Consider the following 138,203-nt stretch of genomic DNA (forward strand, 5'->3'; position numbering starts at 1 on the left):
GGGCCACAGGTCAGACCTGGTTAGGACCACGAGGCACATGATTCATATCAGGCCTTGTACTACTGGCTCAGTGCCATCTCCAGGTGGCTCTAACTTACAAGAGGCTAACACATCCCTTCCTAAGAAGGATTGGGGGCTGCTGGCTCTGGTGGAGCAAATACATAGTGAAGGGAACACGTGGGGACTCACGACAGGCCTGGGGACACACCTGAGTGAAATCTCCTGTCCTAAAGGCACCTGCTCCCTCTATCCACACCAGGAATTCCCTCCGTCTGGACCAGGAATTCTCTCTGTCCACACCAGGAGTGTTCCCCTCACTCCACATGTCACCATGGCTCATGGGTGATGTAAGACAAGTTTGGTCCTGGCCCTTAGCCTCATATTTACAGGTCTTCATCCCCGTCTGAAAAGAGGATTGATAAAACTGACTCTTGGAACACATGAGAAATAATTTTGAGTGGCCTGCTTGGGGCTAGTCTTAGGCAAAACTAAGAACTAGTAGTATTAATGATGACAAATAATGAACAACAGTAATACCGATTACCTTATTACTTTGCCAAAAAATATTCACAACCAATGTCTCATTTAACTCCCTCTGCTGTACTGTGAGATGGGAGGTGTCACCCCAATTTTATGGTGTGAAGAAAGAGCACAGGGAAGTTCTCGGACTCCTCAGTTTACAGGGTATATTGGAGGCTGAGCTGAGATGCCAGCCAGGTTCTCTGGGGCTGAGCCCAGGGTTTCCTGGTGTCATGCTGAACTGTGTCCTTGGTCCCCCCTCCCTGTCCCCTTCCTCGGGCACATGCCTCCTTCCTTCCAACCTCAGATCTGCTGATCTCTCCAAAAATACTAACCAATAATTAATACCTTACACCCACACTGGAAGCTGGAAAATTCCATGCAGTTGAAAAACAGCCACTGTATCTCCTTTCCCCCAATGGAAAGTGAATAATTGACCCTCTGGCCTGCCTCTTTGAAACCCCTGCTCTATGTCATGGAACATGTGGCTGCCAAGGGTCCTTCTCAGATGTCAGAAGTTCTAACACAGTGGAAAAGGATATTCTTTATTCTGGGACCGTATCCAGTAGCCAGCGTGTTACCTGGCTGTGTTAGAGAGAGTGACCATGTGAATGACCATCATGTGGTGACCCTGCCCACTGCCCTGGGGACAGCTGACTGGAGTGGGGAGGATTCCTCGCCTAGGGGGGCCAGTCTGTGGCAGTGGCCTGTGTGATAGCCCAGTAGAGACTAACCAGACCAACCTAGTGCCCAGACGCTGACACTGGGCACTAGGAACCAGGAGTACCAGGGACTCCTGGCGTACAGAGATGGAGGAAAGGAGAGGGCACCAAACCATTAGTCAGCAGCAGAGCCCCAGAAGCAGAGGCAGAAGGCAGCTGAGGCGCCAGAAGGGTGAAGCCTTGGGGATTGCCTAGCCCCCAGACAACCGGATCCATGGCAGCCCCTGCTTGAGATTCCCGTCTTCTCCACGCTGGGGCCTGCGGGAGGTCCTGCACTCAAGCTTCCCGCCCCAGCGGTGCTCAGGGGATATTCGGTAACCGTGTGCTGTAGACACACGTGAATCACGGGGATTTTGCCGGTGGCTGCTTTCATCCCAGCACTTCCCCCTCCGCCAGCCAAGCTGCGGGAAGACTTCCCTGCCCCGTCACACAGGACCCGGCAGGACAGCAGCGCTGGTCTGGGGCTGTGAGCTCCAGGTGAGAGCCGGCTTCTGCTGTCAGGTCAGGTCTGCCTGACTGCTTTCCAGCTGGAGTGGAGGCCCCGAGGCCAACACCGATTGCAGGCAAGATGGTCTACACGCCGTACCGTGGGGCTCCGCCAGAGCAGCTGCCGGTCAGCACTGTGGGTAGAGGTTGCTCATAACCCTAGTCTCCACCGAGGACAGTACAGCTCAAACTGATATTAGGGAGAGACCAGCAACAACATCCGCCAACGTTCAGGGAGCGCCCGCAACATGCTGACACACGCTTCAGGCACCGCCCGGTTTACAGCACACGTGTGAACGGGCTCCTGCTGTCTCAGCTCTAAGGGCAAGGGGAGCAAGGCTCCAGAGGGTAATTAACTTGCCCAAGTGACTGAATGGTGGCACAAGAGCCAAACTGATCTGACTGACCTGTCACTTGCTTTTTAAAGTGACCATAGACTTTTTCTGTATCAGTGTGTGTAAATCCACTCCACTCTTTCCAGTGGCTGTATGCATTCCATTATACGGATATACCACGATTATTTAAGGAAGGCCCTGCTCATATGAAGGCAGGTTATTTCAGTTCCTCAATATTATAAACACTGCTATCATGGATATTTTTGTGCATATATCTTTGCACCTGTGTGCTAAATGTGTAGAGTTTTATTCCTCAAACTGAAATGCTATGTCAAAAGTCATCTGCAGTTAAATTTTTTTTATTTTTTAAATCGAGGTGAAATTCATGTCACATAAAATTAAGCATTCTAAAGGTATACAACCCAGTGCCATTTGGTACATTCACAATGATGTGCAACCACCACCTCTATCTAGTTTCAAAATCTTGTCATCATCCCAAAATAGAACCTCATATCCATTAAGTGTTTACCCCTCTGCCTCCTCCTCCCAGCCTCTGGCAACCAGCGATCTGTTTTCTGTCTCTGTGAATTTGCCTATTCTGAAGATTTCATATAAATGGAATCCCACAATATGTGACCTTTTGTGTCTGGCTTCTTTCATTTAGCATAATGTTTTTGAAGTCCATCCACACTTATTGCATGTATCAGTACTTCATTCCTTTTTTAAGGCAGGATAATATTCCACCAGATGTATATACCACAGTTTGTTTATACATTCATCTACTGATGGGCGTTAGAGTTGGTTTCACCTTTTGGCTACTGTGAATAGTACTACCATGAACATTTGTGTACAAGTATTTGTTTGAGTGCCTGTTTTCAAATCGTTGGGGTACATACTTGAGTTGAATTGCTGAATTGTTCAAGTTTCGGTAGATATTGGGAAAATGCTCTTGAAAAATTGTACCATTGTTCACTCTTGTCAAAAATTAAGTAGAACAAAGGTCTTCTACAATGTTGCCAACACTGAGTATTATCAAAATGTTTAATGTTTGCCAGTCTGGTGAAAAATGATACATTATTGTACTCAAAATTTCATTCCTTTAATTAGGGTGAGGTTGAGCATCTGGGCAGCATTGTTAGCTCCCCATCCAATATTCCTTCTCCTTCTCTTTTGTTAACAGAACCCTGATTTTGCTTGGAAGGGGAGTGTGCCCGGTCCCAGGTAATCAATCATGATTAATCTAAGCTGGAGGTTCTCAACTGGAGTGTGGTACTGCCCCACAGGGGGCCTTGGGACACACATGGGGGAGTTTGAGGTGGCCACAATGATGGGAATGGGTGCTGTCACTCAGTGTCCATAGGTCATGAATAATAAGTGCCCCTTGATTCATGGAACAATCCTCTCAACAGAAAATTTTCCATCCCCAAATGCAGATAGTGCTTTGTTGAGATTCACAGGGAGCCAGTTACCTGATGTGTTGGGAAGGTAACACGTCCCTAAGGATGAGAGAGGTTTCACTCTTGGAACCCTCTGAGACTTTGACATATATGGATCTTCTTTTGGCTGGTTCTGATTTGTATCCTTCTGCAATAATAAAACTACAATCATAAATACAGTACTTTCAGTGAATTCTGTGAGTTTTTCTAGTGAATTACCAAACGTGAGGTTGATCTTGGGAGCCCCCCAGATGTGTAGCCAGCTGGTCAGAAGTGAGAGTGGCCCTGGGGACTCTGAACTTGCAGCTGGTGTCTGAAGTGAAGGCAGGCTGTGGAGGACTGTGCCCTTAACTTTGAGTTTGGCTAACTTCAGAGTTGTTATTGGAGTTTCATTATGTAATCATGATTGATTGAATCATTGGCCACTAGGGTGAACTCAATCTCCAACCCCCTCTCTCCCCAGAGGTCAGGCTGGTGTTACATGGCTCAAAGCTCCAACTCTCTCTCGTATGGTTGGTCTTTCTAGCTTTCTCAGCCCCCATCTTGAGTCACCCTGTTAGCTAAACTATCAGATGTGATCCGAGGGGCCCAGCACAAATGACAAAGACATCCCCACTTGGAGAATTCCAAGAGTTTAGAGGTTACCTCCCAGGAACAAAGGACAAAGACCAACCAAATTCCTTATTAAACACCAGTCTTCAATTTCTCAGCCCCCCTTACAGCTAGAGGTGGCCATGGGACACAGTTCTAGCCAGTAAGACCTGAATGGAAGTTTGCTGGGTTTATAGGAAAGCTCTTGCTGTCTTCTGTTTCCCTCCAACCCAATTCCACTTCTTTGTCTTGAACTTGGTTGCAATATTTGGAGTTGTATTACATCTTATGACAACTAAAGTGAAGGAACAAATAGTTGGAAAGAGAGTATTTTCCCTCATGGTGTTTTTTAACGCTGAACCAATGCCAGTAAGGTTTCCCGCCTGCCTGCTGCACATGTTTTGTTATGTGAAAACATAAACCTCAATTGGCTTAGGCTATTTGGATGCTCTTACTTGCAGCCACGAGCTCTCCTGACATACCATCTTGTCATATGTCGACTGGCTGGTTGGCTTCTTTCTGAGAGCTATCTGCCCATGTCCTTAGCCCATTTTTCTATTGGGTCGTTTCCTTTGTTCTTATTGACTTGTTAGAGAACTTTACATATTAGAGAAATTATCTTTTTGTCTGTAATATGTATTGCACAATTGTTTTTCTTTAGTACATTGTCTTTTTTCTTTTAATTTTCTTTTCAGTGGTTTTACTCTAAAAATGTTTTTTTTTTCCATTTTAATGTGATCATAATTGTCCATCTCTTCCTTTTTGGCTTTTATGTAATGTTTCATTCTTAGAAATGCCTTATCTATTTCAAAGGAATGAAAATAATAATGTTTGAATCTGTGAAACATTTTTTATTGTTTAATTTGTTACACATAAACTCGTTCTATCACAAGAACAAAAGTTAAACATAGTAGCAGATAGTATTAAACACTTACCAGGCCTGTTCCCCTATTTTACAAGTATTATCTCATTTAATATTTATACTAGAAAGCAGATACTATTATTATCTTCATTCCAGACATGAGGAATTAAAGCTTGCATGATTTGAGTACCTTACCAAGGTCATGCACCTACTGAGGGAATAGCCAAAGTGTGAACCCAGGCAGGCTGAGTAAGTCTGTACTCTTAAGCATTATGCTACAGCAATAGAATTATGGCAGTCCCCGTTTATGTCCCAGTTATATTTTTCCCACTCAATTTCTCAATTATAAACACTGTGTGATGTTTCTGGCTTTAGAAAATGACTCATTAGGTATGTTCTGATTCTACCAACCTCTGCGTTCAATTCCTACTTACTGTTTGTTTTATCACCAAACTTACTTTAGGATTTGGGACCTAGAATGGAAATCGATGCAACTTTATGAGTGTAGAGGTTCCTCCAGCTGCTTCTGGTTTGGGCTGTTTGTTGTAGCAGACACGTTTTAAGGGTAGCCTTAACCAGGATTTGTTTTAATCAAGTATAGTAAGGTACATAGACACGGAAATAATTGCCATGAAGAAAGAAGTTTGCTATGCTCACAGATCCCTAGGAACAGGAAGCCTAGCACACCATGCAGAGCCACATGGGGAAGCACGGGGGTCAGTCAGGAGAGAGAGCGAGGGGAAAATGTGGGCAAGAGCCTTTATTGTGGTTTCTGTGGGAAGGAATGGATGAAGTGGGGTAAGCAGGTTTAGGATTGGCTAGTTTGAAGAATTTCAGCAGGCTCTGGGGGGTAGGGGCTGCCCCTAGTTGTCTGGTACCTGGCCCTGGGGTGGTTAGGGCAGGGGATGGTGGCCTGAGTATGAGAGCCCCCTGGAGGAGGTGGTGGGGTGTGAGCTCTGGATCGGTTGGTTTGCATATGAAAGGCTCACTAGCAGGTGAGTTGTTTGTTATCTCTCGGAATTGGCTAACCCTCAGAGGGGCAGTCCTATCAGGGTCCTAAGAAGACAAGCATCAACAATACAGAAAAAAAAGACATGATCAATAAGAGACAATTGTTGCTTTGTCTGCCCAGCACTTCTCTTTTCTTGAGGAATGTCCTCTTTCCCTGTCTTATGATGGGGGAGCAGATGCCACCCTCTCACGTCATTGTCTCTGTGGTTTGAGTGATTAGCTAGGGTGTGAGCATCTGACCTTAGGCGGCCACAGTCCATTTCCAGGAATTTTTAAGTAGAACTTCAATCCTAGGGAGCTGTCTGGGAACGTGGGTCTACAGAAGGAGGGAATGGAGTCACAATGTAGAGAGAAGCAGAGAGGGGAGGGAGCGAGGGAAGGGGGATTTGAATCCTGAACCTAGTCACCTCTGAAGCTAGCTCTCCCTGTCCTTGATCACAAGAGACAATAATTTGCTCTTTTGCCTAAATTAGTTTGAACTGGATTTTCTTTGTTTGCATTTTATCTTTATGGAAGAGAAAATATATGTGTTCTAATTTATTCTTGGAAAGCTCCATGTTTGTCTTTCAAGGGGTGCTTCAACATTCACAAGGTGGCATGTCAATAATTTAATAAGTAATAAATTAAATTTCCTCTGAAGTATCCCGACAAAAATGAAGAGTGAACTTTTAAGGCAAAATAAAATGGGCAGATTCCGTTGGGTTTAGTCATCTCTCTTTTAAGACATTGAGCTTAAACTTGGTGGTGGGGGCAAAGCAAGAACTAACACCCACGTGACCAGACTGTGGTGTGAGAGGAGGGCACTTTATTAAGGTCCTTGGCAATCAAAAAAGATTTCAAGAAAGTGACGTTGTCAGCAATGAGGCAAATCATTCTCCAGCAAATATCTCTCCCCACCTGCCCCTCGGAGGAAGCGATACGAACAGAGACCATCTCTGCTGTCCGCTGATGCTGCCCGGCCGCGAGAGCGGGCGGGAGCTCAGTGGAATACCAGCAGTCTCACTGCATCAAACAGGAAGTCGCCCTCTGAGGCTGCCACTCAGTCGTCCACCGCCGTGGGCCATCCTTCCCAACGCCGGCAAGACCGTCTGGGTCTCAGGGTTTCTCACTTGCTTATGCTTATCTTGCTTCTAATCTTGTTTATTTAACTTCTGAGTCCTCTTTCTCGTGTAATTTGAAATATTCAAGATTTAAAAATATATATATATTGTAGGCACTCTCGGCCTGTATGCCTCTTTCACAAAGGGAACTGAGCTCCAAATAAAAGGCAGAAAACTGCCCAGCCCTCAGTCGCCTTTGCCAACAGACCACAGTGGTCTCCCTGTGACACGAGCTAGAGGGCCCTCAGGCGGCAGGCGGGTGGAGACCACATCCACGCGTGCACTCTCAGTGCTGTCTGTGGGGTCTGGGCGGGCATCCCGCGGGTGACTTTGCATTCCTATCCATTAGTAACACTAATAACTTTAAAAGCACAAAGGTGGGACTCTTTCTCCAAATATTTCTGGATTGAAAAAATGTTGGCGTGGCCGAAGCTAAGCTTTGCCTCTTCGTTTTCTGAATGCCTGACCTCTTCCTGAGGTTCTTTTTCTAACACCTGCCTATGCCTCCTCCTTGAAGTACAGGTGTGGTATTGTTCCTACTGCCCTTTTCAACCTGCTTCCTGGAACCCTCGGGGGAAAAGACAAATATTTAGGTAATCACCAAGCAAATAAGGATCTCCTTTGATTTCTACGGGCATCCAACTTGTGAACTCTGCCTCTCAGCAGCAGAGGCCTTTGTTATTAATTATTCATTCATTCATCTATTCAGCTACATGTTCAATAAACATTTAAGTGCCAATTATGTATGAATAAGGCACTGTCTTTGTCCTCTTGACGCTCTTGTCTGTGTCCTCCAAAAACTCATGTTCTAGTTATGGAGACGGGCTTGTGAGTAAATGGCCAGGTGACAGTGTGGGAAGTTTCTCCCTGTCACCTGCTGCTTATTTGAGGTTGTCGAGAACTTCCTCCTCGTGAGGAGGAGCCTCAGGGAGCACTCCCCACGGGCCGGGCACTAAACGGTTCACGCCTGCGGGCTCACTGAGTCTTCTCAACAAGCTCCTGGGACGATGGGTACTGTCAGCGTCCTCGTTCCCTCATGAGGAGACTGAGACTACCGGGGACTAAGTGACTCATGCAAGACAGCACAGAGTGGGGACTGGACCCGGCCACCTGATCCCCAAGTCTATGTTCACCTTGTGATTGTGCCTCCTCCTTCTAGGAAAAACAAACAACAACAACAAAACCCCTCTTGGTTTGGCAACTACGACACTCCATCTCTGGTTTTCTCCACTGATTCCTACCCCAGCCCTAACGGGGTGGTCGACGTCCCTCAGGAACTTGGCCTTGGCCCTCATCTCACCCTACACACTCTGCCCAGGTGAGTGGATGCATTACATGACATGCCAGGGGGGTGGGCACACAGTGGAGAGATGGGTTTATTCTTATTTAATCTCTTTAAATTTGCAGAATGTATAAAGAAGGGCATCATTGTGTTTTACAGAATTTTCAGGCAGAATAAAATCTGATCCATGCTATCAGCTCTAGGCGTGATGTGAGTGGGTGGTCCAGCATTATTATACATTGGAAATGCCCACATTCAAAGGAAAAGAACATCAGTTTTTGCGACTGTAGGAATAAGTGGATGGCAAGGGATAACCCACTTGCCTCTTTTGTAAAATATTCCGTAGCTCCTCATTTTCACCCCTCCAGGCACTTTGTTGGGTTCTCCAATAACTGGGGGCCCAGGAGCCGGCCGGGCAGCACCGGGGATGGGAGGTGGCCTCACGCTGGAGAGTGGGGAACGCCATAGGTACCTGACGACCAACATCAGGCGGCCAGACTGGATGCGCCCAGGGTGCCTTTTGCCTCCATCTCCCTGACGCCTCCCTCCATGTGTAAGACCTCCACTGTCCCTAGGGACCCTTCACGTCCCAGGACTTTACTCCAGCCTCAGAAGTTCCCTCCTCCACTTGTCACGCCAACACTATTCCAATTCCAGGTGGAATTGGTGGCTATCATTGTTGAAAGCCTATTAGTAATTGTGGGGACTAACGCAAAGGGGACATGTCAGAGAACTCTGCTCAGGGCCCTTGTAGGAGCCCCTGCCCTTCTTTTGTCCAGGTGCACTGAGAGTGGGAATCAGGCTACATGTGAAGGCTGGGAGAGCTGTGAGGCTGGGGCAGGTCAGAGGCAGCCCTGGGACGGAAAGAAGCAGGATAGCTGGGATCCAGTTCCTCCATACCTGCCTGGTGCTGGTAGAACTTGTAACAGACCAGCAAGAGAGACAGCAAGATGGACATCCCAGTATCCCCGGGCTACCACTCTGTTCCCTGTGCCCTCCAAGCTCCTGTTCTGTCCGTTTTTATGGAAGATTCCAGGGTAGAGATTGCATGGCTGGGTGGGAGGGTAGGGACAGAAAAGAAAAAAGGAGAGGCAGCATTGCACGCAGGAGGTTGGGCTTCTGTTGAAGGGCTGCAGATAAAATACAGGATGCTCCGTTAAAACTGAATTTCAGATAAACAACAGAAACATTTTTAGTATGCATATGCCCTAAATACTGCCTGTACTCTTATTTGTTAAATCTGGCAACTCTATTTTGTCATCCTAAGCTTCCTGCACCCTTTATCAAGATGACCAGTCCCCTTCTCACAGCTTCCAGGATGTGACTCCCCCCCCGACAAGAGTTTGGGGGACCTGCAGTCAGCTTGGCTGGGCACACGCGTTCCCAGGGCACCTCGATCAAGTCAGAGACTTCTCCACCATCGCAGCCCAACCCCGGCTGCGTTCCCTGAGCGGTGATTTCAGCACTGCTTTGCCAGCGGGGGATTGTGAAATTCCCGTGGGCTCTGATGTGGGCGAGCTGTTTAAATCAGGCTTCTTGAGTTCTAATTGCCTGTGAGTCACCAGGGAGACCTTGTGAAAATGCAGATTCTGATTCAGTGGGTCTGGGGTGGGGCCTGAGATTCTGCATTTCTAACAAGCTCCAGGGAATGTCCCATGTGGCTGGTTAGAAACCAAGATACACGTTAGACTTAAGCAGGACAGCAACTCGTCCCGAGCAGCCTCGACTTACATGGAGCTCCTGCTATGGGCTGAGTTGTGTCTCCTCAGACTCATATGTGGAAGTCCTAACAGACTTCTGAGCACACAGGGAGAAGGCGGCTGTCTACAAGCCGAGGAGAGAGGCCTCAGGAGAAACAACCCTGCCGACACCTTGATCTCGGACGTCCAACCTCCAGGACCGTGAGGAAATAAACGTCTGTTGTTTAAGCCCATGGTACTTTGTTATGGCAGCCCTAGCAAGCTAATACAGCTTCCTTAGTGGAAGTAATGGGGCAGGGTCATCCGATGGGACCTGCAGCGCCTTGAATATAAAGGAAGAAATAGCCCATCAGGGAGTCGGTGGCTTGTAATTAACAGCCTGGCAGAACAGCCATTCTCAAAAAGGTTTAACTTGGATCCCAGAATTTAAATACTGGGAGAAATGTAATTCTTACCTTTCTTTCAGCCGTCTCATATCTTATGTGATCTTCAAAACCCCCCTGGATGGGAAACTGACCAGATGTGTTAATTCCCATCGTTCAGATGAATAAACTGAGTCACATGCAGGCATGTTGTCTTCAGAGGCCACAAATTATGGCAAAGAAGAAGGAAAGGAGGAGGAGGAAGAAGAGGAACTAAATTTTTCTCTAACAATTTAATTTCTGCCTTTCAAAAAGTGAATCTTCATCATTCAGGGTAAATTCGAACAAATCCATTTTCTCAGTCAATCGAAGTTTGCCCTCGCCCCTTTCTCTCTGGGGCTGGGTAACGTTTTGGGGGCTTTACAGATCATCAAGGCATCAGCAGGGGGTGGGTTGTTGCCCTCTGTTGAGCTCCATACCCCCCACCGGCCAGACGGTGGGCATCCTCTCCTGCTCTCGGAGGCACTCATGCTCCACACTTGGGGCCCTGTCACTGGCCCTTGCAGGACATTCTGCTCCCCCCACCCTGACCTCGAGGCTCCTCCGGGTCCCCTAGCTCTTCCTCACCTACTCCCGAGCTATTCACTAGGGGTGTTTTGGATGCCCTCTCTGTTCTCTGGGACCACGGGATACCCCAGGCTGTGCCCTCCCTGCATAGGCCATGCCACCATTTCTGTTCTGACTCCACCAGGTGAACTGGGGGACGTGCTGCGCCTGCAGCCTCCTCAGGCTGCACCTGGAAAGTGAGGCATAGTCTTCTCTGCTCTTGAGTCCCCAGCGTATTTGGGGGTTCTCTAATCCCCTGCCCTGGAGCTGAGCACAGGGGGACAGGGAGCAAGGCCCCTGCGCCAGAGCAGCACTGTTGACTAGCTCTAATGTACCCCCCGCCCCGAGTCTGCCCGCCTCCGGCCCTCACTCATCCATCCAGGGCACTTTGTACCCAGTCTGGGGAGGGCGGGGGGCTCTCTTTATGTCTCATCTTCCCAAGTCATTTAGGGTGTTAAATTCATGCCCTAGATCTGTGTCCAGGCTTTTGAAAGGAAAGAAGCCCAGGCTCTTACACCTCTAAAAGCATTTTTTTTCCCCCTGAAACTATTGCCTCTATTATAGGTTTTAAAAGCCTCTCTTGGAGTTCTAACTCTGAGGACTGACTCCGCTTTTGCTCTTGCAGTCCTGTTGTAACAACCCTACGGCAGCGCAGTGGGTGGAGAGTGTTAGTGCCTGCCCAAACACGGAGGAAAAGGCCGAGTGAGAACAACTAAGAGGAAAGAGTACAATTTTTAAAACTACTAAGCATTAGTCCACTGCATATTAAATGGTTCTCCAAACATCTAGACCTCTATTTTCCTGGCATTCCAGGCTCCTCTCCAGCAGCACGCACTGGAGTCCCCGAGATGCCTGTGGAAAATCTGGACTCCTGCTAACGAGAGCCAAGGGGTGGAAGCAACCCAAGTGTCCGTCGACGGATGAGTGGATAAACCAAATGTAGGGCAGACACACAGTGGAATAGTACTGAGCCCTAATAAGGAAGGAAATTCTGACACCTGCTACAACATGGAGGAAACTTGAGGACATGAGGCTCAGTGAACTAAACCTGTCACAAAAGGACAAATACTGCATGATTCCACTTACATGAGGTACTTAGAGGAGTAAAATTCATAGGGACAGAAAGTAGAATGGCGGTCGCCAGGGGCTGGAGGAGAGGGGTGGGGAGGTAGTGTTTAATAGGAACAGAGTTTCAGTTAGAAGACAAGAAATTTCTGTGGATGAATGGTGGTGATGGGTGCACAGTAATGTGAATGTACTTAATGCCAGTGAATTGTACACTTAAAAATGCTTAAAATGGTAAATTTTATGTTATCTATATTTTACCACAATTTTAAAAATTAAAAAATAATGAAAGAGTCTAAGTAATAAAAAAAAAATACAGACTTCGGTTCAAGCCCAGGTCGCCTGCATCTTGCTGGTGAGGCCAAAGAACCTTCACTTTTCATGAACGGCCCCCGGGGATGTCAGGAACTGATTTTTTATTAAAAATGTGTGTGTGAGCTGTGGTAGTGGGAAGGAAGGACTGGGCCGGAGGTCAGAGGGGAGGAGGAAATCGATGGGTACAGGGAGGGGACCATCAGAAGAGTAAGCAGTAAGGGCGGCCCTGTCTGCAACTGACGGAACCAGTGCCCTTCGGCCTTGTGAACCCACACACGGGTGCTGAGCTTGAAAATCAGGCGCAGCATCTTGACTTCCTCAAGTCCTCAAAGGGCGTGGAGACGTCCACCTAACTGTGGAGGAAATTCTCCAACTCATGAGCTTTTAGATCAAAGCTGTCTTCCAGGCAGCTCAATGTGTTCATTTTCTGTCTGTTCTTAAATCAGACCCAGAAGGAACAGAATTGGACAAGGACTCCTGCCAGCAAAACTCAGCCTCTCCACATCAATATCGTAAAATACCACATGATTTCTTCAACATCACCAATAGCCAGCTCCAATCTCTTCTTCAAATATTGGATACATTAGGTTCCTTATGAGGTTTGTTTCTAGTCTGACACCTGCTCTACTACGAAAACAATTTCCTTTTTCCCTGAGCCTTTCTTGGAAGTTGACTAGAAACTAATGGCTCCCTCATTATCCCCATTTGACAGGGTGCTGCAATGTGGCTTGGCCATATTAGCTGTCAGAACTTTAAAGAGTTACACAATTGAAGTGAGAGCTATTTTGTCAGACTCTCTGACAGTGAGAGACCGAATCCGAATTTAAACAAATATCCCAGATGAATCTGAAGTTAAAGAACCACCATATAGACAAGAACCCCTGATTTTACCCCGTGGGAAGAATCCTAACCAGCGCCTGGTGTTTACATGTTCACGCCTTCCTTACTTCACCTGATCCCAAACCACAGCCTGGAAGGTGTGCCCTGCAGGCAGCATTGCCCTCCTTCACAGCTGAGGAAACTAAGAGCAAAGATTGTGCAAAACCGTCTGCAATTTGAGGTTTTGAAGCTGACGGCATGTGTTCCCTCTTCAAAATCCCATGGCCTGTCTCCTGTCTAACAACTCCACCTACCCCAGGTGTCCAGTCTCCTCCCTGCTTACAACAAACCTGTTATGATGGTCCGTGTGTCCTGAACAGACTGTCAGTCGTGGGAGCCGGGGGGAATGGTCCCTGTTAGAGCAAGCCCATCACGATGGGACAGGGTCCTGTTAGAAGAAACCAATCTTGGAAGGCCATTGCCTTTTGACCTGTCTCCAGACTGGCCCACGAGAGAGGGGAGAGGGCTGGCGAGTGGCTTCTGGAAAATTTTCTCAGCTCTTAAGAGAAAAATCTAGAGTAATAAACAAGGTTGTGTGCTGCTGCTGGGCACATGTTGGGGTGATTCTGATGCCTGAAACTGCAGCAGCCCCCGCCAACCCTGAGGGCACCAGCTTGAGAGCAAGGCGGGACCCAGAGGAGGGCCAATGGGAATGATGGCTCTGAGCCACTGAAATAGCCAAACTTGGAAATTTCCTACCTCAGACTTCTTTCAGTGTGGAACAATAAAATGCTCCTGTTGTTTACAGTGTCTTTGGGTGGCCACATCTGACTGGAACCATTTCTACACGGACTTAGCAAAATAACTAAAACATTATACTGTACCCAACAGATGCTTTAGGGAGAGGAAAGCAAAGTTTGCATGAGTGTCAGGATAGACTAGGAGACGTCAAAGCAACTTGCCGCTCGAGGTAGGACACTATGGGATGCGCTTCTCCCTGCCCCGCCCGGTACCGCCCGCCCTCCACCCCTTCTCCACCCCAGCCTCTACAGGAGCACATGCGGTTCTTTTAAAAGTCCGTATTTAATTGTGGTAAAATATCCATGGCAAAAATTTACCATTTAAACTATTCTTAAGTGTACAGTTCGGTGGCACTAAGTACATTCACGTTGTTGTGCAACCATCACCATTATTCATCCACAAAACTCTTCATTTTGCCAAACTGAAACTCTATATCCATTGAACAATAACTCCATTCCCCCTTCCCTGCAGCCCCTGGTAACCACCTCGTAGCATGTGTCAGGATTTCTTTTCTGTTTAAAGCTGAATAATATTCTATTTGTCTATGCAAATAATCCATAATCAATCTATAAATCAAAATTGGGGTGAATTTATTGTATGAGCCAGTTTGAAGACTATAACCTGGGAGAGAACAACCTTCCCCAAGGAAGGAAGCCCTCGGAAGAAGCAGGGTATACAGAGTGGTACACCCATTCTGTAGATGGTAGTTATATGTCATCTTGGAACAAAGAGCACACATCCATACGATGAGAACTTCTCTGTTACTACAGTCATGAGATGCTTTGCTAGCACAGCAGGTCAGTGGTCACAAGGTGAGCACAGCAATCGATGGTCAGCAGGTCGGTGGTCACAAGGTGAACTCAGCGGGTCGGTAATCAATCAATTTCTTTACTGGGAAGAAATGTTTATCCTTAAAGAAATGCTGATATGGTGGGGAGGCAATATCCCTATCTTTAAGGGCATCATTCTCAGCTTTGGGACATTGTAAATGTTAAAGCAGATGTACAATGCATGCTCAACAGGCCATGTCAGGCCTTTCTGGAAAAACAAGGTCAGGCTGAATTAGGTTTTTTTTTTTTTTTTGCTGAGGAAGATTTGCCGAGCTAGCATCTGTGTCAATCTTCTTCTATTTTGTATGTAGGTCACCCCCACAGCATGGTCACCAACGAGCGGTGTAGGTCCACGCCCAGGAACCAAACCCAGGCTGCCAAAGCAGAGCGTGCTGAACTTAACCACTAGGCCATGGGGCTGGCCCCCCAAATTGGTTTTAAACTGAATGGCTTCTTCATATATTCCAATATATTTTATTGCTTTTCATTTATTTATCACATTGGATAAATATACTACGTTTTGTTTATCCATTCATCTGTTGATGGACATTTGGGTTGCTTCCACCTTTGGGCTATTACAAATAATGCTGCTATGAACATGGGTGTGCAAACATCTGTTTGAGTCCCTGATTTCAGTTCTTTAGGGTATATACCCAGAGGTGGAATTGCTGGATCATATGGTAATTCTACGTTTAAGTTTTTGTTTTTTTTTTTCCTGAGCTAACATCTGTGCCAATCTTCCTCTTCTTCATATGTGGGTCACCACCACAACATGACTAACAAGTGGTGTAGGTCGACGCCCGGGATCCAAACCCATGAACCTGGGCCACAGAAGTGGAGCATGCCAAACTTAACCACTATGCCACAGGGCTGGCCCCAAAGTTTAATTTTTTAAGGAACCACCATACTGTTTTCCACAGTGGCTGCACCATTTTACGTTCCCACCAGCAGTGCACAGGGTTCCTATTTCTCCACAAGAGGAAATGAGTTTCAAAGCACCGGATCACGGCGATAAGAACATCCATCTAGGAAAGTCATCACGGCCTTTGTCAGCCATTCAAAAACAAACCAGTGGCCTACATGTTATTTTTAAAGTGTCTGCATATTATTTCAATAAGTTCTATAGTGGTGTGGAGAAACAATGTACATGTATTAAAGTGTAATTTTGGCAAAGGCAGAATTCTCAATCCAAATATGAATTTTAGGCATTTAGGTTTTAAATGAGGACTGAGTGACATGCAGCCGTTTTTCACGGGTCTCGGAGCTCTGTGGAGGTGTGTCCTGAGTGGGAGGCAGTGATTAGAGAAAGAAAAGCTGTCAGAGAAAGTGCAGACCCAAGCAGGTGATGGCAAGTGGGGAGGAAGGAGCCATGGGAACCCCAAAGAGGGCTTAAATAGGAACTTATAAGGAATAAAACATAGGTAAACTGCCCAGGAGGACTGACCATAGTCTCTCTGTGAGGGGGTTAGAGCCATTTTCCTACATAGAGACCAGGAAATCCTGGATCTCGTGATTTTAGGGAATGGCTCAGGCTCAACTTTATCTGATGATCCTAAGTCATGTTTTTCAAACTGTGGTTGTGATCCATTAGTCGCTCATGAAATCGATTAGTAGGTTGGGAGCAGCTTTAAATAAAGGCTGGGAGGTGGGCAAAATAGAATAGGAAATGTCAGGACACGCTGCACTTTTGATTGTTATGTTGCGTGTGTGAGTGCGTGTGTGTGTATACCGTATGCCAGTGTACAGCATCTTTCTCACCATGGTTGTGGATCAGAAAGTCAGAAAGCTGCTGACCTGGACACTGACAGTGTCGCATTCTCCGAGGCTTGGAGGAGCTAAGGGAGAGGTCTACGTGGTCTGAGGACAGAGCCAATAGAATGAGGAGGTCTGGAGGAACCACCTAACTTCTGATCAGGGTGTTAAGCTGTGCTCAGGGTCTGGACCTTTGCTTACCTGTGTAGAAGTTCCCTTCAGAATAGTTATATTGCTTAGATGTATTTATGTACTTAAACATCTTTGAAAACAGACAATAAAACCAACAAGACCAGTGAACACAGAATGTGTCCAAACTGGAGAGTGCCCTGTTCCTTGGAGTTCACCTCAGTGAGAGAAGATGACACCCAGTCAGAGACCCAATCACTTTAGTCAGGAAGGTGGGAAGTGGGAAGAGGCTTAGACTGGTCATGGCTACAGCAGGAAAGGGCTCTTGGAGACTTTAATGCTCCTTTTTGGCCTACAGGTCCTGTGCTGGCCACCATATTTGAGTTTTCAGTTCATTGAGAGAAATGTTTATAGTTCTATACCTCTTACCAGAAGAAACTGTACCTCTGTTATGCGCTGGTAGAAAAATAACTATATTTAAGAGTCAAATGATGGAGAGCTTTGGGCATTTTCCAGAGGGGAAAAATCTCACGGCTTTCAACTTCCAAGCAACATTTGAATATGTAGACTTTATGACTCTTCTCTTCCTTTAGGGATGTCGCTTAGAGACAGAGATTTGCGCTCAGGGGACATTCCCTCTAAGGATGAAGAAAGTCATTACAAAGAACATGGGCTACTTGAACAGGTTGAGAGATTCTGCGCAGTGTCTGCCCACCATCTTCATGTGGAAGGCTGGCAGTTTGGACAGTTCCAGGGAGCAGGAGCAGAGTTTTCTGGGGCGCTGACTTCACATGCTGGGCCTGTCTCCACACCTAACATAGCCTTTGTCTTTGTGTAACCACAAATAGCACAACTGGTTTTTATTTGACCCAAGCAAAACTCTAAATAAAGTCTAAGCTTCAAGAAGATAACAGCCAAGATATTGCAGAACATTTGAGATGGCATCTGCACTGACTGGGGACAAGTGTATGTGAATTTTGACCTGCTGCCCCGAGGAAATGTGGACCCCATGTTTTCATGGGTAATGTTCTTCCCGAGGTAGGTCCAACAGTGTGTTGTAAAGGCAGGGGCTAGCTGAAGACATCAGGGACTTCTTCCCGAAAGCACTTGGAGCTGAGGAAACTCCTGTCATTGACCTTCGACCACAGTGGCCAAGCCTCCCTGTACCTCAGCATCCTGCTGAGGAACCAGGGTCTTGGCAACAACTGGGATCTTTGACTATCAACCAAAGGTCTCTCGCCATCCCTGGGGCCCTCAAGGTCCATTGCTGAGAGTCACGTTAATTTTCTCAGGCAGACTGGTTCCTCCAAATGGCAAGAAGCTTGGCCACTGATGGCAACCATTCCTCCCATCACAGCTTCAGTGACCGGTGCCAGTAGGAAGATCTTGGGTTGGGCCAGCCTGAACTAGGAGGCCACTCTTGGCCAAATGAACCATGTTGGGAGAGGAATCATGTAAGATAGTGGCAGCTCATGTGAGAGGCACATAGTTGAACTTCCAGGGGAACAGTTCCCAGACAAAGGGAGGAGAGGAACAATGCTAGAAAGACAAAATCATTCATGCTCACTAAAATGTGAACCAGGTTTTCAGAAGATCCTGTTCAAAGAGGAGGTGGCATCTCGCCTGAGCTCTGATGCCTAGAGAGAGCACGCGGACAGTGTTCAGGGCTGGGGTGTGGAGGAGGGGTGTGGAGGTGGGTGTGGAGGGCATGGGTCTTGGGAAACACAGAGATGACAATTTGGAAAGTGGCTCCATGTTGTTTCTCGCTCTTATTTGTCCTACTGCATACTGAATGAGCCACCTTCACTCCATTGCCCCAGACTCCCCTGCCCCGCTCTTCCCCTCAGACAGTAAAGTCAATGCTGTGCTTTAACTTGGCCAGCACTTTTATCTTTCCAGAACTCTCTCTCATTTACCTTCTAGTTATGTTCTGACACCAAAACTCTGATGGAGGCAGGCGTGGAGTTGTGCAGACGTAAACTCTCATCTTCATATTAGAAGACTGAGGACGTAGAGAGGTAGCATCCTGTACTGGAGAGAACATGAACTTCACTTTCAGAGCACTGCTCTTTACTGACCAGTGGTATCAGGTTCTACATCTGTAAAATGGGAACTCTACCTACCTGTTACGGGCTGAACTGTGTCCCCCCAAAATTCATATGTTGAAGTCCTAACTCCCAGTACCTCTGAATGTGACCGTATTTGGAGGTAGGGCCTTTAAAGAGACGATTAAGATAAAAATGGGGTCATTAGAGTGGGCCCTAATCCATTATGGCTGGTGTCTGAAATTAGGACACAGACACACAGAGGGAAGACCGTGTGAGGACACAGGGAGAAGATGGCCATCTACAAGCCCAGGAGAGAGGCCTCAGAAGGAACCAACCCTGCCGACACCTTGCAATCAGACTTCTGGTCTCCAGAACCATGAGAAAATCAATTTCAATTGTTTAAGCCCCCAGTCTGTGGCAGCCCTGGCAAACCAATACATTACCTCCTACCACTGTGGTGACAATTAAATAACGCCTGTGGAATACTCTAGCACTGTGCCCAGCATGACAAGAAGATGATAAATTTACTTCCCTTTCCTCCTTTGTATCGTTCTAGTTTCTCTTTACCTGGCTGCCCTGTATTCCCATCAGTTTGGTCGTGAGCTGACCTGGAGACTCGACGTGCGAGGACTGGAATCCCGGGCAGCCCGTCAAAGGCAAGTCAACCCAACCAGCTCCCAGGATGCAACCGCGACTGCCACCCCTGGGTGTCATGTGGGCATAATTATTCTCACACCCTTCTCTACTTCTGGTTCCCTCTAAAGGAGCCAGGTATTTCCAAAGTGACTAATCTAGAGAAGGAGCGAGCTCTTCACCTGGTTCCAGAATTTGGGAGGAGCATTGCGGCCAGAGGGGAGCCCAGTGTCTCCAGCCTCCCTTGCTGCATATCACCACCCCCTGGAAGCCGGCTAGGATGCGGTGAGGCAGGCCAGGCTGAAGCTGCAGAGCGGGCCACAGCTCTCCAGCCCGTGGGCCAGCTTATCCAGTTGGATGCGATTGTGTTTATTTCCCTTTTGTTCTTCCTGAGCTTTCAATAAAATTGACCTAAATGTTCTTCAGGCTTAAATTAGCTGGATAGGGAATTAAAGAAAAGGCCTTGTCTTTATGCGGGGGATGGTAAAGGAGGTGGGGGTACCACCTCCCCCACTCGTGGCAGATGTCACTGTCAGTCATGGCCTCTCTCTAGCTGGGCTCGGGCCTTTGGGTTATAACCTCCTCCAGGGAGCCCTCCAGGGCATCCCCAGCAACCAGTGGGAATCAGCATGTTAGGTTAAACCCACCTCACCCCTGTGACAGAGCACTGAAGAGTGAGCACCCTGCCAGCCAGGACGGCTATGTGGTGGCAGCCGTGGTTGATGTGTGACCCTGGCCACAGTGGAGGACCCAGGTTGTTTATTAAGGACGGCCCTAGTTTCCCTGCAGCACAACGGAGATGCTCTTTGGCTGGTTCGGCCCTGGCCCGTGGCGTGGGCCAACACTGCCCAAGACGACATTTGTCTTCGGCATTCCCTCTAAGGTGGGGGAGTCTTCACATTCTCTGCCCACTGCGTGAGGAGGGCGACTACATGAGACTTGGCATGCCGCCTTGGAATTTGAGCCCTATCCCAGAAGTGGGCATGTATGTCCCCAAATGAAAATCTTTTCCCAGCTCCATCAGCTCTTACAGACAGACATTGAAGGTGATGGTAACGAGCTGACACTGAAATTATTGCCAGCCTTGACCCAGGAGTTCCTCACACACCCAATCATAGTTTCTCAATCACGAGGAGGGCAGGCTCCCCACACAACCCTCTCCTCCATGTTCTTTTGTGGAGCTGGACTCCTCTGGGGGTGGGGAAAGACCCTCACCTTTGTACGACGAAGTCCTTCCCCGTGTCAGGGCGCTGCCCCCTTCCCTCTCTCCCTTCCCAGCCCCTCTTCCTGCCCCACCCTACAAGTATCAGAAAGGGAAATGGCCATCATTTCTAAAGGGGTGCTAGGCGAAAACAACTTGTTCCCAAATGACGAGGAGTCTCCACCTATCCCCACCCTGGGGCAGGACCAAGACATATGGGCACCCTGAGAATAATGTTCTTGAAATAACAATCCAACATTTATTTAGCAGAAGTGGCAATTTTTACAAATAAATATTATATATCTCTTATTTATGTCCAAAATAAGGGATTTATTACATGCATTCATTAGCTGTTGCTTTCCAAACCACACAATTTATCAGGAGCCATAAACACATTAAACTGCTTAAAGTGTGGATAATAAAATAAATCATGCGTTTCCGATAAAAAGCATTACGCTGTGCCTTTGCTGTTTTCAAAATTTTAGCTGACTCTGTCAGCGTCAGGCAACTTTCAGCTGCCTGAACTCACAGCTGGAGGCTGGGCTTGTAGCATCACCCTAGTTACTCAACAGAGCCATCCCCCTGCAGCTGACTCGAGGAGCGCTGTACCTGTGCCACTGGGCGGGGGCGGGAGAGGGCCTGAGTCGTTCAGTATCAGAGCAACGTTCAGGATATCTGCACCTGGGGGCAGGCAGGCACAGAGCCCGGGTCTCTAGAGGAGTTAGGAGGGTCTAAAACCCCTGGGAAAGTGGCAAAAGAGAACTTTTTGACTGATCAGGGCAACTCTTCCCTACATCATTGTGCCATTCTGATGCAACCTGGGTGCCTCCATGGCAGCCGAGGGCCCAGGGAGACGTGGTCTCTGTCTGAGTGAGTGCTTGTTTCTCCTGTCTTGCGTAGCTGTCAGTGGGTGGAAAAGGTGTGTACTTGACCCACACTAGAGGCATCCTTTGCCTGATCTGTTGGCATATCTCCATCAATCATGGCACCATCTTCTTCAGCAAAAGTGGGCCAATGTCCATATCACAGATTATGTAAGGAGTCAATGTGGAAAGCTGAGTTAACTGGCACTAGAATTCCAATTTATCCCAGTGAGGTCTCAGCATTCCTTATGAACTGGTGCCCCTAGAAGATCTCCTGCTGGATTGCCTCTTGTTCTGTCTCTGAATTGACTACAGAAGAAGCATCTAAGGTCTTCCCCAAAGCAGGCCCTTGAAGATGTCCCTCTAAGCCCTCTCCTATGTCAGCCTTGCTCCCTCCTCTTCCAGAATGTGATGGGGAGGAATACCCCAGGGTCTGCCAGTGTCAGGGAACACCCTCGCCGGCTTCTCTCTCCTTAACTCACTGAAAGCTTCAAAACCATGACACAAGGCTGAGATATTGACTCCAAGTTTATGAGGCCCCTGCCTGTTAGAAATTTTTGACAGGTTTTGTTCGAGAAGCTCTCTGTGCATAATAATGAGAAAGCTGTCAGGCTAAATGCCATTCTGACATTTGAAAGAAGAGACTCATGTAATTTTTGGCTGTTTAAGGGCAAGAAGCCTGGAACTCTGTCTTCTTGTTAAAATGACAAGGAACAACAAGCAATTTTTCTCTTCTCTTCTCCCTTAAAAAATAGGGACTAATGGGGAATTTACCGTATAGGAGAACTGTTCATGTGGGAGAGCAACATTTCAATAAGGTGCATTTCTATTCATCATTATCATCATCATTTTCACGCATTCAATATGTGTGTGAGCAGGACTCTGTCAGAGGCTCTGTCAAATGAACTGATTGTCATGGTCCCTGACTTTCGGGATTGCAAAACCTAAGGACAACAATGCTGATAGGCCAAGGGGCAGTTATGAGGGCTAGCTTTAGGTGTGCAATAATGTTGTGAGAGATCACCCACATTATATCAGCAGCTTCTGTATTAACACAGTATAATGTTCACATCCTTGCAATCTCAGAGCTCCATGTCACTCCAGTGTGGAGGGGAACAGCAAAGAGATGCGGCCAGAGGGACAGTTATCACTGGAGCAAAGTACACCTGCTCCCAGGTGTTACCCAAACTGAACCCCATCCCGCTCACACCCTTCCCTTCCGGGCCCAGGCCTGGGAGGTCAGGACTTCTCCTCCACATTCTCTGAGGCTAGAGGAGCTGGTTTCTCTCCTTTGGCTCCTCACAGTCCCATCTTTGGCTGTACTCCTGCTGGTTTGGGTTAATCTGGGTGAGGGGGGGATTTGTTCCTGAAGATAGACACTGCTGTTGGCTTCACCTCTGCCTTTATACTCAGAATGAGCCTACAGTTTGGGAGAATTTATGCTGAAGGAAACCCTCTTCAAAACGCCATTCTCTGGCCAACATTAGTCAAAAGGTTGGGTCTCTGTAGAGGAGGAGATCTTATTTAAGCCAATTTAACCACCCAGGAGATCCCTGTTTTAATAGGAGGTGTCTGTTTTAGATGAGAGTTTTTCAAACTGGGCACTACTGACATTCTGAGTAGGATCCTTCTTCATGGTGGGGCTGTTCAGTGCCTTGTAGATCGTTCAGCAGAATCCCTGGCCTCTGCCCACCAGATGCCAGGAGCACTTCTCCCACAAGTTGTGACAATCAAAAATGTCTCCAGACATTGACAAATGTTCTCGGGGTTGGAGGGGGAGCAAAATTGACTTTAGTTGAGAATCACTGCTTTAGATTTACTGTAGGTTAAAAATTTTATCCTAACAATAATAATTACACAAAAAAAACCCCCAACAATTAATGTAATTGTTAATGTTATAAAATTAGCACAGAAAGTAGATGGGTTCTAAAGGAATTTCAGGGGGGAGAGAAGTCAAGATGGCGGTGTAGGCAGACTCTGAACTCACCTCCTTCCACAGACACAGCCAATTTACAACTACTTGTGGAAAAATTACCCCAAGAGAGAACTGAAAACCGGATAAGAGGAACTCCTGCAACAAACGACAATCCTAACTGAGGTGGAAGAGGCAGAAACTCCCTTCTGGAGAGGAAAAACGCCACCTTCACAAGCCGCCAGCTTCACTGCCGCCCAGGAGCAGCCCAAAGGTACGCAGCCTCCCTGAAGGCGCGGGGCCCGGAGCAGGCCACTGCTCCCGCTGTGGGCATTTTTTGGACCCAACACAATCGAGACAAGCGGCATAATATCTGACTTTGCTTGCTACTAAAACATTGGGGAGTACCTCCAGAAAAGCGGGTGCACAAAGAAATTAAAACAGGCTCTTAAAGGGCCCACGCACAAATTCACCGGTTTAAGAAAGCAGCCTAAAATCACCAGAAAGAAAGGCACACAGTGCTTTGGTGAAAAGAGACTCACCTGATAGGCTTTGAGTGCATCTCAGTGAGAGGTGAGACCTCTCCAGGGACTGGGACATTGGTGGCGGCCTGGTATGGGCATGCTGACACAGACGCTGGCAGACGCCATTGGAGTTCTCCCTGGGGCGTGCTAGCCCAGGGTCTGCCCCACCCACTAGAGCACTGATTTAATCCAGCTGAACCAGGACAGGCAGCCCATGCTAGGGACTGAACCCACCCAACAACAAGCCCTTGGGCAACTTGCAGGCCTGCTAAGTAAGCTGCCTGGATTCTCCACAGCCTGGCGAGTGGATCCACCTCTGTGGGGCAGGGTGTGAGCAAGGAGCAGGTGGAGAGTGTGGGGCAGTGGTGGAGCGTGGGGGGCTCCTGTCTTGGAGAGACTGGGTCCACTTCAGGAGGGTCGGAGCATGCACACGGGGCAGGACTGTGTTGACTGTGTGTGTGGACTTGTAGGCAGCGGGGCTTGTCAGCTGCAGAAGACTTGTGCTTCTCAAAGAGCCACATAGGGGGTTGGACCCACCTTCCAAAGCCTGAAACATTTGGGTGCTCCCGTGCCTGAGGCCAGCCCCACCCAGCTGCAATCCTCAGAGAGCTGACAAGGGACCTAAAGGCTAGAGGCTTATAGCAATTGTAAGCCCGTCAGCCTGACGGGCTGCCACTGGGGGCCTACTCATTTAATAGAAATACAGCAACAGGAATGTGCTATTAGACCTTGCAGCCAACTGTGCTGGGGCTACCCACACTAGATAAAGAGACTGAAGAGCCCACAACAACTATAAGCAGCTGAGCATTACAACAGCTGGCCAATGGCATAGCTCAACCTCCCTGGGCGCCTACAGGGAGAGCAAACAGGCCACAACAGAAAGGGTAGCCCACATAGGGGTCACTCCTGGAACATTCAGAACTGAGGGAAGCACAGTGCAGGCCTCCTAAGCCATCACTTATATAAGGTCATCTCTCCAAGATCAGGAGATGTAGATGACCTACCTAATACATAGACACAAGCACAGGGAAAGAGGCAAAATGAGGAGGCAAAGGAATACATTCCAACTAAGGGAACAGGACAAAACCCCAGAAAAGTAACTCAGTGAAACAGAAATGAACAACCTACCCGAGAGAGAGTTCAAACAAAGAGTGTTAAGGATGCCCACTGATCTTGGGAGAAAAATGGATGAACTCAGTGAGAATGTCAATAAAGAAATGGAAGATGTAAAAAAGAACCAATCAGAAATGAAGAATACAATACTGGAAATGAAAAATTCCCTAGAGGGACTCAAAAGCAGAGTAGAAGATACAGAAGAATGGATCAGTGAGCTGGATGAAAGACTAGAAGAAATTACCCAAGCTGAACAGATAAAAGAAAAAAGAATTAAAAAGAGTGAGGACAGTCTAAGGGACCTCTGGGACAACATCAAGTGCACTAACATCTGTGTTATAAGTGTCCCAGATGGAGAATCGTGAGACAAAGGGGCAGAGAATCTATTTGAAGAAATAATAGTTGAAAATTTCGGGGCCGGCCCGGTGGCGCAAGCAATTAACCGCGCGCGCTCCGCTGCGGCGGCCCGGGGTTCGCTGGTTCGGATCCCGGGCGCGCACCCACGCACTGCTTGGTAAGCCATGCTGTGGCGGCGTCCCATATAAAGTGGAGGAAGATGGGCACCGATGTTAGCCCAGAGCCGTCTTCCTCAGCGGAAAAAAAAAAAAAAAAAAAAGAGGAAGATTGGCGGATGTTAGCTCAGGGCTGATCTCCTCACCAAAAAAAAAAAAAAAAAAAAAAAAAAAAAAATGGTATTGAAAATTTCCCTAACCTAAGGAAAGAAACAGACATCCAGGTACAGGAATCACAGAGAGCACCAAACAAGATAAACCCAAAGAGGCCCACACTGAGACACATCATAATTAAAATGTCCAGAATTAAAGATAAAGAGAGAATCCTAAAAGCTGCAAGAGAAAGACAAGTTACATACAGAGGAAACCCCATAAGGCTATCAGCTGACTTCCCAGCAGAACCCTTACAGACTAGAAGAGAGAGGCACAATATATTTAAAGTGCTAAAAGGAAAAAACCTACAGCCAAGAATACTCTACTCAGCAAGGTTATCATTCAAAATGGAAGGAGAGATAAAAAGTTTCCAAGACAAGCAAAAATTAAAGGAGTTTGTCACCAAGAAACCAGTACTAGGAGAAATGCTAAAGGGACTTACTTAAGGGGAAAAGAGAAGACCATAAATAGGAAAAATTATCTATTTCCATGATAAGAGGGTAATGGATACAAATGCACAAAAAAGAGGTTAGATATGATATCAAAAACAGAAAATGTGGGAGGAGGGGAGTTAAAGAGTAGAGCTTTCAGACAGAGGTCAAACTAAAGAGATCATCAACTTAATATAGATTCCTATATATATGTAGGTTACTGTATATGGACCCCATGGTAATCACAAACCAGAAACCTATAATAAATACACAAAAAACTAACAGAAAGGAACCCAAACATAATACTAAAGAAAGCCATTAAACTACAAGGGAAGAGAGCAAGAGAAGAAGAAAGGAACAGAGAAGGATTACTAAAACACCAAGAAAAAAAATGTTAGAAAATGGCAGTAAGTACATACTTATCAATAGCTACTTTAAACGTCAATGGAGTAAATGCTCCAGTTAAAAGGCATAGGGTGCGGGGCCGGCCCCATGGCTTAGCAGTTAAGTGTGCGCTTTCTGCTACTGGTGGCCCGGGTTTGGATCCCAGGAGCGCACTGACGCACCACTTGTCCGGCCATGCTGAGGTGGTGTCCCACATACAGCAACTAGAAGGATGTGCAACTATGACATACAACTATCTACTGGGGCTTTGGGGAGATAAAGGGAAAAAAAGGAGGAGGATTGACAATAGATGTTAGCTCAGGCTGATCTTCCCCACAAGGAAAAACAAAAAAAAGGATGAAATCCTTAAAAATAAATAAATAAATAAAAGGCATAGGGTAGCTGACTAGATAAAAAAACAAGACCCATATATATGCTGCATACAAGAGACACACTTCAGACTGAAAGACACGCACAAACTGAAAGTGAAGGGATGGAAAAAGATACTCCATGCAAATGGCAATGAAAAGAAAGCTGGGGTAGCAATACTCATATCAGACAAAATAGACTTTAAAAAAAACTGTAAAAAGAGACAAAGAAAGGCATTACATAATGATCAAGGGAACAATCCAACAAGAGGATATAACACTTGTAAATATCTATGCATCCAAGATAGGAGCACCTATAAAACAGTTATTAACAGACATAAAAGGAGAAATAGACAGTAACACAATGATAGTAGGGGACTTTAACACTCCACTTACACCAATGGATAGATCATCCAAACAGAAGATCAATAAGGAAACATTGGCCTTAAATGACACACTGGAACAGATGGACCTAGTAGATATATACAGAACATTCCATCCAAAAACCAAAGAATACACATTCTTTTCAAATGCACATGGAACATTCTCCAGGATTGATCACATATTAGGCCACAAAACAAGTCTCTATAAATTTAAGAAGACTGAAATAATACCAAGCATCTTTTTGACCACAACAGTATGAAACTAGAAATCAACTATAGCAAGAGAATCAGAAAAGCCACAAATACGTGGAGATTAAACAAAATGCGACTGAATAATGATTGGGTCAATGAAGAAATCAAAGGAGAAATCAAAAAATACCTGGAGACAAATGAAAATACGACATGCCAGAATTTATGGGATACAGCAAAAGCGGTTCTAAGAGGGAAGTTTATAGCAATACAGGCCTATCTCAACAAACAAGAAAAATCTCAAATAAACAATCTAACAATGCACCTAAAGGAACTGGAAAAAGAAGAACAAACAAAGCCCTCAATCAATAGAAGAAGGGAAATAATAAAAATCAGAGCAGAAATAAATGAAATAGAGACCAAAAAAACAATAGAAAAAATGAATAAAACCAAGAGCTGGTTCTTTCAAAAGATAAACAAAATTGACAAACCTTTAGCTAGACTCACCAAGAAAAAAAGAGAGAAGGCACAAATAAGTAAAATCAGAAATGAAAGAGGAAAAATTACAACAGACACCTCAGAAATACAAAAGATTATAAGATAATTCTGTGAAAAGCTATATCCCAACAAATTGGACAATCTGGAAGAAATGGATAAATTCTTAGAATCATACAACCTTACAAAACTGGATCAAGAAGAAATAGAGAATTTGAATAGACCAATCACCAGTAAGGAGATTGAAACAGTAATGAAAAACCTCCCCAAAAATAAAAGTCCAGGACCAGATGGTTTCCCTGGAGAATTCTACCAAACATTCAAAGAAGACTTAATACCTATCCTTCTCAAACTCTTCCAAAAAATTGAGGAGGGGGGGAAGATCCCTAACTCATTCTACAAAGCCAACATTACCCTGATACCAAAACCAGACAAGGACAACACAAAAAAAAGAAAATTACAGGCCAATATCACTGATGAACGTCGATGCAAAAATCCTCAACAAAATACTAGCAAATCGCATACAATAATACATTGAAAAGATTATACACCATGATCAGGTGGGATTTATTCCAGGGATGCAGGGATGGTTCAACATTCGCAAATCAATCAACATGATACACCACATTAACAAAATGAAGAATAAAAATCACATGATCATTTCAATAGATGCAGAGAAAGCATTTGACAAGATATATCATCCATTTATGATAAAAACTCTGAATAAAATGGGTATAGAAGGAAAATACCTCAACATAATAAAGACCATATATGAGAAACCCGCAGCTAATATCATCCTCAGTGGTGAAAAACTGAAAGCTATCCCTCTAAGAACAGGAACCAGACAAGGATGCCCACTGTTACCACTCCTGTTTAACACAGTACTGGAAGTCTTAGCCAGAGCAATCAGGCAAGAGAAAGAAATAAAAGTGATCCAAATTGGAAAGGAAGAAGTGAAACTGTCACTATCTGCAGATGACGTGATTTTACATACAGAAAACCCTAAAGAATCCACCAGAAAACTTTTAGAAGTAATAAATGAATACGGTAAAGTTGCAGGATACAAAATCAACATACAAAAATCAGTTGCATTTCTATACACTAACAACGAAGTAGCAGAAAGAGAAATTAAGAATACCATCCCATTTACAATTGCAACAAAAAGAATAAAACACCTAGGAATAAACTTAACCAAAGAGGTGAAAGAGCTGTACACGGAAAACTATAAAACATTGCTGAAAGAAATTGAAGAAGACACAAAGAAATGGAAAGATATTCCGTGATCTTGGATTGGAAGAATTAACATAGTTAAGATGTCCACACTTCCTAAAGCCATCTATAGATTCAATGCAATCCCTATCAAAATTCCAACAACATTTTTCACAGAAATAGAACAAAGAATCCTAAAATTTATATGGAACAACAAAAGACCGCGAATAGCTAAAGGAATCCTGAGAAAAAAGAACAAAGCTGGAGGTATCACACTCCCTGATTTCAAAATATACTACAAAGCTATAGTAACCAAAACAGCATGGTACTGGCACAAAAACAGACACACAGATCAATGGAATAGAATCAAGAGCCCAGAAATAAACCCACACATCTATGGATAGCTAATCTTTGACAAAGGAGCCAAGAACATACAATGGAGAAAAGAAAGTCTCTTCAACAAATGGTGTTGGGAAAACTGGATAGCCACATGCAGAAAAATGAAAGTAGACCCTTACCTTACACCATACACAAAAATTAACTCCAAATGGATTAAAGACTTGAATGTAAGACCTGAAACTATGAAACTTCTAGAAGAAAACATAGGCAGTATGTTCTTCGACATTGGTCTTAGCAACATGTTTTCAAGCACCATGTCTGACTAGGCAAGAGAAACAATAGAAAAAATAAACAAATAGGACTATCAAACGAAAAAGCTTCTGCATAGCAAAGGAAACCATCAACAAAACGAAAAGACAACCTAACAATTGGGAGAAGATATTTGCAAACCATACATCTGATAAGGGCTTAATCTCCAAAATATATAAAGAACTCATGCATCCCAACAACAAAACAACTACCAACCCAATTAAAAAATGGGCAAAAGACCTGAACAGACATTTCTCCAAAGAAGATATACAGATAGCCAACAGACACATGAAAAGATGTTCAACATCATTAGCTATTAGGGAAATGCAAATCAAAACTACAATGAGATATCACCTCACGCCCTTCAGAATGGCTATAATTAACAAGATAGGAAACAACATGTGTTGGAGAGGATGTGGAGAGAAGGGAACTTCTCATACACTGCTGGCGGGAGTGCAAACTGGTGTAGCCACTATGGAAAACAGTATGGAGATTCCTCAAAAAATTAAGGATAGAACTACCATATGATCCAGCTATTCCACTGCTGGGTATTTGTCCAAAGAACGTGAAAACACCAATGCGTAAAGACACACGCACCCCTGTGTTCATTGCAGTGTTATTCACAATAGCCAAGACTCGGAAGCAACCTAAGTGCCCATCAAGGGACGAATGGGTAAAGAAGATGTGGTCTATATACACAATGGAATACTACTCAGCCATAAGAAAGGATGAAATCCAGCCATTTGTGACAACATGGATGGACATTGAGGGTATTATGCAAAGTGAAATAAGTCAGAGGGAGAAGGTCAAATACCATATGATTTCCTTCATTAAGTAGTAGATAATAACAACAATAAACAAACACATAGAGACAGAGATTGGATTGGTGGTTACCAGAGGTGAAGGGGGGAGGGAGCAGGGGGAAAGGGATAATTTGGCACACGTGTGTGGTGATGGATTGTAATTAGTATTTGGGTGGTGAACATGATGTAATCTATGCAGAAATAGAAGTATAATGATGTACACCTGAAATTTATACAATGTTATCAACCAATGTTACTGCAATAAACAAAAAATGAAAATAAATAAATAAATATATAGTGATACTTACACTCGCAAAAAATAAAATAGTTTATAACATTGTGAAATTTTGGGTTGTACATTTTTGTTTGTCCATCACCATACATATGTCTCCCTTTACTGCTTGTGCCCACCACTTACCCCCATTGTCCCTGGTAACCACAATATAGTTTTCTCTATCCATGTGCTGGTTTATATTCCACATATGAGTGAGCTCATACAGTGTTTGTCTTTCTCTTTCTGGCTTATTTAACTTAACATAATACCCTCCAGGCCCGTACATGTTGCAAATGGGACGATTTTGTCTTCTTTTATGGCAGAGTAGTATTCCATTGTATATATATACCACACCTTCTTGATCCAATCATCAGTCAAGGGACATTTAGGTTGCTTCCACTTCTTGGCTATAGTGAATAATGCTGCAGTGAACATAGGGGTGCATAAGCCTCTTTGGAATGTTGATTTCAGGTTCATTGGATAGATTCCCAGTAGTGGGATTGCTGGATCATAGGGTATTTCTATTTTTAATTCTTTGATGAATCTCCATACTATTTTCCGTAGAGGCTGCACCAGTTTGCATTCCCACCAGCTATGTATGAGGGTTCCTGTTTCTCCACATCCTCTCCAACATTTGTTGTTTTTTGTCTTGGAGATTATCGCCATTCTAACGGGTGTGAGGTGATATCTTAGTGTTGTTTTGATTTGTATTTCCCTGATGATTAGTGATGTTGAACATCTTTTCATGTGCCTATTGGCCATCTGTATATCTTCTTTGGAGAAGTGTCTATTCATTTCCTCTGCCCATTTTTTGATCAGGTTGTTTGTTTTTTTGCTGTTCAGTTGTTCTTATATATTATGGAGTTCTTATATATATGCTGAGTATATGCTTATATATATGCTGAGTTCTTATATATTATGGAGATTAAGCCCTTGTCAGATATATGTTTTGCAAATATCTTCTCTCAGCTGGTGGGTTGTCTGTTCATCTTGATTCTGGTTTCGTTTGTCTTGTAGAAGCTCCTTAATCTGATAAAGTCCCACTTGCTTATTTTTTCTTTAGTTTCCCTAGTCTGGGTAGGCATGTCATCCAAAAATATTCCTTTATGACCAATGTCAAATAGTGTGTTGCCTATATTTTCTTCTATGAGTTTTATAGTTTCAGGTCTCACTTTCAGGTCTTTGATCCATTTTGAGTTAATTTTTGTGAATGGCGATAGCAGATGGTCCACTTTCATTCTTTTGCACGTGGCTGTCCAGTTTTCCCAACACTATTTATTGAAGAGACTTTCCTTTCTCCATTGTATGTTCTTAGCTCCTTTGTTGAAAATTAGCTGTCCGTATATGTGTGGTTTTATTGTGTTATGATATTTTTTATATCTAGCATTTCTATTTTGCCCTTTTTTGTAGTTTTCATATCTATGCTAAAATTCTTCATCTGTTCACACATATTGCCCAACTTTTCCAGTAGATCCTTTAACATATTTATCATAGTTATTTCAAAGTCTTTCTTATTTTGAAGGATTGAAATAAGTCTAGATATAATTTTATTTACTGTCTTCTCTCTTGACCATATGTTCTTTCTTTGTTGCATGTGTTGCAATTTTTATTGCATGCCAGACATTGTGTGTAAAAACAGAGTAGAGACTGAAGTAAAGAATAAGAACACACCCTACTTTTGTCTGGTTGCCTCATGGGTGCTAATCAGTCTAATCTGTAGTTGAGTCCGTCTGGGCTTTGTGGAAGCTTTAGTTACCCTGGGTTCACCATTAGCTTCACGTTTTTTTGAGGAAGGGATCATGACTTTCCCCCAGCACAATTTAGCAGCTGAGTACCAGCAAGACTCTGGGATCGCCTCATGCTACTCAGACAGCTGCCACGTAAGGTGTAGGAGATTTCTCTCAGCTTCCTCACTAGGAGGTTCTCTCTGGCCTCCAGTCCCACCCTCGTCTTTCTGGTCTTCAGGGCATCATCCCCTTGTCTCAGCCTTTGGAACTTCCCTGCAGGATGAAGGCTTCCAATGTCTTGGAGGGATTTCTCTCTTCTCTCCTGCCACGTCCTTACCTTCAGCAGGCTGCTGCCTTGTACTTGGGGCCAGCTCCATGGGTGTGTGAGCTGTGCGGCCTCAGAAGGGCCAGGTGCTTGGTTTAATGCCCTGCAGTAGCTGTCCTGAAATTCTTCATCATTCTATATTTGAATGTGTGTTTAGTGAATGAAATCTGATGGGACAGTGGAGCATGAGAATGAGCAGGGGAGAGACAATGGGCAGCTGCGCCAACACAAGCAGGCTCGGGTCTTCTGTCCAGGGCACTGTAAGGTGGCCAGGTCAGAACCCAGGCCCGGATTGGCAGTGGCAACAGTGGCAGCAGTGGCCATGCTGTGGGGGAGAGGAGGGCTCCTTACAGGGGCAGCGTGGGCCCTGAGGGGGAGGCCAGCTTGTCTGTCCTTCCACAGACCCCAGGTTGGTGGCATCTGCACAGATGTTCACTCTCTGGCTTGAAGGCCAGGACAGGAAGGGCCAGCGATCAGACAGTAAACTTTGTCAGTAAATTATCACAAAGTGAAAGCACAGACACACAGACATCGCAATCAAGCATATCAGGGAGTTAATTCAGCAACTTCCAGCCAGGAATATGTTCAGTTGGGCAACCTGCTCATAAATCAAGCACGAATGCAGAACATTAGCACATACCTAGTATGGCTTAAATACACAGCCCACCAGCCTCCCCAGCCACGATCTGCTCTCTGCCTTCACCACCTGTCCCCCTGTCTCGCTCCCATGTTTTCCAGCTACATGGCATGCCATGCTTTTAAAAAAGTACTGTGACCTCTGAGGCTTGGAGCTTTTTGATTCTCACTTAGGGTCACCCCTGGAGCACAGGACATTGGGGAAAATCATCCTCAGTCCTCCACATTGGGATCCCTTGTACCAGGTGTGCTGTGGGAAGGGGGCAGACTTGGGCCAGAGTAAGAGACAGGGCTGCCTGATGGAAGAACCTTAGAGACCACAAGCTCACGTAGCTGACACCGGCCCCATTACTCCTCTGCCAATGCTGGCGCAGGGCGTGGGCAGTCCCCTCCATCCCCTTCTCCACTTCCCAGTCTCTTTTAAGTTTTTTAAGTTTTCTTCATTAAAGTCACCTTTAATGTTTGTTTTAGTCCATTTAAGGTGTTGGTGACTGGGAGAGGTGGGAAAGACACGGATATCTGGCAAATCCTTCTCATCTTTGAAGACCCAGCATGGACGCCACTCTTCTTGAACGCCTAGCTGGACCCTCTCCGCAGTGCGACTCCACACACTTGTACTGTCCTCAGTGCCTGACGCTCCTCATCCCTGTGGCAGGACAGGAAACTTGTACAACTTCAAGGGGGAGCTTAACTGCTTGTGGGGGTCCTCCTCTCTTTCCTGTCCGAGAAAGCTTTGTAATGGACGCTTCAGTCTCTAGGGTAGAGGGAACTGGTTCTTAGTCCCTTGGCATGATTTCTTTGTTCTTGTAAAAGAACAGGAGGGAAGAAGGAAGACTTTGCTGGAAGTTAAAAGGAAGATACAAAAGGTAAAGGAAAAAAGATTTACACAAACAAAAAAAATGTTTTGAAAAAAATAAGAATTAAATATTTTCTGAAAATGGATTTTTTTGGCGGGGAGGTTAGTTTGATATAAGATTAGGACAAAGGTGAAAGATGTTAGTGGAAGACATATGGAAGCAGGAGAGTGGAGAAGGTAGTCAAAGATGGAACTTTTTTGAATATTTTTTTTTTTTTGCAGAGAAAGATTCACCCTGAGCTAACATCTGTTGAAATCTTCCTCTTTTTTTTTCTGCCCAAAGTCCCAGTACATAGTTGTATATTCTAGTTGTAAGTCCTTCTAGTTCTTCTATGTGAGCCACCACCACAGCATGGCAACTGACAGACGGATGGTGCGGTTCCATGACTGGGAACCAAAATCGGGCCTCTGAGGCGGTGAGTGCCAAACTTTTCGAATATTCTTGACACGCCCTCACCCCAACCAACAACACGGCCTGGCGCACCCAGCCTGGCCCCCAGCCTCGGGCCACTCCTCTGGGCTGCCCCCTATGGTGGGCTCACAGACAGTTCCCAAAGGTTGTCTTGCTCCAAGCCTGGCACCAGTGCTGCCAAGTGCCTGTGGGAGGCAGACATGGAGGGTGGGCCATTCCCTGGCTTCCTCAGGTGGTCACCTAGAGTTTTCTGTGCCCAGGCACATGCTGCATAGCTCTTCTTTCCGGGAATGAGGTAGGGAGATGTTAACCCATCAGCAGCCAACTAATTTTCCAACTACCAACCAACAGTCTATTCCTGCTCAGGCCTTGAAATATTGCCTGGTCTCTGCTAATTAACTACACGTAGACAACTCCCTTGCAATGCTCCATCCATAACATCTCTAAGCCCTTCAAAGGGAAGGGTGAGTCCTGAGGTCCTGATGGTTAGGGGATATAACCTGAACCACTTCAAGACTCCCTGTACTGCTAAGATGGTCAGTGGTGTTCTCATTACATAGGAGGAGTCTTTTGAGGGCAGGGATGGTGTTTTTTCTGTATTTCTCCAGCACCCAACATGGTACCTGAAACAGCAGGTGCTCAATAACGAGGACAGAAGAGAGAGAGGAAGCAAAGCACCGGAAGGGAATTTAGGACTTGGGAAAAAGGAAAACATTGTTTTGGGCACAATGCTCACAGGATGGGGGTGTTCTTGCTTCTAAGTAGCAGCTCTTGCTTTAGAGCACGGACAGTCAGTGGAAGCAGGATCCTGGTTCCCTGCCTCCACAGGGCATGCTTCCTCCTTGTGTCCTCCAGTGCAATAACCATGGCACATTCTCCGCCCCCTGTGTGGTCCCAGGGAGATGAAGCTGTATAGCTCCATGTGGGCATTAAGTACAGGTTCTAACATCATTTCACTCTGCTTGCCTTTGCCTGAAACAAGCTCCCAGCTCATCCTCAGCCTTGTACCTGGAGGCAGCCAGGCATGTCATAAATAATCAGAGTAATAATGCCACATAAACACTTTAGCTGGGGAAGATGGAGACTCTGGTTTTGAATCTCCAGGATGTGGAAGATTATATGCAAGTGATGGTTCATTCTGTGTGTCAGCCCAACAGGAGAAATTGCTTTGCCTGCTCCCCCCACCTCAGAGGCTGGAGTGGAGCAGGAAGGCTGGCTTTCCAAATGCTGTCTTAAAGAGAGAGTGTCCATTTGTTTCTGGAAGTTGAGCAATTTGCTTGGAGACTGTTTGATTCAGTTTTGATTCTTTCTCTCTCTCTCTTTTTTTTTTTTTGGTGAGGAAGATTGTCCCTGAGCTAACATCTGTGCCAATCTTCCTCTTTTTGCTTGAAGAAGATTGTCCCTGAGCTAACACCTGTGCCCATCTTCCTCTATTTTGTATGTGAGACACTGCCACAGCATGGCTTGATGAGTGGTGTAGGTCTGCACCCAGGATCCAAACCCACTAACTGTGGGCCACTGAAGCAGAGCGCACAAACTTAACCACTAGGCAACCGGGCCAGCACTGATGCTTTCTCTTGGTCATGAGATAGCTTAAAAATTCTTTTTACTACTAGAAAATTTGTTCTGTGAGGTCAGGATCACGTCAGTCTTGTTCAGTATTAACCGTGAATATCAGCTGTGTAGCAAGTGCCAGGATAGAAGAAATCTTGAATGTTGTAGAAAAGTTCCAAGGCTGATTAAACAAACCAAACAAGGGCATGGATATACCGAGTGATTCATTGGAAGGAGTTGAATCTAAAACTCACAGGACCAAGAAGAGAGCCTTCTCCTCTCTGAGCTCCAGCTGCCTGTATTGGAACTTTCGAATCCTCCCCGCGCCAGCCCATCCTGCTGCTTCCATTTGCATTGCTTGTTTTTTTCATGCCTAGAATATGCTAGTCCAGCCATCAGAGGTAATTAAAATCTAGGCCAGGAAAGAGTTCTCTTCCTCATGAAAGATGGACTGATGAGGCAATGAGAAGTATATGAAATACACTAAAGTAATGATCCTTTGTGCTTCCACAGTGACTTTCATTGCGGATTTCAAAGCAGTTCTTTAGTTTTAATGACATTTTCATGAGGAGACTTCTTATTACTTAGATGGAGAGCTGGACCTTCACACCTAGCCGTTCCCCAGGCACCTTGCACTCAACATGCTGCTGACAAAGTTACTATCTTTTGCCCGAAGCTCTTCCATTCTCTAGATTCCCCTTCTTGGCTACTGGCACCTTTATCCACCCTGTCCCAAAGCCTGAATCCTGGGCATCATCCTAGACTTCCAGCTCTCCCTCACTCCCTTATTGATTCATCCCCCAAATGTCTCTCTAATCCCTGCCCCCTCCCCACCGCCATCAGTGATCCTTGGCCCAGAGTAGTGGTTCTCACCTGCCCACCCCCCAGCCTGGACCACTGTGCGTCTTCTAACTGCTGTTCCCATACCTCTCTTACCTCCTCTAGTCCAGCCTCCACTCTGCTCCTTGGATATCTTCCTAAACAGCAAATCTGATCATGGCAAGAAATCCCTCTGTGTAAAATCGTTTGAAAGTTCCCCATTCTCTTGTGACTAAATCCAAGCCCCTTATCATGCCACGCAAGTCCTTCCATGAGTTGTCTCTGCCTACTTAACTTCCATCTGCTGCTACCTCATTCCTCAGCTGCTCCCCCACAACACACACTCTCAAGCATGAACATACACTCACGCACTTATGCCACAAGTTGCAAACCAATAATTCCCTAAACTTGTCGTGCTGTTCTGATCCTCAGGCCTCTGTGCTCATTACTCTCCACTCTGTCTTTCCCCGTGGAGAACTGCTGCCCATCTTGTAGGACGCGGCTCCAGTGAAACTTCCTCCATGAGGCCTCCTGTCTTGCCAGGAAAAATGAGTCATTTTCTTCTGCACCATCCATATAACTTGAGCTTGTTTCATTTCTACTGCTCAGCATTCTGTGTGCAATGATTGGGTTAGAACTACAGCCTTTCCTACACTGAGGTGTCCTTCGAGGGCCAGGCCCGAGTCTTCTTCATCTTTATATTCCAGGCGCCTGTGCCATCCCTGGCACGTAGCAGGGGCTCCATAGATGTCTAATGGCTTCAATGGAGCAACAAATGATTAAGTGAGTTCCTTCCAAAACTAGGGCAAAGGGATATTAAATACCTCACTCCAGGGACAGAGACAAAAAGGGTGGATTGCAGCCGGGAGCAATAAACTACACTCTGTGTCTAGTCCATTCAGACAATTATCAAAGGATGAAAATCTTGTTTCTATGGAACTACTTCAAACTAACACCCTGTACGAATGATGATGCAAGGACTTATACCAAACCTGATAACAATTTCTAGAAATGAGGGTTGTGGGAAGGGTGTCAGGATAATCTCACAAGTCACTGGGGCTATGAAGTATTTTTTTTTTTTTTTTTTTTTTTTGGTGAGGGAGATTGGCCCTGAGCTAACATCTGTTGCCGGTCTACCTCTTTTTGCTGAGGAAGATTGGCTCTGAGCTAACATCTGCGCCCATCTTCCTCCATTTTGTATGTGGGATGCCACCACAGCATGGCTTGATGAGTGGTGCGTCGGTCTGCGCCTGGGATCTGAGCCTGTGAACCCCGGGCTGCTGAAGTGGAGCACTCGAACTTAACTACTACACCACCAGGCTGGCCCCTATGAAGTATCTTTTGACAAAGAAAGATGCCAAAGTGTTTATCCACCCATAAGTTAAGCTGTGGTCTCACAACCAGGAACTTGTGAAAAATAGATGACTCATTACAGGAAAGCTTATTGGCGTGGGCCAGAGTGATGAATAGTACTGGCAGGTTATATGAAGGAGCAGTTCGGAGGGAGGGCTGCCTGCTGGTTAGTAACAGGGATTGGAAATCAGGGATTAAGCACGTTCTTCTTTGTACTGACTGACCAACAAACTGGACAGAATAAGAAACTTCACTGACTAGTGTTTTAGTGCTAAAAGAAATAGTCAAGATTATATATTTCGGTAGTTCTCACCCAGGGTGTCAGAATACACTGGAATTCTTGATCAGTTATGAGAAAGGGTAACTGACTACAAACTGGAAATTGCACTGGAAGATTGAATTGCCACTGCCATCAAAATTGGGGTACGTTGGTGGCAGTGTCCCCGGTGTTGACATGGATCATAGCAGAAGAAACACGGAAAACCACAGATTTAGCCCAATTATTTCATTCTATTAAGGAAGAAACTAAGAGCCAAAATGAAAGTGATGTACCCAGTGTCACACTTTTCCTTGGTCCCAGAGCTAAGACTAGGGCCCAGGTCTCCAGATTGGTAGCACAATGCTCATAAGCTCCTCTGGCTGATCTTTGCATTACTGTTGCCTCAGTCCCACAGCAATGATATGAACTACTCTGAATTTTAATGATGTTCCAAAGGTTTGGGGGATGGGAGGGTTGGGTTTGGAATCCTGAAATTCCTTTATTTATTTATTTTGAATTTTTTGTTTATTACGGTAACATTGGTTTATAACATTGTATAAATTTCAGGTATACATCATTATACTTCTATTTCTCCATGGATTACATCATATTCTCATGTTCACCACCCAAATACTAATTACAATCCATCACCACACACATGTGCCTAATTATCCCTTTCGCCCTCCTCCTTCCCCACCTCCCCTCTGGTAACCACCAATCCAGTCTTTGTCTCTATGTGTTTGTTTGTTGTTGTCGTTATCTACTACTTAATGAGTGAGATCTTACGGCATTTGACCTTCTCCCTCTGACTTATTTCACTTTGCATAATACCCTCAATGTCCATCCATGTTGTCACAAATGGCTGGATTTCATCCTTTCTTATGGCTGAGTAGTATTCCATTGTGTATATAGACCACATCTTCTTTACCCATTCGTCCCTTGATGGGCACTTAGGTTGCTTCCGAGTCTTGGCTATTGTGAATAACACTGCAATGAACACAGGGGTGCGTGTGTCTTTACGCATTGGTGTTTTCACGTTCTTTGGACAAATACCCAGCAGTGGAATAGCTGGATCATATGGTAGTTCTATCCTTAATTTTTTGAGGAATCTCCATACTGTTTTCCATAGTGGCTACACCAGTTTGCACTCCCGCCAGCAGTGTATGAGAAGTTCCCTTCTCTCCACATCCTCTCCAACACATGTTGTTTCCTATCTTGTTAATTATAGCCATTCTGAAGGGCGTGAGGTGATATCTCATTGTAGTTTTGATTTGCATTTCCCTAATAGCTAATGATGTTGAACATCTTTTCATGTGTCTGTTGGCTATCTGTATATCTTCTTTGGAGAAATGTCTGTTCAGGTCTTTTGCCCATTTTTTAATTGGGTTGGTAGTTGTTTTGTTGTTGGGATGCATGAGTTCTTTATATATTTTGGAGATTAAGCCCTTATCAGATGTATGGTTTGCAAATATCTTCTCCCAATTGTTAGGTTGTCTTTTCGTTTTGTTGATGGTTTCCTTTGCTATGCAGAAGCTTTTTCGTTTGATAGTCCTATTTGTTTATTTTTTCTATTGTTTCTCTTGCCTAGTCAGACATGGTGCTTGAAAACATGTTGCTAAGACCAATGTCGAAGAACATACTGCCTATGTTTTCTTCTAGAAGTTTCATAGTTTCAGGTCTTACATTCAAGTCTTTAATCCATTTGGAGTTAATTTTTGTGTATGGTGTAAGGTAAGGGTCTACTTTCATTTTTCTGCATGTGGCTATCCAGTTTTCCCAACACCATTTGTTGAAGAGACTTTCTTTTCTCCATTGTATGTTCTTGGCTCCTTTGTCAAAGATTAGCTATCCATAGATGTGTGGGTTTATTTCTGGGCTCTTGATTCTATTCCATTGATCTGTGTGTCTGTTTTTGTGCCAGTACCATGCTGTTTTGGTTACTATAGCTTTGTAGTATATTTTGAAATCAGGGAGTGTGATACCTCCAGCTTTGTTCTTTTTTCTCAGGATTCCTTTAGCTATTCGCGGTCTTTTGTTGTTCCATATAAATTTTAGGATTCTTTGTTCTATTTCTGTGAAAAATGTTGTTGGAATTTTGATAGGGATTGCATTGAATCTATAGATGGCTTTAGGAAGTGTGGACATCTTAACTATGTTAATTCTTCCAATCCAAGATCACGGAATATCTTTCCATTTCTTTGTGTCTTCTTCAATTTCTTTCAGCAATGTTTTATAGTTTTCCGTGTACAGCTCTTTCACCTCTTTGGTTAAGTTTATTCCTAGGTGTTTTATTCTTTTTGTTGCAATTGTAAATGGGATGGTATTCTTAATTTCTCTTTCTGCTACTTCGTTGTTAGTGTATAGAAATGCAACTGATTTTTGTATGTTGATTTTGTATCCTGCAACTTTACCGTATTCATTTATTACTTCTAAAAGTTTTCTGGTGGATTCTTTAGGGTTTTCTGTATGTAAAATCACGTCATCTGCAGATAGTGACAGTTTCACTTCTTCCTTTCCAATTTGGATCACTTTTATTTCTTTCTCTTGCCTGATTGCTCTGGCTAAGACTTCCAGTACTGTGTTAAACAGGAGTGGTAACAGTGGGCATCCTTGTCTGGTTCCTGTTCTTAGAGGGATAGCTTTCAGTTTTTCACCACTGAGGATGATATTAGCTGCGGGTTTCTCATATATGGTCTTTATTATGTTGAGGTATTTTCCTTCTATACCCATTTTATTCAGAGTTTTTATCATAAATGGATGATATATCTTGTCAAATGCTTTCTCTGCATCTATTGAGATGATCATGTGATTTTTATTCTTCATTTTGTTAATGTGGTGTATCATGTTGATTGATTTGCGAATGTTGAACCATCCCTGCATCCCTGGAATAAATCCCACCTGATCATGGTGTATAATCTTTTCAATGTATTATTGTATGCGATTTGCTAGTATTTTGTTGAGGATTTTTGCATCGACGTTCATCAGTGATATTGGCCTGTAATTTTCTTTTTTTTGTGTTGTCCTTGTCTGGTTTTGGTATCAGGGTAATGTTGGCTTTGTAGAATGAGTTAGGGATCTTCCCCCCCTCCTCAATTTTTTGGAAGAGTTTGAGAAGGATAGGTATTAAGTCTTCTTTGAATGTTTGGTAGAATTCTCCAGGGAAACCATCTGGTCCTGGACTTTTATTTTTGGGGAGGTTTTTCATTACTGTTTCAATCTCCTTACTGGTGATTGGTCTATTCAAATTCTCTATTTCTTCTTGATCCAGTTTTGTAAGGTTGTATGATTCTAAGAATTTATCCATTTCTTCCAGATTGTCCAATTTGTTGGGATATAGCTTTTCACAGAATTATCTTATAATCTTTTGTATTTCTGAGGTGTCTGTTGTAATTTTTCCTCTTTCATTTCTGATTTTACTTATTTGTGCCTTCTCTCTTTTTTTCTTGGTGAGTCTAGCTAAAGGTTTGTCAATTTTGTTTATCTTTTGAAAGAACCAGCTCTTGGTTTTATTCATTTTTTCTATTGTTTTTTTGGTCTCTATTTCATTTATTTCTGCTCTGATTTTTATTATTTCCCTTCTACTGATTTGGGGCTTTTTTGTTCTTCTCTTTCCATTTCCTTTAGGTGCATTGTTAGATTGTTTATTTGAGATTTTTCTTGTTTGTTGAGATAGGCCTGTATTGCTATAAACTTCCCTCTTAGAACTGCTTTTGCTGTATCCCATAAATTCTGGCATGTCATATTTTCATTTTCATTTGTCTCCAGGTATTTTTTGATTTCTTCTTTGATTTCTTTGTTGACCCAGTCGTTGTTCAGTAGCATTTTGTTTAATGTCCATGTATTGGTGGCTTTTCTGATTTTCTTCCTATAGTTGATTTCTAGTTTCATAACGTTGTGGTCAGAAAAGATGCTTGCTACTATTTCAATCTTATTAAATTTATAGAGACTTGTTTTGTGGCCTAATATGTGATCAATCCTGGAGAATGTTCCATGTGCATTTGAAAAGAACGTGTATCCTTCGGTTTTTGGATGGAATGCTCTGTATACATCTACTAGGTCCATCTGTTCTAGTTTATCATTTAAGGCCAATGTTTCCTTATTGATCTTCTGTTTGGATGATCTATCCATTGGTGTAAGTGGAGTGTTAAAGTCCCCTACTATTATTGTGTTACTGTCTATTTCTGTTTTTATGTCTGTTGATAATTGCTTTATATATTTAGGTGCACCTACATTGGGTGCGTAGATATTTACAAGTGTTATATCCTCTTGTTGGATTGTTCCCTTGATCATTATGTAATGCCCTTGTCTCTTTTTACAGTTTTGGTTTTAAAGTCTATTTTGTCTGATATGAGTACTGCTACCCCAGCTTTCTTTTCATTGCCATTTGCATGGAGTATCTTTTTCCATCCCTTCACTTGCAGTTTGTGAGTGTCTTTCGGTCTGAAGTGTGTCTCTTGTATGCAGCATGTATATGGGTCTTGTTTTTTTATCCAATCAGCCACCCTATGCCTTTTACTTGGAGCATTTAGTCCACTGACATTTAAAGTAGCTATTGATAAGTATATACTTACTGCCATTTTTTAACTTTTTTTTTCTCAGTGTTTTAGTAGTCCTTCTCTGTTCCTTTCTTCTTCTATACAGAATTGATGGTCTCTTTAGTTTGACCTCTGTCTGAAAGCTCTACTCTTTAACTCCCCTCCTCCCTCCTTTTATGTTTTTGATATCATATCTAACCTCTTTCTTGTGCATTGTATTCATTACCCTCTTATCATGGAAATAGATAATTTTTCCTATTTGTGGTCTTCTCTTTTCCCCTTAAATCAGTTCCTTTAACATTTCTTGTAGCACTGGTTTTTTGGTGACAAAGTCCTTTAATTTTTGCTTGTCTGGGAAATTTTTTATCTCTCCTTCCATTTTGAATGATAATCTTGCTGGGTAGAGTATTCTTGGCTGTAAGTTTTTTCCTTTTAGCACTTTAAATATATCATGCCGTTCTCTTCTAGCCTGTAAGGTTTCTGCTGAAAAGTCAGCTGATAGCCTTATGGGGTTTCCTTTGTATGTAACTTGACTTTCTCTTGCGGCTTTAGGATTCTCTCTTTATCTTTAATTCTGGACATTTTGATTATGATGTGTTTTGGTGTGGGCCTCTTTGGGTTTATCTTGTTTGGGGCTCTCTGTGCTTCCTGTACCTGGATGTCTGTTTCCTTCCTTAGGTTAGGGAAGTTTTCATCTATTATTTCTTGAAATAGATTCTCTGCCCCTTTGTCTCGCTCTTCTCCTTCCGGGATACCTATAACATGGATGTTAGTGTGCTTAATGTTGTCCCAGCAGTCCCTTAGACTGTCCTCACTCTTTTTAATTCTTTTCTCTTTTACCTGTTCAGCTTGGGTAATTTCTGCTAGTCTTTTGTCCAGCTCACAGATCCGTTCTTCTGTATCCTCTACTCTGCTTTTGAGTCCCTCTAGTGAATTTTTCATTTCCAGTATTGTATTCTTCATTTCTGATTGGTTCTTTTTTATATCTTCCATTTCTTTGTTGACATTCTCACTGAGTTCATCTATTCTTCTCCCCAGATCAGTGAGCATCCTTAACACTCTTTGTTTGAACTCTCTGTCAGGTAGGTTGCTCATTTCTGGTTCACTTAGTTCCTTTTCTGGGGTTTTGTCCTGTTCCCTTACTTGGAATGTATTCTTTTGCCTCCTCATTTTGCCTCTTTCCTGTGCTTGTGTCTACGTATTAGGTAGGTCAGCTACGTCTCCTGCTCTTGGATAGGTGACCTTATGTAAGTGATGGCTTAGGAGGCCTGCCGTGTGCTTCCCTCAGTTCTCAATGTTCCAGGGGTGACCCCTATGTGGGCTACGTGTGTCCTTCTGTTGTGGCCTGTTTGCTCTCCCTATAGGCGTCCAGGGAGGACAAGTTATGCTCCTGGCCAGCTGTTGTAAGGCTCAGCTGCTTGTAATTGTTGTGGGCCCTTCAGTCTCTTTATCAGGTGTGGAGAGCCCCAGCACAGTTGGCTGCAAGTTCTAATACCACATTTGTGTTGCAGTATTTCTTTTAAGTGAGTAGGCCCCCATCGGGGTAGGTTGTTAGGCTCAGGGGTTTACAATTGCTATAAGCCTCCAGCCTTTAGGTCTCTTGTCAGCTCTCTGAGGATTGCAGCTGGGTGGGGCTGGCCTCAGGCACAGGAGCATTCAATTGTTTCAGGCTTTGGAAGGTGTGGCAAACCCCCATTATAGGTCTTTGAGAAGAACAAGTCTTCTGCAGCTGACAAGCCCTGCCGCCCACAGGTCCACACACACAATCAACACTTCCTGCCCCATGTGCGTGCCCCGACCTCCCGAAGTGGACCCGGTCTCTCCATGGTGGGAGCCCCACATACTCCACCACCACCCCACACTCTCCACCCGCTCCTTGTGCACGCTCTGCCCCACTGAAGTCGGCTCAGTTGCCAGGCTGCAGAGAATCCAGTCTATGGAATCTATGCAGGCCCACAAGTTGCCTGAGGGCTTGTTGTTGGGTGGGGCCAGTCTCTAGGGTGGGCTGCCTGCCCTGGCTGAGCTGGATTAAATCTGTGCTCTAGAGGGTGGGGCAGACCCTGGGCTAGCAGGCCTCAGGGAGAACTCCAATGGCGTCTGTGTCAGCATGCCACACCAGGCCACAACGGTGACCGCCGCCAATGTCCCAGTCCCTGGAGAGGTCTCACCTCTCACCGAGATGCACTCAGGGCCTATTAGGTGAGTCTCTTTTCACCAAAGCACTATGCACCTTTCTTTCTGGTGATTTTAGGTTGCTTTCTGAAACAGGTGAGTTTGCCCGTGGGCTCTTTAAGAGCCAATTTTAATGTCTTTGTGAACCAGCTTTTCTGGGGGTATTCCCCAATGTTTTAGTAGCAAGCAAAGTCAGATATTATGCCACTCGTCTTGATTCTGCTGGGTCCACAAAATGCCCACAGCGGGGGCACTCCCCGGCTCAGGGCCCCGCGCCTCCAGGGAGGCTGCGTACCTGTGAGCTGCTCCCGGCGGCCGTGAGGCGCTGCGGCTTGTGAAGGCGGCATTTTTCCTCTCTAGAAGGGAGTTTCTGTCTCTTCTACCTCAGTTAGGATTGTCCATTGTTGCAGGAGTTCCTGTTATCCAGTTTTCAGTTCTGTCTCAGGGGTAATTTTTCCACGAGTAGTTGTAAATTGGCTGTGTCCGCAGGAGGAGGTGAGTTCAAAGTCTGCCTACGCCGCCATCTTGACTTCCTCTCATCTGTTATAAACTATTAAAACATCAATAAAAAAAAATACCATAGCGCAAATGAAGAATTCCATCTATGGGCTTTACAACAGATTGGATGTAGCAAGACCAAGTGACAAAAATCATCCAAACTGAAAAGAAAAGGAGAAAAAGGGAATAAGGTGTACAAGATCTGTGGGACAGGATCAAATGATCTAAGATACAGGTCAGGGAAGTTTCAGAAGGAGAGGGGAGATAGAACGGCGCAGAATAAATATTTGAAGAGATAATAGGTGAGAATTTTCCAAAATTGATGGAGCATCAAGCAACAGGCCCAAATGTAGTGAATCAGAAGTCAGGGGAAAAAAAAACAAAAAACAAAAACATGCTTCTAGGCATACTCAGGGTGAAACTTCTGAACACCAAAGATAAAGGGAACATCTTAAAAGCAATTGGAGGAGGGGAAAGATACTTTATATACAGGGAACAACAATAGAGATGTTGATTGACTTTTCATAAAAACAATGGAGGCCAGAAAATAAAAGAACACCTTTAAAGTGTTGAAAGATCTAGAATTTTATTTCTATAGAATAACATGTCTTTCAAAATTGAAAGCAAAGTAAAGACACTTGCATACAGACAAAAATTGAGAATTTTTCTCCAGCAGACTTGCAGGGCAAGGAATGCGAAGTAAGCTCAGGAGGCTGGGGGAACGGGGCCAGCGGATCTGCAGGAAGGAAGGAAGCGCGCCAGACAGGAGTGTCGGTTTGACCATAAGAAAGCCAAAACTGTCACCCACACCCCTCGGCCTCGCCTGGCTCTCCCAGGACAAGCACAAAGGAAGGTGTCCACGTCAGTGGCTGTAACAGAAAAGCCTCAGGTGGCCAGAGCCCTGCTGGCCACGACAGACCACGGGAAACTGCAGAGCTTCCCCCAGGACCGCAGCCAGGGCCACGGCAGACCAGGCGGGGCGGAGACGGGGAGGACAGAGCCACAGCGGGGCCTCCTCACCTTTCCACGTCACACGCACCTAGAAGTTGGTGGTACTGGTGATGCACGCTGGGGAGGCGGGCCAGCCTGTGCATGAGACTGCACCTGGCTGCCCCCAGGGCCTTTAGAATCGGTGTCTTGTCCCACCTGTGACCTCTCTCAGGGTCCTCTCGGGCGCTCTGCACTCCAGGGCCCACATGCGGTCATTCGTGGGCCAAGCCTCCTCTTCTCTGAAGTAAACCCTTTGTCAGGAACCCTGGGGGTGTAACCTGCCTGCAGAGGTCATAGGAATCCCCCTGCCCTCAGCACCCCACTCGTTCATTTGGTCAGGCTGTGAGGATGTGTGTGAGTGTGTAAATGTATGTATGTGAGTGTGTGTGTTGGAGGAGGAAGGGACGTAAAAAGGGTTTTTACTTACTAAATTTTCATTTAGGAAAGATCAGGTAGAAATGGCAAATTTTGTACTTTCCAAAGATTTACAGTCCAAACATAAGACAATTAGCCAGAGAAGTAAGATTTTAAAAAGTTTATTTGTGCAAGAGTATTTATATCCAGGAATTATTAAAATAGTTAAATTGCCTGCAAAGTTCTGGCTTCTAAAAAATAATGCACGCTCATTAAAATTTTTTTGAATTTCAGAAAGGTAGAGAAAAGTAAAAAAGAGCTCTAAAGATGATCATAGCAACATCGTTTTTGCTCTTTCCTTCCAATCTTTTCTCTCTAGATGGTTATATGGGCTTTTTTTGGTCTGTTTGGATGTCACTTTGCCTTTTTTAAAAAAATAGTTCTTACACTGTATATACCACTTAGAATTCTGCTTCTATCTCTAAATTTATACTATAAGGATCTTTTTATGTTGTAACATAATACATAAAAATATAAATGTTTAAAATATTAGTTAAATTATAAAAATAATCTGTATTTTAGGAAATTCAAAGAATTTAAAATATAGATAAATCAGAAGAAAATTGTGTTAAAAGTATCACTAATCACACCTAGAACCTTCTGCCCCTCTGCTCCCACCATGCTTGTCAGTGTAGTAGACTTGAACTTCAGTCTACCTACCCAAGGAGGCCAGAAATATTATTGTATATTACATACGTATGAGTGTATATGATTATTATATATGTATATGTGCATGTACGTGTATGTGTATCTCTATATATAAAGAACATATATATTCTTTAAATTGACACCATTCCCACTCTGAACCCAACCCCACTCACCTGCCCCTGTAACCAAGCTCGCTTATTTAGGATTATGAGAAGTCCTGGGGGCTTCGGCAGTAACAGGAGTCAGGGGGCTCCTCCCCTCCCTCACCACCCTGCCTGGCTGTCTCTGACGTGCCCGCAGTCTCTCTGCACCGTTCCTGCTGACCCCAGGGCCTCTGCTTCCTCCCTGCGTTGCGGGCTTTACCCCTTGCCGAGGTGTGGAAATTAGGCGCCAGTGTCCAGCTGCCCTGCAAGGATCATGAAGAATGGAGCAGAAAGCAGGGTGCCAGTCCACCGCTCGAAAGGACGGCAGCAAGACCCTCCTGACCCTCCCTCTCCTGAAGACCCCTTGCTCCAGGCTCACCCCTCCAGTGTCTAAAGCTTCTACAAAAGACCTAATAACCAAGAGGCTTCTGCTTTCTGGCAGGGCCTATGAAAGACCTGGCTTCCTGTTTGGAAGAGGAAGGAGGGGAAAATACACAGAATGCCACACATATTAACTACAGAAAAGATCCTGCCACACGTAGAAACCCTGTCTCCATGAGATGTGCTTGCTGGAAGGTGAAGATGTCTTTTAAGCAGGTTGGGGCAGAGAAAATGATGCGAGCTCCTGGGTCAGAGGTAGCTGTGATGACATATTAGATCCTACACATTGAGGGAAAGAGCAAATGATGTGAAATATCCAACTCTTTTCTTATGTGTCTTTCCTCATCTCCAAAGAAAGATCTTTTAAAGAGGGTCCCCATGGGTCTTTTTTGCTGCTGTTTTAGTAAGGGTTCTCTAGAGAAGCAGAACTAATAACACACATACTATTACAATAAAACAATATAATACAATACGGTATACAATGTAATTACAATAATATACAATAATTATTGCAATATACACACATAGAGAAAGTGAGATAGACAGAGGGACAGAAAGAGACAGAGACAGAAAGACAGATTGAAAATGAGAAAGAGAGATTTTTAAAAATTGGCTCTTACATTTGTGGGTGCTGGCAAGTCTAAAATCCATACAGCAGGCCAGCAGTGTGGAGATTCAGGTAAAAGTTGATGTTACAGTCTCAAGTCCAAAACCTTCAGGGCAGGCTGGAAACTCAGGCAGACTTTCTATGTTGCAGTCTAGAGGCAGAATTCCCTCTTCCTCCAAGTACTTCAGTCTTTACTCTTAAAGCCTTCAACTGATTGGATAAGGCCCACCCATGTTTTGGAAGGTACTCTGCTTTACTCAGTCTATTGATGTAAACATTAACTACATCTAAAAAAATACCTTCACACCAACATCTAAACTGGTGTTTGACCAAACAACTGGGCACCATGGCCTTGCCAAGCTGACACATAAAATTAACCATCGTAGATACTTTGCAAACTCCAAGAGAAACAGAGAAGAATTAAAGACCAGCTGCATACACATGATAAAGTGCCAGAACTCAGTCTGTAAAACATGTTTCTCCTGGGGCCTGGAGGGCGTTTGTACTTACAGCTATTCTTTTCAATTAAACTCATTTCACTCGACACCAAAAATGTCCAAGTTTATAAACACGGGCTTTTAAGTCAGACAGACCAAGTTTAGATCCTGACTTCACCATTTATTCATTGTGTGGCCTCCGGCAAGTTAGGCAGCTTCTCTGAGCCTCAGTTTACACATTTTGCAAAATGAGGATAATAATAGCCACCCCACAGGGGGTGTATTTAATGTGTGTGCACAGTGCCTGATGCAGAGGTAAGCACTCAATAAATAACAGCTTTGTTGTAAAATTACCAAGAGGTTTAAGATGTACTCCCTTTTTTTGGTCTTCATGGAAGCCACTAATACCCCACTGGCCCTTTGATGCCAACTTCCTGGCTCACATTGACTCATCCTGCTGTCTGTCTTTCTTCCCGTGAGTCTCTGTGAGGAATGGAAGCTCCCTCTAGTTAGGCCCTGGAAGCTTGAGCTGCCCCCACGCCCTGCACCCACTTCACCTTCCTGCCGTGCAGACGCGGGGCAGCTCACTAGAAAGCTCAAGCCCTGCAAAGGCTTCAGGAGAGCTGCTGCCTAGAAGCAGAAAGGGGTTGGTGGTTGATTGACACAGATGCCCTGCCCTGGCCTGGGGGGGGTGGGGCGCGGCCTTAAAACTCTCTCCATTCCTGGTCCCTGGAGGTAAGGAGACTTTCTGGAAAAGTAGTTGTAGTAAGAGGACATTGTTACATCAAGGGATACAAACATATTCCTTTTATCAGGAAAGCAAATTTCTTGAATGCTCAGCTTCAAGGGTGTGGGAGATGTTGGGATGCCCTGACCACAGGATTCTCCCATTTGTCCAGCAGCTAGAAAACAGAAATTAAAAAATACAGTACAATTCTGCTATAAAACACTTTGCTATCCAGAGGTTCAAAGACGCTGTGTAGCTATTTCTAAGACATGTAAATTCTACATCCCAGATGCTGTCTTGGCGTGATTACATTCAGGATGCTCCAGAGCCCTGAAGCCATGACAGCGTCATCTATCCTCAGCAAATACGTGCCACGGGCCGTTGGCTTATTGTCACCATAGGAGGAATGTGTCTCCCAGGACATACCCCTAAAGGGTCACAGGAAATGAGGAGGGACAGGGGACTCCAGCTCTGCTCTCTATCCTTCTCTTTTCTCGCTAATCTTGGGCCATCTTTCCTGTAGACTGTATATCTCATTCAGTGAAATTAGTCATTTTTTTTAATTGATGTCATAATAGTTTATAACATTGTGAGATTCCACTTGTGCATTATTATTTCAGTCACCATATAAACACGCCCCTTCACCCCTTGTGCCCACCCCCCAACTTCCTTCCCCCAGTAACCACCAAACTGTTCTCTCTGTCCGTGTGTTAGTTTATCTTCCACATATGAGAGAGGTCATACAGTGTTTGTCTTTCTCTGTCTGGCTTATTTCACTTAACATAATACCCTCCAGGTCCATCCATGTTGTTGCAAACGGGACAATTTTATCTTCTTTTATGGCTGAGTATTATTCCATTGTATATATATACACCACATTTTCTTTATCCAATCATCTGTTGATGGACACTTGGGTTGCTTCCACGTCTTGGCTATAGTGAATAATGCTGCTACGAACATAGGGGTGCATAAGCCTCTTTGGATTGTTGATTTCAAGTTCTTTGGATAAATACCCAGAAGTGGGATAGCTAGATCATAAGGTATTTCTATTTTTAGAAATTAGTCATTTTTATAACCTCTGCATGTACCAAGTGGCACTAAATTCTGTTAAAAATGATAAAAGGTGGATACTTTTGAACATTTATATCAGCCAGCTTATTGTTTTAAGATTCACCTCAACTGAATTTAAGATGCACATGGGTACTATTTGGCAATAATCCAAATTTTATTATATATTTATCATATGTCTTTTTTTGAAAGACAATAAAATACTAACAAAAACAAAAGCTGAAATTAGACAGACGTGTGAAATGCTGAGCAGTTGAATTGAAACAAAAACTTGATATCAACTGGACAATAATATTTCCTCTACAAGTGTGCCCCCCGCAAGGATTGGAAATTTGTTGTTATATCAGGCCCTCAGAAAAGGTATTGGGGAAGGTGAGGAGGGTGTTCCGGTAGCCAAAAACTCTCTTTCTAAAGTCATATTTAAAGTTCTCCTTAACTCTTAAATCCACTATCCCCTGAATAAATGCTTTTGTTTATTCACAATGAAGTGAACTATTTTTCAGAAGGCTACTTTTATTCTATTAAGTGTGTGTGCCTAGTTCTCTCTTAAAACCAAACGCATTCCCTAGTTGTGGAAGATATTGAACCTGTAAAATGTGGAGTGCTTCTGAAATGGAGTGTTGTATATTGTTACCACTCATTACAAAAAAATTACATGCACATTACAGAAACATCAGAAAAAATAGATGAGCAAATGAACCATATCAAACAGCTATAATTCCAATCATCTAAATATGACCACTGCCAACCTATTGGTTGTGTCTTTCACATGCATACAAACATATGAGTGTCTCCCATGTGTGTGCAAACATACACAGTCGTCCCTTGGTATCCGAGGGAGATTGGTTCCAGGACCCCTGCAGATCCCAAAATCTGCAGATGCTCCAGTCCGTTATGTAAAATGCTGTAGTACAATGAGTACAGTTGGCCCTCTAGATCCCAGGGTTTTGCATCCATAGATTCAATTCAATTCCCCTGTATCTGTGAAATTTTGATCTGCAGTTGGTTGAATCTGAGGATGTGAAACCCTCAGATACTGAGAGACGACTGTACACACAGTTTGGGTCTTATATATAAACATATCCACACATCATGTCTTCCATATGCACACGAACATATATGTACACCAGAGGTATCTTTCATATGCATACAATTATACACATACATATGCATCTTTCATTTGCACACAAACATGTGAATACATCATATGGCTCTCCCCTGTAGAGGCAAACACATATGTATATCATATTGTCTTGTATATAAACATATAAATGCACACATCATGTGTCTTCCGTATGTACACAAACACATATGTACACCAGATGGTTCATTCACATGCATGTAGACATACATGTTTATCATATATGTCTTTCCTATGCACATACCCATACATGACACGTGTGACTTTCATAGACACACACATATGTACATAATATGTGTCTTTAATATGCATACAAACACATGAATCTCATATGTGTCTTTGATGCTCATATAAGCATATGCATATCGTGTGCACCTTTATATGTGTATCTGTTGTTTTTCAAAAATAGATGATGTGTAACCTTATCTACATAACCTGATATTTTCACTTTCTGTTTTGTTTTTCACTTTTGTATGCTGTACATCTTTCCTCACCAATAGATGTTTTTCTGCTGCCGCATAATTTTAAACAGCTGTTTAAAATTACATTGTGTGAGTACATAGCAATTTATCTAGTTGTCCCCTATTGTTGGACAATAGAACATCCTTGGGTTTACCATAGTCTTAAATAGAGCCGTCTGCAGGTCAGACGATTTCTCACTGTACCAGACTCACATAGGATACTTAGTTGTCATTTTTGTAGCATGTTTCAGCCTTGAATTGGAGTCACTTATGGGCAGTTATATTTCCCTCTTCTTTGGGGGCAGGGCTTGTGCCTGGAGGACAGGGCTCCTTGCTCAACCAGCTTCTGCACTCTTGAACCGCGATTCAGTCCCGTTCAGTTTAATAAACATTTACTGAGCTTTGTCACACAAGCTTGCACGTAATAGATTCTCAATAAGTGTGTTGAAGGGAAAAATATTTCCACAGATGGAGTCCTACAGAAGAGCCTGGTGGGCTGTCTTCTTCTTCACTGGTGTCAGAGGCAGTCCAGTGCGGGGGTTCCCAGTGCCACCTGTGGAGTCAGACAGGCATGGGTTCGGGGCTGGGTTCTACGTCTTACAAGACCTATGACCTTGTTATTTAGCTTCTCACACCTCTGTTTCCTTACCTATAAAATAAGGTTAATTCCGGTGTTTTCCCCTGGGATTGTGAAGATCATTCAAGGCAACATAAGTAAAATAGCCCAGCATCTGGAACACAATCAGTGTTAGCTCTCATTTTTATTATTGGTTATGGGTTCCTGAATAAAATAGATGAAAATTGGAAGTTAAGTGCTAAGCTGTTAGTAGATACCAAGTTGAATTTAATTAAATAATTTCTCAATTAGTATAAGAGAAAAAAAAAAAAGGAGAACAGAAATTTCTCACTGATGTAGCTCTCTGGACCTCCGCAGGGCCTATCCGCCTGGAATCGTCGGCCTGGATGTCTGGTGAGCAAGTCTGTTGGAGCTTTCTCAAGGCTGTGCGGGGGCGATGAGAACACAGCTCGCAGCGATGGCACAGTGAGTCTTATCTGAAGGGCCCAGGCCCTGAATTGTGTTACTTACATGAGTACGGTTCTAGTTTCCAGGTGGAGAAATTGCTCTGCAGAGAACTGTTTAAAAATGATGACACTATATTGCAGACAGTGGGGCTGTATCCACACGCAAGACTCAGCATCAGATTCCTCTGGGATGTGTGCTAGGTGTTCTGCAGTGTCTGCCTAAAGCCTCTCAAACCGCTTTCTCCTCCAGCTGTTGCTACATCTCACTATCGGTTTCTGTGACATTTTGAGCAAGAATGCCTCCCATGATGGGAGTTCTTATACTCCAGAATGGACAAGAGGCCCCTTAAGAGATCTTTTAGACGCATATTCCCCGGCCCCACCAGACAGTGATTCAGAGGCACTAGGGGCCCAGAATCTGAATTCTCATGTTGCCGATGAGCTTCTGATTTGGGTGATTCACAGACCACACACTGAGAAAGCCTGTGCAGTGGGCGCTATGGAGGTCCCACACATGAGGAAGGAGGCATCGTGTTTCCTGATTCTGTTCTGTGATTGCTGGGCTACACCCTCTCTTTAGAGCCCACTAATAATACAACGTGAGGATACTTCTGAGCTTGAAAAGCCCCCGTCCCAGTAAAACTGCTCTTCACAGCTCTGGAAAATTACCTGTTAGCTTCAATGGCCCCCTTTGTTCAACTCGGAAGTTTCCGAGCTCTAGGAGATGTACAACTATTTATTTAAGGTTTCATGTAATTTCTGTTGCCAAAATGTTTTGAAAACCAACAATTGCTATATGAGTCCTCAGTGGTGTCACTGTAGCACTAGCTTTCCCAACAATAAAAATAAGGCTTTTCATGTTCATCCTTTATAGTAAGTACAGCTAATATTAAGTACAAAAAAGGCACTTTATTGTTCAGAAAGAAAAAAAAGTTAATCAAGACCTGCTCAGAGTAGATATTGAAAAATAAGAACAATGTTCCTCAACACTTGTGTTTAATATTAATTGCTTTTTTTAACCTTTAACACTATTACTAATTAAAAGTTCATTTTATTTCCCATGACTTATCTTCAGCAGTTTTTATCAATTATAACTAATCAGCAAGATGAAACTGATTGTTAGTTGTTTTGAAACCTCTATTAATTTGTTTTGAACGAAATGGCATTAAAATCAGCTTGGCAGCCTTGTGTTAAAATGTGTTACAAGTTTAAATGAATAGATGAATATATTTACATACATAAGCAAACATGAAATAGAGGTATGTTTAGTGGAATGAGTTTCATGCTGGATTTTTCCCTGTCTCTACTATCTCCTCAAGAGGCAATTTTGGGCAAATCGCTTAAACAATCTGAAACTCAGTTTTCACCATAAGTAAAATAAGTGTGTATTTTCCAGGGAGATAGGGCTCTAGGTAAAAATGGAGATTTCTCTAAGCTGCTTTAGGGCGCCTTCAGCAGGGTGTGTGTAAAGGAGGGAGTGTCAGTCCCCTCCACACCCCCAAGGCCTCCCTGCAGGTTTGAGGGTGCTGCACACAGCTGTGGGGCTGGAGTTAGCAGCAGCCACCAGTGAGGAACCACAACAGCTCATGAAGGACTGAGAGAAACAACAGGCCACAGGGCCCAGCTGGTGAAACCCCAGGACCCGGGCTGCAGTGGCCCCTGAAAGAGGAAGCCAGCTGATGCCAACACAGCACTAGGAGAGTCTGTCACACCTAGCAGAGCAGCTGGAGAGCAGCAGCAGCTGGCAAAAGTTGCAGGAGCATGGATGAGATATACCACAGAAATGACAATTACCTGGGGGCTGAGGGGGTGGGCAGTGAAGTAACAGCCAATGCACCCCGATCATGGGACTACAACTATTTTACACTTAGAGTAACTCTGTTCATAGTAGGGTATTCATAGCTTTAAGTCTCAGACGCCAAAACAGAATTGCAAGGCATTAAATGACTGACTTAGAGATGTACATTTGTAGTAAAGATAATAATCCTAGAATTCGTGTTCTAAAGTACCTTTTGAAATACAGCCCCACATGCAAAATAAAGCCATTGTATAGATACCGCTACGCACCTATTAGAATGACTAAAATTAAAAAGACTGATCAAACTGGAACTCTTGTACCCTGCTGGTGGGGATGTGAAATGGTGCGACCACTTTGGAAAATAGTTTGTCACTTACTTTAAAAACAACTACCTTATGACCAGCTTTCTCCTTGTGGACATTTTCCCTAGAGGGATGACAGTGTATGTCCACACAAAGACTTGTACACAAATGTTCACAGCAGCTTTACTTATAAGAGCCCAAACTGAAAACAGCCCTGACGCCCATCCACAGTTGAATAGGCACACAAGTTAGGGCATGCAGTAGACCATTACTCAGCAATAAAGTGTGTGCTGACACACGCAGCAATGTGGATAAATTCAAAATAATTATGCTGAGTGAAAGAAGGCAGACCAAAAAAAAAAAAAAAATACATATGGTGTGATTCTGTTTACGTAAAATTCTAGAGATGAAGAAACTTTTGGGGTGACAGAAATGTTCCTTATCTTGATTGCGGTGATGGTTTCACAGGTACATTCATAGGTCAAAACATCAAATTGCACATGTTAAATATGCGCAGTCTATTGCAAGTGAACTACACCTCAATAAGAGGGAAGAATAAAACGCTCTAGACTAGACTTAACTCTGTCCTGTGATTTTGTCAGAATGACTCATGGATTTTTGGCCTCATGAAATACGTGTAAGATTTCCAGAGATTCCTGGGACCATTTTCATTCCTTTCCTCTTGGGTATGCCATTTGATTAATGCTTGAGTCTTCTTACCTGACTCATCACCTTAAAATAGCAATCGTGGTTAGGGCCCCAGGAGTGAAAACCCAAACACATATTTGAGTGCCCGGAGAGCAGGGTCAACCTACTTCCTTGAAGGTACCAGGATATATTTCCAAATTCAGGACTAGAGGGCAGTGCAGAAAAAAATTGGGGCTTATAAAATTTAAATTCTCTGTAGAGCAAGCTATTTAGACAATCTTGGGATATAAACAATAATTCATAGGAACCTCGCCCTGCATCACTATCGGGCTGCATGGACCATCAGGCACTCAGGAAAAATGCAAGAGGAGGTTCTGGTTACAGGACCGCCTACCCCTGGAATCTAGGAGCACCTGTGTAAGTGCACACCACACAGCCAACTTCAGTAAGCTGATGTGGGAAGCGCAGAGAACCCAGGTTGATTGCTTCATCTGCTTGGATGCTAGCCAAACGGGGGGACATGCACGGTGGGCTTGTTCTCTTGACTCCACCAGAGAGAGAAGAAATCTCAAGTTCCCCCAGCCCAGACAAGTGTTGCTCTGATGATTTGACAGACAAACTCGGGCTCAGAAATTATGAACCGATGCAGCCATTATTTGCTGTGACTCTAAGACCCCGTGTGTCTATAAATACAATCTCTGTCTTCTGCTTCCTCTTTCCTTGATTGTTTTCAAGTAAGCACTGAAATAGGATTACATAATAAGATTCAAAAAGAGAGAGATCTGTACAGGTGAAGTGGGGTTAATATCGTTGTGTGAGAGAGAAAGAGAGATGGGGAAATTTATTTATTTTTTTATTTATTTTTTTTTTGTAATTTTATTTATTTATTTTTCCCCCAAAGCCCCAGTAGATAGTTGCATGTCATAGCTACACATCCTTCTAGTTGCTGTATGTGGGACGCAGCCTCAGCATGGCCGGAGAAGCGGTGCGTCGGTGCACACCCGGGATCCGAACCCGGACCGCCAGCAGCGGAGCGCACACACTTAACCGCTAAGCCACGGGCCGGCCGAGATGGGGAAATTTAGAGGAAGAGTTGGTCTGCTTGGTCCAAATGCCTCTCTGCAAGTAAAAATTTCTTTTCAAAACTGAAAACTTTTAAGTTTTATTTTGAGAACAGAGACAGTGTGGCTGTGTAGGAAAATGTCTTTCTTCCTAGAGACGCTTGCTAAGGTGTTTAGAGATGGAGTGTCAGGGTGTCAGCAAGCTACGACAAGTGGTTCAAACAAACCCAAAACAGCAACAGCGAAACCTCCGCGTGCAGAAAGATAAAGCAAATGTCATAGAACGTTAAAGAGTATATGGACATTCATTGTACATCTCTTTCAACTTTCCCTTAGATTTGAAAATTTTCAAAATAAAGTTGGGAGGAAAACATAATTCCATCCTAGTGTATTTTGCCATTTAAGCTAATAGAGGTACAACTTCCCAAGTCCACTGGCAAATTCAACCTACTCACTAGAGGAAAGACTTTCATGCGCCACTAAAATGATCTAAAAAACAAAAATGCGTTGCTCACTCAGAACAGGTAAAACATTTAAGGGAGTAAATGAGCAATCCAAGATGATGATCAGGGAGGTAAAACTACTTTGTTATAAATCGTAATCACCAAGCATAGTATCAAGCAGGGTGCTCAGATTCTGATACAATGTCTTTTTTTGGTGTCAGCATCAGAGGCAGAACATTGAAACAGGTAGGACAAGACCTAATCTTGTATAACTTGTGTCTTCTGGAAAGATTGCATGGATCGAAGATATGAGACTGACAATTCATCCTGGTTCTGCCACTAACTAGATATATGATCTTAAACGAGCCATATATTCTTTCAGACCTTAATTTCCTCATCTTTTAAAATGGGATAGTAAAACACTATCTATCTCAGAAGATTTTATAAGGTTAAAGGATAAAAAATATAATTAAAACTAATCTGAAAAGTTTAAAGTGCAGCACGAATGTAAGGTATATGTGTTAATAATCTTTATGTTCAACAATGAAGAATACCTCTTTACATAGAGCAATTTGCTAAGTCAAATTAATATCTGCATATCAATTGAAAACATGACATTAATAGACATTAGTAGTTTTATTCTGGCAAATACATTCCAAACTATTTCATCAAATTAAAGGAATAATTAAATATCTTAACATATGCTCACTAACTTGAAATTTCCCAACTATTATTTTGTGAGTTTATTTCTAAGCAAAGCTCTGATTTCTTTTAAGTAGGAATATTTCTTTCACTTATAACAACAATGGAGGGAAAAAGCAGTTTGTAGAACAGGAGCCTGGTGATAAATTGTCTTAAAATGGCAGAGCAGCAGGGACACTGGGGTGACAATGTGGTTTTAACTTGTGGCGCTTGTGACTCCTCACACTGAGGCAGTGCCCTCTGGCTGTGGAGGGCTGGGCAAAGCAATGGATTTAGGTTCTAGTCCTGCTTCTGCCACTAAGCCCTTGTGTGGTCTTAGAAACACTACTTCCCCCTCTGATGCCTCATTGATGAAATGAGGCTGTAAATGGTGATGTTTAAGACTCTTCCAGCCCTGACATTCTGTGAGCCTATGACATGACTGGTAAAAATTATACTAAAGTTTCACTTTAGCACTTTTCCCTTGAGTTTCAAGATGTTTACTTGGCTCAAGGATGCATAACTAAGACCAGCGGGTAGAAACTGCAGAATCGTGAATTTCAGTTGAATACACATCACAGTGTTTGGAAGATTCAGTCTGTTTAAAAGTAGCCTGGGATGGTGAGATCTCTGGCCCAGAAGGCATGCGAGCTGCCTCTCTGAGGTGTGCCCTGACCCGGAGGCTCTAAACACACAGCAGTGACAGACAGAGCAAAACCAGGAAAGCTACAACGACACAGCAGTTCTCAAATCAAGAAGACATGTCCCTGGACCAGAAACAGAACAAAAACAGAGCCAGCAGTGGGGCCCCAGTGGAGGCCTCCAGGCCCTGGATCCTGAAGCAGGGAAAGGCAGTTGGGAGTTCCATTCAGGCAGGATAACAGACTGAAATGCTCACCAAGGAGTGGGAATGGACCCAGACATATTGCGGAAAATAGAAGGTGGATCTGGGTCTTCCCATGAAGAAGGCTAACAAGCTACTGCCACCAGGTCTATGGTTACACAAAGCTGCCTGCTAGGCAGGGGAGAAGCAGCCTAATGCCAGAACCTCGTCCAGGATGCTGGCCAGTTGAGTGACCATATCTGCTTTTCCCCCTCCAATATCAAATGCACTGGGAGCTGGGGGAAGGGGACAAGAGGAGGCACCCAAAACTGCTCAGCCTTGTAAGACGAGTGAGCACAGAGAAAGGCAACAGCAGATAAAACACTCCATCCAAGGATAAGGGCAAAAGACCATTTCTGCCATGCCCTCTAACTGGTCTTCCTTCCACTCTTGCCCAAATCAGTCTATTTTTAACAAATAGTCAGAGGGATGCTAGTAAATTGGAAGTCAGGTCATGGAATTCCTCTGCTCACATCTTCAATGGCCCCCCATTTCCTTCAGAGTAAAATCAAAGCTTCTGCCAAGGACTATAAATGCCTACATGACCTGGTCTCCTGGCGCTTCTCATTACTGCTCTCATTTCATCTCCTCCTCCCTCCCTCCCTCTACTCCTGACACACGAGCCACCTTTGTCCCGGCTGTTCCTTCAGCCTGGAAACCCCCAACCTCCCAACCAAGAATCCATCATATCTCATCTTCTCCACATTTTGGCTCAAATGTCTCTTTTCAGTGAGGCCTCCACTGATCAACCCCATTTAAAGCAAGGCCATTCCTCTTACTCCTTGCAATTTCCTTACATACTGAACACACCTTCAAACACTGTTGTTAAAAGTCTGCTTCCAGGATTAGCAGTACAGCATCACCTGGGAGCTTGTTAGAGATGCAGAACCCCACCCCGAACCTTCTGAAACAGAGGCTGCATTCTAACCAGGTTCCAGGTGACCTGTAGACACATTAAAGTTTGAGAAGCACAATTCTAACATACAGCAAAATTTACTTCTTCATTATATTTATTGTTTACGGCCCTAATTCCCTGTGCTAGGATGTTAGTTCCACAAGGTTAGGGATCTGGGTCTGTTCCCTTCATGATGAATCCCAGAGGCTACAATAGCACCTGGCACATATTTGTTGAATGAATGAATGTTTTCCTATAAATATCTGTAAGAGAATTTCTTTCAATATTACCTGTAGGAGCCAGAGATTTATTTATTTATTTATTTTATAACTTTATTTATTTATTTGTTTTTCCCCCAAAGCCCCAGTAGATAGTTGTACATCATAGTTTCACATCCTTCTAGTTGCTGTACGTGGGACGCGGCCTCAGCATGGTTGGAGAAGAGGTGCATCGGTGTGCTTCCGGGATCCGAACCTGGGCCGCCAGCAGCGGAGCGTGCGCACTTAACCACTAAGCTACGGGGCCGGTCCAGGAGCCAGAGATTTAAATTAACAGTCTTAGATTTAAGTCTGGTGGAGAACAGTGAACAATTATGAAATTTTTTCACTTCTGGGCATTAAAAAATATCAGTTCACTGAAGAATACATAGAAAGAATAAAGTATGAGGAGTGGGGAAAAGATGAGTAATCCTCTAAGACTATGGAAATATAAAGAAGAAAAAGAAGCTGGAGAAACAAAATTGAACAGCCTGTGGATGTCTGTCCTGCCCTTGTCCTCGGACACGTCCCTTCATGTGTGAAGCTGCCGTCAGCCCTGCATTGGGGCCAGGCAGTGGGAAGGCACCCAGCCTGGGCATCAGAAGCCCTGGCTCTCACTGGCCGGGTCAGCCATTTAACCACTCAGCCTCAAAGTCTCCATCTGGAAAATGAGGGAGTTGAACCACAGGGTCTCTTAGGTCCTTTCTTGTTCTGTGTTTATAACTCCATTCTGTGGGGCAGGTCCCAGACCGTCACGCTCATTTCTAGGAAAACAGGCCCCAGGTGGATATCACTTCCTTCTCTTTCCTCGTCTGTGGTTCTGACTCTCTCCTCCACCTATGCTAAATTTCAACAACATGTGACTGAAACAACTCTGTGTGTAAACCCTACAAGTTTCACTGCGGAGCTGTGTGCGCGTGTGTGTGTATGTGGGTGGGCAGGAGTTGACCCCATAGTAGGTGCTGAGTCCTGGTCTCCCTCTCGCCATGGCTGAGCACAAGCCCCTCACACACAAGTACTTGCTATGGCCCGTGGTCTTGCTTTCCCTTGAACACACTCCAACCTGAAGTTGGGCCAGGGATAGTGGACCCACACCCACAGTGGCTTTCCCTTCACCTCATCCGCAGTCTTGGTTTGGGGATTATATCTTCTGTCCCCTCTTAGACTTTGGGGCCTAACTAGAAACTCTAGGTTGGTGGATTCAGTAGACAGAAGCCCTAGAGTTCTAGTACTCCACTTGGGCATGAGACCAAAACCAAGGGACGCATTTTTACCAGGTACCTACTATGTGTCCAGTGCTGCGGGGTCATCTCCCCAAAGCGCACGCTACAGAACGCTAGTTTTGTGAGGTGTTCAGTGATGTTATTTAGACAAAAGTTTCCATGATCCAGCAAGTTTGGGAAACATTGGGTGAAATAAAGTTCAACGCGTTTCCCTGAGGCAGTGCTTCTCAGAGTCTTATGCAAATGTGCCTGGGAATTTCCAAAAGGGAAGATACAATGTGAGACTTCTCCCGTACTGATTGGGCATGTGCCACCTTTCTATAGAGGATCATGCTTTGGAAAACACCTGGGAAGTGCGGGCACAGACTCTCCGGCCACGTGGCCCAGCACGTGATTTCACAGACTGGACCGTGGACCCAAGAGAGGTGAAGCCACCGGCCCCAGTGTCCCGCAGCTGGAACTGAAAGTCACACCTCCTGCCTCTCAGCTGAAAGAGAAGGCAAATTATTTTTGCAGGTATTTAGTTGACCATTAATTATCTTAAGCCAGTGATTTTCATAGAGACACACAGACGTTAGGGAAAAAATAATTAATAATGTGAGAAAATGGGCTTTCAGGTAACCAAAGATTTTTAATAGCCAAATATGGGCTTTCTACTATTCCAAATCCCAGTGAATAATTGAATTAGAGAAAAAATTTCATATATATTGCATTATCAAGTTTGAGGGTCATGCTTTTTATTAAGAGAAATAAAATTGAGGAAACAAAACAATAAACACAACTATAAATTGTAAATTTTCTCTAAGAGGTATGATTTAGTCTGAAGCATAATTATAATCTCTACCAACCTAAGTGTTGATAAAAGTTTAGAATAAATTATACAATAACTTTAGTTATTATCCTGATTATATCTTTTAAAGCAAGATATAATATTTTGACCATGATACACGCATCGTCTTGGCAATTTTTAATCCTCTAACCTAAATGGAAACAATACCTAACCTTCCAGAATCCCAGTTATCCTCATTTAGTAGAGGAGAAAGTCCTCTGATGTCAGAGAAAAACCAAAGTTCAGAACCACAATAAGCTGACTAGTTTTTCTGGAATTTCAAATTTATGCATAGTCCTTCCAGGCCAGAGGGAGATTACCAAAATTCTTTGAGGGTTGTTTCCACGTGGTCATTCAAATCAGAGCCCGTGTGTCTGAAAACCTGTTAAGCAGAATATTTGGCATTTGGTATAATAATGACAAGTTGGTCATCTGAAGTTTTCCCTCGTTTGGTTGCACTATCCTACTATACAAACATAATCGAAAAAGATTACAGTAGTCACCACCAATCTTGTGTTTCATTAATAGGAATGCAAAAATGACTACTTAATGGAGCAAAACAAGTTAGTGCAAATATGTTTGCATACACAAGGCTGTATCACATCCAAGTGCCTGGCAATGTGATTTTCAATAAAGCCAAGATCATTTCTTTTTTATTTCATCATCTGTTCATTAGCATGGGAAACCTTTTAGTAGCAAGAGCTCATTTTCTTTTATGGACTTATCTGTGCTCTCCCACTGAACAAACACAGTAACTTAATTTCAACACATGGATAGAGAGAGTATGAATCTATATTCTCTTCTTACCCTGGGAGAGAAATAGAACAGGGACTTCTAAAACTAAAAACTGGAGATGCTTCCGTAGAGACGGAATCAAGGCTGTCTGTAAATCTGAAATCGAGGCTGTCCATAATATCTGTAAAAGATTTAAAAAGACAATGCTGTTCCAGACCATCAGAGACGTCATTGATTTGCTTCTTTTGTTTTTGCAAACAAACCCCAACAAGATTCTATACATAACCACATAATTGAGGATGGCTTCTTTGCCTTAACTTGGTTTGTGATTAATAATTTGAAAATGATACATTTAAAAATAATTTTTACAAGTACATATATTTTCTAGTTCTGTCCACTGAAATGTCCTGGAAACAATGCCAGTTGTTACTGGGAAACAACCCCAGTAACAATGAGTGTCTCCTGGCTCCCAGACTGTGGTCTTGAAGTACTATCCTCCACAAAACAAAACAAAAATTCCACAGGGCTCCTTGGCGAAATGGATAACTCTAGGTCTGAGGTGGAGAATGTAGAAGATGAGCCTGGACTGTCTTGTCTCCTCAGATAGGTAGGACACTGTCCAAGACTACTAGAACTCATGAACCAACCTGAAGACGCTCCCACTGGCCAAAGAAGATGGAGCAGTTTGACCATCAATGCACAAAATAGCTTTCATGCACGAAATCACACACAGTCTAATTACATCCATGAGTTCATAATTGTTAAAAACAAACAAACAGAAACTAGCCACTCTTGGGGGATGCTGGTGAACCAGTTTGTTTTCTTGAAAATGGATAAATAAAGGAAAAGAATCAAACACTTATCCACCTTTCCTATACAAACTGTACTACTGGTAAACAAATAGTAGAGGGGGGGAAGTTTCTCCTTACATAAGTATTCCAGCTAATAGGTATGATAGAGAAGCACCATTTTGCAACTTCTAACCAACTAATGGATATGCTCATTGAGCTTCAACAACTGCTCCTATGAGAGAGAGAAAGAGACAGAGAGATATTATGTACTTCATGATAGAAGAATACATCACCACCTATGAAATATTGCCCTCCTCAACTCTCTGCTAAATAAAATGAAACTGAATCTGATCAAGCCTCTAGATACGACTACCAATTGAGAGGCAACACAGAGGATGGAGGAACACATTAAACCACACTGTGGGGATGCCGACAGCTACTCTAGTCTGGCGAAACTACAGGACAGCACCTAGTCTCCACCACAAATAAAATGCAAGAGGTGACTTGAGATGGACAGAGACTTAAGAAACATGGCAATAAATTGCAGTGTGGTCCTTATTTAGATCTTGATTAAAGCAAACACACTGTAAAAAGGAAAAAAACTGTGACATTTGTGAGTCAATTGGAAATTCAAATATGACTGGATATTTGATATTTTGAAGAACTATTTTTTATTGTTTAAAGGTGTGATAATGGCATTGTGATTATGTGGGGGGAAAGAACTTATTCTTTTAGAAACATATATTGAAACGTTTACAGATTAAATGAGGTCTCTGGGATTTGCTTCCAATTAATACAGGAGAGGGTTTGTAAAAATGAAACAAAATTGCTCATGAGTTAGTAATTATTAAAGCTGATGGGTTCGTTATCCTTTTCTTTATTGTACTACTTTGGTAAACATAATGAAAAGTTAAAAAAAATAACTATATGTGAATAGTAAAAGCAAGAAAAGAATATCTAAGATTATTCAAATCACAATTGAATCAATGCATCCATTTCTTCCTTTATCCAGAGTTCATGACATTAAGGATCTGTCTACAGCCACCCCTCCCCTCCAAAATAAGGATGAGGATTGCAAATCTTGAATGAAATTGTGATGAATGTTGCATTTCTCTTGCACTGAATTAAAAATTCTGTACTACTTCTACCAACTGTCACTTTTTAAATAATGATGCAGGCTGGAGGCTTTTCAAAGTATAATTAAAGCATTGCACTGCTATCATAATCCTTTAAATGGGCATGGGATTTGCCAGTTTAATGAAAACTTTCACAGACATTTTATTTAATTCTCACCAAACCAGAGGATGGGTCAGCTAAGCATTCTTAGTGCCGTTTTTATAGACGGGGAAAAGCAAAAATGTCCGAAGTTGCACAGCTATTAATTAGCAGAAGTAGGATCCACATTCTTTTGCTTTCTGTTTAGTATTTTTTCCCTACACATGATGTTTCTTAGAAAAGCAAGGTGAAATTTGCTTTAAATGACATGTCAAGATAAAAGCACATTTCATTGTCTTATGAAATCAAGAAATAAGATTAATATGATGTAAATGATAAGATTTAACTTCAAGAGCTAAATTAGATTGCATTTAATTTTTTTAAAAAGATGAGACTCATAATTTTTCCATACATTTTAAATGCTCTCAAGGTTTTCAAAACAAAAAGTAGACTGTCTAGGATACAAGAGACAAACTTTCCACTGACAAACCATACAGTAATCTGCCGATATATATTACTAAGGAAAAAAATGCATTTAATTCAATTATATCCCCCAACTTCTTTTGGCTTTGTTATTTCATTATCTCTCCCTGACTCTACATATAACATCCCTGATAAATTTCATCTTTGTGAGATCCTGCAACCTTAAAGAAGATGCCAACTACCAATGCTATGATGAAGCATCATTCTTGATGTCCCAGCCAATGCATGAAGATAAAAAAAGCAAATGAGGAGGTCGTGGTGGACGAGGAAAGGTCAATGCATCATTAATTCCAGAAGACAAGATTATCTCCTGAATAACCTAAGGGCATCAACTTAGAAACTGTTCGAACTTATAAATGACTTCAATACTTTTCCTATAGACCAGCGACAACCAGTTATAAAATAGACGGGGGAAAGGGCATTCAAAATATTAAGAAAAATATAAAATTGAGAGCAAATTTAATCAGAAAAAGAAGAATCTTTGTGACAAAACCTACAGAACTTAACTTAGAGATCAAAAAAAAAAAAAAAAGACTTGAATAAATGGGGGGATAAAATAGTCCTAGAAATGACTGCAAATATGCCAATTCTTCCCAGTTAATCTATAAATTTAATATAATTCTAGTCAAAATCTCAATGTTTTGAAAGTGTTTTTTGTTGTTGTTGTTGTTTTGTTTTTGGTGATGAGAAGAAGAGGGAGGTGGAGAAACTTAACTAAATAAATTGTAAAGTTTATCTTGAAAATTAAATGCACACAAACAGCTTAGTGGTTGTTTTTTGAAAGGCAATGAGAGGATGGCCTTGCATTATGAAGTTACAGTAATGAAAATAGCATGGTCTTGAACTGGAGTGGTGCCCAGAGTGAGACCTAAACATAGACGAATTCAGGATATGAAAACGATAGCATAGCAACAGGGTGGAAGCGACTGGTTAACCCACTGCGAAAAAATAAAGTTCAATTATTTCCTCAAACATCAAATTAAATCCCAGATGGATTAATAAATTATATGGGAAATTATAATAAAGAGTCTACAGGTTTTAGGAGGCAATTTATTGGAGGACAAAAAACAAATAGCCATTAAACAGATGAGAAAATGATCTAACTCATCAGTAATCAAAGAACGATCAATTTGGAAACTGATGACTAGGATTCTAACGTGAGGTTCTGCCTGTTTGTGGGTGAACTCCACCTCAGCCCTGTTCCTCCCCGCCTCCTTCCTTCCAATCAATCCTCTCCCGATAGGTCACTCTGTGCTGATTTCCAGCATGTATTATTTTTGTAATTTAAAAACTTCTTAGAACTTAAATATAAGAAAATCCTCATGGGAGAACTCTGCAATAAACACAAGAAAATTACAACAAATTTAAGCTTGAGCAAATTTGACATAAAAAATATTGCTATTGTGGAACGGGAGACTTCAAAAAAGTAAGAAATTTGTTATATTTTTAAAAGATTTGCAAACTCTCATTATTCTGCATCAAATCCTTCTAATTTCTTTTTGTGCTCTCATGTTTAAATATGTTTTGCACACAATATTAAATATGAATATTCCATTTAGAAATAGAATTCCAGGAAGGAGAAGATTGAGAGCCAGCCGTTCATCTGGAAAAGTTAATTTCCTTCTCCTCACTTAGACTGACTCTTTCTGGGGGGCTATTGGGGGAGAATTATTAATGCTTTAGGATTCATAATGAATGTAATTAGCAAAAATGTGCAAGTTTTCTGCCCCAGGGATCTTACAGTCCAATTGAGAAGACAAAACCTAAAAAAAAATTAGTCTATAGCACAAGATTGCACATTTATTAAAGGCCGAATTGTGAGGACCTATGAGGAAGGAGACCAGTCGCCCTTGTCTTGCCCACCAGTTAAAACTATCATAGGCACACACGGCTGTGAAAGTGCTTTGGAAGCTACCTGCTGCTACATAGACGAATAATTATGGTTCTTGTGAGGAAGCGGGAGAAGTTAAGGAGTGCAGCTCATCAAACTGCGTCTGCTAAGCCCATCTGTGATGACCTGGGTGCTGTGAAGGATCCATCATTTTGGGGGGGGCGGTGCAGACTAGACAAGGAACATGTGGCTGACTGTGATAACATCCTCTCATAAAGACCAAAGGGTCCAAGGGAGGGAGAAGGTAGGGCAAGGAGGGGCAATCTGAGCAAACGTCCTGTATTAGTCTGCTCAGGCTGCCATAACAAAGACCTCAGACTGGGGGCTCAGAAAACAGAAAGTTATTGTCTCGTGGTTCTGGAGGCTGGAAGTCCAAGCACGAGGTGTCAGCAAGTTTGGCTTCTCCTGAGGCCCCTCTCCTTAGCTGGCAGATGGCCATCTTCACTCTGTGTCTTCACGTGGTCTTTCCTCTGTTCAAGCAGGGGGATGAGAGAGAGATCTGGTGTCTTTTCCTCTTCTTGTAAGGCCACCAGTTCTATCTTATTAGGTCCCACAGCCTCGTCGAACCCTAATTACCTTCTTAAAGGCCCTATCCCCAAATAAGGCCACATTGGAGGTTAGAGCTTCAACGTATGAATTTAGGGGAACACAACTGAATCCATAACAGGTCCCAAGGTGAGAATCCACATCCTACAGCAAAAGTAAAAGAGCAGTCTCTTCTGAGGAACCAGGGATATGTATTCCAGCCTTGTGAGCAGTAAGGATGGGTAGCCCTGCAGCTCGAACAAATCAAGCATTGACTCCACCTGCTGCCTGGGACCACCACGGTCTAAATGGTGCCCCTGCCACAGGCCATCGGCCTCAGGAGCGGGGGGAGCAGGCAGGGTCTCCCTCACTCGCGGGAACGCAGGCATGCAGCCCTCCCGACCCACTAATCACACCCTGGCCGTGTGCTCCGCCTCTGAGGAGCTGGGGGAACTGGTACCGTGTCCACCCTGCAGAAAACATCCGATCTGTGTGGTTTTTACTCCTTTGGAGCATTTTAACCCAGACACTTCCTGCTTGTATAAACTCGCAAGGCCTGGCACACCTTAATCAGAAATTCTCCTGGTTTGAGGAAAAAGCTCCTCTGTTTTCACATGGCTAATACTACACCCGTGCCTCAAATTTCTTTTCCGCTGAACCTTATTATTACTGTTTGCTTACAGCTGGTAGTGGGGGAACTTTCTATTTTCTCTCTGGATTCTTCCCAGAAAGTGACATCCAATGGGCCCCATCCAATTCTCAATACCTGGGCACATATTTAGGACCTCTAAGAGCTTGCCCAATATTTGAATTTTGACTCTCTAAAAACCCACGGGAAAACAAAGTTTCTGCCCTGAACACAGTGCATGTGTGCACTGCTATAGTCATGATTTTGCAATGGGGGTCGCTTTAAAGCAAGCCTAGAGGAACCAAGCTGGGCAGCTTGTTGCCTCCCCATCAGCTCAGATGCCCACTCTCTTGGGACTCCTGCTCCACACCTCACAGGGTCCCGCGTTCCTCAGGTATCCTGCCTCGAGACAGTGGAAACGCGACTAAACCCGCCCCAGGGGCACTGGTGTGTTGGAGAGCAAGAGCTCTCGTAGCCATAGCCCTGACGTCTTGGCTGAGAAACTTCCTGCTCAGAGGGGCACTCAGCCTGTCCTTCTGATGGTTTGGTCCACCTAGTGCTGAGGTCTGGGTGACCTCTGAGCTGAGGTCTGGGGAATCCCAAGTCTGGTGGAGCTGTAGGCTGGATCATCAGATTTGCCTGTTGCCAAGTTGGGATGAGTGGGGACCAACAAGAGGATGGAGCTTGGAGCTGTGAGCGACCTGTTAGGGTGGATGGCATGTGGACACCTCTCCTTTCTCTAGTCTAATAATGTGGGTTATTTCTAATGAAATAAAAATAAGATATCGACTTCCAATGGCATACCAAGCACATTGCTGGTCTCATTTCCATTTTTGCAGTATAAAAATAATAACATATACTTGGAAAAGTTGTTGTGAGATTATGTATATATATCTTAAGAGTCTAATTTCTTTTCTCACCTCCTTTATGTCCCTGTTTCCTCCATTGTGTTGTAGTCTTTATATAAAGAGCCCTTGAGCCCCTTCTCTGACCCCAGGCTGTCGTTTATATACAACCATTTCTGATATCACTTCCACTCATCTTTATTTCCAAGGCCAAATAAGAGAAATCTGCTGACAGGCTTCTGTTCACTTCTCAGATCCACATCTTTCAACTTGTTTTTGCTGCTATCTCCTAACTGTTTTCACACCTTCGGGAGCAGTTTGAATCCGTCTGAGACCTTCCCCAGCCTGATCCTTTTAGAGCAAATAGGACTAGATGGCTCTTCCTTGGTCCACCCCCACCGAGCCCTCGATCCTTGCAAGAGAAGGGGCCGGCTGTGCGGTCCTGCCTATCAGCCTCTGAGCTCCCGTGAGCCCTCACTCCAGGGCTGGATTCAGGGATTTTCATTATGCCAATTTCTTAAATAAGGCTGACTGTTTCATTACAAGCATTAACAAGTCATTTCATTCACTGTAAACATGATGTATTTATGATCGCAGACTAAGATGTTATAATATTACATAAGTGTGCTTTATTTTAAAGAAACTCAAAATATAAAAAGGTGAATTTATAATAATGTCCTATGAAGCAATTTCTTGTATCACCAAGGATTCTTCACCATAGAATTCCCTCCATCAGTAGCTTTAAGTGCATCAGAAGGATTAAGAGAGAAAGACCTTATTATTTAGTCTAGTGGTTTTTAAACTGGGTTCCATGGAGCCAAGGGGGTTCTCTGTGGAGATGCCCCGGGGGCCACTGTACTGAGTCCTCAACCCCTACTTCAAAAACAGCAGCTTAGAACAAAACGACCACAAAATCCAGCGGTTTCACTCTGTCTGTTTTCTGTACTGTGCTTCCACGTGTAAGGTTTGGTTTGTAGAAAACATTCTATAACTAAAACTTTTCAAAAACCATTGGCCTAGTCTAACATCATCTGTTACACAGATGCAGATGCCAAAGAACAGAGAACTGAGAGACTTGCTCAGGAGTCAGAAGATGAAGCTACATACCCTAATCCCAGCCCAGTGTTCACTGATATTCCCTGCTGCTTTTCCATGAAGGTAGGGGAGCGGGGAGAGAAGGAAGTTAAACAAATGTGTAATTTTTAAAACATCAGTAACTGTCTGAAGATCCATCAGCATTGGAGAGAGAGGACCACTACAACACAATCCCACTAACACATCAGTTTGGGGATGGCAATGCAAAGATCTGACAAGTCCAAGGGCATTGTTTTAAAGAGATGCATTTAATGCCTGTGAGTATATACAATTAAGTGCAGAGGTCCTTATGACACATGTTCTAATTAATTGATGAGAACACATTAAAATTCAGATCAATCGTTTGTAAAGAACTTCACAGATGCTCAAAGTAATTTTTTTCTCTTAAGTACTTCAACCAGTTTCTCCTACCATTGTGTTTATATACCCACTTTGCTTCACAAGCCACTTTTACATTTAATGGTAAAAAGTTAAATGTCAAATCATCTCCTGGCCAAATTATCAGAAATTCACAATTAGTGGAAATTTTACTCTATGGACAACTACCGTGGGAAAGGGCAACAATTTTTTTTGTGGGGCCCCTGTCTATACAAACAATTTGAGTCACTCAATATCAGCCCGGATTGGGCATCACTTGGCTGCCACATCTCGTATGATCCCATGAAGAAGTTTGGTACCAGCCAGTGAGAGTGAACTGCTTGCCTGGCAGCCCTCCAGGATGGCCTACTGTGCAAGGCCCAGAGCTCAGGGCCATCTGGTCAACCTATGCAGGGGACGGAGGGTAGTGGGTTGGAGGCTGTCCCAAAAAGGGAGAAATGAGAACTGGGACTCACATGGTCTCAGACCAGGCTCAGGGTGCCCACCCTGACAACACTGCTGTTCCCAGCCACCACGGGCAGGATCCAGCCTGCCTGGATCAAAGAGTGGTACTAACTTTGTAATTCAAGACAGTAAAAGAAATGCATGTATAAAAATTCTATATACTCACAACTCTTCAGGAATATCTCTCTGGGCAGTAATTAAACTTGGAATTAAAAATCAAAAGAGAAAGGACTTCCATTACTGTCAAACCTGCATTTGGAATGTCTTTGATGTGAACAACCCACATTTCCTGTTTTATGCATTGCTGTGATGTTTCCAGAGAGCTCCCTATGCAATTCAGCTGAAGACAATTCTTCTCAGGGGACGTGAGGCACCAACTGGCTTTTCTCTGTCACTGCAGGAATTTTGTAGGGCATATCTTTCACGTGAGGTGCAGCAGGGAGCCATGCTCTGAGGATCCGTTTTTTTCCACCTGTGGTGACATTAAAGACCATGGTAATTGGAACTTGACAGAACAGCTCCTGGTTTCCATGGCCAGAGGGTAGGCACACAGCTTGGCAACACTGCGTGTCAAGTTACCCTTCTCCTTTGTGTCAACCACATTGGAGTCTGTGGGCGCTGCCGTGAGTTGTGAATAACGCAGACATGGAATGGGCAGTGCTCTCCACCATACAGCAAAGAGGGCTGAGATAAAACCTGAGTTTCCACACTCTTGGGAGGACACCCATGTCCCCACTGGGCCATGGAGAGCAGCTCTTCCCAGGGGCTCATTTCCCATGGGTTAGAGCACGGCCTCACAGCTGGGCTGCCCCAGCAGGAGGCGGGGCCTAGGGATCTATGTGTATTTCAGCATCAGACACACAGAGTGATTCCTCCTACACAACACACACACTGGCAGTTGTGTCCTCCCCCTTCACAACAGGATAAGATCACACAAAGCCCAGCCACTGCCGAATCAAAGGTTGGACGAGCGGCTGGAGGAGGAACATCTTCCATCCCGTGTTGGTCTGTTTCCATAGTTCCCTCATACAGTTCCTCTTTTGTGCTCATCCCATGCCTGCCAGATCCACAGGAGCACCTCTGTTTGCTGCCCTTGCTCCCAGTCCTTTGCCCTGGTTTTGCTGCCTACGGGGAGTTGTTGGGCATCTGCTCTAGCAGTAAAACCAGCCTCCAGCCAAATCAAAGCGTCAGGGAAGAGGGAGAATCCCCCTCCGCCGTTTCCCTCGAGGTTCTTATGGCTGGCCAAATAATTAAAAAGACAAGTTAGCAAGAGAAAATAATACCAAGTTTAATAACATGTATACATGGGACAAACCAGGGAAACTGAGTTTCTCAACACAATAGCTGAGATTCTCATCTTAAATACTATCTTCAGCTAAAGACAAAGGAGGATGTTGGGGGTGGGGGGATATGGGATTTCAGAGGGGAAGAAGACAATTCACATGGAGAGGGAAATGTAAATGTTTGTCAGACAATTATTTACAGGGCCACCTATAGAGAATGTGGCTGGAGAGACAGAAATCACAGTAATCAGGAGTATGTAGATTTAAGTCCTCTCCTTCCATGCTGACAAGAGTTTTCACAGATAAGGCCATCCCCACCTCCCCAATACGGAGAGGGAGATACCTTTACCAATGTAAAGATTTGGTAAACAGCACTTTGAAAGGAATGGGCTTAGCGAGGACCCTGCCAATCTGTCCATACCCAGAGTTAAATTCCTTTAGGCAGTTAGTGGGGGAGGTCAAATGTCCATCAGAGAAAATAATCAAGGTAAAGAGACACATTTCAGCATGCCCAATTTTCATCTCCCACAGAAGCAAACCTAGCAGCAGCCTTCCCTGCACCCCGCCCTGCCCTCTTAGAGACCAGCGTCACCCAAAGTCACCTCGAGACAGCGCATCCAGATCAGTCCCTGGGGAGGGTGCAGGTCACCTCAACAAGGATGTGTTTCTAAATTCCATTCAATATGAGCAACTAATGTGTTTAAGCAAAGCCTATCAAGAAAATTGGAGAACTTCTAGATGTTTCCATGATCAAGAAGCCTCATTCCAACGCTGCTTCTAGAAAAGTGATTCCTTTGAGTCAGAACCAGAAATCCCCAGATAGAACATCTGTTTCCCTTCTCATTTCAGCCCTCCCCTGGCTCACCGCATCAGTTCCTTCAAGTCTGTGCTCAGATGTCTCCTCCTGGTGGGGCTGTCTGGAGCACCCTGTTTAAAAGTACCCACACACACACACACAAACACTCTCAACACCACTTTCCCTACCCCCATTCTCTGCTCTACTTTTTCCTTTTTCTTTATCATTTATCACCTTAAAAATGTACTTATCTATGAAGTCGGGTGTTCATTGCTGTCTCGCCACTGCCAGGATGAGGCAGGCGGGAGGCTGTGCTTCTTCTCTGATGGATCCCAAGTACCCACAACTATGCCTGCCACAGAGAAGATGCTCAACAAATGTTTGTGTAATGAATGTCAGACAGAGAAAAGAGTGAAGTTAGATTGTGATGGAGTTTTTTAATTAGTTAAGACATTCTACTACTAGATTTTTAAAAATAAAATACCCAAACGTTTGTATGGTATTGTGGGAGATCAAAATTAGCCACCCTGAAATATATATCTTTACCTTGATTATTTTCTCTGACAGACATTTGACCTCCCCCAAACTGCATAAAGAATTTAACATAGAAGACCTGTTTTAGGAAGGAGCCACTACCATATGATGGCTGTAATATAATGTAAAATAGATGTTACAATAAGAAAGGTACCACAAGCCCATCTTATCAAAAATTCTGGGGGCTGGCCCCATGGCTTAGCAGTTGAGTGCGTGTGCTCCGCTACTGGCGGCCCGGGTTCAGATCCCGGGCGCACACTGATGCACCGCTTCTCTCACCATGCTGAGGCAGCGTCCCACATACAGCAATTCAAAGGATGTGCAACTATGACATACAACTATCTACTGGGGCTTTGGGGAAAAAAAGGAGGAGGATTGGCAATAGATGTTAGCTCAGAGACGGTCTTCCTCAGCAAAAAGAGGAGGATTGGCATGGATGTTAGCTCAGGGCTGATCTTCTTCACAAATAAATAAATAAATAAATAAAATGAAATCTTAACAACAACAAAAAAAATTCTGTCTCACCCAGGCCACATTCTCTAGGTGGCCCTGCAAAGAGTTGTCAGACAAACATTTACATTTATAAGGGAAATCTCCATTTGTAAAGGTATCTCCCTCTCTGTAGTGGAAAGAGGGGAAGATGATCTTATCTCTGGAAACTCTTTTCAGTATGGAAGGAGACAACTTAAATTTGCATACCTTTGATTACTGTGATTTCTGTCTCCCTTCTGTCTCCCTCCCTATTCCCAACATCCTCCTTTGTCTTTAGCTGAAGATTGTATTTAAGATGAAAATCTCTGTCATTTTGTAGAGAAACTCAGTTTCCCTGGTTTCTCCCATGTATATGATACAGGCTCAAGACAAGGTTGACATGAGGGAAGCCATTGTGGAAAAGAAACCCTACTGTAACTTTGAATGACCTCTGACTAACTAACCCAGCTGGATATGCACCCTCCAGGAGATCTAACTGCTCTGTAGATTTTATGACCTCTGCTTGTGCGTGTACCTCCCAGCTGCAATAGGATGATAACTTTGTTCTTTTGAGTTCCTTAGGAATGTGATGACCCCCGAACAGAGAATCTATGCTAATAGCCATCATCAATGAAAACTGAAAGATCTGGTGTGGCAACTCCCAGTCTGTAACACCAGAAGGTCAACATTCCTAACCCCTTCCCCTATAACCCACTGGTCTATATAACTGCTTTAAGATTTTGTGCCCCTTTAAAATGATTTTTTTCAGACATTAGTCGGCCATCTTCCCTCTTGCTAGCAAGCTGTAATAAAAAAGTCCTTTTTCTCCTACCTCCTTGCCTCTTGGCTATTGGCATGTCTTGCAGCAAGCAGAAGGCCCCACGTTGGGCAGTAACATATACATGTTGTTAAACTTGGTATTATTTTCTCCTGCTAACCTGTCTTTTAATTATTTGGCCAGCCATAAGAACCTTAAGGGAAAGGGCGGAGGGGGATTCTCCCTCTTCCCCAACAGAATCATACCTCAGTTATCTTATTTGAATGAATAATTGACTTATTCAGAAACCAATCATGCAGACCCTATTATGGATGCAAGGAAAGAGAGGAAATGGTGTGTGTGTGCTTGTGTGTGTAGGGAAGTGGTGATTCAGCTAGAGGGGAAATCAAGAAGACTGATCCCTTCATATTAACTATCAGCCAACTCTGCTCTGTTGGGGCGACTTCTAATTTTTCAGAGCCGAGTTCTCTTCCCTAGCTAGTGATGACTTGAAAATCCACCACTGGGCTCTGGAATTGCCCCAGAGCTGGAGTTGCCATGTATCATGCATTATTTGATCTATAAAAATGAACTCTCTAGGGACAGGACATTTCACAAAACTTTTGAGATCCAAATTAATTGAAGGTGACAGCTGCCTTGAGCAGGGGTCACTGGTCGGTCATCCTTCCTCAGAAGTGGCATGACTGCTGGAGTAATGGTGATATACTTCAAAGCCTGTCATCAAAAGGGATTCTCCCAGTCTCCCTTAATGAACAATGGTTAGTCCCCTAAAAGGAGAAACCAACACCAGCTTCAATTTGTTTAAAACAACAACAACAACAATAAAATCCAAAAAAGTTACTTAGTGCTGAAATGCCTGTACACCTTTTCTCCTGGTTTAGCTGTTCCAGGTAAAGAGTGAAGAGGAAGCTATGACACAATGTGACAAGTCCAGGTTTTAGAAGCTGAGACTTGTCCTAACTCTATCAATAAACCAGCTGTGTGTCTTTGAGCAAGTTACTTAACCTCTCTGGTTTTAGAATCTCTAAAATGAGGTTGCTTGGAGCTAATCCAAGAGCTCTGCCTCTCCCTACAACAAGTTCCGTGACTTCAGTTTCCTTCTCTGTAAAATGAAAACAAAGCCTTCCTCAAATAGCACAATGCCTAGCATGTGGTAGGCACACGGTTAACTGTGGTTCCTTTTCTCCCACTTCCTTTCCCTGCTTTTCCCAGCACTGGTGAGGGCCATTTGGTTTCTGTTTCTCCCTAGGGGCCTGTCAGTAGTCTCCCAACGGAAACTCTGTATGGGGTGGAAAAATAACTAGGAAAATCCCATTTGCAAGGCCTCCACAAAGACCCCTCCTTCACACTCACTACCAGAAGTGGGTTTTGAGAGAAATGTCCTGCTGGATCTTCTTGTTGGTGTTCTGAGACCAATGCCAATGTGGGGGGAGAGGGAGTCCCCACACATACAACCAAGTAGTTCTCAGATGCCTGGAGGGTGTCCGAGAATTCAACTCAATTCTGACACCATCTACCTGGAGATAGCATCAGAGCCACAGGTCAAGGGCTGAGTCCCACAAGACTGTCCCCTCACTTCAGACCCTAGTCGAAAGCCCAGATTCTTACCTGTACTTCTGACCAACTGGCTATAAATCAGAGGTTCCCATGACCCCCTCCTCGGGTTTGATTAATTTGCTAGAGCAGCTCACAGAACTCAGAGAAACTTTTTACTTACTAGATTACTGGTTTATTATAAAAGGATATAACTCAGGATCAGCCAGATGGAAGAGACGCATAGGGCAAGGTATGGTGAAAGAGCTCAGAGCTTCCATGCCCTTTCCGAGCGTGCCACTCTCCCCAGACCTCCAAGTGTTCACCAACCCAGAAGCTCTCTGAACCCCGTCCTTTTGGGGTTTTATGGAGGCTTCATTACATAGGCATGACTGATTAAATCATTGGCCATTGGCGACTGATTCCACCTCCAGCTCCTCTCCCCTCCCGGGAGATCAGGAGATAGCCAACCCTCTAATCACACGTTGGCTCCACTGGCAATCAGCCCCAATCCTTAGGTTACCTGAGGGCTTTCCAAAAGTTGCCTCATTAACATAACAAAGGACACCTTTATTGCATTTATCACAGGAAATTTCAAGGGTTTTAGGAGCTGTGAGCCAGGAATCCTGGACAAAGACCGAATATGTATTTCTCATAAATCGTAATACCACAGGTCTATTAACAATAGCAGTTATCCTTTCACGAGCTCCTTCTCCACCCTAGGCTGTGCTAGGAGTGGACGTGTCTCACTGGAGCCCCACCACAACCCATGCAGTAGATGCTTCCATCCTCTTCCATGGGGCCAGAGAGGCTACATAAACCTTAGGTTACAGCAGCAGGGTTCTGACTGAGGCATGTTTGACTCCCAAGTCCATCTTTCATGGCCTTCCAGCCACACAGTACAGGTGGCTCTGCCATTAGGCGAAAGAGCCTTCTCTCCTGAGAGGCTGCAACCTTCACCACCCAGCTGGGCTTTTGCCGGCAGCTCAGAGGTGCTCCGTGTCGTCTCTGTGTGCTGGGTGAACAGCTCTAGCTGTAGGTCACAGAAGGTTTGACCAGCCTTCTCCCCTCCACTGGCCAGCTGGCTGGTTCTCTCTCCAACACCTGAGCAGGAGCAGCAGCACCACTAGGGAGCTGGTTAGAAAAGCAAATTCTTGGCCCCATCCCAGACCTACCAAATCAGAAAGTCTGGGATGGGGCCCAGCAATCTGTCTTCACCGCCCTCCCGGGCTTCTGAGGTGGGCTCAGGTTTGAGAACAGAGGATGAATAATACCGTGCCCCGGGTAACCTTATGTGCTGGGCCGTTGGAACAAGGAGAACTGAGCTCAGAAGTATCCTTACATTCTAAAACATTGCTAACTCCTCCTTTGGCAGAGAGCACTGACCAATTGGCCCACAATGTGTGGGGGCCGGGGGGCCATGAGGAGAAAGTTCTATTCCCAGCAAGAACAAGATGTTTCCTCTACCAGAATTAGCATGAGGCAGCCAGCGCCCAGCCAGAGGGACTAGCCAAGGTAAGCCACAGTCCCCAGAGGAGGTTCAAACACAGGGAGCTCCTGACAAACACCAAATGCAGAAGAGCCGAAATGGGTCAAAGTGAGAGCCGGGCCATACAGCAAAGAGCTGGGCCATCTAGAGGAGTCACAAGCATAGATGCAGATAGACCCGGGCCATCTGCTTCTCAGGCAGTGGACACAGGTACACGGTGTGTCCAGTGTCATGGCGGACCCCAGCTGGGGCGGACAGGACACCCACCGAGCTGTCTCAGGGCAGAAGCATGTGGCCGCGTCTCTCTTTGATCATTTGCCTGTTGCAGAAAGAAAAGTCCTTCCCTGTACCAGGGTCAATAAGATACAGGTGGGAATGGGCAGTGCTGTTTGGGGAGTGGCAGTAGAGGTGAGGAACGCTTTGGAAAGCCATTCCAGAGCCCGTTGGTCAGAATTCCTCAAACCGGGATGATAATCAGAAATGTCACTTTTAGTAGACATAGTTGATGGGATAATGACACCCATAATATTTGCCATGAGAGGTAATGTTCAGATCAAATAATAAAACACACTTATAAGCATTTTTATTTCTCTACATAATGCAATAAAAGAAATCATATTTTCAGCAGACGCTTATCACAAGCCAGAGGACAACCCCTTTCTACGTTTGTCTAGAATCACGGGAGGCCAGCCTTCCTCATACCTCAGGCCAAGATGGGGGGAGTGGTGACACTGTGGCAATGAGGAGACAGTGGTGACCCTATTCTGAAGGGCTCGCTAACCCTGCCTGGGGGCAGGGGATGAGGACAGTACAGAAAGCAATTTTGAGTGCTTTTGTTTGTGACCACCAATTCTTTGTCGTTTTCCCCCTAGAAAATATGTCACAATGTGACGTATGAGATGATTACAGCAAAATTACAGGTTACAATGAGAATGTGGTCAAGGAGAGGAGCTTCCCATTGAGAATACCTTCTGTTTCATTTTATGAAAAAATAAAAGCCTTGTGTTAAGAAATTAAATTATTTTTATATTTTGTACCTCATTGGTATGTTAAATGCCATTTATTAAAATGCTTTTAATTCGGGAAAAGTTAAAATGAAACACTAGCCCTCTAGCAAATCAAATTTTGATAATTAACTCTGATGTTAATGGAGAATTGCCAGGAAGACGGCGCTGTGTAACTTCTAGATTACAAAAGAGAGGCTGAGAGGAGGAGAAGGATGGTCAGTGGAGGAGGACCAGGGGCAGATGCGGGATAAGAACAGCCTGCAGGGGGACGCGAGGGAAGAGGAGGGGAGCAGACGAGAACTGAGGGAAACAGGCCTGTGATTGATGACCCTAAAGACGAGTACTGGGCGTCTAGGATTTTTTCTCTAGGCGGGGGACAAAGGTTTTGATGAGCAGAAAACTGAAGACCTGGCTGCTCTCTTAACTTCCACTGTGGTGCCCCTCTGAATTGTTCCCCACACTTCAGCCAGAAGGATCCCATGAACCCAAATGGTCTCCCCATATCCCTCGTCTACTTAAAACACTTCAAGAGCAAAATCCTCAACAAGGCCTAATGGTCCTGCCTGATACAGTCCAGGCCTCTCTCCAGCCTCCTCTCCAGCCTTCCTCGCTCTCAGAGCTACAGCCTCCTGGCTTGCGCTCGGGGCGCAGACAATCCTCAGGCCCCCTGCCCCAGGCACTCCTGGCCTGAAGCCTCTCTTCTCTCCCGGTGTCCCTTGCGTCCTGCGTACTCCTCCTCCTTAAGATTTCAGCTCAAAAGCCACTCCTCAAGAAAGTAACTCCTTAGACTAGGCCAGATCCCACACCAGCGGAGCCCCCCACCCTTTGACTTCACTCAGCACGTGAATCTGTGCGCTTACAGATTTGTGTGTGACTGAGGTCTGCCCCTGTTGACTGTGAGCTCCCTGAGAGCAGGGACGTGTCTGCAGTGCTCCTCATTACTCCCCAGTGTCCAGCATACTACCTGCCATGTAGCAGGTGCTTCATATGTGTTGAATGAATGAGTGAATGAACAAAGGAGGAAGGAACCAATGAGGCCCATTTGGTCCGTCAGTGAGTTCCCCAGCATCCTTCCACACCTCTGCCGTTGCTGCTGTGCAGCCTTGGGAGGCAGGGTGTTGCCTCCGTTACCAACTTTGCTTCTCGATCAGACAGCCCTAGATTCAAATCTGTCCTGTTCCACATGACCTTGGCTAGTGACTGAATGTCTTCCAAATTCAGTTTGTCGTCTGTAAAATGGACTCATAACAACACTCACTCACCGGGTCGTGGGGACTGAATGAAATGCACTCAGCCACACGGAGAAGTAACACTTACATTTACTGACCACCTGCTATTTGCCAGGAACTGTTGTAAATTTTCGCAACATAACATCCCTTTTAATTCTTGCAACAACCTAATGAGGCAGTTAGCCTTTTCTTCCCACTTTACAGGTGAGGAAACTGAGGCACAGAGCCATGGCAGCATGAGTGGGCACAGCTACTGAGTGAGTGGCTACTCTGGCTGGCGGCTTCCTGAGCCCACAAGCTCCGTCGCCGCCCTGCTGCCTCACATAGAGAGGGCTTGCTCAGGGAAGCTGCTGTTGGTTTTATAGAATCAGGGAACTTCTTAGAATAGCTACAAAATAGTGAGGCTCAGTACTACCCAGAGGAGTTTCACTCTTCACTTCTCACCTCCAGGAGCCAGCAGGCCAGAAATCGGAATGCCCATGGAAGCGGCTCCCGGGAGGGCCCAGAGCACGCTCTCCCACTGAAGAGGCGACCTCCCAGGGAGGCAGACGGGCCTTTGTAGCTGTTATGGCCGCTTCCTTCTCACATGCTGTCACTGCCCCGTGTGAGGCCCTGGGGGCCTGGACGGGAGGCAGCAATGACTTCTCCAGGCTCTTGTCAGCCTCAGGGAATTGGTTCACTGCTCAGAAAAGACCACAGAAGGAGCTCTGCTGGTCAAGCAGGAATGCTTTGCAGGGAAGCATTTTCTAGGTATTTCCACTGGTTCCTTAAACTGAGAAGTGAGACCCTCCATTTCCCAACAAGAGCACCCAGACCTCGACCCCTGCCATAGATATACTCTCTGCCGAGTGTGGGTGTGGGTGCTGGGAGAGAAGCTCTGGAGGACAAAGCAATTTGGATATACCATGGCCAACAAATATTTGTTGAAGGATAAAAGAACCAGCAGTCTCTAGGTCAAGAGTTGGTCGAGTGGTCATTTCTCATATGGTGGAAATGATGAGGTCAGACGTGCCGCTCCGCTGCAGTGCTGCGCTCACACGAGGCTGATGAGTACACGGATCTTTTCCATTTTTGTTTCTTTCTTCACAAAGTTTGCTTTCATTATATCTAAACTGACCCAAAATCTCACTCGTAAGCCAAATTCTGGTGACAACGGGTCTTATTGGCTTTACAGTTTCATTATATTTCAACCCAACAACATCAAGCTCACCAAGAGGAGGCAGGCGTTTATGGTTTCACTCTCTCTGTTTGACAGTTCTTCTCCCAGTCCTTTTTTTTTTTTTTTTAATAATTTTATTTATTTACTTATTTTCCCCCAAAGCCCCAGTAGATAGTTGTATGTCATAGTTGCACATCCTTCTAGTTGCTGTATGTGGGACGCGGCCTCAGCATGGCCAGAGAAGCAGTGCGTCGGTGTGTCCCCGGATCCGAACCCGGGCCACCAGCAGCGGAGCGGGCACACTTAACCGCTAAGCCACGGGGCCGGCCCTCCCAGTCCTTTCTCACATAAAGTTTTATAAACTCTAGAGTTTGGTGCTGTTTGCTCTTGAAGGAAGATTTATATTTCCTAGACTGTGGTGGGTAAGGCAGTGGTTAAGAGACCTGGACATCACGCACTGCATTTAGGGCCTCGGGCAGATTACTTCACCTCCTTTAGTCTGGGTCCCACTTCACCAAGAAATATAGAAGAAAAAAAGAAGAGTCCACCTCCTAGCACAGCGCAGGACAAATTATAAGCACACAATAAACGGGAGCTGTCTTTTTATTTTCACTTCAACTTTATTGTTCTGTGAATTGGAAAACAGTGGAAAAAATGATGGGGAATTTTTTATACCAATCTTACCCTGAAAATACTTTATTTTTTTTTTTTCTTGTCTTGGGAATTAAGAACTCACTGAGAACAAGGAAGCGAGGAGAGGAGATAACATCTTCCTTCAAGTCTATCTAAATAAACAAATCCTTAGTTAATGGCTGTTGAATTTAGATTTATCATTCTTCTCGAGGAGTCCAACTTCAGTTTTCTGAGAATAAAAAAAGGCAAGGGCTTACTATAAATCCATTTGGAATAATGTGGGATGTAAACATTTTCTTTAAAAAAACAATTGTTTGAGGTTTATCTTTCTCTGATGATGCCTTATCCTTCTGGCGGTTTTGAATAGAATTACTGCCTGCCATAGTAGTTAGGGAGGAAATAGTCAGTTAGAGCCATTTCAAATCTTCCCCTAGACATTTAATTGTATCCTACTTAGGCTCAAGCCTTACTTTATTAATATAAATTAAAACAATTGAAAATCAGAAAAATACTCTGCCATATTTATTATGTTTATTAGGAAATCTTTCTGATTATGCTTCATCCTCAGGAGTATTTTTCATTTAATTCCAGCTTATGGTAAGTGCCCAGCATTTCTTTATTATCAACAAACCTCACCGGGTACCTGCTACCTGATCAGACCTGTGTCAAATATTGGCCATCAAAAGATGTGTCAGAATCAGCCATCCCTCAAAGGAGGATTATGGTGGCCAGCCTCTGAGACAACCCTCAACAATGCCGTCTCCTGATGTCCACATCCTGTATGGGTCCCTCCCACAATGTATCAGGGTTGATCTGTGTGGCCAACAGTATAGAACAGAAGTGATGGTGTGTTGCTTGGAGTCTAGGTTATTAAAGATTTGGCTTCTGCCTTGCTCTCTCTTGGGTCGCTCACTCATGGAAGCCTCCTGCCATGTCGCCCTGTGGAGAGGACCACATGGTGAGGAACAGGGTGGGACTGAGGAAGTCAAGTCTCCTGCCACAGCCAGGGGAGTGAGTGTGGAAGCAGATCCTCCAGCCCCAGTCAAGCCTTCAGATGACTGCAACCTCGTGAGAGACCCGAGCCAGACCCACCCAGTTAAGCTGTTCTCCAATTTCTGACCCTCAGTGACTATGTGAGATAATAAATACTTATTATTTTAAGCTGTGAAATTTCAGAGTCTTTTGGCAGCAACAGATAACACAAGGGTACAGTTTAGTTGAGAAGGCTATCCACATGCTTAGGGAAAAAAAATCATGTAGCGTAAGATAAGAGTCAAATAAGCAGCAGAAACTGAGGGGAGTTGATGTTTAGGAAAGAGAAAGAGCGGGATTGAGAGAGAGAGTGATCAACCTGTGGGATAGGAATTCCACTAAATGCTCCACATAGGAGCTTGCTTCTTATACCATCTATTCAAATGAACCCTCTTTTGCTCTTCTCTGATACCCGGAAGTCATTCTGGTTAGGAGCTTGCCAGCAGGTCTGATGTTTGCCTGATATCCTCTGGTGTGGCCATACAGGTTGTACAAGGTTGAGCTAGGTACTAGTTAGTAGACAGCTGGTGTCCAAAGGCTGTCAATTGTTCCCTCACCCAGGCCTACCCCCAATGTAACTAATGGGTTAATGAGTGGCCCCTCAGGGGTGTCCAGGACCCTGATCCCACTCCTGCCCCCAAGACTAACATCAATCTCATTGGTCATTGTCCACGCCATATTGCCTGCCACGTGGATGTGAACTGACCAGCACAAAGCACCTGGTGGTTCTGTAGCTTTGTGCCACCTCTGAAAGCAGGGACTTGTTTCTGTTCCACTGATGTTCTTTCTGCTCTGCTGTTGTAAGAAATTGACAAAGAGATTTAATTAGAAGTTTCTCTCCCTTCCAAAGCTTTGTGGTCCTCCATGCCACCCCAAAGAGATAGATGCTAAGGTTAGCTGTAGCCAAATGAAGGAGAGCATTAGGGTCTTGTGGAGTCAAATTATATATATATATATATCTGACTATGCATATATTTGACTATATATATTTGATTTTATATATATACACGCACATACACACATATGTATAAAGATCTATGGAACAAAAGAGTAACTTGATTTTAATGATCGGGAAAAGTTGCTTGTTTTTCAGTCCTTACCTCTCCTTTTTAAGAGTGAAGCCTTAAAAAAAAAACTTTCCTAATTGTTCACAATGCCCTCTGTGATGTTTATAATAGTCTCTTGTAAGTTACATGCAGGTCTCAGATGAATCCCCCACTCCCCATAGTTGAGGTAACATATTTTAAAGGGCTACAGTGTCTGGCACATAGTGGGCCCTTAATAAATGTCAGCTTCCTTTCCGTTATTTTCTCCCAACAAATACCATGACTTTGTTTTACCAAAAGTAGAGGCCTCAAAATGCAAAAATATCATCAATTTTCAGAAATGGAACAGAGATTCATCTAAAGTCGACCATATTGTGAGTGAAATGAATACTGTCTGACTTTGTTGACAAGGGGGTCCTGGGTCCAACATACCTGGGCCTCTCTCGGCCCCTTTAAATGGTTTACAGAGGTTCATGTTGGTGATTTCGACAGGGAGCCAAGAGCCATTTCTCAACAACAAATAACTGCCTTGTCAAAGGGCTTATTATTTTCTCATTGCCTCCTAATAAAACTTCCCGGTGAGGCTGAGATGCCCTTAGGTACAGAAGAGGAATTCTCCTTTCTGGGAAAAGGCTGCCAAGGAACACAATGGGTACAGAGGACGCCAGCTCGTCAGATGCAGCGGGCACCGCAATCTTTCTACCTGTTTTCTTACTGAGGACGTTTCCCCATTTTACCCAGTGTTACCGGCCCACAGACGTATGAAGCGCATCTGCTGCTATGAGTTTGGATCACATATGGCGTCGCCATGTCCTGGAGTCCTCGCCCAAGGTGGTAGCCTCAGCCTCGTTAACTCAGCAAGAAGGGACTGCTAATTACCCGAGTGGATGCTGGCCAGTCTCGGAGTTCTAACCCCAAGTCGGCTCACAGACCTGCCCCTGGGGTCACCATGGTCATGCAGCCTGCCTTTCCCCCAGGGCAGCACTGGTGGCCATCCAGCAGTTCCCTCTGACGCATCATCTGGGCCTGATTGTCTTTGGTCTGAATGAGACCGGACAACACGTTAATTAAAGGGTACTTAAGCCAAAATTCACAGGCAATCCAAAAACTGGGAAAAAATATTTCTAATATATGTGAGGAAAAAAGACAATCCCCCCAAAAAAGTACAATGGGCACAAATAAGCAATTTATAAAAGACAAAGTACAAATAGCTGGTAACATATTTTTAAAAATAGTCAACCTCACTGATAATCAAAAAAATTCAGATTGAAACGGAATACTTGGTGGTAGAGGGGTTGGGGGCAGTACTGGCAGGAGACTGACAGATAATAAAGACTAGAGTGGGCCTGGGTATGGGAACCAGACTCTCAGCTACTGCTGGAGAGGTGTGGATAGGGACAACTTTACTGGAAGGAAATTGCTAGTGTGTTTTTAAAATGCGTATATACTGTGACCCACAAATCAGGCTTCTGGGAATTTATCCTGGAGAAACAATTAGACAAGTGTGCAAAATGTACATGCAACCACATGTATCTCAGCCTTTGTTCTAATAGCGGAAATGAAAAGAGCACAAATGTCCAAAAGTAGGGGATTGCTCAATAAATCTTTATATAGCAATGCAATAAAAAATTATATATCATGACAAATGTGAAGTATTTTGATGTGGAAAGATGCTCACAATATACTAAGAGAAAAAAATCGTTATGATATTCTATGTTTCATTGAATATATCACACCTTTGATTATACGATGCACCAATTATATTGTGTTATCGCTAAGGGAAAAAAACATTTGTACATCCATAAAAAGAAAGCTATAAGGAAAACAAATTAGTTCAGGTGCCCCTAAAGCTTCTTCACCTTCAGAGTCCAACTCTCCTGACCAAGGTTGAAGCTCAGCAACGTTGCTGTCTACATTTTTCCACCCAGTATCATCCTCTACACCAGCAAGAGCTTCTGTGGTATTGCCTTTCTCAAAAAGGTGCTCCTCTACTGTCTCCAGTACTTTCCTCCAAGCATCTGATATCCACTTCACAAGTTTTGGTGTATAGTTGAAAGAATGACAACTATGCCACAACTATTATAACTGCAGCAGCAATAGTAAGCTATATCCCATTTTCAGTGATGTTAAAATGTGGAAAAATATATGCATTTTAGAAGCATTGAAATATAGCACTGAATATAGTTTGGTCTCTCCTATGTAATAAAGAGTTGGGATGGCCTTTGTCCCCAGTTCCTGGGATGTAGCCTCTAAATCCTTGGATTTTCCCAAGCCATATGAGTGTCTTTGTTACTCATGGTGAGCCCTGATCGTTTATGCGAACGGGCTGACTCAGGACGGGGCTGACCACACCTGGAAAACCAACCCTGGGATTCGAGGGTGGGGGCTTTGAGTCATATGGTATCAGCCCAACCTCTCAGGAGGGGAGGGGAGCTGGAAACTGAGTTCAATCTCACGGCCAGTGATTTAATCAATCATGCTTATACAGTGAGGCCTCAGTGAACACTACGCACTGAAGCTTGGGAGAGCCTCCCGGTTAGCAGTACTCCGAAGACTGTTGTACACTGAGGTGCCTGGAGGTAAGATGTCCTGGCTCCACGCAGAAAGGACATGGGACTCTCCCAGACTTCACTGTATGTGTCTTTTCTTTGGCTGGTTCTGTATATCCTTTGGCTCTAACAAAACTGAATTATAAGTATAGCACTTTCTGAGCTCTCTGGGTCATTCTAGTGAGTTATCAGACCTGAGGATACAGGGGCCTGGGGACCCCCGAGCCAGGAGCTGCTATCTGGAGTGAGCGCAGTCTTGTGGAGGAGCGAGCCCTCACCCTGTCTGTGCTAATTCTGAGTGGTTGGTGTCAGAAGTCACTGCAGTCCATTTTGTAAAAAATAATAATGAAATAATATTTGTAAAAAATGATTATGAAATAATAAATAATAATGAAATAATCAGAGACAGGAAAATATGTAGAAGTATATACACTAAATTGTTAACTATAGTCACCTGGGTGGTAGTATTATCAGTGGCTTTTATTTTCTTCTCACCCATTTTTTTTATATTTTCTCAATTACTAAAGTGACTTCATGTTACTTTTTTAATCAGAAAAAAACCCAACTTCCTTCTTTTTCAAGAGATAACTTTAAGTTCTGATAACTGTCCTTCTCACAGAGTGGATTCCATGAGTTTCTTTTTGCAAATACATTTTGAGGCATCCGCTTCTGGCCCTGTCTTCATGGCATATAGACTTAGGCCACAGTTATAAACCCAAGAAACAAAACTATTTCAAAAATCCATGCTCAGAAACAAACAAACCTCTGTCACGATACAGCTGTCAGATACGGGGTCACGGTGGCACAGATGTGGCAACTGCTGCTTAACTAAAGGGAAGACTGACCATGGAGAACAAATTACAAATTTCATCCCAAATCGTTAAAACTACTTGCTCTGAACAGAATTTTCTAAAAAATTTTTTAATTTAAAAAAAAAAAAACAAGAAACCTGCCCAAGGAAGACGTCGTTGACTGCCTTCTCAAGTGATCCAGGCTGAGGCCTCCTCCTACTGCTGTCAGAGCCCCCATAAGCAGCAAAGAGAAACAGGTTCCCACGAGCCACCTGCAGCGGGGGCCAAGAGGGGTGCTGAGACCAGGGGGTTCAGTGGCTCGCACAGTGACAAAACAGCAACCTCCACCAAGACACGGGAGGGGCCGTAATGACACTTGCTCCGCCTGCTCTAGCAGCCTCACCCCACCCCACTTAACCTACAGCTTCTAACCTGCATGGGAAATGGATCAACCACATTGGTAACTAAATGAGAGTGAGCAGGCTCCGTGTGAGGCCCGCCCGTGGGTGAAATTCGTCAGTGCTTTCACATGTGTACAGTAGTCCCCCCTGATTCGCTGTGTCGCTTTCTGCAGTTTCAGCTTTACCTGGAGTCAACCACAATCCAAAAATATTAAATGGAAAATTCTGGAAATAAACAATTCATAAAATTTAAATTGTGCACCTTTTTGAGTAGTGTGATGAAATCTTGTGCCTTCCTGCTCCATACTGCCTGGGACATGAATCATCCTTTGTCCAGCGGATCCACGCTGTACACACCACCCACTCGGCAGTCGCTTAGTAGCCGTCTCAGTTATCAGATCAACTGTCGTGGTATCACGGTTCTTGTGTTCAGATAACACTTATTGTACTTAATAATGACCCCCAAGTGCAAGAGTAGTGATGCTGGCAATTAGGATATGACAAAGAGAAGCCATAAAGTACTTCCTTTAAGTGAAAAAGTAAAAGTTCTTGACTTAATAAGGAAAGAAAAAAAATCATATGCTGAGGTTGCTAAGGTCTACAGTAACTTATTACAGTATATTGTTGTAATTGTTATATTTTATTATTGTTGTTGTTAATCTCTTGCTGTGCCTAATTTATAAATTAAACTTGATCATAGGTCTGTATGTATAGGAAAAAGCATAGCATACCTAGGGCTTGGTACTATCTGTGGTTTCAGGCATCCACTGGGGGTCTTGGAACATATCCTCGTGGTTAAGGGGGGACAACTGTACGCTATGGCCTCTGTTTTGCCTCTGGACAATGTGGACTGGATTCCCACTTGTATTGCAATGTGTTGGAGTAGCCTCATGAGTGACGTTCCAGAGATGAGGTCACTGTATCCATAGAGCAACTGGTTCCTGGGACCTCAAATAGGCTTCTGCGCACCACGCACACTGCTTGCCGATCCTTTCCTCCACTGTGCATGTCCAGCTGGTTTTCAGCGTATGGAAAGATGATGCCAGCACCTCAGCCACAAAAGTCTGTGACATCCTGGCATTAGCAATAAGATCTAAGCCTCCTTTGTCATTGTATTTTATAAAGTTCTTCAATGAAAAAGCAAAATTTAGCATTAATTCATTTGGCAAATATATGATGAATACCTACTATGCACAAATCTTTGGGACAGTAGAGACAAAATGAACCTGGGGCCCATAACAGAAAAGTGACAAGAATTGTGTGAACTTTGATATTAGAACTGTGAAATAAACAACGATAAGAAAAAGCAGATGAGACTCTCTGCCTTATACAACCACACCCCACCCTGTCGTTGTTCTCAGGTCTCTAACACAGATATTGTGTTTATTGTGCCCTGGGTGCCTTAGTCTCCTCCAAATACCACTGTGGGAACAAGGGAGAGAAGCGCAAGGCTCTACTGTCATTCTTTAAAGAACAAGCGAGTATTCACTTGCCTCTTTTAGACTTCAGGTTTTGTTTTATAAGACACACAGGTATGTACACACACTCACCTCTCTGAACAGTAGCTGAGCCTATTAACCTGTTGCATTTGGGGAAAAATGCCAGGTTCACTGGAGTTTGCATGTTATAGAGCAGGGCTGAAGTGGTTGCTTTCACCACTAAAGCAAAAATCAATGGATCACTTGTACTGTTCCCACAATGGAAGCCTTTAGTTTCCCAGGAATATGTGAAACTGAGCACCTGCAGGCTTCAAATGCCCTGTGTGTTGCCAGCAGCTGCTCCTTCAAGGCTGGAAAATATCTCTGAGTACAATTACCTGTGCTCTGTCGAGCAGGGAAAAGTCACAAAGGAAAGGATCGTGGAATTCAGCATCGTGTTTTTAAGTGATAAGGATAAAGCAGACCACTTACAGGAAACAGGAGAAACCTGCAAATTTCAGCACCATGGAAATTAGATATAAAAATAGAGGTTAAAGGATAATAAGCATAATAAGAAAAGATGGGCTTTCCCAAAGCATAACAAGAAGAAATGAGCTTTGAAATTTTCATTTGTTATCTTCTCTGCCCCGATTAATACCTATGGGGCCCTGTGTGAAGAAGATCTAGAGGTCTAGATGGTACAAATTGCAATGGAGGTGCAGATTCTAGAGCTATACTGACAGGGTAGGAATCCTGCTCTACTGCTTACTAACCATGTGACCTTAAAAAAATTACATAATTTCTCCATGATTCACTTTCTCCACACATAAAATGGGCATAATGGTAGTGTTATACTGTTATATTGTTGTGAGAAATAAATAATTTAATTTCTTCATAAGCACAGCATTAAGTTTTGTCTACTATGGTAGAATCACTGAGATTCTCATTCTCCTGGGTCCTTTCCCTCACCTGGAAGGACCCTGCAGTAGATTGTGTTTCCAAAGACAGCCAAGACAATGTCCTCCCTTACAAATGCTCTTTTGCACTGTGATCTCACCATTCTCCCATCAAGAGGGAAAGCTTATGTCCCTTCCTCTTGAGTCTGGCCCAGGTGCCTGTTTTAACCAATAAACTGTCAGGATGTAACACTGTGTAACTTCCAAGACTGGCACTTAAGAGATATACAGCTTCCCCCTTTGCATTTTGAAATACTCCTTCTTGGAACCTCGCCATCATACTGTGAGGAAACCCAAGCTGTCATACGGAAAAGCCCAGGGCAAGGAGAACCAAGGTCCCCAGCTGACAGTCCCAGCTGAGCTCTCAGCTGGTAGCCAGCACCAACTGCCAGCATGTGACTGAGGCCATTTTGGACCTTCAAGTTATTCCAGTGCCCTGGCTATGTAAAGCAGAAAAACCTCCTGGTCAATCCACCAAATCATAAAATTTAGCCACTAAGTTTTGGAGTGATAACCAAAAATGATTCCCAAATGACTTAAATTCTCCAGTATCACAGGAAATGTAGCTGGGGCTTTTGTCTGCAACTGTTGTCAGAGTTGCAATCCACAGGGCCACCATGTAGCTCCTGTGCACACCTGAGGTGTTTCCCAGGCCCCATTATAACTGACTCTTTGACCAGGTTGTGGAGAGCTCTCTCCCTGCCAGGGTTACAGCTCTCTTTTCTAACTTCCAAAAGGGCCATATGCTTCCTCCAAATATCATCCCCTCTTCTGAGGGAATGAGGGCAAATTCTCCAGGACTGGACCATTATTTGTCTTTCACTTTCCCTCCTCTAACACCTTGTCTATCTCCTCCCCCACACTCATCTCAGGGACAGTTTCCTGATCCCTCAGCAGACTGGAGCCTATCTCCACCAAGACAGTCCACCCATAGTACTTCCCCTGCCTGTTGCTCGATATAGTTGGAACTATAAGTTGCTCATAGCCCCACTTCCTGGAGGGTTCTGCTGCTGTAATGTGCCCATCAGAACAGAGAACATTGGTAGTGAGAGACTTTCCCTCCTCAGAATGAGAGTTGTGACTGTATAGATATTCCCCACATAGGCCAGGAGCAGCTTTCACCTCCATCTTTAAGAGTCCAGTGCCCTAGATCTCAACCCACAGCCAAGAGGCTCCTCATCATGGCTCCCAGGAGGTCTAGCAGGCCCTCATGTAATCAAGACTCCAGGTCGTATCTCTGGTATCCTAGAGTTCCTGAGTTAAATATTGGACCTCACATTTCACATCTGTTGGATTGTTACTAGACTAATAAAGACAAGTCATTTGCTTAAATGTCACATATAATAAATCAATAATGAAATAGACCAGAAATTAAATTGAAAATGACATATCTTTTCCAGTGATTTATTTTGTGATGAGCTACACACACACACACACACACACACACACATACACCAGGGCCAATATCAAATTATTATTAGTGAAATATGGGGTCAGGGATCATAGAGCTATCTTATTTGATTGAACCATCACCCAAAATAAAACTTCATACTCATTAAGCAGTTATTTCCCATTATCCCTTCTCCCGAGCCATTGACAACCATCAACCTGCTTTCTGTCTCTATGGATTTACCTATTCTAGATATTTTATGTAAATAGAATCATACAATATGTGAGCTTTGGTGTCTGGCTTCTTTAGCTTAATATAATGTCTTAGAGATTAATCCACATTGTATCATGTATCAGTGCTTCATTCCTTTTTATGGTTGAATAATAGTTCATTATATAGATATACTGCATTTGTGTATCCATTCATCCATTGAAGAACATGTAGAATGTTTCCACATAGATGTAGAAAAGAGAGATTGATGTGAGGCTTATCAATGACAGAATAGATCAAAGATTGCAAAGAATTGGGAGATGGTGAAATTCTGGCCAAGCCAGAGTGGGGAGGTTTCGCCAAGGACTTGAACACTCAGTTGAGACCCAAGAATCCGATGTTTTAGTGTTAGATAACTCACTAGAGTAAAAACCATGCCTTAGAACTAAAGGACGAAACTGAAATAAAGAAGCATAGCAAAGAATAGAGCCAAGCTTGACAGGATCAAGAAGACCTATCAGCAATTTAGGGTGTAGAAACAAATCCAACATCCATTACTCCAATTAAAGGAAGATAAAATGATCTAAATTTCTGAAAATATATCATCCATAATGTCCATCATACAATAAAAAACTACTAGAAATGTAAAGAAGCAGGAAAATGTAAGCCACAATCAAGAAAAAAACTCAATATAAACAGATCCTGAGACTGCCTAAATGCCAAAATTCACCTATAAGGAATTTTAAAGAGCTATTATAAATATGTTAAAAGAGTTAAAGGAAAACATGAATATAATGAGTGAACAGATGGTGTATCTCCCCATAGAAATGGAAACTATAAAAAGAAAAAATGAGAATTCTAGATATGAAAATTACAGTATCTGAATTTTTAAAATTCATTGACATTACTATTGACTTTACAGAAATAAAAAATACTATAAGAGAATACTATGAACAATTGTACTCTAACAAATTAGACAACCTAGAGGAAATGGACAACTTCCTAGAAAACACAAATTACCAAAACTGTCTCAGAGGATATAGAAAATTTAACCAAACCTATAACAAGTAAAGAGATTGAATCAGTAATCAAAACTTCCACAAAGGAAAGCCCAGGACCAGATGGCTTCACTGGTGGATTTTACTAAGCATTTAAAGGAGAGGAAGCACTGATCTTCAAACTCTTCCCAAAAAATAGAACATTAGGGAACATTCCCCAACTCATTCTATGAGGCCAGCATCACCCTAATATTAAAGCTATACAAAGATATTACAAGAAAAGTAAACTACAGACCAATATCCCTTATGAATATGCATGCAAAAATTCTTAACAATACTAGCAAACTGAATCCAGCTGCATATTAAAAGGATTATACACCATGGCTAAATGGGATTTGCCCCAGGAATACAAGGATGGTCGAACATAAAAATATCAACCAATATGTTATACCACATTAATAAAACAAATTTTTTTAAAATGAATTTTTCTCAAATTTGGTTACAAACATCAATCTACATAATGAAGAAGAAGCACACTGAACACTAAGTAGAAAAAATACAAACAAAACTACAACTAGGCACATTATAGTCAAACTGCTGAAAACGAAAGATAAAGATAAAATATTCAAAGCAGCTAGAAAAAAAAGGCACAACATTCAGAATAACAATACAAATCCTACAAATGATGGCTAATTTCTCATGTGAAACCATGGATGCCAGAAGAGAATGGAACAACAGCATTGAAGTGCTGAAAGTAAAACCTATGTGTACATATAGTAGTCCATCCCTATCTGAGGTTTCACTTTCCACAGTTTCAGTTACCCATGGTCAACAGTGGTCTGAAAATATTAAGTGGAAAATTCCGGAAATAAACAATTCATAAGGTTTAAATTGCATGGTGTTCTGAGTAGCAGGATGAAATCTCAAGCCATCCTGCTCTACCTTGCCTGGGACTCAAATCATCCCTTTGCCCAACATATCCACACTGTGTATGCTACCCACCCATTAGTTGGTAGCCCTCTAGGTTATCAGATGAACTGTGGCAGCATCCCAGTGCTTGTGTTCAAGTAACCCTTATTTTACTTAATAAAGGCCCCAAAGCACAAAAGTAGAGTCCTACTCTTCGGGGCAATTTGGATATGCCAAGAAGAAGGCTTAAAGTACATCCTTTAAGTGAAAAGGAAAGTTCTCAACTTAATACAGAAAGAAAAAAATCATATGCTGCGGTTGCTAAGATCTATGGTAAATTTCATTACAGTATATTGTTATAATTGTTCTATTTTTAGTTACTGTTGTTAATCTCTTACTTTGCCTAATTTGTAAATTTAACTTTATCATAGGTATGTATGTATAGGAAAAAACATAGTATATATAGGGCTTGGTACTATCTGTGGTTTCAGGCATTCACTGGGGATCTTAGAACACATCCCCTGTGGACCAGTGTATGAATATTCCTATACTCAAAGAAAACACCCTTTAAAAATGAGGTTGCAAGATAAGCAAAAGCTCAGAAAATTCATCACAAGCAGACCTGTATGACAAAAATTGCTAAGGAAGCTCTTCAGGCTACAGGGAAATAATATCAGAAGGAAAGATATCTACACGAAAAAATGGAGAGTACTAGAAATGTTAAATGTTGGGAAAATACAAAGGACAATCTTTTTCTTTCCTTATTTTCTTTAAAAGGAAACTGATTTTTTAAATAAAAAGATATTTTATTATGGTGTTTGTCATATATAGAAGTGAAATAATTTGACAATACAACAGTGGTGTTTTTAAAATCTGTTGAAAAATTATTTGACAATTCTTTTTTCAGACTAATTCCCCTCTCCTTAGTGATTTGTTTCTAAGGAATAAAATGCAGCAGAAGTGATGCTATGTGATTTCCAAAGGTAGGTAATGAAAAAGATAGCTTCTACCTGCCATATTCTCTCTCTCTCTCTCTCATCACTTGCTTTGTGGAAGCCATCTGGTAAAGACACTCAGGCAGCAACCTGTGGGGAGGTTCATGGAGGGAAGACTGAGGCCTCCCACCAAGAACTAGCACCAACTTGCCTGCCATGTGACTAAGCCATCTTAGATTCTGATCACTCAGCCCCAGTCAACATCTTAATTGCAACTCTCAAGGCAAAACTACCCACTGAGACTACTCTCAAAATCCTGATCTGCAGAAATCATAAGGATAATAAATTTTTTTGTTTTTTGTTGTTTTACTTGAAAAGGAAACCCCAAATACTTCTGATACTTTAACTATTTTCTTCCAGTTTTATTGAGATATAATTGACATACAGCACTGGATAGGTTTAAGGTGTACAGCATAACGATTTGATTTATATATGCTGCGCAATGATTACCACAATAAGTTAACATCCATCATCTCATCTAGAAACAAAAAAAAAAAAGAAAAAGAAAAAAAATGTTTTTTTCTTTATAATGAAATCTGTTAGGATTTACTCTCTTAACAACTTTCAAGTATACCATACGGCAGTATTAACTGTAGTCATCATATTGTACATTACATTCCTAGTACTTATTTATCTTATAACTGGAAGTTTGTACCTTTTGACCATCTTCCTCCAGTTCTCCCTCCCCCCACACCCCCACCTGTGAAACCCAAAATCTGATCCCTTTTCCTATGAGTTTGGGGTTTGTTTGGTTTTTTTTTTTTTAGATTACACATATAAATGAGATTATACAGAATTTGTCTTTCTCTGTCTGACTTATCTACATAAGTCCATAGGTCCATCCATGTTGTTGCAAATGGCAGGATTTCCTTCCTTTTTATGACTTAATATTCAATTATATATATATGTGTGTGTGTGTATATATATATATATATACACACACACAATAATGCTTCTATGAACATGGGGGCACAGATATCTCTTCAACATAGTGTTTTCATTTCCTTTGGATATATTCTCAGAAATGGAATTTTGGATCATATGGTAGTTCTATTTTTAACTTTTTGAGGAACCTCCATACTGTTTTCCATAGTGGCTACACCAATTTACAGTTCCACCAACAGTGCACTTTCTTCACATTATTATCTCTTGTCTTTTTGAGGATAGCCATTTTGACAGGTGTGGAGTGATATCTCATTGTGGTTTTAATTTGCATTTCCCTAGTGATTAGTGATGTTGAGCACCTTTTCATGTACCTGTCGGCCATTTGTATATCTTTTTTGGAAAAATGTCCGTTCAGGTCCTTTGCCCATTTTTAAATTGGATTATTTGTTTTTTGCTATTGAGTTATGTGAGTTCTTTATATATTTTGGATATTAACCCCTTATCAGATATATGGTTTGCAGATATATTTTACCATTCCATAGGTTGTTTTTCTATTTTGTTGATTTTTTCTTTTTTTGTGCAGAAGCTTGATGTATTCCTACTTGTTTATTTTTTATTTTGTTGCTTATGCTTTAGGTGTCACATCCAAAAAATCATTACCAAGACCCATGTCAAGAAGCTTTTTTCTTATGTTGTCTTCTAGAAGCCTAATTGTTTCCAGTCTTACATTTAAGTCTTTAATCTATTTTAGTAAATTTTTGTGAGTAGTGTAAGATACAGGTCTAGTTCCATTCTTCTACATGTGAATATCCAATTTTCTCCACACCATTTATTGAAGAGACCATTTTTTCTCCATTAAATGTTCTTGGCTCTCTTGTCAAATATTAATTGACCACATATGCATGGATTTATTTCTGGGCTCTTGATTCTGTTTCATTGGTCTATGTGTCTGTTTTTATGCCAGTACTATACTGTTTTGATTACTATAGCTTTGTAATATAGCTTAAAATCAGGAAATGTGATGCCTCTCACTTTGTTCTCCTTGCTCAAGATTGCTTTGACTATTTGTAGTCTTTCATGGTTCCATATAAATTTTAGAATTGTTGTTTATACTTCTGTAAAAAAATGTCGTTGGAATCTTGATAGGGAGTTTATTAAATCTGTAGATGGCTTTGAGTAATATGGACATTTTAATAATATTAATTATTCTAATCCATGAACATGGGATACATTTCTATTTATTTGTATCTTCTTTAATTTCTTTCATCAAAGTCTTGTAGTTTTCAGTGTAGAGAACTTTTACCTCCTTGGTTAAATTTATTCCCAAGTATTTACTGTTTTCAATGCTTTTGTAAATGGGATTGTTTTCTTTATTTCTTTTTCAGATAATTCGTTCTTAATGTATAGAAATGCTACTAAATTTTTGTATGTATAATTTTGTATCCTTGACTAAATTCATTGATTAGATCAGTTTTTTGGTGGAGTCTTTAGGATTTTCAATACATAAAATAATGTCATCTGCAAACAGAAAGAATTTTACTTCTTCCTTTCCAATTCTGATTCCTTTTATTTCTTTTTCTTGCCTGATTGCTCTGACTAGGACTTCCAGTACCAGGTTGAATAGGAGTGGTGAGTGTGGGCACCTTTGTCTTGTTCCTGATCTTAGAGGAAAAGATTTCAACCTTTCGCCATTGAGTATAATGTTAGCTGTGGGCTTGTCATATATGGCTTTTATTATGTTGAGGTGCGTTCCTTTTACATCTAATCTGTTAATAGTTTTTATCCTGAACAGATGTCAAATTTTGTTAAGTGCCTTTTCTGTGATAAATGTTTACTGTTATTTTAAGTCAGTAACTTTTTGGGTGATAGGCACACAAAGGATGAGGGGAGGGTAAACAAAATCCAACTGTGTGAAGGTCTCTACATTTTACTTGAAGTGGCACAATATGAAGTATCCATGATAAATAATGGATGCATATTATGATCCCTAGGTTAACAATTGAAAATAATATAGCGACTTATAGGTAAGAGATCAATAGAGTGTAAAAATAGAATACAAAAACATTTGATTAATCAAAAAGAAAACAAAAAAGGTAAATAAGGGCAACAAAAGAGATGGGACAAACAAATTTAAAAGCAAGATGTAGACTTCAACCAACCATATTAATAATTACATGGAATGTAAATAAACAGTACATTCTAATTAACAGTGTGAGGTGTTCAGACTGCATAATAGAGCAATACCCACCATACGAAAGTAAAAGGATAGAGAAATATATACCATGCAAACAGTAAGCATGTGGTTACACTAATTTCAGAAAAATATACCTAAACATGAAGAGCATTAACAGAAATAAAGAGGGACAATTTACAAGGATAAAAGGTCAATTCATTGGAAAGATATATTAATCATATTTATGCAAATAATAGAGCTTCAAAATACATGAAAAAAACAGAATTAAAGAGCAAAATACATAAATCTATAATTATAGCTCAAGATTTCAACTCACCTCAGTAACTGAATAAAACAACTAGAAAGAAAAACAGCAAGGAAATAGCACATTTGAACAAAACTGTTGACCAACCTAATATGATTGAAAATTGTAGAACACTACAACCAATACCTATACCATACAAAAGCTTTCAAATGCACATGGACATGTTCTAGATCTTGGTTGGTTACTTTGTTATACATTTGTCAAAACTCATCAAATGTACATTTAATATCTGTGCTATTCACTATGGGTAAATTTTGCCTCAATTCTTTTTTAAAAAGGGATCAGCCAGTTTAGGATTTGGTGATCTCTCAAGACAGGCAGAAAAAATCCATGTGATCAGGAAGAAAAGTCTTTAATTTGGAGGAGGAGATTTCAGGATGAAGCTGCCCTCTCCCTCCCAGCTGTGGGCCTTGAGGTATCCTGAAGACTCAGCTCCCCTGCCCCATCCCTACCCCCGGACCAGAGTCAGCAGGACCAAGCCTCTAATTCTGGAGACCCCCTCCAGTCAGGAAAAGACAGGATGCTTTCTTCTCCACAGCCATGGTTCAGGCCATTTTGGGGAGGGGGTTATCCCCCAGTACCTCTCATTCTGGGCAGTCTTGAGAGATCTTCAGGGTTAAAATCTGTGGGGTGTGGGAAAGAGGGAAGAAGGTGGCTCAAATATCTTGCCCATCATCAGAACAGGCCACACTTGTCTGCACATTCAAGTCCTTCCTAGTCAGAGAGACTCTTCCTCCTCTCTCCTCCATTTCCTCTTTTTCTGCCTTCCTTGGTTTGGATCAAAACCAAAAGAGAAAACCAAAAGACATGAGTCTGGCTTCTGGCCCTGTGGCTTCCCCGAGGCTATGGGATGCAGGTGAGCCATCACTGACCTTCTCTGGAGTTTCGTTTCCTCGTATGACCCTTTGTTCCTGACAGAGCCTCTTGCTATTACCGCCAAAAACTGGGAGGATGTTGGGGAAGGAGGAAACAGCAGAGGTGAGAGGGTATCTGACCCTAAATGCCATTTGGTCTTGTCACTCTCCTGCTTCAAAACCTGTGGCCCTCAGCTAGCGAGGTTCTTCATCATGTGGCCCAGTGCCTCCTCCTGCGTCAGGTCCGCCATCACGAGCCCCAGGAACAACCATGATCCAGGCCACACCTGGAAGCCTCCAGCACAGCAGGTTCCCTCACATCTCGGTGTCCTCCTACAGAGTTCCTCCATGTGGCACGCCTGCATGGCCCACCCCACCCCCCTGGGCTGGCCTGGTCCTCAAGCCTGGTCCACATTAAAGTGCTTAAAAACATCAGCTTTATTATCCCACCAACCCCTCTCTGAGCATCCCCCTGCTGACACCTAGTAGACAAAGTTGGCTTCCAGCCTTCCACAATTTAGACTGGCTGTTCCAGGTCTTTTTAAGCCCCAGAAGACTTTTTTTTTTTCCAGCCCAATCAGTGTCACTATTAGAGTTATGCAGAATATGGAAAGAAAAACAGCAACGGTAAACGAGAGTTTTCTTTCCAGACAGATGGTAGGCACTTTTAATGCCATTTTGTCATCATTTTGCTCCCAAATTACTGTAAAATTCTGCTTCCAAAATTTCTTCCCATTTGGGTCTAGAATTAGCTTTTAAACTCATAAAAGGTAAAAAAAAAAAAAAAAAGGCAGAAATACAAGTTCCCCTCTTTAAACAAAGCAGCCATACATGGACAGAAATCACCACAGGCTGCCCCTGTCCAGCTCACCTTGCTCTCTCACCTCTGGGGCATTAAATAGCTCCATTATGTCCCTGCAGGATGCTTTGGCAATCTGATGAGGATGTTTGGGCATAAATTCCATTGTGCTGGGCTGAAAAGGGAGGGAGATTTTCCCTCCTGAGAAAATAACAGGGAAACTGGGAAAAGAACAAAGGAAAATGTGAAGCAAAAAAAATCCAAACCTGGTCCAAAACAGGAAAGGATTTTAAGACTGGCCATTTTCTTTCCCTCTGATCATTCTCAGGGTAGTGAGAAAGCACTGGCCTCGGCTTGGATTTCTTTTTCTTTCTTTCTTTCTTTCTTTCTTTCTTTCTTTCTTTCTTTCTTTCTTTCTTTCTTTCTTTCTTTCTTTCTCTCTTTCTTTCTCTCTTTCTTTCTCTCTTTCTTTCTCTCTTTCTTTCTCTCTTTCTTTCTCTCTTTCTTTCTCTCTTTCTTTCTCTCTTTCTTTCTCTCTTTCTTTCTCTCTTTCTTTCTCTCTTTCTCTCTCTCTTTCTCTCTCTCTCTCTCTCTCTCTCTCTCTCTCTCTCTCTCTCTCTCTCTTTCTTTCTTTCTTTCTTTCTTTCTTTCTTTCTCTTTTGGTGAGGAAGATTAGCCCTGAGCTAACGTCTGTTGCCAATCCTCCTCTTTTTGCTGAGGAAGATTGGCCCTGGGCTAACATCCGTGCCCATCTTCCTCTACTTTATGTGGGATGCCGCCACAGGATGGCTTGATAAGGCGATGCATAGACCCGTGCTTGGGATCCGAACCTGCAAACCTCGGGCCGCTGAAGCAGAAAGCTTGAACTTAACAACTACGGCACCAGGCCAACTCTCAGCTTGGATTTTAAGAGAGCTTTTGTATGACAGAGAAAGCCTTTGTTTTGTCTCTTTTTTTTTTTACCCAAATAAACAAATAGAAGGGAGTAGAGGGGTGGATATGGACCAAGTCATATCATAACCCTGAGCTATGAAAGAATGAGGTAAAGACATCTACACACAAATACACTTGCCTTTTGACCTCCTGTGTGTCAGACAAAGTTATTTTCTGCTCATGGACTTTGAGGTCCTCAGAAATAAAGACCATGCCTTTCTTATCTGTGAGGTCTTACTGCCCAGCACCAGGCCTGGTTCACAATAAGTACTCAATAAATGACAAGTAGGTGTATGGATGCATGGATGGATGGATGGATGGATGGATGGATGGATGGACGGATGGACGGACGGATGATTTTAGCCCTAAGAATTAGCTGGGAGATAAAGGAGAAGTAGGTATAGATAATCCATTCTGAATAATCAACAGTTCACTAAATAGTCCTTCCTTTCAAGTATCCTCCTGAGGACCTTTTAAAATTAGGTAGTGGTCCAAGTTCTCAAAACACGTGAACTCAAATGAATTTTTTTTATTGATGTCAAAATAGTTTATAACATTGTGAACTTTCTAGTTGTACATTATTATTTGTCTGTCACCATGTAAATGCATCCCTTCAACACTTGTGCCCACCTGCCTCCCCATGCTAACCACCAAACTGTTCTCTCTGTCCATGTGTTAGTTTATCTTCCACATATGAGTGAAATCATGTGGTGTTTGTCTTTCTCTGTCTGGCTTATATTGCTTAACATAGTACCCTCCAGGTCCATCCATGTTGTTGCAAATGGGGTGATTTTGTCTTTTTTGATGCCTGAGTAGTATTCCATTGTATATATATACCACATCTTCTTTATCCAATCATCAGTCAAGGGACACTTGGGTTGCTTCCAACATCTTGGCGATAGTGAATAATGCTGCAATGAACATAGGGGTGCATAAGCCTCTTTGGATTGTTGATTTCAAGTTCTTTGGATAAAAACCCAGCAGTGGGATAGCTGGATCATGAGTTATTTCTATTTTTAATTCTTTGAGAAAGTCTCCATACTGCTTTCCATAGAAGCTGCACCAGTTGGCATTCCCACCAGCAGTGTATGAAGGTTCCCGTTTCTCCACAACCTCTCCAACATTTATTTTTTGCCTTGGTGATTATAGCCATTCTAATGTGTGTAAGGTGTTATCTTAGTGTAGTTTTGATTTGCATTTCCCTGATGATTAGTGATGTTGAACATCTTTTCATGTGCCTATTGGCCATCTGTATATCTTCCTTGGAAAAATGTCTGTTCATATCCTCTGCCCATTTTCTGATTGGGTTGTTCATTTTTTTGTTGTTCAGTTGTGTGAGTTCTTTATATAGTATGGAGATTAACCCCTTGTGGATATATGATTTGCAAATATTTTTTCCCAGCTGGTGGGTTGTCTTTTCGTTTTGATCCTGGTTTCATTTGCCTGGCAGAAGCTCTTTAGCGTGATGAAGTCGCACTTGTTTATTTTTTCTTATGTTTCCCTTTTCCGAGTAGACACGGAATTCAAAAATATCCCTCCATCACCGATGTTAAAGAGTGTTCTGCCTATGGTTTCTTCCAGGAGTTTTATCTTCAAGTTTTTGACCCATTTTGAGTTAATTTTTGTGTATGGTGAAAGAAAATAGTCTACTTTCACTCTTTTGCATGTGGCTGTCCAGTTTTCCCAGCACCGTTTATTGAAAAGACTTTCCTTTCTCCATTGTATGTTCTTAGCTCCTTTGTCAAAGATTAGCTGTCCATAGATGTGTCATTTTATTTCTCGGATTTCAATTCTGTTCCATTTATCTGTGTCTGTTTTTGTACCAGTACCATGCTGTTTTAATTATTATAGCTTTGTAGTATATTTTGTAGCATATTTTGTAGTACAAATATAAATATATATTTATATTTGTAGTATATTTTGAAGTCAGGGATTGTGATGCCTCCAGCTTTCTTCTTTTTTCTCAGGATTGCTTTAGCTATTCATGGTCTTTTTTGCCCCATATGGATTTTAGGATTCTTTGTTCTATTTGCATGAAGAATGTCATTGGGCTTCTGATTGGGATTGCGTTGAATCTGTAGATTGCTTTAAGTAGTATGGACATTTTAAATATGTTTAGTCTTCCAATCCATGTGCATGGGATATCTTTCCATTTCTTTATGTCATTGATTTCTTTCAATAATGTCTTATAGTTTTCATTGTACAGGTCTTTCACCTCCTTGGTTAAATTTATTCCTAGGTATTTTATTCTTTTTGTTGCGATTGTAAATGAGATTTTATTCTTGAGTTTTCTTTCTGTTAGTTCCTTGTTAGAGTATAGAAATGCAACTGATTTGTAAGTTGATTTTATACCCTGCACCTTTCCTGTAGTTGTTGATTATTTCTAATAGTTTTCCAATGGATTCTTTAGGGTTTTCTATATATAAAATCATGTCATCTGCAAACAGTGAGAGTTTCACTTCTTCGTTGCCTATTTGGATTCCTTTTATTCATTTTTCTTGCCTAATTGCTCTGACCAAAACCTCCAATCTTATATTAAATAAGAGCGGCGAGAGTGGGCACCCTTGTCTTGTTCCTGTTCTCAGAAGAATGGCTTTCAATTTTTCCCCGTTGAGTATGATGTCGGCTGTGGGTTTGTCATATATGGCCTTTATTAGGTTGAGGTACTTTCCTTCTATACCCATTTTGTTGAGAGTTTTTATCATAAATAAAATTGATGTTAGATCTTGTCAAATGCTTTCTCTGCATCTATTGAGATGATCATGTGGTTTTTATTCCTTGTTCTGTTAATGTGGTGTATCACATTAATTAATTTGTGGATGTTGAACCATCCCTGTGTCCCTGGTATAAACCCCACTTGATCATGGTGTATGATCTTTTTAATGTATTGCTGTATTAAGTTTGCCAATATTTTGTTGAGGATTTTTGCATCTATGTTCATTAGCATTATTGGCCTGTAATTTTCCTTCTTTATATTGTCCTTGTGTGGCTTTGATATCAGGGTGATGTTGGCCTCATAGAATGTGTTAGGAAGTGTTCCATCTTCCTCTATTTTTTGGAATAGTTTGAAAAGGATAGGTATTAAATCTTCTTTGAATGTTTGGTAAAATTCTCCAGAGAAGCCATCTGGTCCTGGACTTTTATTTTGGGGGAGGTTTTTGATTACTGTTTCAATCTCTTTACTTGTGATTGGTCCATTCAGATTCTCTATTTCTTCTTGATTCAGTTTTGGCAGGTTGTATGAGTCTAAGAATTTATCCATTTCTTCTAGATTGTCCAGTTTGTTGGCATATGGTTTTTCATAGTATTCTCTTATAATCCTTTGTATTTCTGTAGTATCTGTTGTAATTTCTCCTCTTTCATTTCTAATTTTATTTATTTGAGGCTTCTCTCTTTTTTTCTTGATGAGTCTGGCTAAGGGTCTGTCAATTTTCTTTATCTTCTCAAAGAACCAGTTTTTTGTTTCATTTAGACTTTCTACTTTTTTTTTATTTCTATTTCATTTATTTCTGCTCTAATTTTTATTTCCCTCCTTCTGCTGACTTTGGGCTTTGTTTGTTCTTCTTTTTCTAATTCTGTTAGGTGTGTTTAAGAATGCTTATTTGGGATTTTTCTTGTTTGTTAAGGTGGGCCTGTATTGCTATGCACTTCCCTCTCAGGACCACTTTTGCTGCATCCCATATGAGTCGGTATGGTATATTTTCATTTTCCTTTGTCTCCAGATATTTTTTTATTTCTCCTTTAACTTCTTCAATGATTCATTGGTTGTTCAGTAGTGTGTTGTTTAGTCTCCACATCTTTGTCACTTTCCCAGTTTTTTTCTTGTAGTTGATTTCTAGTTTCATAGCATTATGGTCTGAAAAGATGCTTGTTATGATTTCAACCTTTTTAAATTTATAGAGGCTTGCCTTGTTTCCCAACATATGGTCTATGCTTGAGAATGTTCCATGTACACCTGAGAAGAATGTGTTTGGATGGAGTGCTCTATATATATCTATTAAGTCCATCTCGTCTAGATTTTTGTTTAAGTCCACCATTTCCTTATTGACTTTCTGTCTGGATGATCTATCCATAGATGGAAGTGGGGTGTTAATATCCCCTACTATTATTGTGTTGTTGTTAATGTCTCCTTTTAGGTTTGTTAATAGTTGCTTTATGTACTTTGGTGCTCCTGTGTTGGGTGCACATATACTTATAAGTGATATGTCTTCTTTGTGGAGTGTCCTTTTTATCATTATATATTGCCCCCTTTGTCTCTCATTAGCTGTTTTATCTTGAGGTCTACTTTGTCTGGTATAAGTATGGCAACATCTGCTTTCTTTTGTTTGCCATTAGCTTGGAGTACTGTCTTCCATCCCCTCACTCTGAGCCTGTGTTTGTCCTTAGAGCTGAGATGTGTTTCCTGGAGGCAGCATATTGTTGGATCTTGTTTTTTAATCCATCCCACTGCTCTGTGTCTTTTGATTGGAGAATTCAATCCATTTATATTTAGAATGATTATTGATATATGAGGGCTTAATGTTGTTATTTTATCACTCATTTTCCTGTTCTTTTGCATTTGCTTTGTTTCTCATCTCCTGTGTTTTGGACTACCAATTCAGTTTGGTAGTTCTGTATGATGGTTTTCTTAGTTTTCTCTTTATTTATTGTATGTGTCTGTGTTCTGATTATTTGTTTAGTGGTTACCTAAACCACTAAACAAATATATGTTTGTTTGTTAAACAAATAGAGGTTTGTATAACAAATCTCATAGATGAGATAGTCTATTTTCTGATGGCTTCTTCTTTCCTTAAACTAAGGCTATTCCATCCCTTTCCTCTTCTCCTTCTAAGTTATTATTGTCACAGTTATTCCATCTTGTGTTGTGAGTTTGTCTTTAAAGTGATGAGGTTATATTTATTTTTGGTGTTTTCCTTCCCTTAATCTTTGATGTTATAATTAAGTGTTTGCTAATCTATTCTGATAGAGAGCTGAAATTTTTCTGATTTTGTCTACCTATTCTTCTGCTTGTGCAAAGCTTTGTATCCCCTTTCTCTTTTATTTTTTAGGCATGAGGGCTTTCTTGAACATTTCTTGTTGTGGGGTCTTGTGGAAATGAACTCCCTTAGCTTTTGTTTATCTGGGATAGTTATTATTTCTCCATCATATCTGAAGGATATTTTCACTGGATAGAGTATTCTTGGCTGAAAGTTTTTGTCTTTCAGAATGTTGAATATATCATTCCCCTCTCTCCTAGCCTTTAAAGTTTCTCCTGAGATATCAGCTGAGAGCCTGATAAGAATTCCTTTGTACCTTATGTTTTTTTGTCTTGCTGCCCTTAATATTTTTTCTTTATCATTGACTTTTGCCAGCTTTACTACTATATGCCTTGGAGAGGGTCTTTTCATGTTGATATATTTAGGAGATCTATTGACTTCATTCACCGGTATTTCCAGCTCTTTCCCAAGGTTTGGGAAATTCTCAGCTATTATTTCTTTGAACAAGTTCTCTGCTCCTTTTTCCCTCTCTTCTCCCTCTGGAATACCTATAATCCTTATGTTGCATTTCCTAATTGAGTCGGATATTTCTTGGAGAATTTCTTCATTTCTTTTTAGTCTTAGTTTTCTCTCCTCCTCCATCTGGAACATTTCTGCATTCCTATCCTCAATATTGCTAATTCTTTCCTCCATATTTTCAGCTCTGTTATTTAAAGATTCCAGATTTTTCTTTATCTCCTCCATTGTGTTTTTCATCTCCAACATTTCCGATTGGTTTTTCTTTATAGTTTCAATCTCTTTTGTGAAGAAGTTCCTGCCTTCATTGAATTGTCTACCTGTATTTTCTTGTAATTCATTGAACTTTTTTATGATAGCTATTTTGAGTTCTCTTTCATTTAGGTTATAAATTTCTGTGACTTCAGGATTGATTTCTGGGTGCTTGTCACTTTCCTTCTAGTCTGGAGATTTAATATATTTTTGCATAGTGCTTGAGGGCGTGGGCTTATTTTTCCTCATTTTGAAGATATCTGGTTGCAGCTTCCACCTGCCGCCGCTGGGTGGGGATCAAGAGCTGTGTATTCTAAGTCTGCTGTGATCCGCAGGTGCTCTGGTCAACCGGCTGTGCTGGTGCTCCATGCGGGGGGAGGGGCTCTTTCTTTTGCCTACCCAATCCCAGGTGCTTCTCGCTCTTCCCTCGCTATCTGCTCTCCTGGAGTGCTAGCCTTATGAAGGCACCCCAGCAATAGTTCAGTCCCCTCCATGTGGGAATTTCCCACAGGCTGTGAGAGAACTTGGAGAGCGAAGGTTTTCCTGTGGAGGGCCGCCCCTCCCCCCTCTCTCTCTGAGAGCTGTTTGGTCCTGGTCCCAGGGTCACTGTCATTGGGGAAGGAGAGGAGTTCTTACCTTCTTCCACTTCCTCTGAGGGTTCCAGCACCTCCACCTTTGGATGTAAGGCTGTGTGGGTCTCTCAGACATCTTTTATGTTTTGTGAATGTCCTCTGTTGGTATATGAATGTCCTTTTTGTTATATTTTAGCTGGGGAGAGTATAAGGAGAAAGCTCATTCTGCCACGATGCTGATGTCACTTCAAATGAATTTTAATGACCTGGGTTGATGGAGCTGAATTTCTCATTTTCACCAGTGGTCAAGGCCAACAAAATCTTGGGTCCAACTTGGATTGGCACCATGTCTGATGGTAACCAAGAGCCAAGGAAGAGCCATTAGTAAACCGGTAAGAATGTTCCTATATTCCATTATTTCCTATTGACAACCCTAATCTAAAGCATTAATCAATATTTCCCCCTGTGGTTCCAGCAGATCCATGGACTTAGATCCAATTTTTGTCTATCAGATGACAAAAATTCCAACAGTCTGCCAAGCCAAGATCCATTCCCCATTTCTATCTTACCAAAAGAATCTTTGTTTGGGAATGGGGGACAACGGGGATACAGTTGAAAAACACATTTCCCAATATCCCTTGCAGCTAGGGGTGTTCAGTGGTGTCAAGAAGAATAAACTCTTAATTTCTTTAAGCCATTGTTTTTCAGAGCTTTATTACTTGCAGCCAAATTCATTTCCTAACTGATACTACTGATATCCTGAGTAATTAGTGTGAAGAAAAGCCACAACAGAAGGCTTTAGCAGAACTCTAGCAAAGTCCAGGAAACTGAGCAGGTAAATCAAGTGTCTAGAAGTGAATGGACTGGTTTCACATCAGATGTTAAACAGGAGCAGACCTAAGCATCTGAATGGGTCCTATCCATTCAAAGTAGTTACCTTGGGAGGCAAAACTACCATTTCTCAAAATATATTTGAATCTTCTTTCAACTAACTTCTGAGTTAACTTATAGGCTACACAAGTCCATTTTCTTTTATATTCCCACCCCATTTGGGGCCATTAATAGCACCACCAACTTGATAACTCATCTCATTGACCAGAAATGGCTCCACTCCAGATGACTTTGGACTATTTCAAAAATTCAAATATTCCCTCAAAGGATGAATTTTCCCACCACTGAGGCATTAACATAAAATTACTTGTATGCTCATCCTAGATCACCTGTCTGTCCTTTCCCAGCAAACTATACACAATAGGAAAGCCACCAGGAAAGAGCCCTTGAACAACCATGCCTGTACACGGGAAGTGTCTGTCCCCTGCGCCACCTCAGAAGTTGCTATTTGACTGTTGGTCTCCTACCCTCCTACTCCTATGCACTTTGAGCCATCTCTCTATCCAGGTCAGTTTCCTTAGCCCTGACCCTGTCCTGTCTTGTCTTTTAGGACCTCTGAGTATGACAAGCTGGGCTCACTTGGAACATAACAAAAGGTACATAAATGTGAGATACAGCTAGTCCAGGCCAGGACCAGAAGAAAGCGGCATCCACAGAGCAGGGCAGTGCCTGTTCACAGGTGTGGGCGGTCCTAGGGACAAACCAAGAGAGGTGTGTTACCTGGGGAGTCAGTTTGAAGAGCTGCCCTATAGGAGGGAGAGTGCTAGCAAAGGCCAAGACACTAAGCAGATAAGTCAAGTGCCTAGAAGTTAATGGGCTGGTTGATCACATTGGAAAGTAAACAGGAGAGGAAGGAGCTGGGGAACCAGCAAGTACTGGGAAGCATGGATGGGTTGAAGGCTGATTCAAAACAAATCCTGAACTTCAGGTGCCAGCAGAGATGGAGTGAGCCCATTTTAGCCTATCTCTCCTGCTAATTACAGCTAAAAACTCTGGACAGAATTCAAAATACCTGAGGACTCTGAAATGTGAACAAGAGCAGGCGATTTGGGGGAGGAAGACAAAACTTGAAGAATGAACAATACAGTAGTGAGTTTACTCATTTTTTTTCCATCATCTCCTGGTTTTTACCTAAACGTTGGGCCAAAGGCAGAACACAGAGAGCAAACAGCAAAAACTCTATGGGTAACCTACTCTTTCTAGCCAAAGGACAGGGAAACGGGACCCCTGTGAGCCTGCAAGTGTGGGAAGAATCTGCCTTTTTGTCTTTCCTTTTTTTCCTACATTTCTCTCTCTGCCCCAAAGCCAGCCTCAGTTGCAAAGCCATAGTGCTTCTGCCACCGCAGCATAGGCACCTAAACCCTGAGGAAGAACCTGTCTCTCTGGCCAGAGGAACCATGAAGAGGGGAGCCTGGTAAACAGAGAGTGGAAAATCCTGGCGAGGAGCAAGCTGGAGACAGGCATCCCCTTACTCTGCGAATGAACCTATAAACGTCCTAGGCTCACCCCTGAGGTGCCCATACATGGAAGAGACCCAAAGAAGCCTTTAGCAAAGGTTTTGAAAACTGAACTACAATCTAAAACATCCCTAGAACTTCCAGCCCGACCCCTGAGCAGTGCATGTACGGGCAGTCACAGAGCACAACGGGGCTTTGAAGTCTGAATCGACACTGGAACCACCAGCCGCTAAAAGTGAGTCAGAACTAGCAGTCTGAACCTGACCAGTTTGTTTGCCTATCAAAACAAGATTAACGTTATCCAGAGGATTTTTTAGTAGACTTTATTCTTTAGCACAGTTTTAGGTTCTAAACCCTGCATCCAGTTTCCTCTATTATTAACTTGTTACATTAGCATGGTACATTTCTCACAACTAATTAACCAATATTGATACATTATTATTTACTAAAGTTCATGGTTTACTCAGATTCCTTAGTTTTTACTCGCCTTTTTTTCCCAGGACACCACATTGTATTTAGTCATCATGTCTCCTCAGGCTCCTCTTGGCTCTGATAGTTTCTCTCATTTTTCTTGTTTGTGACGGCCTGGGCAGTTTGAAGGAATACTGATCATTTATTTTGTAGAATGACCCTTAATTGGAATTTATCTGATGTTTGTTTCATGATTAGACTGAGGTTATGAAGTTTTTGTTTTTGAGATAAAATTCACATAAGATAAAATTAACCACTTTAAAGCATACAATTCAGTGGCATTAGGTATATTTACAGTGTTGTGCAACCATCAGTTCTATCTAGGTGCAAAACATTTTCATGACTACAAAAGGAAACCCCATACACATTGAGCAGTCACTTCCATTCCTCCCCTCTCCCCAGCCCTGGCAACCACCCGTTTGCTCTCCGTCTCTATAGATTTACTCATCTGGCTATTTCACACAAATGGAATCATACAATATGTGACCTTTGGTGTCTGGGTTCTTTCGCTTAGTAAGTTTTTGCGATTCATTCATGTTGTAGCATGTTATCAGTATTTTTTGGGGTAATAATATTCCATTGACTATATTCCATTGTATAGATATACCACATATTGTGTATCCATTCATCTGTTGATGGAAATTTGGGTTGTTTCCGTGTTTTGGCTATTGTGAATAGTGCTGCTACGAACATTTGTATACATGTTTTTGTTTGAATGTATGCTTTCTTTTTTTTTTTTTTAATTTTTATTTATTTTCCCCCAAAGCCCCAGTAGGTAGTTGTACATCATAGTTTCACATCCTTCTAGTTGCTGTATGTGGGATATGGCCTCAGCATGGCTGGAGAAGCGGTGCATCGCTGTGCGCCCGGGATCCGAACCCGGGCCGCCAGCAGCAGAGGGCGCGCACTCAACCGCCAACCCATGGGGCCAGCCCTGAATATATGCTTTCAATTCTTTGGGGTATATACTTAGGATTGGAAGTGCTGGGTCATAAGGTAATTTTATATTTAACTTTTTGAAGAATCATCAAACTGGTTTCCAAAGTGGCCGTACCATTTCACATTTGCACCAGCAATGTGTGAAGGTTTCAGTTTCAGTACATCCTTGACAACACTTGTTATAGTCTGTCTCTTTTATTCCAGCCATCCTAGTAGGTGTGAAGTAATATCTTCACTGTGATTTTGGTTTGCATTTCCCTAGTGACTAATGATGGTGAGTATCTTTGCACGTGCTTCTTGGCCATCTGTATATCTTGTTTGGAGAAATGCCTATTCAAGTCCTTGGCCCAATTTTTAAAGGGGACTTTTGACTTTTTGTTGTTGAGTTGTAAAAGTTCTTGACATATTCTGGATATTAGACTCATTAGATATAAAGTTCCCAAATATTTTTTTCTTTTCACTTTCTTGATAATGTCCTCTAATGCACAAAAGTTTTTAATTTTGATAAAGTCCAATTTATCTATTTTTTTCTTTTCTGTGCTTATGCTTTTGTTGTCGTATCTAAGAAACCATTGCCAGATCCAAGGTCATAAAGATTGACCCCTGTTTTCTTCTAAGAGTTTTATAGTTTTAGTTATTACGTTTAAATACTTGATCAATTTGGAATTAATTTTTGTAAATAGTCTGAGGCAGGGTTTTGCAGGTGGACATCCAGCTGTCCCAGCATCATTTGTTGAAGAGACTGTTCTTTCCCCCATGGAATGGTCTTGGTACACTGATCAAAATCAATTGGCCATAGATGCGTGAGTTTGTTTTTGAACACTTATTTCTGTTCCATTGATCTATATGTCTGTCATTACACCAGTACCACACTGTTTTGATTACTGTAGCCTTGTAGTAAGTTTTCAAATTTGGAAGTGTAAGTCCTCCTTTGTTCTCCTTTTTTTGATATTGTTTTGGCTATTCAGGGCCCCTTGCAATTCTATAGGAATTGAAGATTGGCTCTTGTATATCTGCAAAAGGCTGTTGCAATGTTTACAGGGATCGTGTTGAATCTGTGGATTGCTTTGTGCAGTCTTGCCATATTAACAATAGTTAAGTCTTCCAATTCATGGTCATGGAATGTTTTTCCATTTTTAGATCTTCTTTCTTTCAGCAATGTTGTATAGTTTTCACTGTACAATTCCTACACTTCCTTGGTTAAATTTATTCCTACGTACTTTATTCTTTTAAATGCTGTTATAATGGAATTGTTTTATTAATTTTTTTGCATCATTCACCGCTGGTGATTTTTTTTTTTTTTTTTTGGTGAGGAAGATTGGCCCTGAGCTAACATCTGTGCCCATCTTCCTCTATTTTGTATGTAGGACGCTGCCACAGCATGGCTTGATGAGCAGTGTGTCAGTCCATGCCAAGAACTCAAACCTGCGAACCCGGGCCGCCAAAGCAGAGTGTGAGAATTTAACCACTACGCCACCAAGCCAGACCCTGCTGGTGATTTTTGTGTGTTGACCTTGTACCCTGCAACTCTGCTGAATGTATTTATTAGCTCAAGTAGTTTTGTGTGTGTGTGTGTGTGTGTGTGTGTGTGTGTACTCTTTAGGAGTTTCTATATGTAGGATCATGTCATCAGCAAATAGAGATTATTTTATTTCTTTGTTTCCAATTTGGGTGTCTTTTATTTTTTCTTTCTTTCCTTATTTTTTGGCCTAATTTCTCTGGCTAGAACTTTCAATACACTATTGAATAGCACTGGTGAAAACAGGCATCCTTGTCTTGCTCTTAGGGGTAAAACTTATTCTTTACTATTGAGTATGATATTAGCTGTGAATTTTTCATAAATGTCTTTTATTTCATCAAGGAAATTTCCTTCTATTCCTCGTTTGTTGAATGTTTTTATTGTGAAAGGGTATTGGATTTTGTCAAATGCTTTTTCTCTATCAACTAAGATGACCATATGTGTTTTCTTCCTTGTTTTATTAATGTGATGTATTATATTGATTGATTTTCACATGCTGAGCCAGCCTCGCTTTCTTAGGATAAATCTCCTTTGGTCATGATGTGTAATCCTCTTAATATGCTGTTGGATTTGGTTTGCCAGCATTTTGTTGAGAATTTTTACATCTACACTTATAAAGGATATTGGTCCATAGTTTACTTTTCTTGTGATGTCTTTGAATGGCTTTGGTATCGGCATAATGCTGCCCTCACAGAGTGAGTTAGGAGGTATTCTCTTCTATTTTTTTAAAGCGTTTGAGAAAAACTGGTATTAATTCTTCTCTGAATGTTTAGTAGAAGTCACCTGTCAAGCCATGAGGTCCTGGGCTTTTCTTTCCTGGGAAATTTTTAATTACTGATTCAATCTCTTTATTTGTTATACGTCTGCTCAGATTTTATATTTCTTCTTGAGTCTCTCCAGGAGATTTTAACAGAAACTAGAGTCTCACAACATAATATTCAAAATGTCCAGGATTCAATTCAAAAATAAGTGACATTTGAAGACCAAGGAAAATGCGCCCAATTCTCTAGGGAAAAGACATCAAGAGCTGCAACCCTAAGCTGACCCTGATTCTGGAATTTCAGACAGTCTTTGAAACAGCTATTGTAACTACACTTTATGAGGCAAAAATGAACACTCTGAACAAACAGAAAGATAGAAAATCTCAGCCAAGAAATAGAAACTATAAGAACCAAGTGGAATTTTTAAAACTAAAATAAATACCTTCAATTAAAATGTCTTGGGTGGGCCCAACAGCAGAATGAAGACGACAAAGGAAAGAGTCAGTGAAGCTGGACGTAGAGGAGCAGGAATGACACCATCTGAAAGACAGAGGACAACATTGGAAAAATGAATGAGCATCAAACCATATCAAACGACCCAACATCAGGTCAGTGGATTCCCAGAGAGGAGAAAAAGACTGGTGAAGAAAAAAATTGTGTGTGTGTGTGGTTTTTTTTTTTTTTTTTTTGGTGAGGAAGATCAGTCCTGAGCTACCATCCACGCCAATCCTCCTCTTTTTTTGTTGTTGTTTGGCTGAGGAAGACTGGCCCTGGGCTAACATCTGTGCCTATCTTCCTTCACTTTATATGGGACGCCGCCACAGCATGGCCGGACAAGTGGTGCATTGGTGCACGCCCGGGATCCGAACCCAGGCCACCAGCAGTGGAGCGTGCACACTTAACCACTACACCATGGGGCTGGCCGCAAGAAAAAAATTTTTGGAGAAATAATAGCAGTAAATTTCCCAAATTTGTGCAAGACATAAATTTAAAGATTCAAGAAGCTCAGCAAAATGCAGTATGAAGAAAACCACACACAGACTCATCTAATCAAACTGCTGAAAAGCAAAGATAAAGCAACTATCTTGAAGACAGCCAGAGGAAGACAATACTTCACACATACAGGAACAACAATTTGAATTACTCTAGATTTCTCATCAAAAACCATGGAGGCTAGAAGACAGTGCACACATCTTTACGTACTAAAAGAAAATAACCATCAACCCTGGATTCCATATCAGGTGAAAATATCTTCAGGAACCAATATGAAATAAATATATCCTCAATGATTAAAAACTAAAAGCATTTGTCATCAACAGGCAGCAACTAAAAGGATGCTAAATAAAGTTCTATAGGCTGGAGGAAAACTTGGAATTTCGGGAATCAAGGAAAGACAACCAGATTGGCAAAGATCTGAATAAATATTAAATTACTTTTCTACCCTTACATCCTTTAAAATATGTATGACAATAGAAAACAAAAATGATAACGATGTCTGGTGAGGTTTTCAGTGTATACAGAGGGTAATATGAACTATATGGCAAAGCTTCATTGTTGTATTTTTAATGGTAGAAGTTGGTAACAGCAAGTTGACTATAAAAGAACTGGTATGTATTGTAATACCCAGAACAATCATTTAAAAATGCAAAGAGATATAGGCAAAAAGCCAAGAGATAAATAAAAACGGAATAATGAAAAATTTTCTAATAATCCAAAGAAGCCAAGAAAAGAGGAACAGAAGAACAAAAAAAGGCAGAGGGGAGACAAACCAAAAACAAATAATAAAATAGTAAATGAAATAATAAAATGACTCTCAAATGCATTATGCTAAATATAGAAAGCCTAACTAATAAAGTTACACACTGAATGATTCCATTTATATGACATTCTGGAAAAGGCAAAAACGATAGCCATGGAGAACGAACCAGTGGTTGCTGGAGATAGGGGTAGAGGTTGGTATGATTACAAAATGGCAAAACAAGGAAATTTTTTTGGTATAATGGAAGTGTTCTGCATCTTCATTATGGTGATGATTACACAACTGTAAGCATTTGTCAAAACTCATAGTAAATTTTGCTGTATGTAAATTTAAACATAAACTTTTAAAAATCCTGAGAACTTGACTGCCCATCACCGCACACCTCTCTCCTATGGCCTGGATGTCTCCACCAGAGTCTGGCTTGACAGCTCCCTTATAAGTCAGCTACTTAAAAATTTTAACACTGCAATAAGCACTCATTATGTAAACAGGACAGCCCATTTGAGGAAAAAAAACCTGTTAGCCCATTAACTAGCTAGACTATATTACTAATTCTTCCAGAGAACAAAATCACCCTTTTAAACATTGTTTTGAGAAGCTACTATCATTCCAATTTGGGATGCCAGGACTACACGAACCCTGGCACAGTCTCGGCAGCAAATCCAGGACTCCCCCTGCCTCCTGCCCTCCCAGGACCCAGGCGGGGAGTGAACGGGTGTCATGGGAGTCTCCAAGAGGGGAAGGGATTTGCACTCGTTGGGCAGCTGTTCCTAAGTGGCAGGAATTTGTTCCAAGTGCCTCTAGAGGATTTGGGGGAGCCAATATGAAGTAAGCATAGCAAGAAAATGTAGAGTAGAAAAACCATAAAAGGAAAAAGTAAGATGTGTATACTTTCCAGATGGTTCTGACAATTCACGCAGAACTGTATACCTAATAACATAGCTTATTTTTGACAGTATCCACAACATATCCCCATAAGTGACTGGCTGCCCATGCACATTGGTGAGTGTTGAGAAAGGGAAACCACCTTACTCTGTAATAGTAACGCCATTCTCCCTCCCATCTTGCCGTGGGTGTTTCCTAAATGAGTCTGTGCCTTGACTTTAATGCTCTCCTTGCCTGGGCACGACTCTACCTTGAATGTCCAAACCCTCATGGGAGACACAATGGAGCTGCTGAATTGGCACTGCTTGGAAATATTGTTCCTGCTTGCATAATTAGAAATAGACTTACAAGAAAATTAGCTTCTGAAGGCCGTGCATTATCTATAGGAGTCTGCACCATTATTTTCATGGGCAATTTCTAACTCAAGGGCCATTGACAAGAAGAGCTCTAAGATGCGATTGCCAGCCACAAAGTGAAGCTCGGTGAGGAGCCAACAGCAGTGTCCATGACATGATGTGGAGGGGACAGTGTGATCGCTCAGGCTAATGAAGGGCAGCAACGAGCAGGCTGCTGTTAGTTTAGAGTGGCTCTGTTTGGACTGGTTATCAATTAAAATGGCTATTGTGCCTTTAAATTTAAATATCATACTTATGATGATTTATAAAGCAGGAATTCTTGCCAATTACTGTGTTCCTCTGTCTTCATGAGGTGTCTAACAGCCTAGCCTGCTGACCCTATGTTACTTATCACCCCATTATCCTCTACCTCTACTGGGAATGCAAGCCCTGCTGGCTACCCATCCTCCCTGGTACTGCCATCTGCAAGCAGCTACCCCAACTTCTTTCCACTTGACATGACACTGTTTCCCATCTTCCCTACCCTGTCTTTGGTACCCTCTGTGCTCTCGTCTCCTGGAAACAAAAATTTTTTAAGCTTTCACCAGATATTCCTTCCACTAGGAAAATCTGGCTCTGCCCTGAGGACATGACCTCTCAGCCCCTCCAAGTGGTACCTGCCCTTTTCCCAGATGTCTCTTCATCCTCAGATGAGTCAGCATTCTTCTGCTAAGCCATCAGCTCTGCTATACTGTCTCCTAAATAAGTTTTACTCCCCTTTCCTGGGCTCCAGATCATCTCCTGTAATGTTCCACAGGCCCTTCATCCTCAATAGGTCCCCAGGAACTCTTCCTCTGTGCCCCAAACCCGCTCCTCCTCCCAGCCTCTCCTTACATAGCCTCCCAGCTTTAGTTCACGCTGGTCCTTCCTCCTGACTGCTCACTCCTCCCCATGACAAACGCCTGGTCAGCCTTTGAACCCAAGCTTTGAGTCACCTCTATAAAAGAATCCCCAATGATTCTCTAAATTCCAGGAGGTGTAAAGACCTCACTCCTCTCTTCTGTTAAACACTATACATTGTTGTGGTATAACAATTATTGAAAAATTTTAGAATTAGTTAATGTAGTCTCTCCCAAGTGACCTAGAACATACTAAAAGCATTCTCCTCCTCCTCTTCTTTCTTCTTTTAGTATTTTATTTTCATATTTTTGTACGTAGTTCCATATCTGGCTATGGAACTTGCTGAACGAAGAAATGAATAATTTTGGTAGGATGCAACATGTCTGAATAATCTACCTTCGTTTAACAGATTAGAAAATTGAAACTGAGGCCCGGGAAGGTGAGATGATTTCTCAGAGTCACACAGCTTGTGTCAGACCAGTACTGGAATGCAGCTTTTCTGAATCCTGGCCCAGGGATTCTTCATAGCGTGCTACACTTCCTTTCTGTGCTTAGATGCATTTCTGTTTTTAAGTGAATGATTTCAATCATTAAAAATTATATAAATATACAGAAAGGTACATTTACGCTGTTAAAAATTTTTGGAAGACTTCTAAGAATGGTAATGAGATGTCTATAGTTTAAAAAAAAAAGAAAAGAAAAATCCTCCCAGAGACCTACAAAAAGGAATCATAAGAATTATAACGACACTGAAACTAAGGAAATCTTCTATGTCATTTTTACCAACTTGCAAGACTATCCAGAGGGAACACAGTTTGAGTTGGATTGAATGACATCCTTATTCACTGAAACACAATAATGTAACATGTTGAGTGAGTCGTCTGCAGAGGAGGTGAGGTTGACAAGGAGCCATTGGGACACAACTCAAAGGCTCTTAAGCAAAGGTGCTGGTTTCCCTCCTTGATTCTAGAACATTCTCCAGTCAGTACTTTCACTGGGGAGGGAGTGGGGCTACAGATCAAGATGCTCTAGGGAGGGAATTACACATTAACCTATACTAGACACTGAAGGAGTCCTACATAATTTATAAATATGATCAAGCAAAGGTAATTTACTAGACTATTAAAGAGAATGAGCAACCAGAAAGATGGAGACTAAACTAGGCGACTCGCACCAATGGCTCCCAATTAAAAGGATTTAATGCAGGAAACAAAAATAATCTTTTATAAATTCTGATTCCTATTCACAGTCACATCCAACAGGATAAAACAACAACTAAAGTTGCCTAAGAAAAAGAACCCAGTGGAGACATAGAAAATGGTTGCAGAAAGAAAACAATAATCAAAGAAATATAACATTTAATCAAGAAACTGAGCAGCAGAAAGAACACTGTCAAAAATAAAATTTTGGAATTGGTAAATCAACTGAAGAAAGTTCCCCCAAACATGATAAAATGGCAAAGGGAATAGAAATTGTAAAGTGTAGAAAGATAAAGAACTCAGAGGATACATCTTAGAGAGTCAATATCAATATCTCTTTAATAGCAGTTGCATAAATTGAAAATATATACAATAAGCAAAGCAATTATTCAGAAACACTAGATGATTGACAGTAAAAACTTTTATTTCCTTGGGAGTTATCCCAACCCAACCCAGAACATTTAGTCGCAGTCTCATGGGCCAGTGAAGATAATCTTAATGACCCACAAGAGTTTCCCTGAAACACTTGGACATTCCATCCTACAGAACCCATGTTGGGACACCACTGGTCCAAAACAGTTAGCTCTGTGCCAAGCCCAGTCATTCCTTCTACATAAGACAAAGAGAAAATCAGCCTTGCGTAAAATCCAGGCTGTAGATCAACCTGACTCCTGAGCAAATGCCTTGCAAGAAATATGCGTTGCTGGAGAACAAACAGTGATTTTCACCATAGGTCAGTCTTAACCCAGGTTGACAAATATTTACTTTACTGTGCAAAACAGTTAACACCTCAATCTGAAGCAGCTGCACTTGGGTTAATTCAAGACTTTCCCCTAATGAGTAGCTACTTCTCTTACATGACTAAAGGGGTCACCAAAATGTACCTCCCAGAATAAAGAGTAGTACACACTCCAAAACGATTTTCTTCTCCATCCTAAAATATTAAAACTATGCAACCTCTAATCCTCATCATTACATGTAATATTGAAAATTAATGTTTTAAACTGTTTTTTAAGGAATGAATGGGAGAGGGAGAAATGTGAATAAAGTTCCAGATTATTTAATAAAAAACAAATGATAATGGGAAGAAAAAGGAAGCAGATGTGTGTTAAAATTCTTGGCTATGTGAAGGTGAGTGGTATATCCATAGATAATGTTTAATTCTTAACTTTGATAGAAGAATGTAGGATAAAAAATGTTTGCAATAATTTAAGGGTAACTACTATTGGAATAACATTTAGATGTAATATTTTTTATCACTAGAGGAGAAAAAAAGGACAAAAAAATGATCAAACAAGGAAGAGGCAGGAAAGATGAAAAAGGAAGCAGTAAGAAATCACAATGAACATGAAACATAAAATAAGATGGCAAGAGAAAGACTGAATATATCACTAAGTGCCAAAAATAATAACATGCATGGATAAAAGTATTCTCCTTGCTATGTCTTATCTTCAATAAGAAAAGAACAGATTAAGTGAAAGAGCAAAAATCAGCCAAATGCTGTTCTTAAGATACATACCTACAACAAATGATGAGGGAAAAGGTAGAAAATCAAGAGGTGAGCAGGAATATATCAGGAGAATGCTATCAATGACAAATGGCAAAAACACTAATATCACACAAAGTACACTTGAAGGTCAAAACATCAAACAAGGCTAAGAGGAATTTTATTGATAAAGCATACTATCTCTAAAGAAACTATAATAGTCAGAAACATTTATACACTAAACTACATTGTATGGAAATACTTGAAGCAAAAGAATTTTCAGGCATTCAAAGTTATTTTGACAAGATCACAATGAGCTTTAAAAATTTATATCAAAATTTAACAAATCCAGTAAAAAAAAATTAATACGATTAGAGTATTTGAATTACTCAACAAGCTTTATTTAGCAGACATACTATTTCTGTATAAAACAGAAGATCTTTTTTAAATGTTCATGGATTATTCACAGAAGTTGTTTATAGACTGTGCCATCAAGAAAATCATAATCATAATGAATTTATATAGGTAGTTGATAGAAAGATAGCTAGATAGAAAAATAGAAAGATAGATAGATAGATAGATAGCAATAGAACCTACCACATTCTCTGAAAACAAAACTAAAATAAACCACCAAAATATAGCTCCCTTATTCTAACTTCCTAGAAATTTAAAACCACTCATAAATAACTCTTAAAGATGAAATAATTATAGTAACAGATTAAGTAATTAGAAAATGACATAAAACACCTATGAAATCTGGCTAAAACTCTTACCAAAAAACGAAATGTGGGGCCAGCCAGTGATGCAGTGGTTAAGTGCACGCGCTCAGCTTTGGTGGCCCAGGGTTCGTGGGTTTGGATCCCTGGTGTGCACCGACACACCGCTTGTCAAGTGTGGGGGAAGAGGGAGAATCCCCCTCTGCCCCTTCCCTTAAGGTTCTTATGGCTGGCCAATAATTAACAAGACAGGTTAGCAGGAGAAAATAATACCAAGTTTAATAACATGTATACATGGGAGAAACCAGGGACTCTGCGTTTCTCAACACAATAGCAGAAATTCTCATCTTAAATACCAGGTATTTAAGATGAGCTAGAGACAAAGGAGGATGTTGGGGGTGGGGGGAGTCAGTTACAGGAGATTACCACTAAAGCACTGTAAACAACAGTAAGGTTATTATGCAGATTTAAGGCTCACTTTCCACATTGATAAGTTTCTAGAAATGAGGTCATCCCCCCTCTTCCCAATACAGAGAGGGAGACACCTTTACAAATGGAGATTTCCCTTATAAATGTAAATGTTTGGCAACTCCTCACGGGGCCATCCAGAGAATGTGGCCAGAGAGACAGAACTTCCGATAAGATGGGCTTGTTGGTGCCTTTTCTATTGTAACATCTATTTTACATTATATTACAGCCATCAGATGGAAGATCTGTTCCAGGAAGGAGTTACTGTGTCAAATTCTTTAGGCAGGTAGTGGGGGAGGTCAAATGTCCCTCAGAGAAAACAATCAGGTAAGGAGATAGATTTCAGGGTGGCCAAATCTTGGTCTCCCACACGAGCCATGCTGTGGCGGCGTCCCATATAAAGTAGAGGAGGATGGGCATGGATGTTAGCCCAGGGCCAATCTTCCTCAGCAAAAAGGAGGATTGGCAGATGTTAGCTCAGGGCTGATCTTCCTCACAAAAAAAGAAAGAAAGAAAGAAACATGCAAAAATATTTGAAAAAGTAGTCTCCTTATTGCTTAAGAGCATGGATTCTAGAGTCAGGTTGTACAGGTTCAAATTGCAGCTCTTTCACTTACTTCATTTGCATCACTTTGGAATAATTATCTAACCTCAAAGTGCTCAGTTTCCTCACATGTAAAATGGAAATAATAATACTACCTGTCTCTTAGGGTGTTGTAAAAATTAAATGAGGTAATTGATGTGGTCTCTTTCCATAAGTGGTCTCTGGGGAGATAAGATTAGTTAGGTAGGTAGCTAGGCAGGCAGACAGGCAGATGGATGGATGGATGGATGGATGGATGGATGGATGGATGGATAGATAGATAGATTAGATAGATGATAGATAGAGAGAGAGAGAGAGAGGAAGAGAGGAAGAGAGGGAGATTGGCATTGTGGGAGATCAAGATTTGGCCACCCTGAAATATATCTCTTTACCTTGATTGTTTTCTCTGAGGGACATTTGACCTCCCCCACTAACTGCCTAAAGAATTTGACATGGTGGCTCCTTCCTGGAACAGATCTTCTATCATGATGGTTGTAAAGATAATGTAGGATAGAGGTCACAATAGGAAAGGCGCCACGCCTCTTTTATCAAAAACTCTGTCTCTCCCAGACCACATTATCTATAGATGACCATGAAAAGAATTGTCTTCCTGCCCTCTGAAGTCCCAGGCCGCTACCCGCCCCCAACACGCTCCTTGCCTTTAGCTGCAATACTTAAGCAAGCAGCTTAGACAGAGAGACGAGTTGCTCATTTCTGAGTTTCTCCCATGTATACATGTTATTAAACTTGGTATTATTTTCTCCTGCTAACCTGTCATGTTAATTATTTGGCCAGCCATAAGAACCTTAAGGAAAAGGGCAGAGGGAGATTCTCCCTCTTCCCCCACAGTTTTGGCGACCACAAAGGGACCCTAACTGGCTGGCAAGTTGCCTCCTCTGGCTGGAAGACTGCCTTCTCCCTGGACTACTGCAGATGATGTGATACGGGAACACCTGACGAAAGCCTGCAAAATGTAAGATTTCTTACCATGTCAGGCTCCCGGAATCTCTATCTGCGGGGTCCGGTGGAAGCAAGAAGTGAGAATTTTTTTCTCTTTCTAAATTTAGATTGGCAGGAGAAAATATTTGGGAAACTAGTTTCTTGTGTTTTTAGTGACCCTTGGTTTAAATTTGGTAGAGTACTCTTGGTTTTGATCTTGATCCCTTTTCCTCCCAGAGTAGTCTCTGTCTTGTTCTGTGTCCTGAGAACTTGGCTTTGTGACCTGTGAGAATATTCTCCTTGGTCTCCACCATACGGAAGGCGCATTTACCGGGGTGCCGCTTGGTGGCCAGTCGAGTAGACTGGGGTTCCGAACTGTCTTTGTCTGGCTGTGCCAAGCTCTCAGGGGAGTTTGTCATAAACGGCCCAGTCCATAAGGGCTTTTGTCGTCTTAACCTTCGTTGCTTGTTAGTGCTGGAAAAATCCCATTCCAGTATCGCCTGCTCAGTGTCACAGATTAGTGGGTCTGTGACTGGAGGCGTCCCACACTATTGTGGGAGACCGGAGACACCGTTTTCACTACACCATCCTTGCCGCCTGTGCAACGAAGGTCTTTACTTTCTCTGAATATCTTTGGGAGTGAATTCTGTGGATCATGGGGGCTACATCATCTGCGCCCTCACCAGGGATGCCTCTTGCGTCCATGGTAAAGATTTATTCTAAGCGTGGAAAGTTACCTCCGGGTCTTTCCTTAAAAAGGCTTATTGGATTGAGTCATTATTGGAATAAATATACAAGTGAAGATCCTACTCGTCAATGGAAAACTTCTAAATTGGGGGAAAAAAAATGTTTTGAGAGCTCTCACATAATTATTTATTTGGTACCTAAGAAAAGGCCAGAAAAAGGAAGGGAAAAATTTGACTAGCCTTAAGACCTTGACTCAAGTTACATGTAAAAGTGTAAGTGTTGATAATATTGTAAAGGTTGGAATGTTTGAGCTAATCTTATATAAAGAGGTTACATCAACTTTGCCTGAGTATGTTTTAAAATGTCTGACTGGGAATGCTTCCCTTGTCCAAAATTATAAGACCAAGACCTATTGATAAAAGTCTTAATGATAACTATGTTTAAAGGTATAAGAACTGATGAAATTTACATGAAATTTTGTAGGAAAAAACTGATGTTATTTCTACTACAGAACTGGTTAACAAAAATAGTAATTTAAATGATGGCTAATTTTATCTAATATCTTATGAAGTCTTATAGGCAATCTAAATAATTATTGGCAACAAGTAACTAAATAGTTGTGAAAAAGATGAATGTTGGATGAACTTTAAACAATAACTATGTGTTATGGTGGTTACAGCTTCCAAACTCTTTTTGGTGACTTAAAACTTTAGAGTTTTGCTAAATTTATGATAAAAATTCTCTGAGTATCATCATTTCCAAATAAGATAAGATATTAGACATTGATTGCTAAATGTACGTTTGTCTACATTTGGCTTTTCATTACAGGAAAACTAAAAGGTGTTTTGGGTCTATTGATAAACGTGTTTTATTAAAAGATTGTACTATGAAGTAACATTTTTCTAAAAGTTATGAAGTGTTTATAAATTTTCCAAGCCACAAGATACTAATGTAAAAGAAAGTTTATAATTGTTTACTTAGTTTTTACTTACAAATTAAGGTTTCTAAGGGTTAAAATTTCTAATTAGTATATGTGATTGAAGCTACTAAATATTAAGAAAAATATGTCTGTGTACAAGGAAAGTAAGATGTATAAAGAAGGTACAAAGAATGGAAATATTTTGTTTGACTAAGAAAGATAAATTTGTCCTCAAGCAGTAGGAGGGAAAAGAAAGACATGGGACAAATTCTGAATGTAAAAAGAAAGTTATAGGTTTGTGGAAGAGGAATTCTGGAAAAGGAGTTTTTGCATGGTCAAGTTGGCTAAGATTGAAATGAATTTAATTAAGTAAATGAGTTTTAATAGCAGAAGTAAGCTGGTGCAAAATTAAAATTTGGTCTTCTGTCTCTTAAAAGGATAATTTGCTTAAACTTGATAAAGAGGTTACAAAAGATTTTTCTTTACCTTTGAGTAAGTCTACCTAAAAGACAGAAAATCTATGTTTTGTTAAAATAATTTCCTGTGTTCAAAAGACTGAGGTCTCTCTATTAAGGCTTTTTGGACTGTGAGTGCTTTGTTTGCATTGACTTGACTGTTTATATTTTTGAGAAGCTCCCCCAAAATTCATATCTTAAATAAAGTCTTTTTTTTTACTTTTTTTCTTTGAGAATTTTCAAAGGGCCCTGGAACTTCTCAAAGAAATTTGCTCTCTTCCTATAAGGAGGAAGATACTAAACTTATTAGGCTTATTCAGTATGTTAAATTACATGGGAAGCATTGTCAGACAAGTGATGATAAGCCTGCTTAGGTGGTATTAGGTGGGTAAATGTTATTGATATAGGTGTTTTAAAATTGTATAGCATTACTGAAATTCTGATCTGTCCTGGTTATCAGTCATAATTCTGGTTATTATTATTTTAAAGTGTTGTATGTCACAAAATTAACCAAATTTCTTTGTCAATTGCCATTTCGAGGTCTTGTTGTTTACAGACATTTCTTTGCTCTAATGCTTTTGCAAAGCATTTGAAGTTTCAACTTCAAAAAAATTCATAGCAAGTACTCTGACATTTACACTGGAATACAGGTTTCTGACAAACTTTCTGATCATAAAACTGAACTTGGTAAGAAATTACAGAAATCTGATAGAGAAACTAACTTCATGAAGCTGCTAACAAAAAGATTGGGATCAAGAATGGATAACACAGGACTGAATGAACTGATAAGGATGATTATAATTTTTTTGATTTTTCATTTGAAGTATTGCTGAATTTTTAATGTTTTGTTTTTTCAGATTTAAGGAAAACTTTTTCTCTTTTCTCCTGAGCTAGCTATGACTTATAGCAATTTGGTAAATGATACTTTTGTAAGTAAAATTGAAATATTTATCTTTTTCTTTCTATCTGATCCCTCGAATTTGGAAACTCTTAGTAAGTGAGTATTGTTGTTTTCATGGCAATATAGTTATTTGCATAAGTTCAATAAGAATCTGTTCTCCTTATAACAGGACACAATTGGAAACACTGGTTATATTACCAAGGCTGTGACTGGAACATCATATTTGAATATAACCATACAGCTTTTGAGGTATGAAGATTGGACTTTATGGAATAAAGCCACGTGGAAATATTGGCCTGGTACCTTATGTTCCAAGCAGAACTTACCAGGATAAGTAAAGAATGTCACTTATCTGGCAGGTACAAGGAACCTCGAAATATTTTGGGGGAACCTCGGAAGAGAGGAATTCACCCAAATCTGTAGGTATTACAGGCGAAGTATGATGACAAAACCCTTGGCTTGGCTTTCCTGGCCTCGAGAGGCCTTTGAAGTTCAATCTGAGATTCTTTATAAAAAGTTCCAGCAAAGCAGATTTAAAAGAGCCTATGTGATCAATTGCTATTCTTGCTGTACTTATGTAAATAATTGGGCCAACTCTCTTGGAACTAGACTTATTTTGCAAACTAGTTAGTTTTAATTTGGCTATCTTAATGAAAATGAGGGTGATTTTAGAGAGAAAAATTATATTTCAGTAAAAACTATAGTATACATTTGTGGATATTAGATCCTAGTTTTGTTAATTGTCTTTTGAGGTTTTTGTTTTATATCTGTTGACTGGACGGGATCCTGATTTCTTCTAGTCTCCTGAAATATCTGGCTGCAGATATCCAAACTAACGTTTTTTATTTTTTTCCATCATTTTCATTTGGAATCACTGAAAACTGAACCTGCCCTTTTTCCTGAAGCCTTACAAACTGAAGCTGATGTACTTGATATGAACTTAAGAGATTACCTGATGACATCACCAGAGACATTTTAAACTGCAAAAGATGCTTTGACGCTGACATCTAAAAATCTTCTTAACTGGCTATCCTCTGACCTCAGAAACTGGTTTACAACTTGCTCCAACCATTAACCTTGTTTTTCTTTTTTTTTTTTTGGTGAGGAAGGTTAGCACTGTGCTAACATCTGCCAATCCTCCTCTTTTTTTGCTGAGGAAGACTGGCCCTGGGCTAACATCCATGCCCACCTTCCTCCACTTTATATGGGATGCCGCCACAGCATGGCTTGCCAAGCGGTGCATAGGTATGTGCCCGGGATCCAAACCAGTGAACCCCGGGCCACCGCAGCGAGGTGCGAGCACTTAACCACTTGCGCCACCAGGCCAGCCCCTTGTTTTTCTTTTGTTTACAAAAAATGTTTCTATTAAATACTTGATTGCTTGCTTCCACAATATAGGCGTAACCTTGAGAGCCCACCTGCATCACCACCTTCCAAAAGGAACTTAATTGAACTGATCTATTATCAGGACTAAGAAATGTGTTCAGTGAGATGAAACAATCTACCAACTCAGCTTCTGGACTATGAAACTTCTTTAAGTTTCAAAAGGACTCTGAAACTTTTAGTTTCAAAGGCGGGACTGTGGGAGATCAAGATTTGGCCACCCTGAAATATATCTCTTTACCTTGATTGTTTTCTCTGAGGGACATTTGACCTCCCCCACTAACTGCCTAAAGAATTTGACATGGTGGCTCCTTCCTGGAACAGATCTTCTATCATGATGGCTGTAAAGATAATGCAGGATAGAAGTTACAATAGGAAAGGCACCAAGCCTCTTTTATCAAAAACTCTGTCTCTCCCTGACCACATTATCTATAGATGACCGTGAAAAGAATTGTCTTCCTGCCCTCTGAAGTCCCAGGCCGCTACCCGCCCCCAACACGCTCCTTGCCTTTAGCTGCAATACTTAAGCAAGCAGCTTAGACAGAGGGACGAGTTGCTCATTTCTGAGTTTCACCCATGTATACATGTTATTAAACTTCGTATTATTTTCTCCTGCTAACCTGTCATGTTAATTATTTGGCCAGCCATAAGAACCTTAAGGAAAAGGGCAGAGGGAGATTCTCCCTCTTCCCCCATAGCATACAGGGAGAAAAGTTTGCGATTGGGAGATTGATTGATTGAGAGACTGAGCTATTTCAGCAATGTTGTGGACTGAATTTTGTCCCCCTCCCAAAATTCATGTGTTGAAGTCTTAACGCCCAGTACTTCAGAATGTGACTATATTTGGAAATAGGGCCTTTAAGAGGTAATTAAAGTCAACTGAGGTCATTATGGCAGGCCCTACTCCAATCTGACTGGTTTTCTTATAAGAGGAGATCTGGACGCACAAAGAGACTCCAGAGGGAAGACCACGTGAGGACACAGTGACAAGGTGGCCATCTACCAGCCAAGGAGAGAGGCATAGAAAAAACCAGCCCTGCCAACACCTTGATCTCGGACTTCCCGCCTCCAGAACTGTGAGGAAATAAATTCTTGTTGTCTAAGCCCCCCAGTCCCTGGTACTTGTTACGGCAGCCCCAGTGGACTAAGACACACAGTGCCAGCAAACCTGCCAGCCGGCCGGTGTGAAGCAGGCAGGAGACAGGGTCCTGCCCCTCCCGAGAGTCTCAGCTGTGGGTCTCAGTTGTGGTGTGAGCCTCTCATTGAGCCGAGAGCGGGTCAGGGGTCAAAGATCTGTGTATTTCGTACAGCACTGCCCCAAAGAAGCCACCCTCATCCCCCTGGACCCCAGTGGAAAAACAGATTCCATCAACGATGGGGGAAACTTTGTCTGTGCTGAGCTTACCGAACCCCGCACTCTGGACACTGCCCTTGATGGTCAGTTTAAGGGATTTTCAACGACAATTTGTCTACGTGCAATTTGAGCCCTGTGGGCTGCTTTAGAGCCTACCCTTTACCTTAGTTGTCACTCCACAGGACAGCATGGACCCAGTTTGGTGCTGACAGAGAAATGCACAGAAAGGTCACCAGAAACAGAAATAAAAGTGTGTGTGGCGTGTGTGTGTGTAAACGTGTGTATGTAATTGTGAGTGTGTGTTCACTGTGTGCAGTGGGCATTCCCAGCCCCGCAACTCACCTCTCTTACTTGGAGATTCCTCCCCAAAGAAGTTTACATCCAACAGCTAAAGAGACAACAACAAACGGCTCTTCATAACTCAGCAAGCTAGCTGTGCTGACAGCAGGGGCTGCTGCATGGAGTCTACATGGCCAGGATCCACCTTGGTGACCCCCAGACCCAGACCCCTTAGAATCACCTGGGAACTGTTGACCCATCCCCAGGGATCCTGACCCACTTGGTCAGAGTGGAGACAGGGAGGTGAGGAGATGAGAGGAAGAGCTGGTCCAGCCCAGGCTGCTGCCCACAGGAGGCGGGAAGCCCAGGAAGGGAAGTGGGTCACCGGGTGGGCTGATGCGAGCAACAGAGAGGAGGGATGACCACGCATAGTCTCACCTGGGGTGAGACTCACCCTGTCGGCAGTTCAGATTTCAGACTCTGTCCAATCATAAAACACGACTTTTCCTCTTTGGAGGAAGAGCTACCAAGGCAGCAAGGAGAGGGGCAGAATAAGTGGAAACAAGAATTTCATCCACAACAGTTTCTACAGGAATTCACTCATTGTAGACTTGGCATTTCACTACCTGAGGGGAAGGTAGATGCTCCATAAATGATGCTGGGTTAGCGGGGAAGGTGGGCAGAAGAAACGTTAGCTCCCCACCCCACCCCACACTTGCTACCATAAGGAAAATGAATTCCAGATAGTCTCAGATTAAATATTACAAAACAGCAAATAAAATTATTTAAAATATAAGAAAATCTGTGGGGTGGAAAATTCTTTCTAAGCATGACACAAAACCCACAAATGACAAAAGAAAAAAACAATTAAACTGACTAATAAAAATTATAATATAGCTACTTAAATATTAAAGACATAATAAATGAAATTAAATAATATCTGACAAACTGTAAAAAATATTTGCAACCTATGTGACAGACGAGGGTAAAACAGTATTTTCAAGATGTAAAGAGTTCTTACAAATCTATAAGGAAAAGACAAAGTAATTGTTTCAATGGATAAGTAATAGGAACAGAAAATCCACAGAAGAAGAAATAGAAACGGCCAACAAGCCTCTGAAAAGAGACCTCACTAGTACGCAGGAAAAGACAGATTATCATAGTAGAGAAATACCCGATCCATCCCTCTGACTGACAGACAGCACCAAGTATCCGTGACGTGTGGAAAATGGGCTTTCACCCCGGCGGGAGTTCAGGCGACACAAGAATAATTGGTCAGTATGTATTAAAATTCAAGAGACTCCCTGAGGGCACAGCTGGCCCCGGTGGGGCTGGGTTGTCAGGTCTCTGAGAGCCCCAGCCATGCCCTCCAGCAAGGACCCCGTCCTGAATCCCCTGGACCCACTTCTAGAATTTTATTCTGTAGAAAACCTCATGAGGGCAAAAAGATAGCTCCATTCCTCCATTTATGATGGATCCATTTACTGTGTTTGTTCCTCCATTTCTGTTCCTCTGTTTATTCTGTTCTGTTCCAAGGCACATAAACTCTCCTCCTCCTATTGTGGGGTGAGACAGTGAACAACAGACAGACAAACGAGTGTGCAGGAGTATCCTCACCCTCATTGTTCTTGATAGGAAAGAAAGAAACACCGGAAACTTCCAAAATCCCAGGAAAGGGGTTAAATAAATTGTATTACATCCATACCCTGGATAAGCTGGAAGCCATTAGAAAGAAGCGGTTCTATAGGCCTCAACATGGAAAGACCGCAAGATTAGTCCAGAGAGTAGAGCGAGTTGCAGAACCACACATCTAGAGCAATTCCATTTTTTAAAAAAGAGTTATCTATTTACACATACATGCTCACACACACCAGAATGATACCACAAATATTATTAATGAATTTTCCACTTTTGCCTAAGCACATAATCCATCAGCATCCATCTGCCTGGCGATGATTCAGGTTGTTGCAGAAAAGATAAAAAAGGAAAAGACAGGAGTACTCAGCGTCTGACATGCAAAATAAGCCTATGCAGTGGGACAACTTGTAAGCCAGGTTATTGTCTTGAGAGAGGACATTCCAGATGTTTTTATTCCCCTCCGAGTTCTCTTATGTTGTAGAGAAGAGTCATCTTTGCTTCTCCCATGACGGCTGAGGCTGAGCCACGAGTTCCAAGTTCCGTGGTGAAGACAGGTTTGCTGTGGAAGAGGGAGGGAGGATGGCAAGGGGGAGAGGACGCCCCACAGGTCAGACAGGCGGGTCTCATTTTTATCTTCTCCCAGCTCGGCTTCAGCCCAGAGAGGAAGTGCCTTAGATAAATGAAGCAGCGCTGAGAGTGTGGTGGGCTTGTGCTTCTGCTGCCTGCCTCAGACCCTGAAAAGCGCTCCCTGCCGAGCTGCCCCCACCGACCTCAGGCGTGGCCACATCCACCTGGTGGAACAGCCGGGCGAGGCAGAGGCGGCCTGCGCTGGCCTCAGTGTCAGTGGACACTGGATGGACATCCATGGGCCAGCACAGGCCTGCAGTGTTGGCGCGCCTGACCTCGCAACACAGGCCAAGGTGAGCGGGTGAGGGGCCGGGATGCAGGACAAGGCAGAGAGAGGTCCAGGGGTCTGCAGCCAGGGGAACAAGTGAGAGACCAGACTGTGAGTGACAGGAACCATGGCATTTGCTGAAATGCCAGAGGGAACCAGCAGTGAGGGTACGGGACCCCCCCAGGTCCTCCCCTCTGGCCAAGGTCACTGACAGCCCTCACTTTCCTACCCCTCTGGCAAGGAGAGCGGCAGGAAGGGAGGGGAAGGCAATCTGAAAGTCTGGGCATATTTGCCTAGAGAAAGGGAGAATTAACTGAAGAGATTGTTTCCATTTTCAGATCAAAATTTGAACCACATTGGACATTAATTTACATTTTTAAGTAAAAAAATAGAGCATATTTTAAAATGTTCTCTCTGCTAACCAGTGGGTAGGACTTAGAAGGAAGACCAAATTAGGCATAGATAAAGCCAAGAACCTAGTTTTCTCTGACTTTTGAGTGGCAGTGGGAGTTAAAAGTCTAACAAGACGCCCAGCCCTCTACTTCTGGAAAGCAGGACTGCTCCCCGGGAGCGAGGGCCCAAAGGGGCTTGGGGCTGAGGGATATTTTCCCTCCTGCTTTGTACGCCTTATACTTTTGAATCATTTTACAAATTTGGAGAGGTGTAAAAAGAAATACCTGATGAATATTTGGAAAGCAATGTCTATTTTTCACGAAATGCCTTCATTCCATCCCTCCTGGAGTTTTCCCTTGCGGTATCCTCAGAGCTGCCCCTGGGGCTCGGGACCCTCAGTGCAGCCTCAGGTGGGATCCTGGAAGCACCTGGGACATGGGATTTCCCACTCCTCTCCGGAACCGCACAGACGTCTCTGGAGGACCGTGTCCCCCACCAGCCGTTTCAGATGGGGGTTTGGGATGATTCCACCTTTGAATGCCTCATGGACTCATTTATTCATCCTCTCAGCACTCTGAGCACTTGATTCCCTCACCAGATTTACCGAGCTCCTGTTACATGCCAAGGCATTCTAGGTGTCGTCCTGTGCACTCCAGTCCACTTTGATACAGTTCCAAGGCCAAGGGTTAGACACCAGGGAAACAGGAGATAGAAAGATACAAAACAACTTTACTTCCTCAAAGAGGCCAGATAAGACTCGTACACTAATAAGGTGTACACACCCTGCAGTAAGAATGAGGAACGCTTTTCTGCTCCTGCCTGTGAAACAAGGCCTGAAAAGGAGCGAAGACCAGAACTGAGGTTAGACGGAGATCCTCCAGTCCAGCCCCTGGTTGTCAGGCTGTGCGGGGACAAGTCACCTCCACCACTAATAACATGGGGGGAGCTGGCTTGGGGCCCTGGACTCCCCAGATACACTTAAAATAGAAGTCTCCAACATGGCCCCTCTTCTGAAACACTCACTGAATATTACATGTCACCCCTCATGGTGACAGTTACAGCTCAGGAGCCCCATTTTTATAATAGTTTTAAAAATCTCACATTGACAATAGGAGAGCATAATTAACAAACCCACCCGCTCCAGGGCATGGTCTCGTTCTACAGCTATGGTCTGGGTACTGATACCTTAACCAGCTCCCCTGATCCGGGGACAACTCCCTGCTCAGACAAGAGGGAAAGATAGTGACAGCTATCTTCGCGGACTCCTTACTGTGTGTCAGTCACTAGGTACTCAGCATCCATCACCTCACTGAATACTGAGGCAACCTTCCGAGCTAGAAGCCTCTGCTAGTCCCATATTAGAGAGGGGGAACTTGAAGCACAGAGAGGTTTATTAACTTGCCTAAAGTCCCACAGCAGAGCTGGGATTCTAACCCAGGTTGTGGAACACAGAACCTATATGCCTCTAGGAAAGAAAAAAGAGCACTTAATTCCCGGCTTTAAGCCGCTGGTAAGATCCTCATTATTCCCCAGTGACCCATGAAGTTAGGTTAACGATAGAGTAAGGGAGTGTATTTTGCAATTCAACCTGTCGTCCTGACCTAAGGGCTCAAAGAGGAGTTAGTTTTCCTTAAATTCACTTCCAAACTTAAATGGAGCCAACTTCCTTTTGAGACTACAACTTTGACCTTTTATTCTGATTAATAAATTGTAATCTTTTCGTATCATACAACTTGAAATATGGTTTCATCCTTCCTGCCTCCAAGAAGTAGGACGTGGTTACTGGTGACCTCGATTTTGCTAGGTCCTTTCTTGGGTCTCTGGAAGGCCCGGCAGTTTCCGGGGACAGTGAAGATGGCATACATTTTGGGATGTCCTCCACTAAAGCAAAGAGGAGAAAACTCTTTGGAATACTTCAATAATCCCCTGCAAGGCCCTCCTGAATGTCTGTTTTTCAATTGATTTTATCCACAAAAAGGGCGGTGAAGGTGGTAAATATACAGCCCGCCTCTCCCTCCTGGGAAAGACAGAGCGGGGCGCACACTCGCCCATGGATGGCCTCGCTCCCGGGGGCCTTGCCCGAAGCTGCTGAAGGCGTCCTCAGTGTACACAGAAGGTGGAAGCCGGCCAGTGTCTGACCTAATCCCCCGGACCCAAACAGACGCAGCTTCCCAGCGCCCAGGGAGTAACCAGCCGGGAGAACAGAGCCCCGTCTGATTCTTCACACAGAAATGGCGGTTTGGCTTTTCTTCCAGGACTAAAATAATCATAAAAGAAATTGTTCACACTGAGCTCCACGTTCATTCCTCTAAAACAAGAGCTGGACAAAAGCGCTTCTCTGCACTTAGTGGTTGGTCAGAGTGAATGTCACTGTCAGAATTTCTGGTTGACAGATAAGATCCCACAAAATGATTAAGAATCAGCAACAGGGCGCTTGTGTCTCCAGCTTTGTGCAGAGGAACTGAATCATGCTGCTGTAATAGAAATCCCAGGGGCCTTTACTCAGATCCCTCTTAGAAAAGAGGGACGCAGCACAACAGTCAGGAACACACCTCCACACTCTAATCGCCTCTGTAAGTTCTCGCTGCAGTGAGGAGGATTCAGAACTGATCTTGTGAAAGCCTAGCTATTGTTAAATAAAACAAAGTGAAGACTATAAATTTTAACAAAATCAGTGTGGTGTCTGCTGATAGAATTGGGACCCGACATGACAGAGAGAAGTAAACCCAGAAAGGTTATGGAAGAAGAGCAAAGCGCAGTGCTCCCAGATCTGTCTTCTGTGCCTTTGTCAACGCTCCATCCTCGTGAATATTTATGATAAAATGAATTCACTCTTGGGGCCAGCCTGGTGGCCTAGTGGTTAGATTCGCACACTCCACTTCAGTGGCTGGGGGTGCGCGGGTTCAGATCCTGGCCATGGACCTATGCACCACTTATCAAGCCATGCTGTGGCAGGCGTCCCATATACATAGTAGAGGAAGATGGGCACGAATGTTAGCCCAGGGCCAATCTTCCTCAGCAAAAAGAGAAGGATTGGCAATGGATGTTAGCTCAGAGCTAATCTTCCTCTCTCTCTCATACACACACACACACACACACACAAATGAATTCACTCTTGAAGCCTCTCGAGCTGCAACTGCTTTGGAGCCAGGAGTTCAAATCTTACCATTCGACAGCAAGGTTTGATTTCCCACATTTCAGATTCATGAGCTTTCTCAGGCTAAGCCCCTTTGAGAACAGAGGCCCCCTTTTCCTGGTTGTTGGGAGTATTGCTGCTGATGGCTCTCAGCTGAGTCCTCAGGTATTGCCCTCTACAAAGAGAGTGGCCTTGCCCAAGGTCATGTCCCTTCCCAGGCAGCCATATCCAATGGCTGCTCGAAGCAGAGCCAGTGCCCATCCCTCCAAGAGCGATGGCTCTGAAGGGCCATCCCAGCCCAAGAGGTTTCGGTGGGAACTAATGGTTTTGTTGTTGACAAAGATTCTCTCCTACTCTAGCCAAGCTCCTCTGAACCCACTTCTCAACTAGACCTCAAATTGGCCTACATAGCCTTGAACAAAACACCAACATAGTCTCTAACAGCTCAAGGCCACATCCCTAGGATGACCCCAGCCCCCCTCAAAGTGCCAGCCTGAGAAAACTCAAGGCTGCCCAAAGAACTGACCATTTGTTCCAGCAACCCTTGAAGACAGGGCCCCCATCTCCCAGCCTCCGTGGGAGGGGAGGAGCATGACTTTGATAAGTACCAGGGAGCAAACTCAGCTGGGTTTCACATGGACCAAATCTCCTCCCTGACCTTTGCAATTTTTCACTTCTCTGACTCTGCTGAGCCCCACTCACCCCCTCCCTACTCCCTCATTTCCCTTTAAAATGCCCAGTCACCCCCATACACCTCTGTACAAATCAAATTTGAGTTTACGCTGGACTCTCTTCCCTAGTGCAATAGTATATTCCTGATTAAAATCTGTCCTGACCACTGTGGCTAGTGTCAGACCTTATCCTTGATGATTGCAATGACATCTCAGATCAGCTTCTGCCCAGTGAGTCTCCGGCCCTAATGCTACTGGTTTAACTCTACCCAGGTGTTGACCCCGAGAGCACTCCCCAATAAACCTCCTGCAAATCTCCTTCTCAGAGTCTGCTCCTGGGGAGCCACGGCATTGGAATGAAGAATCTCCCTGAGATCTCCAGGACGTGAGTATAGAGAAACAAAGGATTCCAAGGACAGAGCGTGGGGTGCTCCAGTATTCAGAAGGCCAGGAAATGAGGAGAGAGCCGCCAAGGGCCTGGGAAGGAGTGGGCAGAGGGGTAGGGGGACGGCCAGGAGAACGTGGCACCTTGGGAGGCAGGGAGGGTCTGCAGAGAGTGACACCCTGTGTCAGAGGCTGCTGGTCAGTAAGACAAAGATGACAGCTGACCTTGGGATGAGCAACACAAAGTCATTGTTGACAGTGATGATGATAACTGTCACTGGAACAGCATTTCACCTTTTTTCAGAACGTCCTCAAATATATTACTTCATTGAATCGTAACAATAACCATGGGGAACAGATGGGATGGATGTTTATTCTAATTATAAGGATGGCATGTTAGTTAGGGTTGACCAGAGAAACAGAACCAATAGAAAAAATTATATATATAAAGTTATATATATATAATTGATTATAAGGAATTGGCTCACATGATAATTATGGAGGCTGACAAGTCCCAAGATCTGCAGGGTGAGTCTGCGAGCTGGAGACCCAGGAGCCGTTGGCGTAGTTCCAGTCTGAGTTCAAAAGCCTGAGAACCAGGAGAACCAATGGTGTAAATTCCAGTTCAAAGGCCGGCAGTCTCAAGATCCAGGAAGAGCCGATGTCTCAGCTCGAGTCTGAAGGCAGGAAAAAGCCGACATCCCGGTTAGAAGGCAGCCAGGCAGGAGGAAGTCTCTCCTACTCAGGGGAGGCCAGTCTTGGTGTTCCACGCAGGCCCAATAGATTGAACAGACTGGATGAGGCCCACTCTCATTAGGGAGGGCAGTCTGCTTTACTCGGTCTGCCAAATTAAAGAGTAATCTCATCCAAAAACACCCTCACAGAAACACCCAGAATAATGTTTGACCAAATATCTGGGCATCTCATGGCCCAGTCAAAGTGACACATAAAATTATCTATCACAGATGGTAAGACTGAGGCTTGGCTAACATTGCAGGCCTTATAAGAGGAACAGCTGAGAACCAAACCCGACTGATTGATAATCCCATCTCTTCTCAATCCATTACCCTGCAGTTAACAGGGGCTGGATCTGGAGATGGTTCTGTTTTCGTCTTTGTTTTTGTTTTTGTTTAAGGTTAATAAGCACAAGTCTGTAATAGCTCAAGTGTGGCTCTTTCTGGGGTTGGGACAGGGGAGGGGTAGTCATCACCACAGACCCACCCAGCTACAGGAGAAGGTGGCCCTGTCCCTGTCCCTGTCTAGTCTGTCTCCATCTCCAAGGGCATTTCCAGGGACAACTAACCACGGCACAGACAAGCGTCTGAGAAGTGGGAGTCCGAGCGGCACCCAGTCACACTGAGTGACAGAGGCAATGCACAGCAGGTGTTGTGGGCTGAACTGTGTCCCCCAAGTTTCATATGTTGGAGTCATAACCCCCAGGACCTCAGAATGTGACCGTATTTGGAGACAGGGCCTTTAAAGAGATAACTAACTTAAAATGAGGTCATAGGGGTGGGCCCTAATCTAACAGGACTGGTGTCCTTATAAGAAGAGATCAGGACACAGACACACAGAGGGACGACCATGCGAGGACAGGGAGAAGATAGCCATCTATAAGCCAAGGAGAGAGGCCTCAGAAGAAACCAACCCTGCCGACACCTTGATCTTGGCCTTCTAGCCTCCAGAACTGTGAGAAAATAAATTTCTGCTGTTTAAGCTGCCCAGGCTGTGGTGAGCATTATGGAAGCCCAAGCAAACTAATATAGATTTTGGTACTGGGAAGTAGGGTGCTACTGTAACAAATAC

At 42.7% G+C, this 138,203-nt stretch overlaps 1 long non-coding RNA gene across 5 annotated transcripts; it reads right to left on the minus strand.

Moving 5' to 3' along the window:
• Positions 1–51,027: 51,027 nt before the first annotated feature.
• LOC131414180 (uncharacterized) lies at positions 51,028–121,651 on the minus strand. Of its 5 annotated transcripts, XR_009222147.1 has the most exons (6): positions 121,370–121,651; positions 114,475–114,572; positions 100,831–100,966; positions 72,269–72,574; positions 53,679–53,760; positions 51,028–53,582 (listed from the first exon to the last, which is right to left on the minus strand). It is a non-coding gene; the product is annotated as an uncharacterized LOC131414180 (long non-coding RNA). The 5 variants fall into 5 exon arrangements; XR_009222148.1 differs by lacking the exon at positions 72,269–72,574; XR_009222149.1 differs by lacking the exons at positions 51,028–53,582; positions 53,679–53,760; positions 72,269–72,574 and adding an exon at positions 82,651–83,953 and having other exon boundaries at positions 121,370–121,650.
• Positions 121,652–138,203: the final 16,552 nt, after the last annotated feature.

The sequence above is a fragment of the Diceros bicornis genome, chromosome 14, assembly GCF_020826845.1.
Source record: "Diceros bicornis minor isolate mBicDic1 chromosome 14, mDicBic1.mat.cur, whole genome shotgun sequence".
NCBI classification, from domain to species: domain Eukaryota; kingdom Metazoa; phylum Chordata; class Mammalia; order Perissodactyla; family Rhinocerotidae; genus Diceros; species Diceros bicornis.